The sequence below is a fragment of the Solanum stenotomum genome, chromosome 5, assembly GCF_019186545.1.
Source record: "Solanum stenotomum isolate F172 chromosome 5, ASM1918654v1, whole genome shotgun sequence".
Lineage (NCBI taxonomy): Eukaryota > Viridiplantae > Streptophyta > Magnoliopsida > Solanales > Solanaceae > Solanum > Solanum stenotomum.
In genome coordinates this window covers 30,452,668-30,571,356 of record NC_064286.1, presented here as the reverse complement: position 1 = coordinate 30,571,356, position 118,689 = coordinate 30,452,668, and the positions used below count along the sequence as shown (strand labels likewise).

The window sequence follows — 118,689 nt, the reverse complement described above, 5'->3', positions numbered from 1 at the left end:
CACTTCTTGGTTTGGAACCTAGTTCCTCTCTTTAACTGTAGAACACTATGAGGTACTATCTTAAGCACATCTTTGTTCATTATTAGGTTGAACCCTATGAGATACTTCCTTTAGTATGTCTAAGTTCACTATTATCATGGATACTATGAGATACTTACTTAAGCATGTCTAAACCTCTTTCTACTTTGAACAGTATGAGATACTCTCTTAAGTATGTCTAAGTTCCTTCTTCATATGGACCCAATGAGATACTACCTTAAGCATGTCTAAGTCCACTTATACTCTTGAACACTATGAGGTACTTCATTAAGTAAGTCTTAGTTCAATTATGTTTTAGAACACTATGAGATGATTCTTTAAGCATGTCTTTGTTCATAGGATATGGAGATTGTTTCTAGGAACCTTAACTCAACTATATGAAGGCCCCCATCTCATGAGACCTAACTTTGGGAAAACCCGCACTCTACTACATAAGAGTTGCCCCTTTAACTTGGATAGTCATCATATCAACTAGGTGTGACACTCCTATCTTCTTGGAGTCCGGACCCTGTCTTGTGTGACACTCCATCTCATTGTCAATATCCACTTGGAGCCAAGCATACACCCCAAGGTCTACTTGTTAAGCCTTGCTTAACACTCATAACTCATGGAAGGATGTCCTTGACAACCAATCCATGTTCAAGTGATTCTATCACTTTCATCTATCAAGCATACATATGGTAAGTTAGGTGATTATAGGACTTTCACCATAATCCAACCTATTAGACTTCTATTATCTTTTAAACTTTACTCTCAAAACCTTAGCATTAATAGTTAACCACCTTAGCTTCACCCTAAATCCCTAGCTATCATGACCACAACCTTACTCTCAAGGTTTCTTTCTTAATCTCTTATTTATACCTAGATTTCAAGGTAATTTGATCACATCTTTCATTACTAGGTAATTCTAGTCTTAATTGATCATAAAGGTTCAATTCTAACTTTACAAGTCAAGATCAATCATATACAATAGAGTCTAGTTCAATTCATGATTATATGATCCTAACTTTGATCAATTACTACACATAACATTGAATTAGGAAGATCAACTATGAACCTTCAACTTTTCTTCTATTGGCATAAGCCCACAAAGATCACATTCATCAATTTAGATTAGGGTTTACCATATAAATCACATCAAATCGTCATAATATCATTAAGCAAAGCTAAATCAAACATAATTGGGTAATATCCACTAGATTGGAATCACACCCAAATCCTACCCACAATGCAAGCACAACCCTAGCTAGAATTGGATTTTTGATTTCACAAGTGGGGAAACTATGGGGGCTCTATGGGTGGAAGAACCCACATATGAATAAACTTAACATACCTTGATTCAAAGCCCAAAATAAAGTTTGCTTTAATGGAGAATTTCAACCTAGTTTTTGCCCTCTTGCCTTCTCTTCTCTTCTCCTTCTTCTTCTTCATTTCTAGAGAGAATATTTGGAGAGTTTTTGGGGTTCTTAGATGAATAACTTAAATCCATTAAATTAGGGGTGTATTAGACTTATATAGGTGGATAATTAACTAACTAACCTACCTACCTAACCCCTTATTAATAACTTAATTAATTCCCAAACCCCCTAACTAAAACTAAAACTCTAAAAACTGGCAGCACCTACGCCCACCCATCCACGGACCGTGGATAGGTCTTCTGCCTATGCTGCACCCTCGTGGTTTGCACCTGAGGCTTCCATTGGCAGGCCATAACAGGCCTTGACCTATGCCCATGACCTACAGGGCGTTGATTGATCTACTGGTCGTAGATGGCCATCCGTAGGTCACACATTTGACAGTTTTAGCGACTGTTTTTGGGGTCCCCCTCAAGGACCCCTTGGGTGGTCCTTGGGGGGTCGTACCCGGACGTTTAACCCCTAAAACTCTTATTCTAAGTACGGGAATCATTTATTTTGATTTTAATCCTCATACACCACTCCAAAACCCTTACGAAAGGCTATTGAACTCACTAGTTCAACTCACTAACTTACGGGGTGTTACAGAATCTATGAGCTATATCATGATGTTGTGTTGGATTGAGTTTTAAGTCACCCTTCCATAAACATGAACATAAGTAAATACTTAACATGAACATAAAGGGAATTATGCTTAGCACCGAGTGGATACGAAAATAAGATGAAAGCGTTTACGCCAGTTAGTCCTGGTTCCTAATGGGTTCCTTTTACGCCAGTCAGTGCGGGTTCCCAAAACAAATTATCTCATGTGATGGAAACCTTTTACATCAGTCATTCCAGGTTTCTAGTAGCAATATCCTTATCCCATAACAATGTGTCCTCATAGGTCTTTAGCTAGTGGATCCACCTAAAAGCTAAACATGTTAGTTCTACCTTAGGCAAGTAGGACATATATTTTTGGTGTGGGGCATGACACCGGATTCCATGTAGCTCACATGGTCTATGTTGGTTAAGGCTATTTCCCTACATGACAAGAATGTGAACCATGACATGAACAAGAAACATGAACAAGAACAAGAACAAGAACTTGGGTTATTTACTATGGTTCCTCAAAAGGTTCTACTTAGTATGAATGGGGGTATGGGAGTTCATTCATGTATTTCATATGTAGGCTTTTAGAGTGGGCATGGTAGTTTTCCCATATGACATGATGATTATGAGTTAACGCATGCTTTATATGAATTATGAACATGACCATGAACTATACTTATGACTTCCTAATGAGCTTTACTTAGTGTGAGTGGGGGTATGGAACTTCACTTATGCATTGCACAAGTAGACTTTTAAAGGGATTATGGTGTGGTTTCCTTATGCTATGAAGATGTATGAAATTATGCATGTATGGTATGGAGTGTTGCTAATAGTGACTTCCTTTGTTATAAGCTATGAACATGAATGTTTCCTTGTTTATGAATATTGATTATGGATAAGACCAAAGCATGATACGTATGAGAATGGTGGCCTAAAAGTGGTACTTAATGTAGATAGGATTATGGGCTCATATCTATGCATTGAACAAGTATGACCTAGGGTTACTTATGTGATGGTTCTATTATTACAATATGATCTTGGTATTTAACTATGTGTGTGAACTATGTCTTGTAAAGATTGGGGTATGCATTATGTTTATGTTGGAGACTATGCTTGTGATTATGATGATATTCTTTATGCTATTATTAATTGTACATGAGTTGTCTTATGAGCTACACTCTCCAACTATTTCAAAGATGATGTTCAAAAGTTGCATATAGCATGGTTTCAACTAAAATGTCCCTTTTTACATGTTTTAAGGATTTTTATGCATGGCTTCCATACTTTTTTTTTTTGTGTTAATCCATATCATTAAATTTTCTATAAGTGTAGGGTTTGGTGATATCGGCTTCCACCCTCGTGGCTAGGATCATAGTAGATCAAGAAGAAGAAGATTGGTGAGTTCTCATAGTATTTGAGGGCTTGACCATTATGTCCTTCAAGTCTTTTTTTATGTTTTAGACTTTTCGTAAGGGCTATGTCCCTAAGGTTGTATTCAAGAGTTTTAATTCAAGTATTATAGATGGTTTGAGACATGGTATTATAGACTTCCTCTTGTTTTATAAAATTCTTCTATTGTAAAAAAAGTTTTAAATTCCGCACTATTTTCCTATGTTCTTATGTTCATGATATGCTATGAGGCTTCTCAGAGCCTTCTACGCCATGTCACATTTAGCGAGTAGCCTTGGGTCATGACATCTCAAGACTTATGGTATATGCCTAACAAATTAAGGAATCGAAACTCAAGGAAAAGAATAGAAAGGTGAAAAGAGCTAGGACCGCTGATGGGAAGTTCTCCAATACTAGGACCGATGGACAAGGTCGACCAAGATTTAGACAAAGGTTCTCCGGTCAAGGTTCCTCTAATACTCCTTCTAATTTCAATCGAGAGAGGGCGTCTAACCCTAAACCTCAAGGAGGAGATGGAGGTGGTTCCGTTTTGTCTTGGTCAAATTGCTCTAAATGTGGAAGGCAACATGAGGGTAAGTGCCTAGCCAGAACTGATGGTTACTATGGTTGTGGTAAGAGTGGTCATCAAGTGAGGAATTTCCCAATGCATACGGAAAAGGGAAGAGAGGGCAAGAAAGCTCCTCCTTGCAGTTCAAACTCCAATACTCTAAAGAAAAACCGCGTCTATGCTCTCCAAACCCGAGGTGACCAAGAGAGCTACCCGGATGTAGTGACCAGTATGATAAAATTCTTTCATATTGATATGTATGCCTTGTTAGATCCCGATTATACTTTATCTTTTGTGATGCCTTATGTGGCGATGAGGTTTGATGTTCCTCCGGAAGTGTTATTAGAACCTTTTTTTGTCTCTACTCTTGTTGGTGATTCTGTGGTGGCTAAGAGGGTTTATAGAAAATGTCCCATTTCCTTGTCCCATAGAGTTATTCTTGTTGATTTGGTAGAGATTAACATGCTATACTTTGATGTGATTCTTGGTATGTATTGGTTGCATGCATGTTATGCCTCTATTGATTGTAAAACACGGGTGGTCAGATTCCAATTTCCAAATGAGCCTATCTTAGAGTGGAAAGGGGGAAATTCTATGCCTAGATGTCAATTTGTGTCCTACTTAAAGCTAGAAAGATGATATCGAAAGGTTGCTTTTACCACATTGTTAGGGTGAGGGATGTAGATTCTAAAACCCCTTCTCTTGAGCCAGTTCCCGTGTTTAATGAACCCCCAGAAGTTTTCTCCGATGATTTGTTTGATATTTCTCCTAGGCAGGAAATAGATTTTGGCATTGACCTTCTTTCGGATACGCAACCTATCTCTATTCCTCTTTATAGAATGGCTCCGATGAAGTTAAAAGAGTTGAAGGAGCTACTAAAGGATTTGTTAGATAAGGGTTTCATCCGACCGAGTATCTCTTTATGTGGTGCTTCGATGTTGTTTGTTAGAAAGAAAAATGGGTCTCTGAGAATGTGTATCGATTATCATTAATTAAATAGGGTGACCATTAAGAACAAGTATCCCCTGTCGAGAAATGGTGACTTTTTTTTCCAACTTCAACGGGCTAGTTATTTCTCTAAGATTGATCTCCATTTGGGTTATCACCAATTGAGGGTGAAAGGGGATGATATTCCAAGATGACTTTTCGAACCTGGTATGGTCATTATGAGTTTTTGGTTATGTCATTTGGGATGACTAATGCTCCAGTGGCATTTATGGACTTGATGAATCGGGTGTTTAGACAATACCTTGATATGTTCCTAATTGTGTTTATTGATGATATTTTGATCTATTGAAGGAGTGAGAATGAACATGTGGACCATTTGAGAATTGTGTTGCAAGTTCTTAAGGACCAACAACCTCTTGCAAAGTTTAACAAGTGTGAATTTTGGTTACGGTCCATCGCTTTCATTAGTCATATTATGTCAAGTGAGGGTATTGAGGTAGATTCAAAGAAGACAAATGTGGTCAAGAGTTGGCCTAGACCTCTAACTCCTTCCGACATTAGAAGCTTTTTGGGTTAGGCCGGTTACTATAGAAGGTTTGTTGATGGGTTTTCTTCCATTGCTTCTCCTTTGACGGTTTTGACTCAAAAGAAGGCTAAGTTTGTGTGGTTGGAAGCTTGTGAGAAAAGTTTCCAAGAGTTGAAAGATAGACTTACTTCCGCTCCAGTGTTGACTTTATCGGAGGGTACGAATGGCTTTGTGGTGTATTGTGATGCCTCTAAAGCTGGGTTGGGATGGGTGCTTATGCAAGATAGTAAGGTGATTGCCTATACTTCAAGGCAACTTAAGATCCATGAGAAGAATTATCCTACCCATGACCTTGAGTTAGCGACGGTTGTGTTTGCCTTAAAAATATGGAGGCATTATTTGTATGGGGTCCATGTGGATGTTTTCACCAATCATAAGAGTCTCCAATATGTGTTTAGTCAAAAGGACTTTAATCTTAGCCAAAGAAGGTGGCTAGAACTCTTGAAGGATTATGATATGAGTGTCCTTTATCACCCCGGTAAAGCTAACGTGGTAATGGATGCTCTTAGTAGATTGTCCATGGGTAGTGTGGCTCATCTAGAGGATGAAAACAAAGAATTGGTTTGTGATGCGCATAGGTTGTCCCGACTAGGTATTCAAATAGTGGATTCCACCAAGGGTAGTGCATGGTCCATAATGGTTCCGAATCTTCCTTTGTGAGGGATGTGAAGTCTAAGCAAGGTCTTGATCCTATATTAATTGAGTTGAAATATGTGGTACTTAAGAAGTCCATTGAGGCTTTCTCCCAAGGGGGAGATCGGGTGCTTAGGTATCAAGGTCGGTTATGTGTTTCGAATGTTGATGATTTAAGGGAATTTTTTTTAGAGAAAGTGCATAGTTCTCGGTATTCTATTCACCTGGGAACCACCAAGATATACCGTGGTCTACGGGAAGACTATTGGTGGAGTGGGATGAAGAAAGATATTGCGGGATTTGTGTCCAAGTGTCCAAATGTTCAACAAGTTAAGGTTGAGCATCAACAGTCGGGAGGTTTATCCCATGATATAGGTATTCCCACTTGGAAGTGGAAAGATGTAAACATGGACTTTATTGTCTATTTGCCTCACACCCGGAGACAACATTATTCTATTTTGGGTCATTATAGATCGGATGACCAAATCAGCTCACTTTATTCCCATCAAGGTTTATTTTTCAGCGGAATACTATGCTAAGCTATACATAAGAGAAATGGTTAAGTTGCATGGGATTCCTTTATCCATTATTTTCGATCAGGGTACCATATTTACTTCTCACTTTTGGAAGTCATTCCAAAAAGGTCTTGGTACTAATGTTAAGCTTAGCAAGGTTTTTCATCCCCAAACCTATGGGCAAGCGGAGCGTACCATCCAAACATTGGAAGATATGTTAAGGGCATGTGTAATAAACTTCAAGGGTAATTAGGATGACCACTTTCCATTAATAGAGTTTGCCTACAGTAATATCTATCACTCAAGTATTGGTATGGCTCCCTTTGAAGCCTTGTATGGTAGGAGATGTAGGTCTCCCGTTGGTTGGTTTGAGGTGGGTGAAGTTGCTTTGATAGGTCCCCAGCTAGTTTATGAAGCCATTGAGAAGGTTCGACATATTATATAAAGGTTGAGAATGGCTAAAAGTTGGCAGAAGTCCTATGCCGATGAGAGAAGAAGGGATCTAGAGTTTGAGGTTATCGATTGGTTCTATCTAAAAATCTCACCCATGAAGGGTGTGATGAGGTTTGGCAAGAAAGGGAAACTTAGTCCCCTGTATGTAGGTCCATACCAAATTTTGAGGTGTGTTGGTAAAGTTGCCTATGAGTTAGATTTTCCAAATGAGTTGGCTCCGGTTCAACAGGTATTTCATGTTTCTATGCTTAGAAAGTGTATTGGTGATCTGGCATCCATAATTCCCCTAGAAGGATTGGGATTTGACGAAAGTCTTTCATATGAAGAGGTTTTGGGAGAAATCCTAGACCGGTATGTCGAGAGATTGAGAAACAAGGAAATAGCTTCCATAAAGGTTTTGTGGAGGAATCATTTAGTTGAGGGTGCTACTTGGGAGGCCGAGGCCGATATGAAGTCCCGATATCCTCATCTTTTTGCTTCTACTACTATTCAAGCTTGAGGTAAGTAGTTCCTCTTGAGTTTTCCTTGTTTTGGGAGTCATGTGTGTATTTGCGTTTTCCATGATTTCCTATGTTACGCATGTTCATGAGAAATTTATGCTTAGTAAGAAAATGAGTTTTTATGATTGATTATCCTCATGTTATTGTGAATTGAATAAGAGCTCCCTATGTGCTTCATGAGATGAATTATTGAACATGCTTTTTGAGAGTAAATTGCATATTGGCTACATGATATTATGTTGAGCATACTTTTGAGCTTGGAAAAGGTAGTTACTCCTACACAATAAGAAATGTTTAGATGTTAAGATTTCATGCATAATGGGTTGTTAGATGTAGCTCCTACTTCCTTGTGATGCATTGAATATGTTTGAGTTGGAGTTCATGTTTCCTCCTTTAAATTGTGCATTATTTTGATGTTGCATGCATGATGGGCTGCTAGTCTCGAGTCTTTACTTTCGTAAGGTGCCTAGATCATCATTCGAGGACGAAAGTTCCCAAGGGGGAGATATTGTAACACCCAGAAATTAGTAGGCTAAACTAGAGCTAAACATGAGAGTTAGAGTCATGAAGGTGGCCTAGGGCCAAGGGCATGAGGGCAAGAGCCAAGGGAAAGGGACCAAGGCTGCCCAAAGTTCCAAAGGCAATGCCCACCATTCCACGAGAGCCTTCACGGCTCGTGGTGGTCACCACGCCTCGTGGTGCCACTCATGGTGGTGAGGCATTAGCCTCCTTAAGGCTGCCCCAAAATGGCTCCTCCACACGAGCCACTTCACGACTCGTGAAGCCTTAGACGGTTCGTGAGAGTGGCCTTAGTCATGCCTTGGTTGTGTGAGGGTGGTAAGGAAGTGGCAAGCCACTGCTCATGAGAGGGACCATGGCTCGTGAAGCATCTCATGAAGATTCCTTGGGCTTGTTAGCTAAAGGTACTTGTTGCCTAGCCACTGCCTCAAGTCCACGAAGGGGACCATAGCTCGTGGTCATGACCATGGCTCGTGGGGCCCACGTGAGACCTAGTAGCTCACTTAAAGTGAGGGGTGTTTTTGGGTAATTATGGTTTTAGTCCAACTTAAGTGAGGTTGTCTGCACTTAACTTAGGGTCACTATATAAGTCATTTTTACTCAAAAACTAACATATTCAACTTATTATTTCCAAAACCCAAATCAATTCCCAAAGTTCATCCTCTCCAAAAATTCTCTCTAGAAAACTCAAAGAAGAAGAAGAAGAAGAAGAAGAAGAAGGACAAAAGGTAGGGTTCAAGAAGCAAGGTTTCTCACCCCAAATTCGTAGGGCTTTGTGATCAAGGTATGGTAGTATTTCATCCATTGATAGCCTTCTTCCATGGAGTCCCTTCAAAACCCCAATTTTAAAGATAGAAATCCCCAAAAGTTAGGGTTTTATTTCAAAGTCATGGTTCCTTTCAAAAATGATTCTAATGATTGAATTATGTTATATTAAGTATTAATTGATGATTTCCTATGATTTTTATGATGAATCCCCAAGAACCCATGAAATCCCCATATTATTCAATTGTAACTTGTGAGTGGGTCTTTGTTGATGAAAGAAGAATGTTGTTAAATTATGCATATAGTGATTGGGTTACTTGAATTACAATGAGTTCTGAACCTCAACGAGGTAAAGTATGAGATTATGCATGTTTTCATGAAGTTTATGTAAATGCTATGAGTACACTTCGAAAGTGAAGTGTTAATGATTATATTGTTGTTGTGGGCTGATTGAAAGGTTATTCACATGAACTCGTAATGAACATGATGTGAAAGGTTTTGCTCACAGAATGATGTACCTTGAATCGGTAGGCCAAGTGCACCCTTTCATGAGTAACTAAAAAAGAGCTATTCTAATGATGTACCTTGAATCGGTAGGCCAAGGGCACCCTTTCATGAGTAATGATGTTAATAGAGAATTAACTACTCCGTGGGAATTTAATGCTAAGCACCGAGTGGATATTGTGTGAGGTGGAAGATCTCCCATAGTAAGGTCGGGTTTCTAGAAGCAACCTCTGTAGGTGGAAGCTATCTGGTAGAAAGTTGGGTTTCTAGTAGCAATCTCCTTATCCCATAAACTACGTGCCCCCGTAGGATATTAGCCAGTGGATCCACCTAAGCTAAGAGTTACCGGTTCTATCTTAGGCAAGTAGACCAATCCTTTTGGGTGTGGGAGTCACCAGATTCCATGTTAAAGCTCACATGGTCTCATGTTGGTTAAGGCTTATTTCCCACATGAACAAGAAGTTTAATAATGAACTAAGTCATGCTTTAAGAAGTATCCCGTAAGTGTTCAAAAGCTTTAAAAGATGTTGCTAGCTTGCACTAAAGATGATACTGACTATGTTCGCTATGTTTATGACTTATGCTCCTTCACTATCTTTATGATGTTGTTTAAACTTGGTAAATCGCATGCTTTCAAAAGAAATGTCCCTTTTTCACAATTTTAATGTTTTTATGCATGGCTATCATATTTTGTGCATTTTTGAACTAACGCCTATTTTTCCTACATTTTTCCCAAGTGTAGGATATGGTTTTCGAGCTGATCATTCTTGTTATGCCCGAAATCCCATTAAGGAGGACCGGCACCCGTTGCCGAGAAGGCTCGGGAGGACCAACATGTAATCATGCTCTATCTATGAACATTTAAAGGTGATGCCATAGTGGATAACATGTTTTCATGAAAGTAGACAATATTAACAAGCCAAAAGAAAGGGCACATGACTTGGCCGTTGGGACCATGATGTCTAAGACACGAGGCACAACCACACTTCACTATACATAGTCTACAAAGCCACTAAATGATAAAACATTATGGGGTTAAGGTCGGGACATGCCCCACCTTACACTCAGCTACTATACATACCAAAATACGTGCTATAGACTCGGAAAGCCCCAAATCAACCTAGAGCTCACCAATAGCCTTTGGATGTCTTGTTCTCATACTGGGGAGGTCTACTAGCTCCCGTACCTGCAGCATGAATTGCAAGTCCCCCGAGAGAGACATCAGTATAGGAGAATGTACTGAGTATGTAAGGCACAAAGTACTGTATGTGAAATAAGAACTCAAATGAAATCATATACCAATGTAAGAATACAAGACCACCTTTTCTCATATTATGGAATCGGGTACTTTACATTCTTTTCTTTACTTTATCATTCTTTACTTTACACTCTGCACAACATATAATACAAATTACCAGCTGATCAGTGGTAGAAATATAAATCAGGATGGACCCATGCTAGGTTTTCCTTCAACCCCTGGGATACCACCCATAATATTGGGATCGACCCATGCTAGGTGATTCTTCCACCCCTCGGATACCACCCATCAATAAGCAGATTCATTTAATATCTTTCCATTAACATTTGAGATGATTCTTTTGGTGGTCATAGCATTTTTGAGTTGTGGGATTATGTAGTCAACAAGTGACATGTAATAATCATATAATGTAAGAACAACAAACTAGAGAGTAGTTACACAATTAGTGAAATGTATAGGAGCTGAAATAACATATGGACCTTATTTAGTTAAAATAAGAACTCATGCAGGGTATTTAATGTATATGAAGAGATTTGACGATGAGCATGTATTGGAACGTGCAGACATGTTAAAGAGTGAAAACAAGGTCATAAGTCGTGTTGGAGTTGGTAGGCTGCCTTTATGTGTCGAGGACGAGTCTAGATTTCATGCCATTTAGTAGGAAATCGAAAAGCATTACATACCTTGATGTACCACCTTGTAGTTACCTTGAATTACCTACCTTTCTTTTCAAATACTTATCTACAATAAAGTAGGTGATAAATTAGTATTAGTAGTTACTAAACATGCTTAGGCAGTCCAACCTCACTCAACAATAATGCTTGGGCAGCAAACCCGTAATTACCAAACTAAGGTTGGTTGTTCAATCCCCGCCTTCTTTATTTCATTTCTACACTATCAACAATTTACACCCTTTCCAGATATTTCAATATCATCAATTTGCACGCTTTCCAGATATCAACCAAGCTGTCCCCAATATGTTCATACATCAACCTGTCCCAAAAATAGTCCTAACAATCCAACATACAATAGAGGACGTGAAACCATAGTTTCCCAACATTATCCCACGAGTTCTTATCAACAATACACTTAAAATATCATACTTAGACTCGTGTTTAAGGAATACAAAGATTGGGCAGTCACTGTACTTTAATTCCTATAACTCATTTTTCTTTTAATTTTAACTCTTCAATAACTTGAGCTTCCCTTCACATAGGCCAAAGAAAAAGAGAAAAGCCTCTCAATAACAAGGGAAAGTGAGCAATTAAACTTTTGACAAATTCAATCCTCTGCTTGTTCTTAACTAATTAACATGTTTATCTAGCATTCCATGAGAGAATTAGGCTAAATCCATTAGTAATTCAACTTATCTTACCTTGCAAGGGCTTGGGTTTATCCAAGAACCCTAGGAAACTTGTGGGTGCTGCTATGCTTTGAAAGAAAGAGAAGAATCTTAGAGAGAAATCTGATTTTTATCTATTCTTAAAAGTGAGGAAATGGCCAGCAACTTGGGGATTATAAAGGTCTTACTTTTCACCACCTCTTAAGTTGTAATATCAGCCACTAATTTGTCAAATTGGTCCAAGTAGGTGATGCATCTGCTTGGAATTATATATACACAAAATGGGCCCTTTATGTACTCATCTTTAGCTGCAATCTTTCCCCTTTCTAATATTATGCCATGGGCCAGAATTATACCCTTAATTTGGGCTTTAGTCTTTATTGGGCTCAAGTAGTTGGACTTGGACAGATTGGTGTGAGGCCTCATCTCCATTCCCTTTTCCTTTTTATTTAATTAGGGCCTCAAGTGAGCCCACTAATGTATGAACTAATCTTCCCCATCGGCCTAGCCCATTTGAGCTAAGCAAGTAAGTGACACTTGCTAGCTTTAAAAAGTCCAACAAGCACCTCAATTCTTTTATTCGTTTTCAGAGCGAATCTCCTTGGTTTAACTCAAAATTTATATCCACTTGATCACCTTAACTTTTAGACTTATATATAGCCCTTCGATCCAAAATTTAAATACTTTTAAAATTTGATATTTATTCGATCGTGCAATATTGCAATGTACGGGAGTTACCCTTATAGCTTCCTTATTGTCACCATTCATCTAGGAAATCAAGTTCATTACTTATGCCACCAAGCTAAATCAAGTTCCATATGTGTAGGACTTGTACACGTAAAATACAGGGTGTTACATCCTCCCCCCCTTAGGAACATTCGTCCTCGAATGCCAACATAATCAGATATCTTAAATAAGTTCAAACGTTAGTTTAATTCAACTATTAACCACATAAGAAATACCCCTTTCATGCGTACCTATTAATGCCCCCATTCTGCACCTTGGACTTCCCCTTTAGGTTCAAATAAATAAAGGTACTTGGATTTCATCGCTTCCTCAGCTTCCCACGTTACTTCTTCCACTTTTTGGTTCCTCCAAAGCACCTTTACTGAAGCCATTTCTTTATTCCTTAGCTTTTTAATTTGACGATCCATAATAGCAATAGGTACTTCTTCATAGGTGAGATCCCCTGTAACTTGTACATCTTCAATAGGAGTGATATAAGATGGGTCACCTACGCACTTTCGAAGCATTGAGAGATGAAACACTGGATGAACTACTGAAAGCTCCTGAGGTAGCTCTAACTCATATGCAACTTTGCCAGCTCTTCGAATAATCTTATAAGGCCCTACATAGCGTGGACTTAACTTTCTCTTTTTACCAAATCTCATTACCCCTTTCATTGGCAATACTTTCAAGAACGCCCAATCTCCTATAGAAAACTCTAATCCTCTTCTTCTAACATCTGCATATGATTTGTGTCGGCTTTGAGCTGTTGCTAGCCATTGTTGTATGCCTTAATTTTTTCCATAGCTTGAAGAACAAGGTCTGGTCCAAATAAAGCAGTTTCACCTACTTTAAACCAACCAATTGGTGATCTGCACTTCCTTCCATATAAAGCTTCATAAGGTGCCATTTTGATACTAGAATGATAACTATTATTGTTGGCAAACTTAATAAGTGGAAAATGATCATCCGAGCTACCTTTGAAGTCTAAGACACAAGCTCGAAGCATATCCTCAAGTGTTTGGATTGTGCATTCTGCTTGACCATCCGTTTGAGGGTGGAAGGTTGTACTTAAATTCACTTGTGTTCCCAAACTCTTTTGGAATGATTTCCAAAACTTTGCAGTGAATTGAGCTCCTCGATCAGATATAATAGAGATTGGAACCCCATGTAGTCGAACTATCTCCTTAATATATAACTTTGCATACTCTTCAGCTGTATAATCAGTCTTAACTGGCAAGGAATGTGCTGACTTGGTGAGTCTATCAACTATTACCCATATGGAGTCAAACTTACGAAACGAGCGAGGCAAACCAATGACAAAATCCATGTTGATCATGTCCCACTTCCAAGTTGGAAGCTCCATACACTGCATATAACCTCCCGGCTTTTGGTGCTCTACTTTGACTCGCTGGCAGTTTGGACATTGAGCTACAAATTCTACAATGTCCTTCTTCATGTCCCCCCACCAATACACTCCTTTCAAGTCATGGTACATTTTAGTTGATCCTGGATGGATGGAATATCTTGAATGATGTGCTTCTGTCATTATCCTCCTTCTTAGCCCATTAATATTAGGTACACACAATCTGTTTTGACAACAAAGTACTCCATCTTGTATAAGCTCAAACAAATTTATCGTACCTTGATTTACCTTCTACTTAAGTCGTTGTAGAGTAGGATCTTTGAACTGCTTTTCTTTCTTTCACCTCAACTACTAATGAAGATTCTGCTGTATTATGCACTACAATCCCTTCTTTTGGGGTTTCAAAAAGACGAACTCCCAAACTAGCTACTTGACGTAGATCCTTCACCATCCCTTCTTTTTCCATGGTTTGCTCATTAATACTTAATATTGTCTTGCGACTGAGAGCATCGGCTACTACGTTTGCTTTCCCTGGATGGTATAGTATATCAACGTCATAATCTTTTATTAGCTCTAACCATCTTCGCTGCCTCAAATTCAGATCCTTCTGCTTGAAGATGTATTGAAAACTTTTATGGTCGGTATATATGTCAACGTGAACCCCATATAAATAGTGGCGCCATATCTTTAAAGCAAATACAACTGCTGCTAGTTCAAGATCATGTGTTGGGTACTTTCTCTCATGTGGCCGCAGTTGTCTTAAGGCATAAGCTATTAATCTACCATGCTGCGTCAGTACACATCTTAAACCAACCCCTGAAGCATCACAATATACTGCATACCTCTCTGTGCCTTCCGGAAGTACTAATATAGGTGCGGAAGTTAGCCTACTTTTCAACTCTTGTAAGCTTCTTTCACATGCATCATTCCACTGAAACTTAGCTGCCTTGTGTGTTAGCTTAGTTAAAGGTGCAGAAATAGAAGAAAATCCTTCAATGAACCTTCATCCTTCAATGAACCTTCTATAATAACCTGCCAATCCTAGGAAGCTACGAACCTCTGTGGGTGTTGTTGGTCTTGGCCAATTTTTCACGGCCTCAATCTTTTGTGAATTAACCTTTATTCCTTCATCAGATACAATATGACCCAAGAATGACACTGAGTGTAACCAAAATTCACATTTGGAGAACTTGGCATACAACCGTCGATCATGATGAACTTGTAATACCTGTTGTAAGTGATTTGCATGGTCCTCTTCTGATCTTGAATACACCAAGATATCATCTATAAATACTATCACAAATACATCCAAGAATGGCTTGAACACCCTATTCATCAAATCTATAAAAATTGCCGGTGCATTTGTTAGCCCAAATGACATAATGAGAAATTAGAAATGACCATATCGTGTTCGAAAAGCTATCTTGGGTATATCCTTCTCCTTCACCCTCCCTTGGTGATAACCTAATCTCAAGTCAATTTTAGAAAAGCACTTGGCACCTTGTAACTGATCAAACAAATCATCAATTCTGGGGAGGGGATATTTATTCTTAATTGTGACTACATTCAATTGTCGGTAGTCGATACACATACTCAACGTTCCGTCCTTCTTACGTACAAATAACACTGGTGCACCCCATGGGGACACAATAGGCCTTATAAACCCCTTTTCTAACAAGTCCTTTAATTGTTCCTTTAATTCACGCAATTCTGCCTGGGCCATTCTATACGGAGGAATAGAGATAGGTTGAGTGCCTGGAATTAAATCGATACCAAACTCTACTTCTCGTTCTGGGGGTAAACTTAGAAGCTTTTCAGGAAACACATCAATAAATTCATTTACTACCGGAACAGATTGAAGAGTCAGTGGTTCTGCCTCCACATCTCTCACTCTAACTAGTTGACATATATACCCTTTTAACATCATCTTCCTCGCCTTCAAATAAGAAATAAACTTACCCCTTGGCGCTACAACATTGCCTTCCCATTCAAGGACTGCCTCGTTTTGAAAGTGAAAGTGCACTCTCTTAGTTCGGCAATCCATCGGGGCATAACAAGAAACCAACCAATCCATACCCATTATAATATCAAATTCAACCTTTTCTAGTTCAATTAGGTCAGCCAATGTATCACGGTCACAAACAATTACTATGCAGTTACGATAGACCCTTCTTGCTATAATAGACTCGCCGATTGGTGTAGACACTTCAAATGGTTTATTCAATAATTTTGGTGTTCTTTTAAGCTTCCCAGCAACCAGTGGAGTGATATACGATAGTGTGGAACCAGGATCAATTAACGCATACACATTATGTGAAAAGATGAACAATGTACATGTTACTACGTCAGGTGAAGCCTCCAAGTTCTGTCGACTCCCTAAAGCAGATGTGCGATTTTGGACTCTGCTAGAACTAGTTGCTCCTATAACACCTCTACCACGACCTGTAGGAACCTGTAGGCCTCTACCTAAAGGAGGCATCGATGATGACGATGCAACAGCTGATCCTGTAGGTTCTGATATATCACCCATGCGCCTTTTAGGGCAATCTCTCATTAGGTGCCCTGACATACCACACCAATAACAGGCATCTGTTCCAATACGACATATACCTACATGACTCCTCCCACATTGTTTACAAGGCTTCCTAGGAGGCATTGATTGTCTTGTACTGCCCTGCTCTGTATATCCTGTTCTCCGTGAACCTTGGCTCTCATTCTTTTGCCTAAACTGATTGCTTCTCGGCCCTTGAGATTGGGGTGGAGCGCTAGCTGTAGAGTAGGGAAATGACAGCCTAGCTGGTCTATTAGAAAACTGAGGCTTAAACTCACCTTGAGGTGGTGTAAACTGCCCGGTAGACCTAGCCCTCTTCGACTGCCCCCTTTCTGTCTCTTGTTCCCTTCTTCTCTGCTTTTGATCCTCCAATTTCTGTGCAAAAGCTTGCATCCTTTCTATATCCATGTCTTTATTTAAATAAGAAATAGTACAATCTCTAACTAGATACGAATCCAATCTATTCACATATCGATGAACTCTATCCTCCATAGTAGCAACTACATTTGGAGCATACCTGGACAAGGAATTAAATTGGAGACTGTACTCTCTCATGCTCATACCCCCTTGGTGAAGATTTAAGAACTGATCTGCGTGGGCCTCTCGAATCTCCAATGGCAAATAATGATCATGAAACGCCTTTTTAAATTCTTTCCAAGTAACTGGAGGTGCATCTGTACTCTTAGATTGCTTCCAAGCTTCATACCATAATATAGCCACACCCTTTAATCTATATGTTGCTAGCTCAACAACTTCTTCACCACTCACGTGCATAACATCCAAAGTTCATTGGATTTGATCAATAAAATCTTGCGGATCTTCATTAGGATCTGACCCGGTGAATGATGAAGGGTCCAAATTAAGGAAATCACGTATCCGTGTGCTAGCTTCCCTATCTGCACCACCAATACCCGTAACTGGGCCTTCTTGCCTTAGACATTGGACAGCAACTATATGAGTCAATAATTGAACCGCATTCCTCAAATCTTGCACGGTAGCATCTGTACGTGGTTCTGGGGGAACTCCATCCCTTCTCAACTCTTCAGGAAGTGGAGGAGTTGGGAATGTTTGTGATGGAGACTCATCTTGGGACTCACCTGGGTAGTCTAGCTGGCCTCTCCAGCCGCCACTTCTACTTGATTTCCTTTACTTTTACTTTTCCTTTTCTGTGGCATTTGTACTATAACAAAATAATTAAGAGGTTAAGCATGGTCCACCTACAACATTTGGCGCTATGGCACGATCTATAGAATGAAAAGAAAGGGACAACTCCTAAATGCCATGTAGCCTTCTGCTTATAAATGTGGTGCACAACACATCCATAAGAAAGACTCTACATAGACACGGCTTGTAGACTCCCTAGGATGACCTGCTCTGATACCACTTTTGTCACGCCCAAAATCCCATTAAGGCGGACCGGCACTCGTTGCCGAGAAGGCTCGGGAGGACCAACATGTAATCATCCTCTATCTATGAACATTTAAAGTTGTTGCCATATTGGATAACATGTTTTCATGAAAGTAGAAAATATTAACAAGCCAAAAGAAAGTGCACATAACTTGGCCGTTGGAACCATGATGTCTAAGAAACGAGGCACAACCACACTTCACTATACATAGTTTACAAAGCCTCTAAATGATAAAACATTATGGGTTACACTTAGCTACTATACAATACCAAAATACATGCTATAGGCTCGGAAAGCCCCGAATCAACCTGGAGCTCACCAATAGCCACTGGATGTCCTGTTCTCCCACTAGGGAGGTTTACTAGCTCCTGTACCTGCAACATAAATTGCAGGTCCCCCAAGAGAGATGTCAGTACGGGAGAATGTACTGAGTATGTAAGGCATAAAGTACTGTATGTGAAATAAGAACGCAAATGAAATCATATACCAATGTAAGAATACAAGACCACCTTTTCTCATATTATGGAATCAGGTACTTTACATTCTTTTCTTTACTTTATCATTCTTTACTTTACACTCTGCACAACATATAATACAAATAACCAGCTGATTAGTGGTAGACATATAAATCGGGATCGACCCATACTAGGCTTCCCTTTAAACCCTGGGATACCACCAGTAATATTGGGATCGACCCATGCTAGGTGATACTTCCACCCCTGGGATACCACCCATCAATAAGCAGATTCATTTAATATCTTTCCATTATCATTTGAGATGATTCTTTTGGTGATCATAGCATTTTTGAGTTGTGGGACTATGTAGTAAACAAGTGACATCTAATAATCATATAATGTAAGAACAACAAAGTAGAGAGTAGTTACACAATTAGTGAAATGCATAGGAGCTGAAATAACATATGGACCTTATTTAGTTAAAACGAGAACTCATGCAGGGTATTCAATGTATATGTACAGATTTGACAATGAATATGTATTGGAATGTACAGACATGTTAAAGAGTGAGAACAAGGTCATAAGTCGTGTTGGAGCTGGTAGGCTACCTCTATGTGTCGAGGACGAGTCTAGATTTCATGCCAATTAGTAGGAAATCGAAAAAAGTCTTGCATACCTTGTTGTACCACCTTGTAGTTACCTTGAAGTACCTTCTTTTCTTTTAAAATACTTATCTACAATAGAGTAGGTGATAAACTAGTATTAGTAGTTACTAAACATGCTTAGGCAGTCCAATCTCACTCAACAATAATGCTCGGGCAGCAAACCCGTAATTACCAAAATAAGGTTGTTCTTTCAATCCCTGCCTTCTTTTATTTCATTTGTACACTACACAACTATATTTCAATATCAGCAATTTACACCCTTTCCAGATATCAGCCAAGTTGTCCCCAATATGTTTATACATCAACCTGTCCCAAAAACAGTCCTAACAATCCAACATACAATAGAGGACGTGAAACCATAGTTTCCCATCATCATCCCACGAGTTCTTATCAACAATACACTTAAAATATCATACTTAGACTCGTGTTTAAGGAAGAGAAAGATAGGGCAGTCACTTTACCTTAATTTCTATAACTCGTTTTTCTTTTAATTTTAACCCTTCAATAACTTGAGCTTCCCTTCACATAGGCCAGAGAAAAAGAGAAAAGCCTCTCAATAACAAAGGAAAGTGAGCAATTAAACTTTTGACAGATTCAGTCCTCTGCTTGTTCTTAACTAATTAACATGTTTATCTAACATTCCATGAGAGAATTAGGCTAAATCCATTAGTAATTCCACTTATCTTACCTTGCAAGGGCTTGGGTTTATCCAAGAACCCTAGGAAACTTGTGGTTTCTGCTATGCTTTGAAAGAGAGAGGAGAAGCTTAGAGAGAAATCTGATTTTTGTCTATTCTTAAAAGTGAGGAAATGGCCAGCAACTTGGGGATTATAAAGGTCTTACTTTTCACCACCTCTTAAGTTGTAATATCAGCCACTAATTTGTCAAATTGGTCCAAGTAGGTGATGCATCTGCTTGGAATTATATATACACAAAATGGGCCCTTTATGTACTCATCTTGGGCTGCAATCTTTCCCCTTTCTAATAATATGCCATGGGCCAGAATTATACCCTTAATTTGGGCTTTAGTCTTTATTAGGCTCAAGTAGTTGGACTTGGACAGATTGGTGTGAGGCCTCATCTCCATTCCCTTTTCCTTTTTATTTAATTAGGGCCTCAAGTGAGCCCACTAATGTATGAACTAATCTTCCCCATCGGCCTAGCCCATTTGAGCTAAGCAAGTTAGTGACACTTGCTAGCTTTAAAAAGTCCAACAAGCACCTCAATTCTTTTATTCGTTTTCAGAGCGAATCTCCTTGGTTTAACTCAAAATTTATATCCACTTGATCACCTTAACTTTTAGACTTATATATAGCCCTTCGATCCAAAATTTAAATACTTCTAAAATTTGATGTTTATTCGATCGTGCAATATTGCAATGTACGGGAGTTACCCTTATAGCTTCTTTATTGTCACCATTCATCTAGGAAATCAAGTTCATTACTTATGCCACCAAGCTAAATCAAGTTCCATATGTGTAGGGCTTGTACACGTAAAATATGGGGTGTTACAGCGTGATTATCAATTATTGAAATTCGTTGAGTCTTAGTGGATAAGCTAGACTATTGATGCAATAGCCATCTCTCGATCAACTATTACGATTCAGACGAGTTCTCTCGAACCTTGACAAGCATAAGAATATACATAACCCAAAACTTCAATTAATCTACTCTCTCGAGCTAGATTGGTAGGATCGAATGCATAATCACTCTCTCAAGCTGAATCAACAATAACCCAATCTCTACAAACGTCAATCAATAGACTTAACTCTAAACCTCTTTTTTCAATCAAGCATCGAATACTATACTATAATTGTATTTGCAACTACAATTCATAAGTTAAACCTCAGCTATCAATCAAATCACTTCAAAAATGAAATTAAATCAATAATGACTAATACCCATAAGCTAATTAAGACAATTAATCACATAATCACACCCCCAAAAATGGGGGTTTTAGCCACACATCATAAAACTCTGTTGTCCATGAGTTGGGTAATGAATTCCAAGTCTTTACAATTCTTCAATTCAACTAAAATTCAAAACCACTTGAAATCTCTACTCCGAACACTAAAAAGGTGTTTGGGATCAAAAACTCAAGGTAAAAACTCTCAAACACTTAGAACAGTTCTTCAGAATTTCGGACTCTCTGAACTTTTGTTAAAATTTCCCTTTTATACTCTAACGAACTTCCAGCTTGTGGACCATTCTTCGAAGTAAGTCCTCCATCTCCAAACAGGTTGATGATACGCCAAGGCCTCACTTAATCACCTTATTGACTTGCCTTAGCACCATTGGACTTCAGTAACTTTAGGCGATCAGGATCGCTGCCACCGTTCAATTTGGCAGTTCACCGACTATCCATTTCCATTGCCATGTTGGCTTGTTCCCCAGAGTTGGCATGTTACAACACTAGGCGAGATGAAAAGCTACATGGCGGTTCGCCGAGTGGTCTTGGCGATCACTAGGATTGCCATTTTTCAAGTTCTTTAGCTTTTTCTCTCTTTTTTGCCCGATAATGTCATTGCCTTGCTCATTTTCCTTCATTGCTGCAAATCAACACTTTAACATCAGTTTAGAGAATAAAATAGGCATTGAGGAAAACAAAACTATGAAAACAAAGCCCTAAATGAGTGAGTGGAAATCTCAAACTCATCAACACCCTCAACTTAAACTTTTGTTTGTCCTCAAGCAAAATTCAACATCAATCAGTTCAACAAGGATGTCTACAAACAGTGCTATCAAGACTCAACATGAATGCACACAAGAGGTTCAAACTACACATGCAATGTTCAATTGTGCACTCTAACATTCAAAGTGTGACTAATCATTATCAAATGGAACTCTAGCTCACAATGCTTGCTTCAAATGCAAGTTCAAGCTCAACAAAAGTATTTGATTGCCCTCACATCAAGAATGATTTCATGCTCACAAGAAGCTCATCAAACTTTCAAAATTTCATAATCAAAAGCAACTCTCACTCTCTCAAAGATAAACACAAGCATTATATTTCTCCATAGACTTGCTCGTATTTTCCAATAAACATGACATTAAGCTCAATCAAGATTACAAAAGTCTTTCAAGGTTGTAAGGGGACAGAGGGTAAAGGTATAATAATTTTGTCTTAGTGACTTCTACATTTATAAAGCGGATTGCATTTCAGCTTTTCTCCTTCTCTTCCACACTTTTTGATTTTCGCAATCCACCCTATGTTCTTTTAAGCATGACTCATTGGGTACCCCATTTATTTTGCTCATTGCACACTTTATTTCAACAATTCATTTCTTTTTCAATTCTTTTCTCTTTTCTGTCGTTCTTTGTTTTCCTTTTACATGGAGGGGTTCCATCTTTTTCAACATGATTCTTCAAGGGGAAATTCCTCAACCTTTTTGACTTTCCTCCTTTTACACCACACCCTCAACTTTGGCTTGTGGCCTGAGTTGGCTTTTCAAACAATCCAATGCTTCATGAAGGTTGTAGGTGATGGGACAAAGAGGTCAAAGTTGTTCAAGTTTCATCCATAGAAAATGACAGGTTCAAATGCTGCCAAGCTAGGTTCACACTCTCACAAGGTGGTCACAAAGAGGTATAAAAGCAATTTTGGTTAACTCTCCACAAATGGTTCCTAAGATCACCTTTATCAATCGCCTACATTAATCGATTGGACAAACAGGGCTAGTTCTAGGTATTATCAAGCACATATTTCAGAGAAGATCGATCCACCACACATGGCATTCAACACAATCATCAAACAAGACTCTACAATTTTCAGCTAGCGTGCAATGATCATCACAAGAAGTCAACTCAACAACCGGCTTAGTTACAATGAGATGCTATGAGTTCACATATGACTTATGCAACTCAATTTGCCTCATCAGATTTGAACACACATATCGTTCAATCAAGAGAACTATTCAAGTCATGTGTATTCATCACAATCGACCCTCGAAATTGCAAGAGAACTATCACATTTACACACACAAGAGTTGGCAATTTTCTATACGGGTCAAAACCAACTTTCACATTAAAAACAATGGACGAACTGAAAGGATCAAAACCAATATATATATATAGATATATATATCCATCAATCACACAAACACAAAAGTAACAATAATATCCACTAAACAGCCCAAAAGAAGTAGGTATAGAAATACCTCACCCCGCCAAACTAAACTAACAATTGTCCTCAAATGCAAAGAAATAACAATACATAAAAGTGAAAAGAGTCAAAAGCCCCCTGTCAGGCTAAGCATGTGGTGAACTCTGCATATCAATAACTCCACTGTCTGGGCATCAATGTCGAGTGTAATATCATCCTTGGCTCCACTAGAGTCCATCATCGATGTGTCCCTCAACGATGCCTCAACAGTTGTACGAACCATGCCACTCAAGGTCCTCCATATAATTATACATAGCTACATCACAAACACCCAGCTCCTCCTCATTTGTCTCGACCTCGAACTCAACCTCCGCATCATCCCTAACAACATCTCCGGTCGTAGTAGCTGGAGGAACATCTGAACTGGCTACTCAAAACTTCTGAAAGGGTCACTATGCCAAATAGCATGGATAGATCGGTGGATTTTAGCTCATCCACATCCCGGCGCAACCCAACAACATCATCCTTCAAGGCCGTCATATCCTCAGAGGCCCCCTATCAGTGCTCACAAGCCTCTACCCTTATAGTAAGGGCATCCACTGCAAGTCCATGGGCATCAATCAGCTGCCTATGCTCTCTCAACTCAGCCCTGATCGGGGCTAGGGCAGCACCAATCACCATCTCAATAAGGTCAGGCACATCAGCCTCTACTGGGAGGCACGAACATTAGCAGAATGGGCTAGGTAGCCCATCTTGTATAGCATCACTCGGGTGATCGGGGGTCGAGAAGAAGCAGCAGTAGCGACAGTAGGAGGGGGAACAATAGTCAAACCAGAAGGTACAGAAGTAGAGGTGCCAGGGGTACGTGCAAGCTCAGTGGCCATGGGGGAAGGATTGCCTCTGTCGGCAACATCTCAATATTAACTAGTAGGATGTATTCACTGTTGCAGGTCTCCACCTGTCAACCTCATCTCTCATATACTCTGCATCTATCCTTTGGATGTCAGTAGAGGAAGTGGGAGTCACTTCCACATCCGTATTGGCAATCAAAAGAACACGGGCTCGCCTGCACAATTCTATTATCAATATTGGGAACGAAAGAGAGGTCTAGCTCTGCTTAGCCCTAATGGCCATCTCCTACTTTATGATCAGACCTAGATTAAGTTGATCTCAATCCATGATGCAGTTCAAACAAGAGCCTTTGGATGTTAGAGTATCGACTCACTTTGTGAAGGCATCAATGTGCTGCTGATGAACCCAAACCAAAACCTAGCATCCACGTTCAGGTCCTTCTTTTCAATAGGAATTCGAACCTCAATCCACTGTGGAGTAGTATCAAATATCAATGGTGCCAACTAACTCTTTAAATCATCGAAGGTCTTTTTCTAGATTTTATCTATATAGTAATGCATCACCTTCATCTTGTAACCCAATACCTCATTAATATCAGTGTTGCTGCACTTCACCTTCCAGCCCCTCACTACCACATAATCGACCGACTAGAAAGAGCTTTCCTTCTTATTTCCTTTAGGGACTAGCTTCCCATATTCGTTGTAGAACTCCTAGACCCAAGAAGGAATATATGAGCCTCGGGACATTATGAATAGCTCAAACTTGTGGAACTTGAGTGTGTTTCACACCTCTGGTTACCACTTTACAACACTATTTGTAGACAAATATTATTCCTCAAGAATGGTCCTTAAGACCTCGGCCTTTAATATATTCAGTGACTAAGGTTGAGGAGCCTGAACTGGTGGTACCTCCTCTACTACCTGAGCTGGAGGTAGAGGAGGCATATGAGGCACCGAGATCATGCATCGCCTTGGACCGTAGCTCCTCTCTCCTAGACTGGAAAAGCTAATCGTCTTCTGACTCAAATATGGAGATTGACGAACTGTCACCTGAGTGATACTTACTATCAGAGGTAGTGAGGTTAGTGGCATAGATGCCCTCGCTATCAGATCTCCCCTCCGCTAGTGTTGGCAACACAGGCCATTTGCCTTTTCCTTTTCCCATATTGGAGGAAGTTTAGCCCGTGCATTCCGAACCGGTGTAGCGCCTTCGTTTATCACAATTCCTCTAGCCTACTTTTGGGGCAGTTGATTTCTCCCAGGTGCTTTTGGTCTAGCCATTCCTGGAAAACAAAACCACATACGTTAGACGTAATTCAAAAAATTTCAAAGTTATAACATTGTGCAGGAAAACTCGCTAAATGTTCCATACTAAAATGCTACATAAATCAACACAGGTCGGCGATATCCGACACCATTCGGAGAACTAAAAAATACTCGCCGAATGTTATAGAATATTTTTGAAAAATTGGGGCCCAAAAGGGCGATCAGAAGGGGCTTTCGGCGAGTCGTCGAGTGAACTCGGCGAGCTCAATCATATCGCCAAAAGTTATAGAACACAATTCCCAACAGTGAAGAATAAAAAGGACAATCAAGGGTCTTTAGAAAAAACGTAGAACAACTCAGCGAGCTCGACACAACTCGCCGAATAAACCTATGTGCCAGATTTTGACCCTGACCTTCAATTTCTCACCTGCAGCCCATGAAAACAAAATTAAACACCTATTCTACACAATTAAGCCCAGACCCATACTACCCATGACCTCGGGGTACTCAAACTTCCCCCAATTCGGCCAAAATTGGCCAATCGACATATCTTTCCCTTAAGAATGACGTAACTTGCTCTATCATTGGGCAAAATCAGACGATTGGCACAAACGGGGTTACTCACAGTTCACCCTCACTAGACCATCAATAAAATCAACACAACCTAGCATTTTAATCATTCAACACATGGGATTTCACAATTAAATGCAAACATAGGCAATTTGGGATCTTATAGGCACACATTAACAACAAGCATTCAAACAATTACTACTACGCACATAAATCAACAGGGTACTGATCATGCGTTTGCAATTACCAAAACTTGAAGTGCGGGGTTCAGATAACCAACCTCGAAGTTGGTAAATGAAAAGTAGATTGAAGCAACAGACGGCAAAATCCACCCTCGAGAACTTGATACCACAGGAAAATGCGATAAAAACAAGTGCACAAATATAGAGCGCATTTGTGAAAGTGCAAGAGTCAAAAAATATGAAATGAGAAAGGTTTTTGAATTTAAAATGGTTCAGCCCCTTTTTGACCCTTCAATTCGCGCGCTGATCAGAGAGGTCATTTACGTCGCCGACCCATTTGGCGATGCACCGAATGGTACTTTGGCCTCCTGAGTTTTACAGAACCTCGAGCTAACTAGATGGTTCAAGCGGTGATCCAGATCGGGCTCACCGACCTGTTCGGTGACTCACCGACTTGTTCGGTGACTCACCGACTAGTACCTGGGCTCGCCTAATTGCTTTTCTTCCCAAAATTTCAAATTTTTGACCTGCACATTCAACACCCGTTATTCAAACACAATATTAAAAGGCTCAAAAACATGGGTTGCCTCCCAAGAAGCACCTTATTTAACGTTGTGGTACGACGAGGATACATATTCAAGATTCATTTTTGGGATTGGCCATGGTGTTACTGGTAATCCCCCTTTTTGCCTTGGATTTAAATGAGTCGAGATTTGACCCATTTGTGTTTCCAACTGCTTAATGGACACCGAGTGAGAAGTAAATTTCTGATTTAGAGTGGAGACATCGTCTTTCATTTCGTTAGCACTTTGTCTGACCCTTCCACTTTGTTGAGAATGTGTGAAAGCATATCTTCAGTGCGGAAAATTTCTGGGTCTTTTGGCTTTTGACGCTCATGGGGAGGAACATATCTCTCTTTGTCCCCATCTCTCTCCTTCCAGTTAGTTCGACTATCCCGCCATTCCCTATCATAGTCTCTCCAGCCGTCATCATGCTCTCTATTCAAACCTTGATTCTCGCCCGGCCGTCAATAGTTCAGACGGAAACCTCCTCCTTGATTTGCAAGAAAACTCACTTCCTCATTATATAGAGCCTCAAAGTGTGCATTATCGAGGTTCACCCCACTAAAACAACTATCATTCACAGCTTTAGAACCACTACCCATGACATGTTTTGAGAAATCCATTCGGGTGATCATCTTGGCCAAGTTTTGATCTCGCTCTTGGTCCTTTTCAATCTGTTCCTTGGTCATCTTAAAGGTTAAAGGAGACAGTTGATCCTCTTTCGTATTCCAAGCATGATTGATTTTGGTCATCCCATCAAGCAGCGTGGCTGAAATTTCGAACGGCTGCTGCATGATCCCCCCTTGGACGAGTTGGTCAGCCACACCTTTGTAAATCAAATCTAGACTCCGATAGAAATGTTGTAACAAGACATTGTTCGAGAGTCCGTGAGTTAGACATTGGAGAAACAACTTTTGGAAACGTAGCCACGTCTCATGAATTGGCTCACCATCCAAGAGTTTGAAACCTTGAATATTATCTCTCAATGACATGTTCCTCGAAGAAGGAAAGAACCTTATCTAGAATGCCTCAGTAAGTTCATCCCAAGTGGTAATGGAGTCCCTTAGTAGGTCGGCTAACCACTTAGTTGCCTCCCCCATCAGTGAAAAGGGGAACAACGAAAGTCGGACAGACTCTTGGGAGGTGTTCTTGAAAGAAAAGGGACCACAAACGTCCACAAAATTTGGGATATGGTCATGGGGATCCTCATGAGCAAAGCCTCCAAATAACCCTTTCATTTGCAATAGTTGCAACATCGTTCTTGTCACGTGAAAAACCACATTTCCTACGACTGGAGGCTACCGGAAAGCACTTACACCACCCAAATATACTTCATTCACATCGTTCAAGTTGTCGATGTCGTCATTATGTCCCAGCTAGCTGGCGTTGCTTCCGTTGACACTCATTTTGTCACCTTCTCAAAGGCAACAAACAACAAGCAAAAGTAAAATGGTTCAACTACAACATACCAAGATCACAACGAAACTTCAATAAGAGAATTTTAAGCACCACTCACCGGCAGCGGCGCCATTCTTGATAATGCTCAACTACACTTCATCCAACACTAGGTGTAGGCGATCGTAATCTTGTATAAACTCAACAAAGAGTTGGGGTTGATCCCACAGGGAGTGGTAAGGAATGGAATTCACTTAAGAAGTAAAAAGTGTGTTCTAATCGGTTGTAGAAGCAAACATTATCGAAACAAAGTAAAGTAAATTGTAAGGTTTGACAACGAATGTCAGATGGGGAATTAGATTTGTCAAGTAACAACTACAACAACTACGAAATATGGGAGTAATTAAATAGAGAGGGATCCTTGGGGATATGATTGATTAATTGCCAATTTTGCTATACGGGTGATTACTAATTATTGAAATTTGTTGAGTCTTAGTGGATAGGCTAGACTATAGATGCAATAGCGATCTCTCGATCAACTATTATGATTCAGGCGAGTTCTCTCGAACATCAACAAGCATAACATTATAAACAACGCAAAACCTCAATTAATCTAATTCTCAAGCTAGATTGGTCAGATCGAATTTAGATTCACTCTCTCGAGCTGAATCAACAACTACCCAATCACTATTAACGTTAATCGATAGCCATAACTCTAAACCTCTTTCTCAAGCAAGCATCGAATATTATACTAGAATTGCATTTGCAACTTCAATTCATAAGTTAATCCTCAGTTATCAACTAAACCCTCAAAACAACAGTTAAATCAATAATTACTAACACACATAAGCTAATTAAGACAATTAATCGCATAATCACACTCCCAAGAATGGGGGTTTTAGCCACACATCATAAAAAGGAAGAAACAATTACGAACAATGTTTTCCATGAGATGGGTAGTGAATTCTAAGTCTTTACAATGCTTCAATTCAACTAAAATTCAAAACCCATTTGAAATGTCTACTCAAAACTCTAAGGGCCCGTTTGGCCATAGATTTCCCAAGTAAAACTTGGGAAAAAATTTGGCAAATACTGTTTGTTCATACACTTTCTCATTATTTGGCAAATTTTTTTGGCAAATAACCCAAATTCCCAAATACTAGTTTTTTCTAGTATTTGGGCCAAATCTCATTATTTGGAAAGTTTTAAAAATTTAAATTTAACACCAAACTTTTATCTTTTACAAAAACACCCTTTATAGTAATTGTTTGCGTTATATTACATAATTTTTTACGTGAACACCAAAGTAGTGATGAAATATTCAGTGAATAAGAAAGTGATGATATGGTTGTTGATGGAAATGATGAACAATCGGCTCAGGGTAACGAAGTCATGTGTTTTGTCTACTTCACGATGTATGGAATGATGCTTGTTGTACTCACTCAAAACTACCACATTGCTCTAGTGGCATGAACACTACTTGTTATTTGTTGCAACGAAGATCCAATTGACTTGTAATACAAACTTATGGTTAAATTTGATAGTTTTTAAAACTTATGGGTATAAACCATATTTTTCTACTATGGCCAAACACATGGTGAAATTTCACCCAAATTTTCACCCAAATAATATTTGCCAAGAATATTTGAAAATCTATGGCCAAACGCTAGCTAAGAAAAGTGTTTGGGATAAAAAAACTCAAGGTATAAACTCTCAAACACTCAGAATAGTTCTTCAAAAATTTCAGACTCTCTGAACTCTTTTTAAAATTTCCCTTTTATACCCTCCCAAACTTCCAGCTTGCGGACTATTCAGCGGACTAAGTCGTCCGTCGCCAACCAGGTAAGAGATGTTCTAAGTGCTTCACTTCATTGCCTTCTTGAGTTACCTCAGCACCATTGGACTTCTGTAACTTTAGGCAATCTGGATCGGTGTCGCCTATCCATTCGGCGGTTCGCCGACTATGTATTTCCATTGTCATGTTGGCTTGTTTCCTAGGGTTGGCATGTTGTAACATTAGGCGAACTAAGGATCCACTCGATGGTTCGCCGAGTGTTCTTGGCGATCACTAGGATTGCCTTTTTTTAACTTCTTCAGCTTTTTTCCTTTTTTTCCCCGGTAATGTCCTTGTCTTGCTCCTTTGCCTTCTATGCTGTAAATCAACACTTTAACATCAGTTTAGAGCATAAATTAGGCATTGAGAACAATAAAACTATGAAAACAAAGACCTAAATGAGTCAAAATCTCAGACTCATTAGTAACCTGACCGAAATCACCCAATAACACTCGGTCTCGAAGAGCCACCAAGGCCTCATCCTCAAACTATCGGCTAAGGAGCTGATCAAGAAGAGAAGACTGAACTCTCACATAAGCTAAAACACACCTAGAGATGTTACCTCGAATTAAAGTCCCTGTCTAATGATGTTAGAGAATAGAGAGGTCATAGTGCTTTAAAATCTCAATCTAGAGACGCTACCTTGAATTAAAATCCTTATGTCTCATGATATATTGAAGGCTCTTATGATAAGTGTAGATCTCACAACGAACTCCATATAGGTAGTGCCTCTAGATTTTAGAACAAAAACTACCGCCGCCAACTCCAAGTCATAAGTGGATAGTTCCACTCATGAAGCCTAAGATGCCTCGATGCATAAGCAATAACCCAGCCCCGGTGCATCAATACACAACCAAAACCAACACCGGATGCATCACTATACACCGTGATGCCCTCACTCTTAACTAGAAGAGTCAATATACGTACAGTAGTCACCAACTCCTGGAGCTTCTAAAAGCTCAACTCAAATTCCTAAACCACTCAAAAGGAACATCAAGGCATGTCAACTGGCTCAAAGGTGATGCAATAGTGGAGAAAACCTTTACAAACCGTATGTAGTAGCCTGCCAACCCAACGAAGCTCTTAATCTCAATAACCGAAGTGGGCCTAGACCAAATACGAACAACCTCAATCTTCACCGGATCTACCATGATACCATCCTACTCCAAGAACACTACAGACTCAAAACAGAACTCACACTTCGAGAACTTGGCATAAAGTTGTTGATCTTTCAAAGTCTAGATCAAAATCCTTAGATGTTGCTCATGATCACTCCTGATCTGTGAGTATATCAGAATGTCATCTATGAAAACAATGACGAACAAATCAAGATATAGCCTCAACACTCGTGTCATCAAGTCCATGAAGGCAGTAGGTGCATAAGCCAACTCAAAAGACATCACTAGGAACTCATAGTTCCCACATGGAGTTCTAAATGCGGTCTTAGGGATATCTACTGCCTATTTGTCAGCTGATGGTAACCAGACCTCACATTAAGCTTCTAAAATAGTGCGGCTCCCCAAAGCTGGTCAAATAGATCATCAATCCTAAGCATTGGGTAACGGATCTACACCGTCACCTTATGCAATTACATATAGTCAATACACATATGCATCATACCGTCTTTCTTCTTCAAATATAGAATGGGAGCACCCCAAGGAGACACACTAGAATCACTTACCCAAGAGATCCTGAAGCTGGACACTGAGCTCCTTGGAATCACAAATAGGCCGAGTACCCTACTCAAGCTCAATAGGAAAGTAAATATCACACTCTGGGGGTATGCCAGGTAGGTCAATAAGAAGCAGATCAGTAAAATCATGGACAACTGGAATGGACTCAACTGAAGGGACCTCCCTACTCACATCACACACATATGCCAAATAAGACAAACACCCGCTAGCCATTACCATCCGCTCCTGAATAAAATATATAACACCAATCAGTGTGTTGCTTGATAACGCTCAACTGTACCTATTTCGATTCAAAGTGCAGGCGGTCTCTAACAAGTATAAACCCAACGATAAGTTGGGGTCGATCCCACAGGGAGTGATACGGTAAAGAATTCGATTATGAAGTATAAACGTGTTCTAATCTTTTGTAGGTATAAGTAATCACGTGACATAAACTAAATCATTAAATTTCAATGACTAATATCAAATAAGGGAGAAATTGGTAACCTATTGTGAACAAGAAATCAGTAAAACAAGAATTATACAATTAGAGATTGGACCTTAGGAATGTGATCAGTCGACTGTTAATTTCACGTAATGGGTAATAATTGATTGCTAAAAAGAGTTGAATCTCAACGGATAGGCTAGGCTTAAGATAAAATAGCCATCTCTCGGTCAACTACTATGTTTCAAGTGAGTTCTCTCAAACCTCTGCAAGCTTAGCATTATCAAACAACCCAAATCCTTAATTTACCCAGTTTCTCAAATTGGGTTTATAAAGACGCAATAACATCCACTTTCTCAAGCTAGATTTTAAAGACACAATCAATACAATTATCATTCAATTGTTCTACTCTAACACCTCTTTTTCAAGCAAGTATAAAGAACTAAGCTAGAATTGAATTTGCAACTTCAATTCCTTAATTAAAATGTGAACAAATGACTGAACCCACTTCAAATCAACAAGTAATAGCACCCATTAGCTAATTAAGACATTTGATTCCATCATCACACCTCAAAGATATGGGGTTTTAGCCAAACATAGTGGAAAATAAGAAATTGTTACCAAATAGATTATCCATTTGAAGTTGCCAACAATTTGGAAATGGCCAAATGCTGAAATTAAGCTAAAATCTTAAAATCTCCAATTCTCAATCACAAATTTCTCTCAAAAGTGTTGAAACAATGTGCAAAGGTGAAAAACTCTCCAAAAATTTGAATGTACAGTGTGAGAACTTTGGAACCTTTTTTCTTCCTTTAAAAATTGTATTTATACATTCCCAAAAATTCAGTATGGAAGCAACTCGGTAAAGTAAGTTGAGATCGCCGACCCAGGCGGCGAACCGCTGAGGTGCTCCTCTTCTCGCCTTTTGCCTAGGTTTTTCCATAAGATTGTTCTAGAACTTTTTGCGAGCTGGATCGTGGTCGCCTATACATTCAAAGCATTGCCGAATCATCTTTTTTCTCACCAAGTTGAATCGGTCCATGGGCTGCTTCCCTGGAACTTTAGGAGAGCTAGACGCCCAATCGGCGAGTCGCCGAGTGATTTTGGTGAGGTTTAGCTTTTCTTTTCTTCAACTTTTTCAACTTTTTTGCTCCTTTTTATATCATAATGTCCTTACCTCACTCTTAAGCCTTGATTGGTGCATATCAACATACTAACATCAGTTATGAGCATAAAATAGGCATTGAGGACACTAAATCAATGAATAATAAGCCCTAAATGAGTCAAAATTCCCGATTCATCAACACCCCTAAACTTTTGCTTGTCCTCAAGTACAACACAAGATTAATCAGGCCAACAGGGATGTCTAAAAATAGTGCTACTTGAGACTCAACATGAATGCACACAATGTTCATTTCACACATGCATTTTTCAATGGTGCACTAAAAGTTTCAAACTATGACTAGTCATCATCAAATAGAGTTAAGCTCACAATGCTCACTTCAAATGCAAATTCATGCTCAACAAGAGTATTTGAATGTCCTCACATCAAGAATGATTCTATATTGCTCTCACAAAGCCAATCAAAGATTAAAGCTTAAGGAATCAAAATCAACTCCCCCACTCTCAATGATAAATACATGCATGATTTTACCCATAGGCTTGCCCGTATTTTGCGATCAACACATCATTCAACTTATGTAACATCACAAAGGTCTTTCAAGGCTTGTACCTGGGCTGAGTGTAAAGGGATGATCATTTTGGCTTAGGGACTTCCAGCTTCATAAAGCATGGCACAAATTTCAATTCTTTCCCTTTTCTTTCATTCTTTTCCTTTTCACAACCCATCCTTGGCATATTCAAACACACAAAAATTTTGGTATAGCTCACGGATACCCCTTTTGGTTCCACAATGCACAATTGATACAAATGTTTCATTACTTTTCTCTTGTAGCTTTTCTTTCTCTCTTTATTTTATATGGATGGGTTCCATCTCTTTCTTCAAACAAGTTTTCAAAGATGGATTTCATGAACTTCTTGCTCAATTTCTTTCATCTTTCTTACCACACCCCAAACTTAGGCTTTTGGCCTAAGTTGGCTATTCAAACATACCAATGTTTCATGAAGGTTTTTAAGTGGGAAGGACATGGCAATTTGTGTTCATCTTTCACCCAAATAAAAATTTAGGCTCAAATGGTACCAAGCTAGGTTCACACACTAACAAGGTAGTTAAACGAAAGGTGTAGCAATTATGTTCACTCTCAAAAATTTGTGCCTAGCATCATTTTTTTCATTCACCAATGCTAGTCAATTGGATCAATGGGGCAAGTTCTAGGTCTCACCAAGCACATATTTCAAGTAAACCTCACCACACAAGGCATTCAACACTATCATCCATCATGACTCTACAAGTTAAGCTCGCGTGCAACGATCATTACAAGACTCACTTTGAAAATCAACTAGTCACAAAGCGATGCTAAGAGTTCACACATGACTTATGCAACTCAAATTTGCCTCATTGGACTTGCACAAACATATCCTTCAATTAAGAGCATTATTCAAGTCATCGGTATTGATCACAACCGACACTCAAATGTACGAGAAAACAAAACAACACTAAGAACTAAGACAAATCAAGCGAAAATCAAGAGAGGGGTATTCCCATTTAAGCAACACAAGAAGATGATAAAATCATTCAACTAACTAAACATCCAACAATCAACGAAATAAAAGAAAAACAAAATGAATACAACCACGAGGATAGGTATCAAGATACCGTCTCCCCACCAAAAATACAAAATACTGGCCTCAATATGAAAGGGAAATTAAATGTCGCAAAAGTAAATAAAATAGGAATAGTGTAAAGATCCCCCTATCAGGCTAAACCTGAGGCAAACTCTGTGTATATATGGTTCTCTAAATCTGGGCATCAGTGCCTGGCTCTCCTCCAGTATTGGATGGCTACGCAGTGACCTCCACCATTGGCTATGATCCACTTGGACCAATAATCATAATCGATGAGTCACGAAGTGAGGCCTCCATAGCCACCCAGACCAAATCACCCTTTAGGTCCTCTAGGTCCTCAAACACAACCTCCTCATGATCTTTGAACTGCTCCTCATCAGTCTCAGGGGCATCGGTCTCATCACCATTATTTGTTGCAGCAGCATCTCCGATCACAGTAGTCGGAGGGATCTCAGAAGTAGCTGGCATAACTGAACTAGGTCCCTCAGGAATATCAACTCCACCCCATAGCACAGAGATATTTGTGGATTTCAGCTCATCCACATCACGTCGAAGTCCAACAATATCAGCCCTTAAGGTTATCAAATTAGTGTCATTTCGATCGTTACGCTCACATACCTCTATCTTAATAGTCAGGGCATCTAATGCTTGGCCATGTGCATGATCAATTCACACTATCCTTATACTTCCTCTCGAATGGGAGCAAGTGTTGCCTCAATAGCTTATTCGATCATAGAAGGAACAGTTGCCTCAACTCTAGAAGCACGCACATCGCCTGAATATGAGAGGTGACCCTTTTTATATAACATGGCATGTGTCAATGGGGGATGGGAGACAACAGCATTACCAGAAGTAGAAGGGGTGGAGGAACTAGGCGTACATGTTGGCTCACCGATCGGAGTAGAAAGAGCATTATCAGCCTCCATAGCCTCTAAATCGACAGCATGAGATGTATCCACCAGTGTTGTCCTCCTCCGCTCAGACTCATCCTTTATATAATCGGCCTCAATCCTTCTAATTTTAGTAGATGAGGTAAGAGTCAGCTTAATATCAGTCTTCCCCACCATGGCACTACTCCAGCCCGATGAATAAATCACTTCACTAGCAGAAAAGGCAACAAGGTCTGACTCTGTTTGGCCTTCATGGCCATCTCCTGAACAATAATCATCCCCAGATTCAACCACTTTTGATCGATAATGCACCCCAGAAAAGCGGCTTTTAGATGCTAGATAGTGGATTCATTTCAAGACAGCATCAGGGTGTTGCTGATGAAACCAAACTAGTACCGAGCAACGACATTAAGATTCTTCTTCTCAATTGGGACCCCCACCTCTATCCATGGAGGAGTAGCATCACTCAGCAATGGGGCCAACCAACCCTTCAGATTATCCAACGTTCAAATCTTGATCTTGTCAGCCAAAGAAGGTCGAATATTGTTAGTGCAGCCCAACATGTCATTTATATCTGTCACACTGCATTTCACCTGTTTGTTTTGCACCTCAATATAATCTACCACTGCTATTGAACCTACTTTCTTCTTCCCTATCAGGATCAACTCTGCATATCTGGCATAGAATTCCCAAACCCAAGTAGGCACATATGGTCCCCCAATGTAACGACTCAGAAAATGATAGGTTAAACTAGAGCCTAACGTGTGTGTGTTTGAGTTTGGTGTGAGGTTTAATGTTGTGTATTGTTGTCCCAAGTTTTTGGTTCTGGAGTGAACGTCAAGGCATAGGTTAGACTCTGTAGTTGAAAGACCCCTTTTGATGATTGGTTAAGGGTTGCAAGGGCTTGTGCCAAGCCAGGGGGCAAGGCATAAGCCAAAGACCAAGGCTACCCAACCTTTGCCAAGCGCTACCTCATGACCATGGACCACTTCACGGTCAGTTGTCTTGACCACGGTCAGTTGTCTTGACCACGGTCAGTGGTCTTGACCATGGTCCGTTGAAGTGGTCATGAAGGTCACTTGGTGGCATGGCAAGCAAAGCAACTTGGCCAAGCTACTGCCCAAGTTCCACGGACCACTTCACTGCTAGTGGTCTTTACCACGGCCCATAGAAATCGTTGTGAAGATTACTTGTCCATGTGGAGGTTTAGCAAGCTCGAGGGAGCTACTGCCTAGGGACCACGGGCACCACCATAGGCCGTGGTCCACCTTCACGGTCCGTAGAAGTGACAATGGTCACTGACGGAGCTGCCTTAATTAGGGTGTTTTTTGTAAATTCTTATTTAAGTTTTATTAATGTGGGGTCGTTTAAAATAGATGTATATCTTACATATGTATAGTTTTAAGTCTTTAAACACCTATTTCCCCTGATTAATCAAAAAACCCCAAGTTCTTCCTCTCTCAATATTTCTCTCTCAACTCAAGGAAGAAGAAGAAGTGGGAGCTAGGGTTTGGATTCAAAGCTTATTCATCAAATTTCATGGGGAAATCTTAGTAAAAAGTATGGTGATCCTTCATCTAGGGTCAATTTTCACCCTAGAGTCAATTTCAAAGAAGTTTCAAAGTTTTCAAGTTTCATGAAAAACCCTAAGTTTCACTCAATCTCATGGGTTCTTGCGTCAAACGTTTTCAAATGATAAACTATTATTATATTAATGTTTAATTGATGATTTAAGATAAAAAAAATACTCTATGAACCCATGATTTCTCTCAATTCCTAAATTGTGCCTTATGAAGTGGGTTTGTTGATTAAGAATGAATGTTGAGCGAGTTATGCCTAGATTGATTTATTGTTGACTTGTGTCATCATCTATGCCTAATTATGGTGAATTGTGATAGTAGACTTGTATTAGAGATGTTGATCCACTTGAAAGATGGAGGTGTTTAGTTATGATGTAGTTACATTATGTTAGTATAATTCTACATGTATTCGTGATTAACCTAAGATTCAAGGGTTATGTCATGAAAGAGGCAAATTGAGGGTTTAAATGTGATCCTCCAAGAATTGTGAACTTCTCAATGTAATGCCTTAGACTAGATCACCTGGTCTTGAATTGGTTTAGGGTAATGCTTCTAAACATGAAATGACTTGATCATGATATTATGTGCATGTTGATGAATACTTGAATTATAAAGTGCCAATCATGATGTGATTAATGCATTGATGAGTTGTCGGATCATGGTATTCCCTTATCTATTGTGCTATTGCTATATGACGGGACGAGTTGATCCATAACTGTTGAAGGGCATATTGTGGAGGTTTATGCATGTTGGCAAGATTGGGTGTGAACTCATTATTTACTTAGAAGTTGAAAGTTCTATGACTATTGAGTATATTGTGATATTGTTGAAAAGGCTATTCTTCCATTACCCCTACACTTGATAATGTATGCAGGGTCTAGGATGATTATAATGATGTTGATTGTGTCATTGCAATGACAATTACACACACACTCCATGCATAAACATGATTACGATGTATCAATGGTGTTTATTGAAAGTATAGTTCTCATATGCACCTTTACACATTATTATGCATGAAATGTACATAACCATGTTGATCCTATCGTGTTGATTAAAAGTCCATTCTCATGAGAATGCATGATCTTAGAATGAAAGTTATTCTCACATACTAATGTTGATTCAAAGGTGAAAGGTAGTTCTCACCTCTAATGAATCTATGAGCTATTTAGTGGGGTTGTATTGAACGAAGGGTAAAGTCTGCCTTCACATATGTAGATACAATTCCATACTAAATATGTATAATTAGGAAATAATGCCTAGTACCGAGTGGATATGGACAATGAGGATAAGGCCCCTTATCTAATGCAATAGGTTGGGTCTTCTATAGTAAACTCATGAGATGGAATCTCCTCTGCTAATGCAATAGGTTGGGTTTCTAGTAACAATGTCCCTATCCCATAACTATGTGCCAAACATAGGACTTAGCTACTGGATCCACTTCGAAGCTAAATATAATTAGGTCTACCTTCGGCAAGTAAGAACACATTCTTTCGGTGTGGGGTTATATGACACAAGATTCCATGTAGCTCACATGGTCTATGTCGGGTATGGCTAATATTCCCTAATAACAACACGATAATGATTATGATAGAAACTATACTATGACTTCTTAATGGGTTTACTTGGTAAAAGTGGGGGTATGGGACTTCACATTTACATTGCACAAGGAGACTTATCAGGATGTTGTGGAATGGTTTCCTTATGGTATGATAAGATAATGAATATGATAGGAACTATACAATGACTTCTTAATGGGTTTACTTGGTAGAAGTGTGCGTATGGGACTTCACTTTTACATTGCACAAGGAGACTTATCATGATATTGTGGAATGGTTTCCTTATGGTATGATAAGATATAAATAGATCACTTTCCTTATGTTTAGTTCATATACTTGTATTATTCCTTATTTATGACTATGGATTATGGTAAGGTTGAAGATTATGGAAATGAATATGTGGCTGCAAAGAAGGCTTAGTAAGGTTGGTATTATGGGATGCCAACCATACATTGCACAAGTGTTCTTAGAGGTTGCTAAGGTATTGATATTACTATGTTATGAGTGTGTTGTGACTATAGCTTTTCTTCTATGGTTGAGAATGCATATTGGCTTCCCGAACTTAATGTATAAAAGTCCTTTAAATGTACGAAATTTTCCTAAATGAATCTAATCAAGAAGGTTGGCTTTAATGCTTAAATGTAAAGATGCATGCTATACTTGGATTGTATTATGAGTTACATCCTTGTCATGTCTATTCTATATGAAAGTGCCTTGTCTATGGTGACTTCAAAGGAGTACTTAATGTGAGTAGTATTATGGGATGCTACTTGCACATTGCACAAGTAAGACTTAGAGTTGTCTTAGGTGTTCGTCTTAATGTGATGATGTGATTCATATAATGTTTATGTCTCTTAAATGCTTTATTGTGTAAAGGTGGAAAGGATGAATGGTAAGTTCACATTTGGGTGACCTTAAGGTAGTGCCTTAGTGTGGATGGTGGTATGGGACGCTACCCATACATTGCACAATGCATAGCTTGAGGGTTACTTGAGGTGGAGGCTCAAGATGAAGGTAAAGGGTTATATGTGATTTTGTTCAAATGAGAATTATGTGACTTGTATGTTTGTTGTGACTTATATTATACTTCTTGTATCAATGTTCATGAAGTTTTACAAAAATGGCATAAAGCATGACTTTCAACAAAATGTCCCTTTTAAAGCATGTTTTTGCATGGTCATCATACTTGGTAAATTTTTGTGTGCTAACCCATATTTTCTTATTTTTACTACAAGTGTAGGTTCCGGCAAGTGATTGCTTTCTCTAGGGAAGCTGGGGATTAGAGTTCTCTCAAGACCTCTTTTGGTATGTCCTCATATGTCGAGGACAAGGATTTTATGTTTCTGGTTTTTATGTTTAAAACTTTGTTAAGACTTCGATTGTAAAGGGTCGTGACCCTATCTTGTTAAAGTTTGTCCAAGATGGACATGTGAGACTTAGTATTCCGCTGCTTGATAAATGTCTTTTGATATTGGATTTATTAAAGAAAAGTTTTATATTCCTCACTATTTCTATGTATCTAATATTATGAATGCTAAGAGACTTGTGTTAGACCCCTTCTGGGTCGAGTACGCCGAGTTATGACTAGGGGGTGCTCTCGGGTCGTGACAAACTTAGTATCAGAACAAAAGATTTTGGAAATGGTTTTTAGGATCGATGTCTCACAAGCCACGTTTAGTTGAGTCTTGTTCATCGGTGTGAGTCATGACACATCTATGAGCGAGAGGCTATAGGACGTTAGGAGTTACACTTCTTTCTTCATTATTCAAGTTGTACCATAGAACTTAACTACGTAAGATCTCTCTCTTATTTCTTATCCGGTGGTCTTGAAGATGTGACTACTGGAAGGGTTAATGCTACAATGATCGAGGGAGAAAAAGGAGAGTTTCGATGTATATTGGGGCTATGTGACTTGTTGGATTGGAGATGTTACATTGTGGTATTGTCTTTAACATGACTGAGTTGCTTATGGTTAAGTGTGATGTTGGAGTTTTGAGGTTTGTTGAAGGATTTGATGAATTATGGTGTTTAAGTGATGCCTAGAGATGTGGAGTGAGTAGAGTTATTTAAGAGGAATAGAAGTATAATTCACCTCGGTTTAGAATCACATTGGGTGATGAGTGTGAAGGTTTAGTGATGCTTTTCTCCGACCTTAGAATTCGAAGAAGTGATGGGGTAAAGAGGTTGTATGGGCTTACTCCTATGGGGGAGACAATGTGCTTAGATAGTAAGGTGGTTGAGGGTCCTTGATGTTTATGAGTTAGGCTTGCTTGATTCTCGCCTTATGAGGTGTAATGAGTTCGAGGAGTTTAGACCCGGTGTGGTAGACTCATATGAGACCTTGAGCGGTGTTGGTAAAGTTGTTGTGAGCAAGAGTTGCTTAATGAGGACCTTCCTAGTTTAAAAGATCTGGTATGTTGATGGTTCCTTATAGTGTGAATGTTGTGATGAGGTTCCTATGTTGTTGAATGTTAGCCTTAGTTGAGTTTACCCTTAAGTGGGGGATGGTATGATGACTAGTAAGGTTGTTGAGAGTGTTGATATCCTTATCTATTTTTCTTCTATTCTTATTCGAGTTTGACACCAACAGTTCCTTGTAGCTTGTTACATGTTTTGGAGTCTTATATGAAATGAGTTTCCATGGTCTTCTTATGTTAGGAATGTTTTAATGAAGTTTATGTTCATAAGAGAAAAATGGGTTATCATGATTGTGTTCCTCATGTTGATATGCATCTATGATGGGTTGCCTAAATGCTTCATGAGTTGACTTGTTGTACATGATTGAATGTGTTCTTGAAAGAGTTGCATAGATTGCCTTATCATGTTGTAATGACCATGACGTAAGTTCGAGAAGGAAGTTCATTTAACGAAATGAGAAATATTAATGTTTTGTGCATAATGAGCTTGTAGAAGTAGTTCTTACTTTCTTGTTTATGCATTGATCTTATTGATGTGGAGTTGATGTTTCCTCCTATGATTATGCCTTGTATTGATGCATCATGATTGTTGGGCTACTAGTTTTGAATTGTTATCTCCTTAAAGTGTTTAAAGTGGCATTCGAGGATGAATGTTCCTAAGTGGGGGATAATGTAATGACTCAGAAAATGATAGGTTAAACTAGAGCCTAATGTGTGTATGTTTGAGTTTTGTGTGAGGTTTAATGTTGTGCAATGTTTTCCCGAGTTTTTGGTTTAGGAGTCAACGTCAAGGCATGTGTTAGACTCTGTAGTTGAAAGACCCTTTTTGATGATTGGTTAAGGGTTACAAGGGCTTGTGCCAAGCCAAGGGGGCAAGGCCTAAGCCAAAGGCAAAGGTTGCCTAACCTTGGCCAAGCACTGCCGCATGACCACGGACCACTTCACGGTCAGTGGTCTTGACCACGGTCTGTTGAATTGGCTATGAAGGTCACTTGGTGGCCTGGCAAGCAAGGCAACTTGGCCAAGGTACTGCCCAAGTTCCACGCACTACTTCACGGCCAGTGGTCTTGACCACGTCTCATAGAAGTGGCCGTGAAGATTACTTGGCTATGTGGAAATTTAGCAAGGTCGAAGGAGCTACTACCTAGGCACCACGGGCACCCTCACAGGCTGTGGTCCACCTTCACGGTCCATACAGGTGACCTTGGTCACTGACGGGAATGCCTAAATAAGAGTGTTTTTGGTAAATTATTATTAAAGTTTTATTGATGTGGGGCCATTTTAAATAGATGTATATCATACATATATATAGTTTTAAGTCTTTAAACACCTATTTCCCCTGATTAATCAAAAGACCCAAATCAAAAACCCCTAAGTTCTTCCTCTCTTAATATTTCTTTCTCAACTTAAGGAAGAAGAAGAAGTGGGAGCTAGGGTTTCGATTCAAAGCTTCTTCATCAAATTTCGTGGGGAGATCTTAGTAAAAGGTATGGTGATCCTTCATCTAGGGTTAATTTTCACCCTAGACTCATTTTTAAATGTGATCCTCCAAGAATTATGAATTTCTCAATGTAATGCCATAGACTAGATCACCTGGACTTGAATTGGTTTAGGGTAATGCTTCTAAACATGAATTGACTTAATCATGATATTATGTGCATGTTGATGAATACTTGAAGTATAAAGTGCCAATCATGATGTGATTAATGTATTGATGAGTTGTCGGATTATGGTATTCCCTTATCTATTGTGCTATTGCTATAAGATAGGACGAGTTGATCCATAACCCTTGAAGGTCATATTGTGAAGGTTTATGCATGTTGGCAAGATTGGGTGTGAACTCAGGATTTACTTAGAAGTTCAAAGTTCTATGACTATTGAGTATATTATGGTATTGTTGAAAAGGCTATTCTTCCATTACCCCTACACTTGATATTGTATGCATGGTCTAAGATGATTATAATGTTGTTGATTGTGTCATTGCAGGACAATTACAAACACACATTCCATGCATAAAGATGATTATGATGTATCAGTGGCAATAATTGAAAGTATAGTTCTCAAATGCACCTTAACACATTATTATGCATGAAATGTACATAACCATGTTGATCCTATTGTGTTGACTGAAAGTCCATTCTCATTAGAACACATGATCTTGGTGTGATAGTTATTCTCACATACAAATGTTGATTCTAAGGTGAAAGGTAGTTCTCACCTCTAATGAATCTATGAGCTATTTAGTGGGAGGTATTGAACGAAGGGTAAAGTATGCCTTCACACATGTAGATACAATTCCATACTAATTATGTATAATTGGGAAATAATGCCTAGTACCGAGTGGATATGGAAAATGAGGATAAGGCCCCTCATCTAATGCAATAAGTTGGGTCATCTACAGTAAACTCAGGAGATGGAAGCTCCTCCGCTAATGCAATAGGTTGGGTTACTAGTAGCAATCTCCCTATCCCATAACTATGTGCTAAACATAGGACTTAGCTAGTGGATACCCTTAGAAGCTAAATATAATTAGTTCTATCTTCGGCAAGAAAGAACGCCTTCTTTTGGTGTGGGTTATATGACACCGGATTCCATATAGCTAACATGGTCTATGTCGGTTATGGCTAATATTCCCTAATAACAATAAGATAATGAACATGATAGGAACTATACTATGACTTCTTAATGGGTTTACTTGGTAGAAGTGGGGGTGATGGACTTCACTTTTCCATTGCACAAGGAGACTAATCAGGATGTTGTGGAATTGTTTCCTTATGGTATTATAAGATAATGAATATGATAGGAACTATACTATGACTTCTTAATGGGTTTACTTGGTAGAAGTGGGGGTATGGGACTTCACCTTTACATTGCACAAGGAGACTTATCAGGATGTTGTGGAATGGTTTCCTTATGTATGATAAGATATGAATGGATGACTTTCCTTATGTTTAGTTCATGTACTTGTATAATTCCTAATTTATGACTATGAATTATGTTAAGCTTGAAGATTATGGAAATGAATATGTGGCTTCAAAGAATGCTTAGTAAGGTTGGTATTATGAGATGCCAACCATAGATTCCAAAAGTGTTCTTAGAGGTTGATAAGGTATTGATATTATTATATTATGAGTGTATTGTGACTATAGCTTGTCTTCTATGGTTGAGATTGCATATTGGCTTCCCGAACTTAAGGTATGAAAGTCCTCTAAATGCATGAATTTGTCCTAAATGAATCTAATGAAGAAGGTTGGCTTAAATGCTTAAATGTACAGATGCATGCTATACATAGATTGTATTATGATTTACTTCCTTGTCATGTCTATTCTATATGAATGTGCCTTGTCTATAGTGACTTCAAAGGAGTACTTAGTGTGAGTAGTAGTATGAGATGCTACTTGCACATTGCACAAGTATGACTTAGAGTTGTCTTAGATGTTGGTCTTAATGTGATGATGTGATTCATATAATGTTTATGTCTCTTAAATGCTTTATTGTGTAAAGGTGGGAAGGATGAATGGTAAGTTCACTTTTGGGTGACCTTAAGGTGGTGCCTTAGTTTTGGATGGCGGTATGGGACGCTACACATACATTGCACAAGGCATTGCTTGAGGATTACTTGAGGTGGAGGCTCAAGGTGAATGTAAAGGGTTATATGTGATTTTGCTCAAATGAGAATTATGCAACTTTGTATGTTGGTTGTGACTTATATTATGTCTCTTGTATCAATGTTCATGAATTTTTACAAAAATGGCATAAAGCATGACTTTCAACAAAATGTCCCTTTTAAAGAATGTTTTTGCATGGTCAGCATACTTAGTACATTTTTGTGTGTTAACCCATATTTTCTTATATTTACTACAAGTTTAGGTTCCGGCAAGTGATTGCTTTCTCTAGGAAGCTTGGGATTAGAGTTCTCTCAAGACCACTTTTGGTATGTCCTCATATGTCGAGGACAAGGATTTTATGTGTCTAGTTTTTATGTTTAAGACTTTGTTAAGACTTCGATTGTAAAGGGCCGTGACCTAATCTTGTTAAAGTTTGTCCAAGATGGCCATGTGAGACTTAGTATTCCGCTGCTTTAGAAATGTCTTTTGATGTTGGATTTATTAAAGAAAAGTTTTAAATTCCGCACTATTTCTATGTATTTAATGTTATGAATGTTAAGAGTCTTGTATTAAACTCCTTTGGGGTCGAGTACGCTGTGTTATGACTAGGGGTGCTCTCGGGTCGTGACACCCAGGCTGAGTGAACTACTGAAATCTACGGAAGAGGAGTGTCTCCCACACTGTTGGATACCTATCTACCACCCCATCTGTAGATAACCGTTTCTTCTCCAGAATTATCTGCATACCTACCCCTTCAGCTGGTTTATAGAGCGTGGAGGAGGTGCTGGAGCAAGAGGCACTTGAGGTGCCTATTCTCTTGCCTGTACTGGAGGTGGTGGAGGTGTCTAGAGTGGCAGAAGTCGAGCTGGATCTTGAAGTTCTTGGGACCGCAGCTCACCACGCCTTCGTTTCAGTGTTTGATCATCGACTGGCACTGAATCATGAATGTGAATCGTGGAATCCTGCATCATCCTCACTCTCTGAACTAGATGTGGTGAGGTGGGTTGAATATACTCCCATGTTGTCAGAGCTAGAATTGCTCGAAATAGGGTTCGATGGTTTATTTCCCTTTCCCCGACCACTTGCTTGAGCGGATCAAAGTCTAGTAGATCAAGGAGGTGCCACCTCCGTAGAAATAACAACCCCCTTACCCTTCTTCCAGGTTAGTTGACCTTTCCCTGGGACTTTTATTCCATCCATATCTATCAAAACAAACAACCAAACAAGAACAATTCTGGTTCAAAGGGTTAGTGAACAACAATTTCAAAAAGGGTGCAGAAAAACTCGCTAACCAACTCGGCGTGAGGCCGAACTCATTCGATGAGATTTAGAGAGCTCACTGAAATAAACTAAACAAAATATTAACAATTCATCGGGAATCGGTGAGACAAAAGACGATTCGGCGAGTCGCTGAACCTCATAATCGGCGATAAAAGGAGTCTCACTGAAAGTTACATAAAAATTAGCAAAAAATAAGCTTCAAGACGGCGAGGCAAAGGCTATTCGGTGAGCACATGCATCTCGCTAAAAATTACAAAACCAAACAGCAATAATTCATGTCAAGAAGGCGATAAGGGGAGTCAGTCAGTGAACCGCCGAGTCATTCAATGAGCTTGACTAAGCTCGCCAAATGGCCCAACGTGCCAGATTTTCACCCCATCATATGATTCTCAATGCACAATCTACGACAAATAATTGCAAGCCCAATTCTATGCAATTCAAGCCTAACCCATACGATTATTTACCCCGGGGTACTCACACTTCCCCCAATTTACCTAGATTCGACCAAACAACAATTTTTCCCTTAAGAATGACTCACCCGATCCATCATTGGGAAAATTCGAGTTGTTTGGTGGAATTTGGGTTACTCAGACTTCAGCCACACAAAACCCAACATGCAAACCCACAATTCAAGAAATTTACACCCAAAATTTAAAATAATTTAGGCTAAACACAATATTTAAGATGCTCACAAAAAATACTCAATAATCGATTAGACATATAGTCGAAGCATAAAATAGATCCATTAACTACTCAAAAGCATGCTCAGAGAAAATCATGAAATTAAGGGTAATTCGAAGAACCAACCTCAATTGAAGGCAGAAGACACTAAGGCAAAGATACTACGATGAGCAATGTGTCAGATTTCGACCACACGAGGACACCCATGAAAAGTTCAAGTAAAAACTACGATCTAAAGTTTAATTGTGACAGTACAATAATCGAAAATTTCAAAATAAGGAGCGGTTTTGAATTTAAAATGGTTGAAAGACTTTGACCCTTCAGTTCACACCTCAGTCAGTAAGACTTGATAATGTCGTCGATCCACTAGGCGACGCGCCGAGTGGCCTTTAGCCCACCGAATTTAACAAAACTCCAACCCTTAATTTGGTCCAAAGTACGATCATCCTCGGGCTCACCGAACCACTCGGTGATTTACCAAGTGAGTTCTGAACTCACCCATTTACCTTTTTCTCCCTAACTTCAAATTTTAACCTGCACATCCAACAAATGTTATTCAAATGACAAAAAGTAAACCTTGGGTTGCCTCCCAAGAAGAGTCTTATTTAGTGTCATGGCACGACGTGGCCATGTGATCACGTCTCATTTTTCAGGTTTACCAAAGTATCACTTGAGAGACCCTCTTTTGGTCGTGGATTTAAATGAGCCGAGATCTGACCCGTCTGCGTTCCAAGATGCTTAATGGAAAGAGAGTGTGAAACAATTGTTTGGTTTAGAGAAGAGACATCATTTTTCATCTCCTTGAGCACCTTATCCGACCCTTCCACTTTTTTCAAGATACGAGCAAGCATATCCTCCCTCTAGAAGCTCTCAGTATCAGCCCTTGGTTCCTTCGGCTTTTGATGTTCATGAGGAGGCATATAGCGATATTTGTCCCCATCTCTATCTCTCCAATTTGCACCTCGGTCACGCCATTCACGATTTCAATCTCTCCAACCATCATCGTGATCCCTATTCCATCCTTGATTTTCGCTCGGCCTTGGATAACTCGGACGAGAACCCCCTGCTTGTTTTGACAAGAACTAAACCTCTTCATTGTACATGGCTTCGAAATGTGCATCATCCGGACTCAATCTATTACTTGCGCCAACCGCATTCACAGCCTGGTACCCTCCTCCCATGACATGTTTCGTCAATAGGTCCATTTGGGTTATTATCTTGGCCATGTTTTCATCACGCTCTTGATTCTTTTCCCATTGCTCCTTAGTCAGCACAAGATTCAAAAAAGACACCTGGTCTTCCCTTGTGTACCATGCACGGTTAATTTTGTTCATCTCATCAAGCAACTTCGACGCTATGTCAAATGCTTATCTCATAATACCACCCCGAACAAGTGGATCAGCAATACCTTTGTTAACAGTGTCAATACTCCGATAGAAATATTGCAATAGCACATTATCTGGCAAACTGTGATTAGGGTATTTAAGAAACAACTTCTGAAACCTTAGCCATGTTTCGTGAATGGGTTCACTCTCAACCCGCTTGAAGTTCTTAATGCTATCCCTCAACTTGACCATCTTTGAGGGAGGGAAAAGTCTTTCATAAAACACTTATGTGAGCTCTTCCCAAGAGGAGATTGATTCCCTTGGTAACTCGTTTATCACTTTGATGCCTCCCCCATTGGAGAGAAGGGAAACAAATGAAGTCAGACTGACTCTTTACTGAAGTTGTTGAATGAAAACGGTCCACACATATCCACGAAATTGCAAATGTTGTCAAGCGGGTCCTCATGAGCAAGCCCTCCAAAAAGGACTTTCATTTGCAACAGTTGCAACATAGTATTGGTCACATGAAACAACGCATTGCCCATAGTTGGGGGCAAACTAATAGAACCAACATTTCCCACTAGATCCACGTTGATATCATGTCAATCCCCGATGTCATCATTAATCCCAAGTTGACTTGCATTTCTCACATTTACACTCATTTCTTCGCATGTTTGAGAGCAACAAATGAGAACAGAAAAGTAAGAAACTTCTACCATAACAAAATTAGACCACAAGAACACTTCGACAAAAGAATTCTAAACACCACTCCACAGCAGCAGCGCCATTTTTTATAATGCTCAACTACACCTCATCCTATTTGAAGTGTAGGTGCTCACTAACAAGTATAAACCCAACGATGTGTTGGGGTCGATCTCACAGGGACTGATACAGTAAAGAATTCGATTATGAAGTAAAAACATGTTCTAATCTTTTGTAGGTATAAGGAATCATGCGACATAAACTAAATCATTAAATTCCAGTGACTAATATCAAAGGGGAGAGAAATTGGTAGCCAATTCTAACCATGAAATCACTAACATGGGAATTAAACAATTAGAGATCGAACCTTAAGAATGTGATCAGTCGAATGTTAATTTCACGTAATGGGTAATCATTGATTTCCCAAAAGAGTTGAATATCAGCGGGTAGGCTAGGTTTTAGAAACAATAGTCATCTCTCGATCAACTACTATGTTTCAAGTGAGTTCTCTCAAACCTCAGAACCTTAGCATTATCAAGCAACCCAAATCTTCAATCTACCCACTTTCTCAACTTAAGTTTGTAAAGACGCATTCAAATCCACTATCTCAAGTAAGATTTTAAAGACACAATCAATACAACTATCAATCATTTTTTCTACTCTAACACCTCTTTCTCAAACAAGTGTAGAGAACTAAGGTAGAATTGAATTAGTAACTTAAGTTCCTTAATTAAAACATGAAGCGGAACCTATATGAAGACACATACTAAAACATAGATAACAAAAGGGCCCGTTTGGCTACTTTACAACGGAAATAAAACTAAGTCTAAGAAGCCTCTAAAGAGTATGCATCTAAGAATTTGATAACTAGTCGGGACAGGGCCCTGACATACCCATTTTGATATATGTACATACGTAGCAAAATATAGGCTCTAAATATCTGATAGCTCCAGGTAGAGGTAGAGCTTACCAACTACTTAACTGGAAGTCTCTAGTCTACTGAAAATGTTTGTTGTCCTGAGTACCTGAGCTTGTAGTGATACAAATGAAGCGCCACAATAATAGGGACGTCAGTACATATAAAACATGTACTGGTAAGTAGAGCAGACTGAATAACAAGTAGACATGTAAGAATGATAAAATGTATCAAATATCAAGATAGGCAAATCTGAGCATGAGTATGCAGGAGACATAATCCGTAACTGGAATTGTGACCAACCTCAAGGGTCCTCATCTAACATTTCGTGGCTTAGTCATTTATATATAGAATCCCTATAATTTGCCTAAGTGATATCTTTACTTCATTATATCGCTTTTTTGCTCTTTGTAAAACTAACTGTCAGGGAATCACATGATGACCTACTGTCGGAGATTAGTGAACCCTATATGAAATCTGTAGCCCACCGTCATGACCACACGTGAAATTTCATGATCTGGTAACGAGGTCTATCAAGGTACTCCCCCAGGGCTCCATTATGGCCTGCCTGCAGGCCTGTATCAGTCAGGTGAATCTACGATGGGAAATTCCAGCTGACTATATCTAAATTTTATGCACAGAGTAGTGTCGCACGTAGTAGCCCTAAAAATACCCACCCCACACTGCAGAGTAGTCTATAATCTCAACTGCATGTATTTATTTATAATAATTAATTCATTAATAACATAGCTCGTGATACAATTTGTGATTTCTTTCTTTAGCTTGAGAATCATATATCTTTTGACCTATACACTTACAAACAGTCTGTGGCCGACTGCTTTCTTTAAGTGTATGCAACTTGTACACCGCTAACTTCTAAGAGTTTCAACTGTAGACAAATATAGTTGTGTGAAACATATTGCTTCCTTGACGAGTATTGTAACTCTATAGGTTTAGGACTCAACATGAGAGTGTTTATAAATAGGATAACTTTCTTTCAAGTATCATAGAATCTCTAGTGACATTTATCGGAAGACCATGCAAGTTTAGGTCGTGCCTTAAGGGCAAAAGAGGTTTTAGCTTTACATACCTTACATCGGGACTTACTATCTTATGTCGTCAAACTCCTTTGCTGAAAACCTTATCTATTACATAAAACCATAAAAGGATAGTATAAAAAACTAATCAAGAGTCATAACAAGGCCAAAAACATAATAATAGTTCGCAAGGAACAATCTCAACAATTACCATAGATGAATGGTGTATCACCACACCCTTCTCTTCATCTACTTTCCAAGTAAGCTTATCACTTATTTACATTTTCAGTATTACTTCTCAAATCTTTAAACATAAAGAACCAGCCCCCTTAAACATCCATACTTAACATAAAAAGTAAAACTCATGGCCTCCGATCACTATCCCACGGGTTCTTTGTTAACGATGTCAAATTCGTTTATAAGCTTACAGTTTAAGTTGGTAGATAACTAATGCCATAAATTAAAATAATAGGAGCTCATATAACCAACTACAAGATATTCTTAGCGATTTAGGTATTTCATCAAACACTTGGTGAGCGACAAACTTTCAAGAACTATAAGAGTCGTGTTCTCTATACCTATTCTTCTGTTTTATTGTAACCAGCTTACTTCCGCAATACAATACCATTGACCCCTCATTTGGTCAAAACAACAGCCAAAACAGCCTTCTACAAACTCCCTCCTCACCAAAACATCAACTACAATGGGTAAAACATGGACTCACGACTTCCTATCACCGTCCCGTGAGTCCTACCTGCAAATTATACTTAAAGCATTCTTAGAATACTATTTATGAATATAGAAGAGGAATCATACCTATATATCCAAGAAAAGCAGCCCCTACCCTTTTCTATTCTCCAAGAACAATACTTTTTCCTTTAAGAAAACATTTAGCTAAGTATATCTATAGGTCTATGGAGAGGAAGACACTTGATTCTTGAAGAAACAAACTTACCTTAAGCTTTGGAGGATTGAAGATGAGAAAAACTTGAAGAAATAACTTGAAACCAGTCCTTGCACGTTCTTGAGTATATGATAAAGTATATCCCGAACTTCTAATATAAAATCAACAAGTTTGGCCGACATTCTCTAAAGTGGCACATGTCCCACAGTCATTGGGCAGTGCGTGCGTCTGTCGTCAAATGAACACAACTTTTTACTTGATATTGTTTTAACGAGCGGTTTGTTTTGCTGGAAACAAGACTCAAATACCTTTAATTTGATAGATTGAAAGCCCTTTTACTCATTATATATTTGGAGATATACTCGTTCAAAGTCAGCTGAGAAATGAGATCATTTGTAGTATTCCTCCACAATGAACCTTTAAACTTGAATCTTTTCTTTAATGATCTCTTTGGCCTAAAACTTTTTTTAACCCTTCAAATGACTAAATATAAGGGTTACATGGTATGCTTAACCATTTTCAATGATATACTTGCCCCGATATCACATCTATGCATTGGTGTTTATGAGTCACAAATGTATTTTAAGTTACGGGGTATTACACCACCTCACTCCGGCTATACCGGTCACTTTCTGAACTATGTAATGAGGCTTGAATAGGCTGACTAGGCTTACCCTGCTAAAACCATTGTCAAGCTCTATGATGTGAATCTTTGGGCTTAGAATGGAAACCATTATAGCTTCCCTAATATCAAGCTCTCTTGTTGCTACCCCTTTGGGCCTCACGACGGATCTGTTAAATAGTGTGGGCATGATCAACAAAATCCATGAAGGAGCGACCCACTAAAACCATAGACTGAGCCTCAATCCGCAATTGCAGTCTTAACCCACAAACAAAACATTGAACCCTCTCCAACCTCGACAACTAATTGATGAGATGATCTCTGACGCTGTGAGGAATGAATCTGGCCAAGAAGGCATCAGAAAACTCGGTCCAGGTTACCGAAGGAGACTCTGCTAGACTAGTCTCAATAAATGTATGACACCATTGATTAGTTATCCCATCAAGCTGATACGCAATAAAGTTGGCTTCTCTCGACTCTACAAGACCCAACGTATGCAAACGCTTAATACAACTAGTCAGAAACTCGTGGATATCCTCACTCACATCCCCAAAAAAACCTCGAAAGTGAAAGCCTCAAGAACACTTTGATTATCTTCCGCTCCTCTAGTGGCATAGATTTGACTGCAATCACAAGCTGGGCACACTCAGGTGATTCCTGGGACCCGAGGTGCCTCTGTTTTAGGCTTATCCTGCTGACCTAGTGCCAGTGCAGGTGCTAGGGCCTGCTGCAAACCCCTCCAGCATTGTCAAAAGCTGAGTAATGTTTGTCTGGAGCACTGGAGCTATAGTTGGTTTGTGTGGTGGCTGAGCTAATCTCGGCCCCACCGGCTGCTTTGAAACCTGGGCTGCTAGAAGATCCGACGTTGGCTCCAGACCTTAATCTCTAACTAGGGGTTGTTGCACCCCCTACCTGGAAAGGAAGGTCGACCCCTACCACGATCCACCTCATGGAACATATGAGCCATCCTGTGAAAAGAATGAAACAAATGAGATTTTAAGAAACCAATAAAACAGTGACTACACGAAAGCAACACAAAAGAAAGGAATTCCTAAAGACACCCTGTAGCCTCCCAAAGATAGGACACGAGCATCTCTGCATGGATCCACAGCACGTTACTAGGTATTAGCTTTGTACAAGCGAGATCTGTGACACTGGGCTTTGATATCAACTTTTCACGACACGACTTCTCGAGTCATGATTGCACCTACTACAACCCACCAATAGGTAAGCCAACCCATACCCAGAATAAAAAGTAGTCAGAAGCAGGGTAGAACTAAATAGAAAGCAATACTAATAATAAGAAAAGACATAAATGGAAAGCAACCCAAAAACTATATACAATAGATACCCTCCCAAAACTTGGAGGTCACAAGTACAGAGCTATCTAACAAGAATAAATACAAGTCCCAAAAGTGGACCACGACAAGCCGTCACAAAGGAAAAAAGACAAGTTAAAATATGTACAGAAGGAGATAGGTTGGTCCAGGACACCAGGTGCTCACCCTCGTCTCTGATATCCATAAGTTGTGGCACGATCAATCATCATTGTTAACTAGTACTAGGACATGCATCACAAGAAGATGTAGAGTATAGCATAAGTACCAAAACAAAGGTACTCAGTAGGCATCATAGGCCGACCGAGCAAGAAAGGTAAAGACAATTAGAAAATACAGGATATAGACACAAACAGAGGACAAAGCGGATATAAAAGAAGAAAGCACATGAGCATACCGAAAGTAAATCTAAGTACAACTAAATTTAACCTAATTGGACCCCCATAATGCCATAAAGAACACTCGTGCACAAGTTTAAATAAATCCCCAACGGATCCCCATAAGCCCGACAGGTACACAGAATAGCTAAGTCTACCAGACCTAAAAATAAGCCAAAATCCAAGAACCAGTCAACTTCTAGTCCAGCTAGCAAGAGTGACAACAACTCAACCAGTAACCTCTCAGACCAGGTAACAAGAGTGACAACCAATCCAAGCCACCCAGCAAGCCAGCCACTCCCAGAGGTGTCAGCTGCCCAGCTAGCAAAAGGGCCGAAGGACATGTCAACTCCATAGAGGATCTCAAATATCCAAGTCGCCCAGCCAACCATTCCCAATGGCGTCAACCACCCAGCTAACAAGAGGGCCTGAGGGGTATCCACTCCGAAGAGGATCTCAAGTAGGTATCCATAAAGACCGACCTCAGCTCTTCATCGCGAGAAGAAGGGCACGATCGCGACTCATTATGATTTTGAACATTCCGATCACGGAGACCCTACCTCACGATCGCAAAGACTGGGGAAGGCCAAGCCTTTATCACGATCACAACAATAGGTCACACAACCGTGAAGAACTAATGTCCAAACCTTCACTATTGCGACCAAGGAAATGTGATCCCGAAGAGACACCTGGCATGCACCGGCTCATGCATATCAGCTGATTTGGCCAAGTTCCAAAACTCCAACGGGGTGCTCCAAATTCATTCAAAACTGCATGCACATAAATGAAATATGCCACCCTATCGAAAATGGCATTATGGACTCAACGGAATCATAGAAATTCCCATCTGAGGTCATTTCGATAAAAAGTGGGTCCCACACTTGATTTCTATTTTAATCCCAATTCCATAAAGGGCCTCAAAATTAACTCGGAGCCTCGGTACCTAAACTAAGGGTCGTTCTAGACTAAACTCAACATTTTGAAGCTAATCGTGCTAAAAGAATTCTCATCCGAGCTCATTAACTCAGAATGTTGACTAAAGTAAAACTTAGGCTTCAACTTGAAAGTTAAAATTCCTAATCGCACAGACTCACACTGAAAACTTTGGGAGTCATAAAGGTCATGCTATAAGCCTAAAATGACCCTTTTGGAGCCGATGGAATTGTCAGAATTGGATTTTGAGGTCATTTTGCTGAACTTCTGATAAAAAATAACTGTTCAAGGTTCAAAAGCTCTCAAACACTAATACTTGTACGAAAACCAAATGACCAACTAGGTGACTGAACTGTAAGTCCCACCAAGTCATAAATTACTTGGGGTCTCTACAGGAAAACTCTAAATGACAAACAGGAGGCATAAACCAAAAAATGACTTGAAGGTCATCTCACATTATGCGATGAAACTTGCATGTATTTCTCTTTTGGGAGACTGAAAGTTGCATTGATTTCTTATTTTTTTGTTAATTTTCTTTGTGAGAGCATGGAATCATTCTTGATATGAGGGCACTTGAATGCATTTGTTGAAACATGGTCTTGCATTAGAAAAGAAACTATAGTGAGCCTAAGCTTGTGTTGAAACTGGCTTGTTATCATAGGAAGTGTTTTTATCATGATGGAGTGTCGCATGTTGTTGAGAGTAGTCTTTTAATGTCACTTCCATGTTAGCTCTCATTAAATATTGTTGTAGACACCCTTATTGAGCTAATTGTGATCTTGATTTACTTGAGGACAAGTATAGTTTTATGTTGGGGTGTTGATGAGTAGTAGATTTGCACTCATTTAAGGCCTATTTAACTCAACAATTAGTGTCCTCAATGCCTAATTATGTCCTATTCTAATGATATTTTGATAATTTCCAGCTATGAAGGCTAAAGGACAAGGCAAGGATGAATGTTTGAAAGAATAGCCAAATGTAAGAAAGAAGCGTAAACTATAAACTAATGATCGCCAAAAAAGAAAGGAGAATCACCTAGTGAGCATGACCTCGCCCAAATTTACAGTGCACAACACCTGTATTTATTGAGGCATGTTGGCGAGCTCCCAAACGAAAATGTGACTCCCCGAATGACAAAGGGCGAACATGTTGACCTTCACCGAAAGCGATAATACAAGGAGAAATATTAAAGGCTCGGAAGGTGAACTAAGGTGGTACTCCGTGATACACACAATGTGAAGGAAGACTTGAATGAGCTCGCCAACTGAGGTTCAAACAGCTAAATCCTAGAGAAATATAAAGGTGAGCTAAATAGCATAAGGCTATTCGCCCAACGTGATCGGTGTGCCCGACTAACATCATCCAATGGGTCATGTAGTGAATGTTGGGCCACATTTTGGGGAACTTATAAATAGACCTATGGAGAGAGAAATTAGGGAGTTCACGTGAGTAGCAATAGAGTTTTGTGTATGAACAATTGAAGAGAAAAAAAATATTTTACCTTGTGAAGAACATTTTCTAGTTTTTGGGGTTTTTCTAGTTTGTTATTGAAATTGACAAATTTAAGTTGAATTTAAAGGGGGTTTCCTTGTAAATACTTAATTTCATGTTACCCATGGCTTCTTTCATGAAAGGTATAATTTCCTTGCTTTTTGTGATGGGTGGCTAAAACTCTAAGATCTAGAGGTGCAGTTATGGGGTTAGGTGTTGATCTAATGTAGTGGGTATTGTGTTATGCTTTATTTTGCTGTTGTTTATACATGAATTTGGGCTAATTAGCATGAGGATAACTTATGGGATAAGGTTGCAAACTTAATTCCAACTTTTGATATTTTTTCAATGCTCGAAAGAGATTGATTAGATGAGTAGTGCTATACCCCATTTTAACCAGGTCAAAATAGTGTACAACATTTGATGATTCCTAAATTGATTAACTATTTGAGAAATCACCACCTAATTATTTACAGCGAATTAGGGAACCTAAAATTGATTAAGGTATTGTCTAATGTTAACTCAATTTTAAGGTCTTACTAAATATGAGATTCTAGGTAAGGGTTCAACTAATCTAAAGGGAAAGGGTAAGGCATCCTTTAAGATCCATTAAAAAAATGGTTAACCGACTAAAGTTAAATTAATTAATTAGGCTATGAGTTAGCCAAAACTAGGTGATTAGAGTTCACGAAATAATTAAAAATATGATCGTAGATAAATTTTAAGTTGAAGATTTTAGAAATAGACAAAGCCCACTAACTAAATTACATTAGCAAACGAAAAAATAACTAATAAACCGACCTTCAAATGGGTATATAACCAAAAAGGGAAACCTTTATTTTAAACACAAAAAAGAAGATCTATAAAGACTTAAGAAGTGGTGTAAGTTTGAAGCTAATTAGATGTTTATACTTTAGTAATCACGTGAAGTATGTATTGAAATACTACCAAAAACAAATCAAGTAGCAACGAAAATATATGGGAATGACTAGAGCAGAATAAACAATTCAAACATTCCAAACAAGTGAGCTTAAAGAAAATCAAATTCCTCCAATATCAAGGCATTTATATTCACTAAAAAGAACATTGAAATGGGAAAGTATGCATCGGGTGACCCAATTTGTTATGGGCCGAGACGGGAGTCTCCCTCAAAACTCCATATGCTCCAATGTTTATGTGAAAAAATAGACAAAGACATAGGATAGCTAAGCAAGAGAAGTGAACTTATGACTATCAATTCAAACTAAAATAAGAGTAGTAGTAGTAGTGATATTTTTTGTTCATGCTATTTTTGTAAAGCAAACCCAAAGAAAGACTCTAAGTAGAAGTTAAGAACTAATGTATTCGTTAGAAATTTTATTATGCTAGGACTAAAGTTGATCATGATGACATGTTTGTCCAAACTTTCTCATAAATGTAAAAGAAAAAGAAAATTCCAATTGCAAACATGATTTGTACACAATTTATGTCACGCCCCAAAGCTACCCCCTGGAGGTAAACACGGGACCTAGGATCACGAGTGACCCCAAGCTAACCCTGAGCTGGCATATCATAAGCATACTTAAAGATTACTGAATAAAATATACTATGCGGAAGCTTAAAACCATAATTAACTTAAAAGTGTGGAATACCCAATACTAATTTGAACATATAAAAGGCTATGAGTTTAATAACAACTAAAAGTTCAAACTCAAAACTAAAAATTGAATCTAATACTATGTCTGAAAAAGCCTCTAATTGACTAGTGTTGTTGGGACGTGCACCCAGCTAAATCTAGTAAAATTGAAACTAAAATGAAAAGACTGAATCTAGAAAACATGTTTATTGTCCTTCAAGTATGAGGATTCACCACTGAAGTTGCTGAACTAGAGATCAGGAACCGATCTATGTGTAATCTGAATGTTAATTTCCTAAACCTACATCATTAAAGGATGTAGTGTAGAGTATGCATCAGTACTTGGAATGTACTGAGCATGCAGGATATGGAATATAACTGAACAAATACATAATTCAACAAAGCATACTGAGCAACAAAATAATTTGAACTGAATGTAAATGCTGAGAATATATTGAAGACTAGGCTAAATGCAATGACCAAGTACTAATTGTGAACATGACATACTGAGACTGAATGCTGAAATATAACTAAAAACCTGGTCAAATGCACTAGAATCTGACTGTGGGAGCTACTAATAACCGACATAAAACCACATGATCTAAATGTGGAGTCCGATATATACGCCCCATCGAGAGGACCCAATATATCTTGCCAAGGGTATAGAGGAATGCTGGCGCGATCACTAAAACTGATTCCCAAAGAGGGGACTGATAAACCTATGGGGCACGTAGTTCTAGGACTATGAGGGTACGTTGAACCCTAGTCCAACTCGGCCTAAGCCTACTCCCAACTAGAATGTGTATGACACAACAAAACTAAAATACTAGATATCTCAATGTTCTGACATGCAAATCTAAGAATGCAATATTTAAGTACTGATAATGAAACATTCGAAATTTGAGGCATGTATATCTGTTTATCTGACCTAGCTAGTGTAATTCATGAACTAAACGAATCTACACAACTAGGGTTCTGAGTTTCATGCAAGGAACTACCCACCAATTTCATGAAAATATGATAATCTGATTATGAATATTATAACACCTAATTCATAACACTTATCCAAGGTTTGAGAAACCCTAGGTCTAAACATGATATAGAGAATCAAGAATCTAAATGAATTCTAGGGACCTAGTGGATGAAAGGAACCCACTAGTGAAATCTCACATACCTGGTGACAAAATCAACGGAGAAATCCTTTGATTTCGAGGCTGAAACTTTGAAGAACACTATTGCTTGTTCTTGAAAGAAACTGGCACCTCTTTATCCTCTTTTCGTTCTAATTTGGATGATATTTGGAGAATAAGGGTTCTGGGTAAGTCTGACTAAGTTATTAGGCTTATTCTGAGTAAAACGACGTAGTTAAGTATCAAACGACGTAGTTTAAGTTCCCAACGCATAGGGGAAAGGACCAAAATAACCCTAACTTAATTCTGACGACCATTCACAGAGGGAACGACGGTCTGTCATTTGACCTACCGGCCGTCGTTTGGGTTCGTCGACCAAGTCTGCCCGACAAGGCTTCACTAAAACAAGCATAACTTTTTACTTGAAGATGGGATTTTAGCAAACTCAGTGGAGTTGAAAAGAGGATTCAGTTATCTATCATTTGGTAGGTCATGGGCCACCTAATTCATTTTATGCTAAGAGGGATAACCATTTGAAGTTGATCCAACAATAATTTCCCTCTAACTGGCTACTAACCCTCAGATACGGTCAGACCTACAATCCGTAGGTCCAACCACGGACCGTACCGGTCGATCCTGGTTGAAATCAAATAATATAAAGATTTGGGTCTTAATAACTGAACTCCACCTACGGTGTGTGGTCCCACCTACGGTCCGTGGGTGGTTCCATCGGTACTGGCACCAGTTTTCTCAAAACTACGATTTTTCTTAATTTTGAGATCTGAGGTGTTACAATATCCCCCCTCGGGAAAATTCATCTTCCAATAAAGTCTAAACTAGCTGGGTGTGGAGGGAAGGATCTGCAATCCCTACCACTAAGTACTAGAAACTGATTTCTAACTGAACTGAATTCTAACAACATGCAAATATGCTAAAAAATGCAAGAACAACTGAGGAACATGATACTAAGACTGAATTTATGCAAGAGTGAACTGAGAGACTAGAGAGGGACTATTACCTCACGTTGAAATGGAATCGAAAGGAAAGAGATGAGGATACTTGCCTTCATGGCTGCTTCTGCTTCCCAAGTGGCTCCCTCTACGGACTGACTCCTTTAGATTGTCAAATATCATCACCCCCTTCATAGGTGATACTTTCAGGAAAGCCCAATCATCTATCTCAAACTCTAAGTTCCTTCTCCCTACATTTGCATATGACTTTTGTATTCGGTCTAGTTCTGATGAGTTGAACTTTTTTGCATAGTTTCATAACCCGAAGTTGTCCCAATCAAGGCTGCTTCACCTACTCATCCACCTTAGGAAAACATAAGCGACCATCTTCCCCTTAGGAGAAAACCTATACTTCCTGCTAATGAACTGCACCTTCGAACTTGAATAATATAGGATCACTGTCCTATTTTTCCTTAACCTCCGCTACCAATGAAGGTTCTGATCTATTCTAGACTATCACACCACCATCTGATGTGTCCACAAGACTAACTCCTAAGCGAGGCCGATGAATATATTTTACTAATTCTTTCCCTTTTTTCCTCAACATGTGCTACACCACCCTCTAGAGATCATTTTTCTGGCCTTAGGGTAAAAGATAAATCGACCTATAGGCAATGAGCTACTACCCTTCTTTTCTAAGCCTGGCTCGTTGGAAACTAAAACCAAATTATCGTACTTCTAAAATCGACTTAGGCATAATAGGAATGTAACCAATCCATGCCTACAATGATATCAAAGTCCATCAATTCTAACTCTACAAGATCTGCTGAGGTGACTTTCTAAGAGATTGTGACAGGGCAATTTCTGTATACCCGTCTAGCTATAGCTGGGTCACCAATTGGAGTAAAGACTGAGAAGGGTTCTAAGTTAGTTTCTGGACATGCATTAATACCACAATATTCCTTCCACTGCTGGTACCAAATGTAAGCCACTCCCTTCAACTAATAGGTGGTCAAATTTGCACTCTCGACTTGAGTAACGCCTATAATATTTTTTACCTTTCAAATGTCGTCGAGAGACTTTGTGGATATTATTCTGACTTAGACCCATGAAACTTGTAGGGTTTATCCGAGTAAAGTCTTGGATTCTTTCTGTAGTAGTGTTAGTCTGTGGCAGAGCTGGGACCAGAGCCTACTGATTTACATAGTCATTGCTAAGCAAGTACTTAGTAACCTGCCCTAAACTCAGCATATATGACTTGCTCCTTCAATGGGTTTGTTGTAGCTAATGGCTAATTCCTTGTGTTAGCTCTTTTGGGAGGCATTTCTGAAATGCGAAGAGTAGGAGTTAGAAGGAGATTGAATAGAGTTCATACTGACGCACGATAAGAATAGCAGGGAAAGTGAAGTTTTTCTTAAAACACTTTGTAGCCTCCCTTTCATTAAATGTGGTGCACTTCACACCCATGAAAGAGACTCTACTTAGTGCGACTTTCGGACATCCTAACACTCTTGAACAAATGCTCTGATACCAAGTTTTTCACACCCCGAGGCTAACCCTAGACGTAAATGATGAGTCCACAATTTGGACTCATTTAGGGCTTCATTTTAATAGAGTTAGTGTCCTCAAATGAATATTTTATGCCGATAACTGAGGTAAATCCTTGAATTTCAGGTATTTAGATTGAGTAACAAAGCATGGACATTATTAATCAAAAAGGAACAATGCAGCTGAAAGAACGAAGGAAAGAAGGCATGAGGATCGCCTAACCCATTAGGCGAGTCACCAAACGGCCAGGGTCTCGCCTAATTTTCCAGAGTGCCAAGCCCTGAAGGAGAAAATGGAGCAGTCGTCGAGTCGCTGAACGGTTCCACGATGTAGTGCCATATCACCCAAAGTTCCAAAACCTGAAGATGCTAAAGGCAAAAGCGAACAGCGATGAAAATGACCAAAGGGCGGATCGTTGATTGGGTCGGCGATCCCGACTAACTGCGCCGAGTGAACCTCCGCAGCACACTTTTTGACAACTATAAATACTTGTTTAAATTTTTAGCTTGCACGCTGATTTTGTGTGGAATCATATTATTATTCAGTTTTTGAAATTTAGAACTAAGAACTGAATAGAGAGACAATATTTTCTTAGCTTTGAATATTTCCATTTTCTAAGAAATTGGAAGTGGGTGTTGAAGATTCTTCATCTTAGATCTTTGTAAAGACTATATCAATCCTACCCAGTTGATGGAAACACAACTTGGTAACGATTTTTACCTTTTTACTATGTCTAGCTAAAACCCCAATTCTTGGGGTGTGATTATGGGTTGATTTAACTGTTGGGTATTGTTAATTGATAGTTTATTTGCTATTTAAAAGTGATTTCATTCAGTAATCATGGTTGAATTTAATGGGTTGTAGTTGCAAACACATATTTAACTTCGTGTTTTTGGCTTGATCGAGAGAGAGGTTTTAAAACCAAAATTACTGAATCGATAGTCTGTGGGTATTGGGTTGTCATGTGTTTAGCTCGAGAGTGTGAACCCTAAACCCTTTTCCACACATTCAGCTCGAGAGAGTGAATGGACTAAAAAGGTTGTGCTTCATTGCTGCTTATTGGTGTTCGAGAGAAACCAATTTGATTCGGAGTAAATTGTTCGAGAGAAAGTTTACCCCCACTAAAGTCTAGCTTATTCACAGATTAGCAGTTGTTAACTATTAATTACAATTACCCAGTTGTTTACCTTAGCCCATAATCCTATCACATCCCAAGAATCCCGTCTCTATATTTGTATTTTCATGTTATTTACTGTTTTAGTTGATAGTACAAACAAACCTCCTTGATATTTGACACTTGTGTCATCTATAATTTAAATTAAGTTTTTCTTCATAAATATTTTTAGCTATGATTGACTTGAGAAAATTTATGCTTTTCTATTGATTCTAAAGTACGAACCACTCCCTTGGGACTCGATCCCAACTCACTAGTTGGGTTATATTACTATTGAACGATCGATGATGCTTAGTATTGGATGAAGTATCTTTGATAGTGTTACACTTCTCAAAATAGCGCCGCTGCCGGGGAGTGGTGTTGCTTGAGAGTTTTTAGTTAAGTTGAATTTTTGTTCTTGTTAGTTGTAGTGATACTTAATTTTTAGTTTTGTTTTGTGTGCTTGTGCTTTGAAATAGAGGAGGTGAGCATGTCGGGCAGTAATTTGCGAACAAATGGATTTTCCTCCGTTAGAAGTGATGATATTCAGGGATCGCATCCTAAATTTCAAAAAATTGGATGGTGAGTCCATGTATGAGTTGTGGCAAAGGTTTAAAATCCTATTGCAGCAATGCCCAACTCATGAGATTCCAGATAAACTACTTCTGGAATTCTTAGCCCTGAAAATTAATATGGCTGACCAACTCTCTTTGGGATGTTTAATGCGACATTTTTACGAGACCGCAGCCAAACTCCTTGATTGTGTGACCAACACTAACACGAAACTGAGAAGGACCAGCACTTGGCCATATTGTTAGGTCAACTGGATGCCTTGGCCCAAAAGGTCAAGGACTTAGAGGTACTGTCCAAAAACATAGACAGGTACACCCCCCCCCCTCACGAGCATCAGAAGATGAAGAAGCAAGAGGGAGGGAAAATTGAAGAAGTCCTCTTACCCATTCTACACAAAGTCGAAGGACTCGACAAAGTGATGGAGGAGATAAGAGAAAATATCTTGATGCTAAACCAAATGACGGCCTCGCATTCCATGATCATTCAGCTACTAGGGTCCCAAATGGACTAAGTGTTGAATGACCTCCACCCAGAACTAAAAGGGGGGTTTCCTTGTGAAAATGAGGAAAACCTCACCAATGGAACTTAAGTGTGGACTTGCGTCACATTACGACATTAACTAAGGTGCTTCTTGGGAGGTAACCCAAGTGTTTATCGCTTTATTTTTATTTTATAAATAATGGTGTGTTGATTGTGCAGATTGAAGTGTAGGAAGGAGTTTGAACAGTACAGGTTGGTGACTAAATAGTCCAGTCGGTGCATCGCAGAAGAGGTTGGCGAGCCTGACTTGGACCACCGTTGGACTCAAGACAATTTTAAATTAGAGTCTGTAAAACTCGGTGAGCCTAAGAGTAACTTTGGCAAGTCGCCGACCAGGTCGGCAATCCCGATCAAATCCATCGTTTGGACCCCAACATCAACTGAGGGTCCTGTAAAAATTGGTGAGGTAAGTGACCACTCGGTGTGTCGTCGAGTAGATCGACGAGCACGACTAATGTCGCCGAATGGGCGAGAACTGGACGGTTTTTATAAGGCCAAAGGTTTAAATTTTCAAACTCTTCACTTTCCCTCACTTTCAATCTTCACAAACTCACACCTGCACTTTGGTTTCTATATTTTTGCATTTCTAGTAGTATTTTAGTTGTTGATTTGTGCTCGTATTGGGATTACTTTGCCACCTAGCAATTCAATCTTGATTAATCAGCATTAAAGGTTGGTTTTCCGAACCCCAAGTTTATTTTTAACAATTTTATACTCTTATGCAAATGATCTTATCTTGTTGTCGCGTGCTGGGCCTCTCTCATAGGATTAGAATGTTTGAATGCCTATTTTAATTTGATAATTTTTCCCGTATTGTTTTGATTGTTGAAATCATGTATTCTTGTGCGTTGAAATGATTTAAACTTTGTGGGGTTGTGCTTGCATATTGTTTAGTTTTGTTGGGTGAAGTATGAGTAGCCTATATTTGTGCCAAACGACGTAATTTGCCTAATGATAGAGCGGGTGACGTCCTTCTTAAGGGAAAAAGTTGTCAATTGGCAAAATTTGGCAAAATCGAGAGAAGTATGAGTATCCTAAGGTAATGGGTGTTATGGGTCTTGCTTTAATTTGACTAGTGCATGCTTTGATTTTGTTTTCGAGGGTTGTGGGGTCGAATTTGAGATGATGGGTTGAAAGTAGGAACATTGGATCGTTTGGTGAGCTGAGTCGAGCTCGCCAAACCACTCGGCGGCTCACCGAAGTTCCCCATCTCGCCTTTAATTTCATGCTTAATGTGTTGTTAGGCTCTGTAACTTTCGGCGAGAAACTTGAGTTTGCCAAGAGTACTCGGCGACTCGCTGAAAGTCTTCTTAATCGCCTTTTTTCTGCACCCCTGTAGGTTTCATTGCACTATTACTTTCCGTGGGCTAGACTTAGTTCGCCAAAAGCTGTCGTTGATTCGCCGAAAGGTCCTTCCTATCGCCGACATGCTAGTATTTTAGAGCCAATCCTTTAGGTGAGCCCGATCGATATCGCCAAAGTGATTCGGCGAGTCTGTCTGCAATTATCTTTCTCTACCTTTGATTTAAATGCTTTTAACTTTTTCCCGAAGTTTTGCAGACATGGCTAGACAAAAGGTTACAGGTAGAAACATGCCACCCCGAATAAAGGCTAAAGGGATAAAACTAAATGAGGATGAAGCTGCATCCAGGGGCAAAGCTACCAAACTTCCCACAACTGGTGGAAAAGGCAAGGGTAAAGGCAAAGCACCTCAGTCACCAGAGGCCAGCTCCGACAGTGACGGCATCTATGACACTTACCTCACCACTTCAGAGAGTGAGGTTGAGCATCAAGAGCCTCATACTATAGCTTCTGATAATGATGAGCTGGTAGTGGCACAGAGGGCAAAGCTACAGTAAAAAAGAATGTATGATCTGTCTAGAATTAGAACTCCTAAGCCCACCATATTCTCTCCTCTCGTTCCAGAGCAGGCTTTAGTCATAAAACCTCATGTGCAGAGTCCTCCCCCAAATTCTATGAACAGATTAAAGACTAAGGTGTTAAGGACAATCATTGAGGAGAAGTGTCTATCCACTGATGGTGTGATTGATAGGTACCCCTAGATTATGAGATGTCTGAAGTCTCATAAGTTCTATATATTCACAAAGCCCCGTGGCCCATATATTCCAAATTGGGTCCGGGAGTTCTATGCTTCTTATGGGACCTTGTACCACAGAGGAAGAAGCAAGCAACTGCATTTAAACTGGTTGATTATGTAGTAGATCGGGGAAAGAAGGTCTAGTGTGATAGTGAGGCTATCAATGTTGTCCTGGACTGTCCTGATGATATTGATTATGACTACTAACGCATGATCCAGACTACCACATTAGAAAATATGAAGAAGTGGTTAGCTCCTCTCATATCAGACGGTGCCCCCAAATGGCTGGAAGTTGGATCACCTATCGAGAAGAAGGATCTAAACATAGCTGCAAGATTCTAGTTTGGCTTCATCAGCAGTACTATTATGCCATCCCAGAACGAGTCAATTCTCCGGCATGCCAAGGCAGCCTGTCTGGGTTGCATCATTGATGAGACGAGGCTTAATCTAAGGATGATTACAGCACAGAAGATGGTCATGAGGGCCAAGCAGCGCCAGACCTCACTGTCCTTTTCGGTATTGATCACCGAGCTATGCAGACGGGCTCGAGTTTCGAGAGATACAGAGATGGATGTGGAAGTGATTCCCACATCCTCTACTAATATCCAGAAAATTGAGGCTGAATATATAAAAGACCAGACTGAGAAGAAGAAGAAGGTAACCCCAGTGGATTCATCCCCAGTTGTAAACACAGACCCAGTACCTGCAGAGGCAGCATTGGCTACTTCAGCCCATGGGCCTTCAGGTACCTCTTGTGATGTCCCTTATGATGTTCCTAGTTCTTCTGCTGCAGCACTGCCTCCTAGACCTGTTGCTGCCCCTATCTCCCGAGGCCCGATCACTCAGGCTTCATTACTCCGGATGGGGCACCTTGCCCATTTTGTGGATCGTCGGGCTGCCAGACTCGAGGCATCCATTTCGGGCATGATTCAGACTGCCCTGGCTGATGTTGTGACACCCTTGAGCACTACCATTGATGCCCTTGTGGCTAGGATAGCGGTGTGTGAGCGTGGCTAAGGGGCCACCGAGGATGTGACCGCCTTAAAGGCAGATATTATTGTGTTGAGGAGTGACGTGGATCAGCTGAAGTCCACCAACATGTCCATGATCTTCGGGATGGTGGAGATTCCAGATGTATAAGATATGCATCCGGCTACCACCGAAGAAGAGATTAGAGTTGAGGAAGCAGCAGATCCTGAGTCTGAGGCGGAGACTGATGAGGAGATGCTCGAGGTAGGTGAGGAAGCTTCATATGAGGGCACTGAAAAGGCCATGGTAGATGCTGATGTGCAGACTTCCTTAGCAGATACTCCATTGGCTGCTCCTAGTGCAGCTGTTGTTCCTTCTGAGGTAACCCCGGGCACTGATGCCCAAGTTCAGATGGACACTGGGCACTAATGCCCAAACAGATGGAGCGACTAATTAGACAGGACCCCTCTTTACCTCTCTCTCTGTCTTTCTTTATTTTGACTTGTGGATAATTTCTTTTGTTTGCATTTGAAGACAAATGACTTTATTTGTGGTGGGGTGAGGCCCACCTTTTTTGTGATCTTTTGTGAATATTGATATTTTGTTTATATATTGGGTTTTTGAGCCATAATTGTGTTTTTACACTACTTTTTGTGGAAGGTTTGAGCTTGTGACTCCGTATTTTAATTGAAAATGATTTTTGACCCTTCCAAAAAATATTTCCACCTCTTATTTGTGTTGAATATGGATGTTCTTTTGCAAATTTGAGTATCGATTTTATTCAATACCGATGACTTGAATAGTTCTCATAATAAAAAAAATGAATGTGCGGCTACGATGAGGCCAAACGAAGTTGCATAGTCAATATGTGAACTCTTTGCATCTCATTGTGACTAGCAAAGTATTGAATTAAGTCTCTCGTGATGAACTTTGCACACTAGCAAAAGTGTGGATTCTTGTTTGGCTTTGGTATCAATGCCTTGTGTGATGAGCTTACCGTGAACCATGTGTGATGACACCTAGAATTTGCCCCGTGGGTCTGGTTGACTAAGTGATGCAATCTCTTGATATGATCTTAGGCAACTTTAAAGAGTGTGAAACAATTTGACATTATACATCTTTTGTGGCCTACTTTGTGAGTGTGTGAACTCATTTTGAGCACCCGTTGACCCTTGACCTTTTCTTGGAAGAAACTTGATAAAAACATAACCTTCCTTGATCCAATACCCATAATCCTCGTGATTTGTGGTTTGTTTGAATAGCCAACTTAGGCCAAAAGTCTAAGTTGGGGGTATGGTGAAAAGAGAATGTAAATCAAGGAGTGCAAGAAAGTCCCCTTTTACCCATGTTTTGAGAAAAATGGAACCCCTCCATACAAAAAAAATGAAAAAGAAAAAGAAAGAAAAAGTTGCGGAATAAAGTTGTGAAAATGCAAAAAGAAATGGGGTTTCCAACAATCCATGGAAAGTGAATAATGGGATGACTTGTGAGCACGAATGAAGAATGATGAAGAAAAGGAAAGGAAGTGTTGTTCACACCACATCTTATGAGGACTATAGCCATTGATCCTAAATGACCATACATTTGCACTCAGCCCCGTTACAAGCCTTGAAAAGACCTTTTTTATCTTGAGTGAAATGAAACAAATGTTGGTTGGAAAATACGGGCAAACCTATGGATGAAATCATACATTATGTTCATCTTTGTGAGTGTGAGCGTTGCATTTGATTCTGGAACTTTAAATTGTTGAACCAATGTCTGTGAATATGGAATCATTCTTTGTGTGAGGGCATTTGAGTACCTTTGTTGAGCTTCAAATTGAATTTGAAGCAAGTATTGTGAGCTTGAGATTCTTGGATATTGGTGAGTCACAACTTCACTCTTTGAGTGCACAATTGATAGGTGTATGAGTAAGTTGAGCCTTTTTCTGTGAATGCATGATTGAGTCTTGTGTAGCACTGTTTGAGACATCCTTTTTGAACTGCTGAACTTGAGTTTTACTTGAGAACAAGCAAAAGTTTAAGTTGGGGGAAGGGGTGTTGATGAGTCCACGATTTGGACTCATTTAGGGCTACATTTTATTAGATTTAGTGTCCTCAAATGTATATTTTGTGCCAATAACTGATGTAAATCCTTGAATTTTAGGTATTTGGATTGAGGAACAAAGCATGGAAACTATTGAGCAAAAAGGAACAAGGCAGCTGAAAGAACAAAAGAAAGAAGGTCTGAGGATCGCCTAACCGATTAGGCAAGTCGCCGAACAGCCAGGGTCTCGCCTAATTTTCCAGAGTGCCAAACCCTGAAGGGGAAAATCTAGTCGGGCAGAAAATGAAGTAGTCGGCGAGTCACCAAACGGTTCCGCGATGCAATGCCATATCGCCCAAAGTTACAGAACCTGAAGATGCTGAAGGCAAAAGCAAAATGGCGATGAAAATGACCAAAGGGGGGATCGCCGATTGGGTCGGCGATCACGACTAACTGCACCGACTGAACCTCCATAACGCACTCTTTGACAACTATAAATACTTGTTTAAATTTTTATCTTACAAGCCGATTTTGTGTCGAATCATATTATTATTCATATTTCGAAATTTAGAAATTAGAACTGAATGGAGAAACAATATTATCTTAGCTTTTAAGATTTTAAGATTTCCATTTTCTAAGAAATTGGATATGGGTGTTGAAGATTCTTCATCTTAGACCTTTGTAAAGACTATATCAATCCAACCCAGTTGATGGAAACACAACTTGGTAATGATTTTTACCTTTTTACTATGTCTAACTAAAACCCCAATTCTTAGGGTGTGATTTTGTGATTATGGGTTGATTTAACTTTTGGGTATTGTTAATTGATAGTTTATTTGTTGTTTAAAAGTGATTTTGTTCAGTAATCGTGGTTGAATTTAATGGGTTGTAGTTGCATATACAATCTTAACTTCGTGTTTTTGGCTTGCTTGAGAGAGGTTTTAAAACCAAAATTACTGAATCGATACTCTGTGGGTATTGGGTTGTCATGGGTTTAGCTCGAGAGTGTGAACCCTAAACCCTTTTCCACAGATTTAACTCGAGAGAGCGAATGGACTAAAGCGAAGGTTGTGCTTCATTGCTACTTATTGGTGTTCGAGAGAAACCAATTTGATTTAGGGTTAATTGTTTGAGAGAAAGTTTACCCCCACTTAAGTCTAGCTTATTCACCGATTTGTAGTTGTTTACTATTAATTACAATTACTCGGTTATTTACCTTAGCCCATAATCCTATCATATCCCAAGAATCCCATCTCCATATTCGTATTTTCGTGTTATTTACTGTTTTAGTTGATAGAACAAACAAACCCCCTTGATATTTGACAGTTGTGTCACCTATAATTTAAATTATGTTTTTCTTCGTAAATGTTTTTAGATATGTTAACTTGAGCATATTTATGCTTTTCTATTGATTCTTTAGTACGAACCACTCCCATGAGACTCGACCCCAACTCACTAGTTGGGTTATATTATTATTGAACGATCGTTGATGCTTAGTATTGGATGAAGTATCTTTGATAGCGTTACACTTATCAATAAACACGAGACCTAGAATCACGAGTTACCCCAAGCTAACCCTGAGCTGGCATATCATAAGCATACTAAAACATTACTGAATAAAATATACTATGTGGAAGCTTAAAACCATAATTAACTGAAAGTGGGGAATACCCAATACTAATCTGAATATGTAATACTCTATGAGTATAATAACAACTGGAAGGTTAAACTTAAAACTATAAACTGAATCTAGTATTATGTCTGAAAATGCCTCTAACTGACTAGTGTTGTTAGGACATGCCCCCAAGTAACTCTAGTAAAATTGAAGCTGAAATGTAAAGATTGAATCTAGAAAACATGCCTAATGTCATCGAAATATGAGGACTCACCACTAAAGTTGTTGAACTGGAGATCGGGAACCGATCTATGCCTCACCTGGATGTTGAGTACCTAAACCTACAGCATGAAATGATGTCGCACAGAGTATGTGTCAGTACTTGGAATGTACTGAGCATGCAAGATATGGAATATAGCTGAACAAATACATAACTGAACAAGGCATACTGAGCAATAACATAATCTGAACTGAATGTATATGCTGAGAATATACTAAAGAATGAGCTAAATGCAATGACCAAGTACTAATTCTGAACATGACAAACTGAGACTGAATGCTGAAATAAAATTGAAAACCTGGTCAAATGCACTAGAATCTGACTGTGGGAGCTACTAATAACCAACATAAAACCACATGAGCTAAATGTGGAGTTTGATGTACATGCCCCATCGAGAGGACCCAATATACCTTAACATTTTACTCGGAGATGAGATTTTAGCAAACTTGGTGGCGTTGAAAACAAGATTCAGTTATCTATCATTTGGTAGGTCATGGGCCACCTAATTCCTTTTGTGCTAAGAGGGATGACCATTTGAAGTTGACCCAACAATAATTTCCCTCTAACTGGCTACTGACCCTCACCTATGATCCGTATATCCAATGATGAGTCCACAAATTGGACTCATTTAGGGCTATATTTTGATAGAATTAGTGTCCTCAAATGCATATTTTTTCTCAATATCTTATAGAAACCCTTAAGTTTCAGGTATTTGGAGTTTGAGGCAAAGCATCGACACTACTTGGTAAGAAGGAACAACACGGCTGAAAAGAACGAAAAAATAAAGGCATGAAGATCGCTGAGCCCAGTTGGCAAGTCGCCGATCGGCCTGGAGATCGTCTTTTGTTCCAGTGTGCTGAGCCCTGAAGGGAAAGATCAAGTTGGCGATGAAATAGAGTAGTCGGCGTGTTGCCGAGTAGTTCCGCGAAGCAGTACTATATCGCCCACCGACTCAAACCACAAAGATATTGAAGGCTAAAGCAAATAGTCGATGAAATAGACCAAAAGGCAGATCGCTGAGTGCATCGGCGATCCCGACTAACTGCGCTGAGTGATCCACTGCAGCACAAATTTTCAAACACTATAAATACTTATTTAAATTGCTAACTTAGTATCAAGTCATAGACAATTATTATTCAGACTTAGAATATTTTCAGTTTCAAGTGTTAGAGGGTTTTGGAGACTTTGTTCTTAGACCTTGAAGATTCAAAGGGTTTCATCGGTCTCAAAGATTCTTCACTCTTGACGTGTTTTAAGACTTAATTCTTCATACCCAATTGATGGAAACTGATATTGGTATAATTTTTTATCTCTTTTACATATCTAACTAAAACCCCAATTCTTGGGTGTGATTTTTTGAATATGGGTTAGATTATCTATTGGGTCTTTTTTGTTGATGGTTTTGTTTAAATGTGATTTCATTTAGTATTTGTGTATGAACTTAATGGGATTGTAGTTGCAAATATGATTTCATCTTTAGTGTTTTTGGCTTGCTCGAGAGAAAGTTCGTAAAACTAAGACTACTAAATTGATAGCCGGTGGTATTAGGTCGACATGGATTCAGCTCAAGAGAGTGAATCCTAGTCTTTTTCCCACACATTCAGCTTGAGAGAGTGAATGGGCTAAGGCTGAGGCTGTGCTTAATGCGGAAACTCGGTGTTCGAGAGAAATCGAGTTGATTTGGCGTAAGTTGCTCGAGAGAAAATTTACCCCCACTATAGTCTAGCCTAGTCATACATGTTCAACAATCTACCATCAAAAACATGTACCCGATAGTCTAGTTTATCCCGTATTCCTTTCACATCCCAAGAATCCCGTCTCTATATCTCGTTTCCTTATATTTTTGTTGCATTTAGTTGTTAATTAATACAAACCCCCATTGATAATTGATGATTGCTGACACTCATTAGATTTAATATGTTTATATTCGATAATGTTTATAGCTATGACGAATAAGAACTAGATTTCATTTTTCTATTAATTCTCAAAACCAATCCCTGTGGGAACGATCCCAACCCTTGGTTGGGTTATATCACTACACGCGATCGTATGGCACTTGAACTGAAATAGTGGCAGTTGATTACGTCCTTAAACATCATCCAACCAGGGACCATACTGGTCGGTCGTGGGAGGGATCAGAGGCTAAAAAGATTTGGGCCTTACCGACGGAACCCCACCAACAGTCCGTTGTCCCACCTATGGTCCATGGGAGGTTCCATCGGTACTAGAAACATTTTTTTGAAAACTAGGTTTTTTCTTCATTTTGAGATCTGAGGTGTTACAAGTTAATAAGCCAACTTAATTACGGCTAAAAGTAGAAAAATATTGTTTTCTTTATACTCAACTGGAAATGTTCTATATGAACTTAAAACACAATTTCTTGGTCAATGACAATTAGCTCTTAAAAATAAACTATGATGAATACATATTCCATAGCCAACAAATGTTTTAGACAAAACAAGGATTTCATACTAAGAAAAACATGGTAGAAAACAAATAAAGAGATACAGAAGCAGTAGCTATTTCATAGCATTTAAACACCAGATTAAAAGGAAAGCTAAACGAAATATAAAGGTCACTTTGAACAGATAAAAATCAAAAGAGAATAGTAATCACCTATTTTAGGGCAGTGAACTGAGTCGTCTTCCATCAAGGATCTAAGCTCGTTCCTCCAATAAAATCATGCAAAATAGAAAGTAAAGTAGAATAAATTGAAATTAAAAAGAGTGGTGCTCTTCCGAGTGTTCAAATCTTTTTCGTGATTTATATTGCAAGCCAAAACTCGTCCCCCGTTCTCGGTTAACATGGCTTGTTTTTATATAAAAATTTAAGTTCCAGCTCCTCTTTTTGGGCGAGATTTTGAGTTGATAAAGATGAGTTTGAAATTTAAACGTTTTGTTCTTGGATGGACATGGCCTTCACGTGATACTTTTAGATTTATGCTCGAAAAGGTGAGCCCTTTTCTGAAGTCATAGCTGTTATGTATTGGACTTATGCATATCTTGATGATATGCTAAAGTAGGTGTAGAAAACTTGCACGAAAATGGTGAAGAAATTTTGTCATGGTTGAAGCGATTTGGAATTTGCTTGAAAGAGGAAGAGATGAGAGAGACCTCTAGTGGCGCTTATTAATTTCAGATTAGGGATGCAAATTTGGATTATGTTTTGGGAACTTGGCTGAAACGTATGGGCTTATTGGGCTGCCTTTTGGATTTCAAATGGGCTGAATTAATTGAGAGGAATTGCACTTTCTTTGGGCTATTATTAGGTTGAATTTTGTAGTCTTTTCTTCTTTAAATTAGTTTCCTTTGAGCTTCTTATATAATAACTAGCGCAATATATAAAATACAAAAAAATTAATACATAAGAAACTTGAAATAAAGTAACGACAATCATTTTAAAGAAAGACGACAATAAGTAATAGTAATAAATGTTAATAAGAAAAATATGTAATTTTTTAAAACAATAATAACAATAATAATAAAAGAATAGTAAAAGCAATAAAGTTAAAGTAATAGTCTTAATAATGTCTAAAAGAAAATTATGATAACATTAGTAATAAATCAAACAGTTGTGAAGTATAAAGTATTCGACTTATTCTTAATTTTAGAAGCTCACGAAAATAAATTTGAAGAAAGGAGGAACAAAATTGGGTGGGAACAGCTTTCCCCTTTTTGACCGGAGACGATGAAATAGTTTTCGGATAAAGAAGTTGACTTAGTAGCCAATTTTGTCTCGGCCAATAAATATGGCCATGGAAAGAGTAGAGAATATTTATACTAGAGGATTTTTAGTCTAGAGGGTCATGAAATGAGTTAATTGAGTCAAGGTTTATCAGTGGGAATGGGAGCAAAGTTTGGATAACCTACATATCACGTATTCGTGGGTTGTGGGACGAAATGAGTTCGAGAGTAGATCATTGACCTCGGCTAACGAGTTTGATATTCCTCTTTAGAAAATTTGCTCCAGTTCAATGTTAAGAGAGAGTTCCACTTTGTGATGCATCTTTAGTTGCTTTAAACTATGTTTCCTGAAACTCATGTTAAAACTGTCATAATAGTGAGATATAGTAACTTAAGTATAAGAATGTTTAAATAAATATAATTCTAATATATATGTGTGAGAATGATGACAAAGGCATGTGGTCAAATGTTGTCTCTAGTTGTCTTTAGAGACTTGATGAATAGAGATATCTCAGATTGTCTATGGGGACTTCATATTGAGAGTTAGAGCCGTCTGGCTTATGCTGATAGGGTCGCATGACCAATTGGTGTCTCCAGTTGTCCTCAAAGACATATTGACAAATGACGTCTCTGGCTGTTTTCAGAGACTTGATGATATTGATGTCCGTAAAGTTTAAGGAAAAGTCGTTAAAGTAGGTAAAGTAGATAAAAGTAATTGGTAAAGTAATGAATAAAGTAAGAGTGTAGCCGTCTAGCTTATGCAGTTGATGTGATAATGTCTCCAATTGTCTTTAGAGACTTGAATGATAAATGAGTTCACCGGTTGTCTTCAGGGACTTGAATGATAAATGAAGTCACCGGTTGTCTTCGGGGACTTGAATGATGAATGAGGTCTCCGTCTGTCTTCGGGGTCTTAATGATAAATGATGTTGGTAAAAAAAAGTTGTTAATGACGTCATAACGTATGAGTTTAATATGTGTATCCTATTTTAGGATGGATGAACCCAAATGTGTGTATATCCTATTTTAGGGTGGATGGACCTTTCTTGTCCTATTTTAGGGTGGACAAACCCATGTATCCTATTTTAGGGTGGATGGACACGTGTCCTAGTCTTGGGTGGACGAACCCATGTCCTATATTAGGGTGGACGAACTCGATATGTCCTATTTTAGGGTGGATGAACTCATGTCCTCCGATTGTCTTCGGTGACTAATTGTAATGACACCTCCAGTTGTTTTGGGGTTAGATGTCCATTTTGTGAAATTGTAAAATTGTAGAGTAAAATTATAATAAAGTCATGATAAAGTAAAATAAAATAAAGATAAGTGAGAAAATAAAGTTGTGTGGCTATGTCACGACCCAGGGGTACCCCCTAGACGTAACACGGCGTATTTGACCCCGAAGGGGTCGCATACAAGTCCTTAGCATGATCATACACATAAAGCCATAAGAATGATGCGGAAAATTTAAAACTTTTACAATCAAAGTCTAACTTCTTTGTCCTAAACGAAAATACGAATCTAGGCTTGTCTCAATCACCATCTAGTACAATAGGGAGTACAAATAGGGTCAAAAGCTCTTTACATCAATATAGTCTCAAAAGTAGAAAATACAATAGAAACTAGGAAATGATAACATCTTGTTCTCGAACTTGAGGACTAACCAAGCCTAGGAAATAGTCAACTCAAGCATCTCTTGAAGGAAGTAGAAGTACGTCTCAACGATTGGAACCTACACTCATAGTAGATGTAGAAGAAATGAGTTAGCACATAAAGTACTAAGTAAGGAAGAATGCATAAAAATCCTTGAAATATGATAAAAAGGACATTTTAGTTTAAAAGTATGCATTTGTCAGTTTGGAAACCAACATGCACTTTCAATGTAGAAGACAAGCCATAATCACATTTATACTCATAACATAGTGAAACCATTACCATAGCAACCCCTAAGGAACACTTGTGCAATGTATGGTTAGCATCCCATAATACCAACCATACTAAGTACTCATTTGAAGCTACCTTAGTCATACACATCATCTTTAGACCTCATTATGAGCAATAGTCATAAATAAGGAAATAGTCATGTACATTACTTGAACATAAGGAAAGTCATTCATGGCAACTATCCATTCAACATACATGCATACATTCATGTCTTATCATAACATAAAGAAACCATCCCATAACATCCTGCTAAGTCCACTTGTGCAATGTAAAAGTGAAGTCTCATACCCCCACTCCTACTAATTAAAACTCACCAAGAAGTCATAGTATAGTTCATGTCTTATTCATTATCTTATCATATAGGGAAGAATAGTCATAACCGACATAGAACATGTGAGCGACATGGAATCCGGTGTCATGTAACCCCACACCGAAAGAAGGTGTCCTACTTGCCTAAGGTAGAACTAACATGTTTAGCTTTTAGGTGGATCCACTAGCTAAAGACCTATGTGGGCACATAGTTATGGGATAGGGAGATTGCTTCTAGAAACCCGACCTATTGTATTGGCGGAGGAGCTTCCATCTCATGAGAATAATCTAGATGACCCTGCCTATTGTACTGATGGGAGGGCTTCTACCTCATTAACCATATCCACTCAGTGCTAAGCATTATTTCCCAAATTATACATAATTAATCTTAAATTTCATTTACATGTGTGAAGGAATACTTTGCCCTTCATTCAATATAACCCATAAAATAACTCATAGATTCTATAAAGTGAAAACTAATTTTCAACCTTAAAATCATCATTAACATGTGAGTAAACCTTTCACATTATTGTTCATAATGTTTAATGAGAATAGTCTTTCAATCAACACAACAATATTATCATTATCCTAGACAATTCATACATAAGGGAAGAATGGTCTTTCAACAATACCTCAATTTACACAATAGTCATCGGATCTTCACTTTTAAGTGAATCATGAGTCCATACATAACACTCATCAACATGTATAAACCCTAGCAATTTACCCCCCTTAAGGGTCATGAATCATTTCTCACGATTAAATTTAGAATTACTAGACTAGGAATGAATAAAACAAGATTCAATAACTAAAACATCATAGATACCATTGATAGTATTCATTTTGCATCAATACACCCAGCACAATTCATGAAACTTGGGGTATGGGGTAATTTATGGGTTCATGGGGGATTTCACAATAAAAATCACCATTAAACATCAAATTATCCATAATATAAGACAATTAACATAATGAAATTGTTTTTAGGAAGAACCCATGGCTATATTGGAAACCCTAGTTTTATGAATTTGAAATTAAAGAGTTGAAAGGGCTTCATGGAGAAAACTGTTCCATGAATCAAGTCTCCTATACCTTGATTGATGTTTTCCTCACAAAATTGGAGTGAAAAGGATGGATCTTGAGCCCCTAGCTTGACCTTGTTGATGTTCTTCAATGGAGTCTAGAGAGAGAATATTATGAGAGAGGAGAGGTGGTTATGTTTTGAGTCTTGTGGGTTATGAGTTAAAAGAGTTGGTTAATAGTTAAAAGTACTTAAATATGTCTAAAATAACTAATAAAAACTGTCCTTACCCTTAATTAATTAATTAGGATTTTACCTTTTTGCCCCTAAGTTGGTCGAGACTAAGTATCTCTAGGTGTGACCTACGACTGCCCCACCTATGGTCCGTAGGTTGGGTAACGCCACGTTCTGCACAATCGTGGTTTGCTTCAGAGAGGGGGAAGATCAAGGCAATGGTGGAGAGACTAAGTCTCGACCCACGACCCTGACCTACGAGGCGTGGGTGCCCATTCGTAGGTGGTGCTGTCATTTGACAGCTTTTCGAGCCTTCACTTGGGTCCTCCTCAAGGACCCTTGGGGGGTCCTTAGGGGTTGTGCCTTGACGTGTAGGTCCTAAAACATTAGTACTAAGTTAGGGAGGTCATTTTAGGACTTTAATCTTTACATTTAACTCATTTAGGACACTAGACTACATGTTAGGCTCTAGCTTAGGTCATTAGATTTCCGGGGTGTTACAGGCTAATGGCAGTAAGGTCTTGGATGATGCCTTCAGTTGTCTTTGAAAGCTTAATGCTGGTTCCTGTAAAATTCAAATAAAGTCGTTAAAGTGGATAAAGTGAATCATAAAGGTATTTAATAAATCAAAAAATAAAATTAGTGAAGCTAATCGATTCTTGTTGATACCGATAGTTGTAATTGATTGAATGTCGCCTCTAACGAACTTGATTTTTATTCAATAAATTTCAAAGTAACGTCACTTGTAAAAAGATGTTAATAAGGATATAAACTCATGATGGAATAAAAGAAATAACGTTAGAGATAAAGTGAAAAGTGGAGTTGTTTGTCTTATGAAGGTGAGGCCCTGGAGGCAAATGATGCCTTTGTTGTAATTCAATATTGACATCTTGTATCTTTGTCATTCCTGCACTCAAGGAAAAATTCTTAGTTGGGAGGGGGGGTGTTGATTAGCGCTGCCTCAAAACTTGACTTTGTTGGCCTTCCATCCATCATGTTTGTTCAGACCTTGTGATATCCTTTTGAGACTTGGTAGATGAACACTAAAAGTATATTATTTTATTATAAAATAATAAAAATTATCGTTTGAAAGAGACATTTTTTAGTGTGTAGAAAAATATGCAAGTATATGTTTATAAGTTCTAAGAAAAATAATTCTACCAAATCTCAGATTGTGACAATTTGAAACAAAATGAACGTCCTTTGTCTGTTACTTCTTGTCAGGTAGCAGTCTATAGCTTGACAATGTTCAGTCATTCCTTCACCATGTCTTCCAAAATCTACCAAGTGTCGATTTCAGAGAAGTATACTAAATTTATGTTATGTTGAGACCGAACCTTATATAGGATGCCTAGGTATCTCGCCAAGAGAATCAGGTCAAAACGTAGTTCAAAGTACATAGAAATGATTGGATTTTTTGTAATAAAGAGACCGAATCTGATTTGGATTGACTGCATGCTCCACCAAGAAAATTGGGTCATGTGTAGTTCAAATTACATAAATAGTAAAAAAATGTGCCCTAATGTGACTGAATCATAAGTGGGTGTCCTATGTATCCTACCAAAGGAATCAGGTCAGGCATAGTTTTCCTATTACAAAAATAAATTCTTTTTAGAAATTCTCTATAGTAAAACCAAACCCTATGTGGGCTGCCGACGTAACCTACCAAAAGAATCAGGTCAGAACGTAGTTCGTAATACATGAAAAGTGGAAGTTACATTCAGAAAAAATCTATCTAAAGTCACCCTTTGGTCTAGTTTTTTTACTTCACTTGAATGAGAAAAACATCATGCTCGAATATTATCATGTTGTCATGTTTCTTGGTTGATTGTTCAACTGTAGGTTATCTTCACCTCCTTCGAAAATCTTGCTTGGCTTCAAACCTTGCTAATTTATTTCATTATGTCATAATCATAAAATTGGCAAATTTAAAAATTAATATTAAAACAATATTTGAAAGTAATAAGTAAGAGACAATTAAGAAAGTAGGAAATGCATTCAGAGATTTTTCAATCAAGCTTTCAAAAAAAAATGAGGCAAAACAACATAAAGTTTTAAGGCATGATTTAAGCCTCAGTTTTTAAAATCGTGCTATTTCAAAAGTGTTACTACTTGTTCAATCTACCAAGAATTCTGGCAAACCAGAAATGGAGTACAAGTCCTATTCTTCAAAGTCTCCTCTAGTTCAGCACCTTAAATGGTCGGCGTCTCGGTGTTGTAGAGAGGCATGAAAGTAGTTGTAGCAATGACCTCTATTGTTTCTTGTCCTTGGGTTGTCACGGCAGGAGCATCAAATGATGATAAAGTGCTCGTTTTAACCTTTCCAATTGGAATAAGTCTTCCTTTCACAACCAGAGTTTCCTCTATAGTTATCATGTTCACATTAACATTCTCATGTTTAGGCAAAGGGTTGTTCACATTGGATGAGGTCCAGTAAGTTGGATTGCTCCTTCTTTGATCAAAGCTTCAATCCTGTTTTTGAGACCATAGTAATCTTCGGTGTCGTGCCCAAAAACTCCAAAATGATAGGCACAATGCTTGAAACCATCAAACCATTTTGGAATAGGATCAGGAATTTCCCCTTCAATTGGTTGTATCATACATGCAGCTTTCAACCTCTCAAACAACTGAGCAAATGGTTCATTTATTTTGGTATAGTTGCGAGTGGTTTTGATTTTATTTGGACGAATTCTAGGTGCAGCATGTGGTCAATTTTGAAAAGTTGAAGCCTAGACGGGTTGGTACGGATGTGGTTTATGGTAAGTAGGCATTCAAGATTGATAGTAGTTTGCATTGGTATTGTAGACATGGTAAGGAGTTGATGGAAGATGGTAGATAGTCTGTGAGGCTTCACCATATTGGTAAGGGTAAATGGATTGATGTGGTTGATTTAGGTAGGGAGGAACTTGATCTGACATGCGTCCTTATCGATCATGACAGCAGATACATCTTCTTTCTTTTTTTTGTTCACATTGATAAAACCATATTGAATCACTTTGCTTTCATCTTGCAAGGCTGTAAAGTCTTAGATTCTTCCTGATTTGATTCCTTCTTCCAAGATCTCACCTATTCTAATGATTTTTGTGAACTTTTGTCCCATCATGATTATCATTTTCTCATAGTAAAGACTACTATCTTGACATTCAATGAAGGTAGTAGTCATTTCACTTTCACTCATCGCTGGTTGGACTCTAGCTACTTCTGACCTTCAACGTAGAGTATACTCACGAAATGTCTCAGCTGACTTCTTCTTTAACTTAGTCAGGTAGAACTTATCTAGTGTGATATCGGTATTGAACTTGAATCGATCCATAAAGTCTTGTGCCATATCACTCCAACCACGCCATTTATGGAGATCTTGTTGTGTATACCAAAGAAGAGCTTCACCAGATAAACTTCTTATGAATAACTTCATTCTAACCCTCTCATCTCTCCCCACTCCTACTAGTTTGTCACAATATGCCCTTAAATGTGTGTGTGGGTCACCGATTCCATTGAATATATCAAACTTCGGTGGTTCGTATCCTACAGGCAAGTCAATGTCGGGTTGCACACACAAATCCTCATATTCTAACCTTTTGTTTCCCCTGGTAGTTTGGAAATTTCTCAGTGCTTCCTTATGATCACGAATCTCTCTAACTAACACATCATCATCCTTTGCATTGATATCCTTCTCCATTTCCTCATATTCATCTACCTCGGCTTGAAACTTGACTGATATTGGATTGGTATAGGTTTGAGTTTCCATTGCATATACCAGAGGAACATGTTGCGCAAAAGGCGTGGCCACATGTGCCCCTTGTATATGCTGGGTTGGATTGGAGTTGGTTGATTCGATAGGTTTACAAGAGTAGTTGTAGGCAGTGGATAGGTGTTAGTGGATAGAGAACTATAAAGAGTATGAGTTGGAGATTGCTTTTGTGGGTTGACATGTGGTGGATTAGGAGGAGTAACATAGGTAGTGTATCTAGGTGGTTGACTTTATGGATAAGTGTATATGGGTGGCAAATTTGGTGGATTTGCGAGAGTTGTTGGAGAAAGGTTATTGTTGGTGGGTCGAGGTTGTTGTGGAGGAAAGTGTTCGGGAACTGGTAAATCAAGTGATGGAAACAGAGGTGGGTTTGGTGCAGTACTTCTAAGTTCAGGAAGTGGACTTTGGAGTGTGATGGATAAATTGGATAAATTGGTCAAGTCCCTAACCCGAGTTAGTTCACTACGTAGATCTTCAATCTCTTGAGTCAAGCGGGCGATGTGTTCATAATGTTGAATAGTAGTTCTATCTTCGGAAGTATCGGGAGAGTCATTAGAATCCACGATATGTCTTGGACCTATTGGATCAGACATAGTTGGCTTAGTCATAGTGATTTTTCTTCCTTGAATATCCCAATTACGTCGAGGTAATGCCGATGATTTGGACCTTGTGAAATAAGGATGGTCAACCAGCTCAATTGTCAATACAAAACAACTTTTGGTTGGGAATAAAAATAAAAGATAGAAAATAAAATGCAAATAATGTTAGTTTTAAATGAAAAAGTAAAGATATGCCCAAGAAATTCAAATAAATCACATAGCATGCAAGCCATCAAGTAGAGTCAAATAAGTTGTAAGAATAACATGTAAACAAGTCATCTAAAGTCAAATATATTGTAAAGATAGCATGTAAGCATGTCTTAATATGCTTGTGACCTCTTTGTGCCGGAGGTAGGCCTAACGTAAATCTAAGGAATATATTTTCCATAACATGTCATCTCATTACTCTTGATTAATTAAACAATTTTTTTTCAAAATAAGGTACAAAAGTAGTGAAAAATGTATTACATGAACATAAAGTACTTTTAAAATAAAGTAAAAGAAATTGTGTTATGTCCGTCCTTCTTGGTTCCTTTTGGTGATATCGCCACTTCTTGTACTCCAACATCAAGTCTTCGTACCTGTCATGGAAGTTTAGTCATACCACCCCCTAAAGTTTAATTAATTAGAGCAAATGGTCCATATTTAGGCATAAATATTCCTCAAATATGCACATAAATAATGATAGGTCGTCACTTGGGGTCGGAAACCCACTTGAATATTTAAGGTAAAGTCAACTAATGGACTTAATACACTGAGGGTATAAAGCCTCTTAGGTCATGAAATGATGTATGTTCCTTATAAAGTTTGTTGGTTTAGCTCTATTCTAGGTAAACTAGGAGCGGATTTACTAGACACAAGGATCCCGAGTGAACTACTCGATTGAGAAGGCTACGCAGTCACATAGAAAAATATCTGAACACCGCGCGCATATGCAAACTCTCCTAAATTTTAAATTTTGAAAAACAATTATGGGTGCGCAAAACACACCTCGCATGTACGTGTGATAGTGTGAATTTCCAAAAAGTGGAGAAATATGAACGGAATGACAATTAAGAAAAATAGTAGCACATAAACCATTTATAGCAAACAAACAATGTATAACAAGGAAAAATAAGTTTTAGTAAACAAATAATTGCCAAGATATTAAAATAATTTATGTCAAACTAACAATTGATTAGCATGTAAAACCAAGTTTATAACATGTAAAGTAATTAAAGTAAGCACATAAAGCCTAATTAAACTAAGTCTGCTATGGTTAGAACCTAAAAAGTCCCCAGTGAAGTCACCAAGTTGTTACACCCCATTTTAACCGGGTCAAATAGTACACAACATTTGGTGATTCCTAAATTAATTAACTATTTAAGAAGTCGCCACCTAGTTATTTACGGTGAATTAGGGCACCTAAAATTGATTAAATTCATGTCTAAGTTAACTCCATTTTAAGGTCTGACTAAACATGAGATTCTAGGTAAGGGTTCAACTAATCTAGAGGGAAGGGGTAAGGCATCCTTTACGATCCATTAAAAATGGTTAACCGATCGAACTTAAATTAATTAATTAGGCTATGAGTTAGTCAAAACTAGGTGATTAGAGTCCACGAAATAATTAAAAAGATGAGCGTAGATAAATTTTAAGTTTAAAATTTTAGAAATAGGCAAAGTCCCACTAACTAGATTACATTAGCAAACTAAAAAATAACTAATAAACCAACCTTCAAAAGGGTATATAAGCAAAAAGGGAAACCTTTACTTTAGACACAAAAAAAAAAGATCTTTAAAGACTTAAGAAGTGGTGTAAGTTTGAAGCCAATTAGATGCTTATACCTTAGTGATCACGTGAAGCATGTATTGAAATACTACCAAAAACAAATCAAGTAACAAATAAAATATATGGGAAGGACTAGAGCAGAATAAACAATTCCAACATTCCAAACAAGTGAGCTTAAAGAAAATCAAATGACTCCAATATTAAGGCATTTCTAGTCACTAAAAAGAACGTTGAAATGGGGAAGTATGCATCGGGTGACCCAATTTGTTATGAGCAGAGATGGGGAGTCTCCCTCGAAACTCCATATCCTCCAATGTTCATGTGAAAAAATAGACAAAGACATAGGTTAGGTAAGCAATTTAAGTGAACTTATGACTGTCAATTCAAACTAAAATAAAAATAGTAGTAGTAGTAGTAATATTTTTAGTTCATTCTATTTTTGTAAAGCAAACCCAAAGAAAGACTCTAAGTAGAAACTAAGAAACTAATGTATTCTTTAGAAATTTTATTATGCTAGCACTAAAGATGATCAGGACGACATGTTTGTCCAAATTTTCCGTAAATGTAAAGGAAAAAGAAAATTACAGTTGCCAACATGATTTGTTCACAAGTTAATAAGCCAACATTTTATTTTATTTTTATAATCGAGAAATCTGTCTGTGACCCGCTCTTTGGACCAATCACAGTCTTCTAAACTCGATGGATAATGCTCCCCCCCCCCCTCTACCCTTCTCCACTTAAATACCGGGCTTCGCTTTGCATGGTGTGGGGCATGAACCTGCTACCTAAGCCACAAATCCTCCACCTTTTGCCACTTGAGCTAGGCCTTGGGGGCTTAATAACCCAACTTAAATATGGCTAAAAGTAGAAAACTACTATATACTTTATACTCAACTGGAAATGTTCTATATGAACTTAAAACACGATTTCTCAGACTATGACAATTAGCTATTAAAAATAAACTATGATGAATACATAGTCCATAACCAACAAATATTTTAGACAAAAGAAGGATTTCATACGAAAAAAATATGGTAGGAAACAAATAAAGAGATACAGAAGCAGTAGCTATTTCATAGCATTTAAACACAAGATTAAAAAGAAAGCTAAACAAAATAGCAAGGTTACTTCGAACAGATAAAAAACAAAAGAGAATGGTAATCACCTGTTTTGGGGCAGTACACTGAGTCGTCTTCAATCAAGGATCTACGCCCTTTCCTCCAACAAAATCATGCAAAACAGAAAGTAAAGTAGAATATATTGAAATGTAAAAGAGTGGTGTTCCTCGAGTGTTCAAGTCTTTTTCATGATTTATTTTGCAAGCCGAAACTCGTCCCCTATTCATGGTTAACAGGCCTTGTTTTTATATAAAAATTTTAAGCTCCAACTCCTTTTTTTGGTCAGGATTTTGAGTTGAAAAAGATGAATTTTAAATTTGAACGTTGTGTTCTTGGATGGACATGGCCTTCACGTGATACTTTTAGATTTATGCTCGAAATGGTGATCACTTTTCTGAAGTCGTATCTGTTGTGTATTGGACTTATGCACATCTTGATGATATGTTAAAGTAGGTGTAGAAAACTTGCACGAAAATGTTGAAGAAATTTTGTCATGGTTGAAACGATTTGGAATTTTGCTTGAAAGAGGAAGAGATGTCTAGCGGCACTTATCAATTTCAGATTAGGGCTGGAAATTTGGATTATGTTTAGGGAACTTGGCTGAAACGTATGGGCCTATTGGACTGCCTTTTGGATTTCAAATGGGTTGAATTAATTGAGAGGAATTGCACTTTGTTTGGGCTATTATTAGGCCGAATTTTGTAGTCTTTCCTTCTTCAAATTAGTTTCCTTTGAGCTTCTTATATAATAACTAGCGCAATATATATAATACAAAAAATTTAATACATAAGAAACTTGAAATAAAGTAACGACAATCATTTTAAAGAAAGACGACAATAAGTAATAGTAATAAATGTTAATAAGAAAAATATGTAATTTTTTAAAACAATAATAACAATAATAATAAAAGGATTATAAAAATAATAAAGGCTAAAGTAATAGTCTTAATAATGTCTCATAGAAAATTAGGATAACATTAGTAATAAATCACAAATAGTTGTGAAGTATAAAATATTCGACATATTAGTAATTTTAGAAACTCACGAAAATAAATTTGAAAAAAAGAGGGACAAAATTGGGTGTCAACAAGTACTTAGTCTGATACTAGCAATTTAGGGTTGATGTTTGTAACTTGATTTAAAATAGAGGTTATGGGTCAGATCTATTTGCCCTATTTCTACATCAAAAGAGAGAATAGAGTGAGGTATTGGGTTGTTTAGTATAGCATATAGATGAGACCGAAAGGAGATTATATACAAGGATGCTATGAGATCGAAAGAATATTGGTGTTATTGAAGATGACCCAGCATATTCATGAATGTTCATCACCATAGAGCAATACAATTATCCCTATGTGACATTGATTTCCAATTCCCGCACCCCTAGATTGCGTGTTACTTCTTAAATTTCCTGAATTTATAGTGTATTTGTGACCATTGATAACCAAACCCTTTTATTAAATTGGTGAATCATCCACCCACTTATTTTACTACTACAAAAGAATGATTTTACAATCTAAATTTCTTGATAGAATTTTTTACGATATACCTTTTTCCTTGGGATTCGACCCCGACTCTTAGTTGGGTATTTTTTATTGACGAGGACCGTTGTCTCTTTTAATTGGCTTTGAAGAGTACATTTGAGCGTTATCACACTCGCCTTAAAGTGGAGGTTTTCAAGAGGACTCATGTGAAGAAGAAATTAAATGAGTTGTTCCGAATGTGTGGATGGAGGAAAGGGTCGAACAAAAATTTGTAAGATAATATATATATATATATATATATATATACTCTCCGTCTAAGTTGTTAGTTCGACCAGTCAATTCTCAATGCGATGCATCCGTAAAATGGGATGGAGATCTGCCTGAACTTAGTCCAGTCCTATTAAAGATGGGAGGCGAATCAAGCAACTCTTATAGACAGATGGGATAGGAAGGAAGAACCACTAATAGCATTTGCAGTTGCTTCTTTCCGATTGATATTTAAGCAGTTGGGCGTGAATATTTCTTCGAGAAAAAGCTTATCCTTTTCAATATAGGACCGTCTTTTATTTTGCTTTTAATTATTTTTTGAAAATCCATCATTTTCCAAAAAATTTCATTGTCTTTAGTATGATCTGGCTTCACACCTCTCGCCTATCGGAACACCAACCCAATCAGAATATATATATATATTTTTTTTTTTCTGATGCTAATTTTTATTTTTAATATGTAGGGACAGTATCAGCAGTAGGTGCATGAGAATATAGACAATTCTCTCTAGATCACGTCTGAAGTGTCCACGCAAATTTGGACAAAAAAAAAGTGGTAGGAGGGCACGCAAGGGAAGAGTCTATGGTCTAGGCTCTCGGAATGATGTACAACGACTTCAGACAGGTTACGAAGGTATTGAATTGTCACATCAAGCTGAGAGACTTGATGATGTTCAGATAGTTGATATGTCGTATCAAATAGAAAAGCTTACGGAAGCATTTTCAGAGTCTGCTCTAAAAAAGATTGTTAAACAACAAAGCATGAATGAGACCGTTCAATAAATCAAAGAACTAGTATTCAACTTCGCTCGTCGGCCTACTACATCATCTTATACTGAGGACACCGATGACAGTATTGATGTGGATGAATACATATATTCCACCCCTTAGCTTGCATCCCTAATTTATGAACATTTTAGATTTTTTAAATAAATTTTGAAAGACTTTATGATTCTTTAAATTGTGATTCAATTATTTTTTATGGTTTAATTAAGTTTGTTATTATATATTTTGTGTAGTATGTTTGTTGTATGATATATATGAATAGGCTGAATTGAATTTACAGGTGGGTAGCAGAAGCTGACAGTTTATGTTGTCAAAAAAATTGCAGAAAAGGCGATGGACAGGAAGGTTTTGTTCGTTGCTTTTCAATAGTTTTTTTTCTTTAAAAAAAAAAGAATTCTAGAAAAGGGAAGTACTGTGTCACTTTTCTACATTTTAAAAAAAGTAAAATTCTAGAAAAGTGATGGACGGTCTCTCTTTGCCTGTCACTTTTCTGCATTTAAAAAAAATCAAAAAAAAGCGACGGACAAAGTCGTTTTGTTCGTTGCTTTTTAGAATTTAAAAATAATTAAAAATCAATAAAAGTGACGAACAATGTCTTATTATTCAAGAAAGTAAATTTAATAAAACAAAAAGGATATTGTCCGTCGCTTTTTTGCGACACTGTCCGTCACTTTTTGAAAAGCATCAAGAAAAAAAGCGATGAACTGGACTACCTTGCTTTTCCATCGATTTCGACCAAAAATTGATGCAGTCCGTCGCTTTTTTCCGTCTTTTCTCATAGTTTCTTAGTAGTGAAGCTCACAACTTTAAAAACGCTAGCAGGCACATAGTTGACTTTCTTGTTCAGAAGCACGTATTTGCAAAGCCAACGAGTAAAAAAGCCTATGAAATTAGTCTCATCTCTAAGTGATTCTTCTACATCTAGCTCAACAAAGGGGGCATTCTCCTCGTCAGTTTGTGGTAAGAAGTCCAAATCAACATGTCCATAAGGATAATGGTTCAATCTTGGCTTTGTGGCTCATACCGTTGACACCTTTTACGGAGGCTCGTTGTAGACACGTAATTTTTGACTGAACTTAAGTTTTACACCCTTTTTACAGCTTAAATATTTTATAAAAATATAAATTAAATATTTTGACTTCTACCTTATTTTATTAACTTTATTTTAAAAGATTTGAAAACAACAAAAATAGAATCACGTTTTAGATAAAAATTTATTTTCAGTTTTTTAAAAAGAAATGAAAATTTACAAAAATATATGTGTTCTTTTAATTTAGATTAATAAATAAGCTAGTATTTCTTAATTATCTTTTTCAAATTGGTTACTTAACTTTCTAGTTCAAAATAATTAATTTGATTTTTTTATATATGTAATTTATAAAATAAAATAAAAAACAACCTAAACTACCCATTACCCACCCCTTAAACCTCTCTTCCACTCCCCACTCCCCCATATCCCATACCTCTCGTACACTCCCCACTTACACCCACAGCACATCAACTCACCCCTACACTATATACACCACTACAACACACACACGTACCACACACTACTACTAATTAGCAACACACCCTATATAGCAACAAAAAAAAAAAAATCCAAAAACTATCCTAAACACACACATACACTACACCTAAACACAAATATACACACCAACAACACTCCAAAATACGACCAGCTATACCAAGAAAAGTAACACACAGAAAAAAAAAACATTCTTTTCTCCCCAAATACACACACCTACGGTAAAAAAACAATCGGTAACATACCCACAAATATATTCATCTCTTTATTTCCTTTTTTCATTACTTTTATATAAACACAACACACATCCACATCGAAAATTGTGAACATTCTAATTGTGGTTCGGTCAAGATTTTACGGTACTTATTCTTTTCGTTTAAGGTTCAACTTTACCTTATTTCTTTAATTTATTTATGGAATTTGATGTAATTCTATGATAATTTTTCTTATATTTTTATTTTATTCATAATTTGATTGAAATGAAGAATGGGTTAAGTGTTATATTTTTGTATAATGAATGAAGGTAGCTTTAATTGGTGGTTATTTTATTTACTCAATTTTATTTGTTAGTGGTGATCTCTTAAAACTGAGCAGGTCATCGTGTTATTCTTGTTTGAGTGAGATGCAATAATGAAAAAGTAAAGATTGTTAGGCTCAAAAGTAAATAAATTATTTTTATATTATTTTATCAAACAAAAAATGAGATTTATTTTAACCATTCATTATTATTTTATGAGATTAGAAAAGTTGATGTCTAATTTCGACATTAACTTGTAAAGTAATAAAAAAAAAATATCAAAATTTCATATTATATTCTAGAAGTGTAGATTTATTTTACTTTATTTGATTTTGTCTTTGTAAGGAATAAATCTTTTTTTTAACGTTAGACAAAATTTTAGACACATTAAAAAGGAAATTATTTCGATTAAGAATGTGGTTACACATCTTTTTTGAAACATTTAAAAGAAATTCAAGGATGTGGTGACACACCTTGGTAAAATTATTCTAACAAATATTTTATTTAATTTAAAATAAGATGTGAGACATAGAATATTACGTAACGCATTCGAGAGAATAAAGTAGTTATGCTTCGAAGCTATTGAATATCAAAACCAAGAATGCGGTTACGCATCTAGATTGAGACCAAATAAAAGTTCAACAATAAAATGCGAATAAGTCATGGCCTGAAAATAATATATCCAAAAAATATTTTAAAGTAAGTATATAAGTCAATAAAAGCGACTGTGCTAGAATCACGGGACTCGAGGGATGCCTAATACCTTTCCCTCGGTCAACAGAATGTCTTACCTAAATTTTTTAGTTCGCAAACCAAAATAAAGAGTTTTTCCTTTTGATTCGGGATTTTAAAAAAAAAGGTGACTTGGAACACCATAACTCAATCCCAAGTGGCAACTCTGAAAAAATAAAATAATCCCTATTCAATAATGTCACTTAAATTGAAAAAATCCTATCCGTCGTCCGAAAAAGGGGTGTGACACTCGTCATATCTATTAGGTCCTCTAAACCAGAACCTCACCCAATCATGGATGGACACCTCATGGAGATCACCTTTCGCTAATCTATAGAAGGATGAAAATAAATATAGATAATTTTTGGGAAGAAACTATTCTCCTTGAGTATCAATCTGCATCAATTCTTTCGTTGAGAAATGACTTTTTCATAAAAGTGTCGTTGTATAGAGGACCTCCAACTGCTTGTAAGTCCCAAATTGATATGGATATTTCTCTGATGAATGTAGAAAGGGTGTTGGTAGATGGGCGCTATGTCACGACCCGAGAGCACCTTCTAGTCGTAACCGGCGTATTCGACCTCGAAGAGGTCAAATACAAGCCTCATGGATCATTCATTAAAATACGATACAAAAAAATATAGAGGAGAAATTTAAAGCTTCCTTTACAATCGAAAGAACACCTTTTAAATAAAAAGGAAGCAGAAGACTTTCGAGACTTTATCCAAGATGTCTCAATAACGTCTAATACTTGAATACAACAATGGGACTAAGCCCACTCAAAACTATAACAAAACTACTAGACATAAAGGAACATGTTGGTTATTGTCCTCGAATATATGAGGACTCACCAAGTCTTCATCTTCAAACACCTTAGAAACATATCCATCAACCATGGAATATCAACATCTCCAAAAATCCCTACACTTTAGTCAAAAGGAAAAGAAAGGGGTTAGCACAATTAAGTACTAAGTATGGAAACCATGCAAAAACATGCTAAAAAGGACATTTGGTTGAAAGTCATGCCCTATGCCATTTTATTAAAACTTCATGAATATTGACATATTAGACATATTATAGAACATAACCAACATATAAGACATTAACCACATTATAGACATACTCAACATTTTCACCATGTAACTCATTTTATCATCCAAGAACCCTTATCTAAAGTTACCCTAAGACACACTTGAGTGAGACATGAAGTGGCCGCCCATACAACCTCTTCATACCCACCTAAGTGTTCCTCAAGGCTACTATAGACAAGAACCATCGTGCTTCAAGGTAGCATACCAAGTAACTCACTTCATTAACATAAGCTATTCATTCAACAAATCATTTAGACAATAAGTCAACATTCTTTTTTAAAGTCATTTAGGACACATTCATGCATTTAAGGGACTTCACACTATAGTCATATAGACTTAGGGAACTTATTTTGGCACCTTCAAAGCCTACTCGTGCCATGTGTAGATAGCATCCCATACTACTATCTACACGTTGTAGAACCTATCAAGTAACTAGAGTTCACACTAAGGATATCAAGTTCTACATTTAAAGATCCAAGTGTCAAGAATGCTCATAGCACAAATTTCCAAGAGATTCAATAACAAGGCTCACCCAATATATACATCATGTCGTCACATCAAGCACAAGCAAGTATCAAGAAAGCCCGACGCCCGGTATCAAGAAGGGTCAAAGCCCAATAATCAAGAGAACCAAGAACCATATTAAAAATGGCTTTCTAATTCGTACTTAAAATGGACAACTTCCATTCATAAGACGAACTAAAAATCCAGAGTCAAGATGGCAAGTGATCCGAATCAAGAGGCATGCCAAGAGTGACAAAGTCACAGCCACAAGAAGGACAAGGTCCCAACAAGAGTGTCAGGTGATCAAATAGTCCGTACAAGTGGGCGAGTTACATGAGCGTCTTTAACATCTTAAAGGATACCAACATGACAATGCAAAGTGACAAGAGGTAGCCAAGGTACCAAGATCAACTTTCAAATATTTTCGCAGTTAAAAGAGTGCAAGTACACGTGTATGCACAAACTCAATGCTTTAGCAAAGAACCAGTCTAACACAATTTTGCGAGTTCAGACCGTAGACCAACTAACGTTTCAAGGTCCTCAACTTGTTGAGGAGTATATACAACCTTGAAAATACAATTAAATAACTTATTTAACTTCTATTAGCTCAGTAATGTTGACGTAAAATAGGATCATCATCACAAGTAAGCCTAGCATGTACAAATACAACTATGCTCCCAAAACAGTGAATTTGTCCAGTCTGATACCTCAAGTCGCAAGTTAGATTTGAAAAGGAAAACGGTAAAACTAAACTTTATAACCTTCATGAAAGATGTAGGTACATCTCTAAAGGTTGCAAATAAATAAGAATCACCGCAAAATATATTTTGTACAAAAAGATATATTCAAAACACTACAGCTGATCATGCAGGATTTCAATTTCCGAAATCGGGGCAGAACTTTCCCTATGTTGCGTCCCATATTTCGTGTCCATAACAGTTAAATTAGAGTTTTACATAAACATAAGAGTTGTAGGTATATGAGTTAGCTTTCCAAATCATATTTATTCATTGTAAACGAAGTTCTAGAGAACAAGATATGCATAACTTACCAAGCACTACCCAGCTTAGAAACAGAGTTCATCACTTACATATAAAAGGAATGTCATAGCCTATCAATTTATTTTCAACATAGCTTTTCATTTATCAAGAAGAGCACCTAAGTCTACCAAGTCAAGACATGACATTCAACAATATAAGGCACTTCACATTCCATCATCTTCATTCATAAGTGTTAAGAGAGAACATATTTTTAATCACAAAATAATAATACTTTATTCAAGCTCATCTTGGGATCCCATGAACACATTTATATTCACAGCATGATTACCTTTACTTCATTAGATTCTCATTCAAATCCTTTACATCACATTCACATATATGATATCATGTCAACACTTCAATTCCTGATATAATTCCTTCAAGGCCATAATCATAATACATTCAATAAGTAAACACCTCCACCATAAGTGGATCACATATCAATCTATCACAATTCTATATCAATTCTACATTAACAATGAAGTTAGGTCAACTTACCCTTTTCCAAAGCCACAATCACCATTCCTCAATTCTTCAACAATTCTCAATAGATAAACATAGATAATAATAGAAATCAACTACTCAACTCAACCTAAGCATTTATCCATCATCATTCAATCATAAACATTCAACCCACTTCATAAGCCAAATTTAGGAAACTTGGAAAGACATGGGTTCATGGACTTTTCTTTCTTAAAACCATCAATAAACATCAATAATAACATAAATCATCATTAAAAATCATTTAATGCAAGAACCCATGCTAGAACCGAAATTAGGACTTTATTGAGTTTTTGAAGAGCTTTCAAAACACTTTGATTTGGCTCCTTGAATGGAAAAGGAATCAAGGATAAAGGATTCTCATACCTTAACCTTCATGAATCTCACGAAAATTGAAGAAGAAACACCATGAAATCCTCAACCCTAGCTCCCACTACATCTTCTTCTTTGAGTTAGAGAGAAATATAGAGAGAGGGAAGACTTTGGGATTTTGATTTTGGGAAAAGAGAGTAAATGACTTGTTAAAAGACTTAAAACTTTATATAAGTCATTTAATTAACTCTTAACCGACCCCCTAAGCCCTTAATCTAATAACTAATTAATTCTCAAAGCCCCAACTAAAAATTAAAATGTCAAAAACTAGCAGCATCTACGGACCCCAAATCTCTTTGAACTAAACTCAAAAGGCCGATTTACATTATTTAATCAAGTTACCAACTTCAATACACATGTGAGGCTCTAGTTCTTCCTATTTCATTTTTAGGGTCGTTACACACTAAAGCTCACAAAAAGTATGGAGCATGTTGTTCTCATAGTCATATGTGAACAAAGAAGTATATACAACATCATAAACCTTGATAAGATCCAAAGTCTCCTTGTAGCGGTGCATCACATCCTCTACTCATTCCAGTAACTAGGAGTGTGTAGCATACATTGCCAAAATTAGAAGAGAAAACACTTCAATTGCTAAACATCCATCAGGATGAGAAAATTTGGAAGATGATATGTCATGATGAATAACATATTTCAATAAAGGAACTTTCATACGTGTAGCCTTGCTCTAGAAGTTTCTCATGGTGTCTTTGATATTGATTTTTTACCATTCTTTAAGGAGAAGATATTCATCATACGTCCCACTAACAAGGGAGAAGGCGCCGATAGCCAAAGGTTGAACCTCCAAAAGTAGGACTTTGACATTTAGATTTTGTTGGTTGCCCACTACTTCAAAAAGAGGATGCGCCCAATCTTGGTCACAGAAGTGCATCGTGTTGCAGGATCGAAGTTGTATTGCTCTATCCAAAATCTACTAAATTAATTAAAAGGAAAAGGTCATATTCGTAAGAACATGTCCGAAGTAAATACGTTAACCCCAAATGTTTGTGGTTGTCGGAAGGCTGATTTGGAATAGAAAACTCAATGAGTACAGATTCAATCTAATCACGGTGTTCGTATATGATGTATCCCGACCAGTTTTCTTTCAACACCACAAACTACTTGTGAGTTCGTTATTCCTACGTTGAGATATGATTTTTTTGAAGCAGCACAAAGCTGGTGCGGTCAGTTCATTAGAACTGTAAGCTGATTTCAAAAAATCACCTGAGAGAACCGGGGAGTTTTTTTATCATGATTTTCAGATATGTTGTAGCTCTATTAGTCTAGTTTCTGAAAAATTAAACAGATCACGATTTAGATATTCCTAAGACGATATATGAATTTTCTACCACAGTCGTGCTAAGCTGAAGAAAGAGTGACGAAAATCAGAGTTGGGAAAAGGACGTACTTGAGAGGGGGGGCTCAATTGAACTTGAAGATGCGACAAATCGATATACAATCACCAAGGGAATGTGGGTATATATATATTTCAAAATATGGAGACATCAATTTGATTCCTATTAATTATGAAAAATTATAATGATGAAAAGTTTAGTTTCAACAAATTATGAAAATTATGGCATGTTTTCATAGGATTCAAATTATGGAAATTTTCATAGGAGTCACGTCGAGTTATAGAAATTTCATTGAAATCAAATATGAAAAATCTAGGAAACCAAAGAATTAATAATCTGTGAAGTTTTCTTTTCTTGATACCAACATGGGAAGTCTAAGAAAAAAAAGAAGGAAAAGCGGGGCTTCAACATGTTTTTTTACTTCAAGTTGCATATGTCAACTATAAAAGTTTTTTCTTTTCACTTCAAGTTGCACGAAAAAATATGGCAACTATGAAGATGTTTGATAAATAAAACACCTCCAACAGATATACGTGTGTTTGCATACCGAAATGAGGATTTTAAGTCCTTACATTTTGTTCAAGTGATCACGCAAAACCAAAGGAGGACCTACCGTGAGGGCGTTCAACATCAAGAAAAGCGACACCTAAAATTTGTGTTGAAATTATAAGTGGGATATCACCAGATCAAGCTTGCAGACGCAACTCTCATTCACCGAATTAACAACAATTATTTTAGTTGATGAACAAAATCATTAAGCTACAAAGAAATACCATGCGATAAGTCTTCATGAGCTGAAAACACTTCAAATTAAAAATGAGTTATAAGTCAAGTAATCTCTTACAAATTAGAGAATGTTGTCAGAAAGACTCTTGTATATATTGATTTGGATAACCTCAATGTATCAGCATAGTCACTTATTATGAAGTTTCAAATATTTCATGAAAGATCAACTACGTGAAAAAAAATATTTACTTCATAATTACTCCAAGTCTTGTCTTTACAAGTTAGGCATATCGAGCACCCCTACAAGCTTTGAAGCAGGGAACATTTGTAGATATTGTAGTCTTATTGATAAATTCATATTAAGTTGACAAGGCGAGCCCAACTCACAGTCTTCAAGCCCAAGGTCCTCTAAATTACTTGGACCAAAATACCCATAAAACCCTAGCCCACGCCTATATAAAGGGGTCTTCATAAAATCAGAAGGACACATAGAAATACATAGAGAATCCTTGCTCTTCACTGGTGATCTACAAGTCTTCCACATACAATGAAGTCTTCGCTCCAAGTGTTGAGCCGCAAGTATTTCATCAAATAAAAAAAACAATTGTGAAGAGAAGAATCAGGGAATTACATCTCTTTTTTCAAAGATTTACAAAGATTGCAACCTTCACACAAATTTAGATATAAATATCATTGTTTGCTTGGTATTTTTTCTTCTTGATAGCTGTATTTTAGGAACGAAACTTTAGTCGCATACATTGTTAAGTGGATATTTAAACGGCCGTGTAGTTAAAATGCTAAAGTAAGTTTTGTTGCCAAGTTCAGGGGGATTTGATGTATCTAATTTTATTTTCTTATATATATATATATATATATATATATATATATATATATTGCTTAGTTAATTTCCTTCATTCACTACTATATATTCTCTTCAAATTACACTAACATGCTTTGCTCATTTATGGCAAACAATAAACCAAATTTTTTTAAGGCCAACATTCAACAAATGCTTTTCAACACGAAATCACCATCCAATTTGATCTATAAAAAAGGAGTAGTCAAAGTAAATTTGATAGTGTAATAATATAATTGGCCAAAGACATATGCAATACACAAGGCCTTAGGTCTTAGTTTTGGGTGATTTCTAATTAATTAAGGGCATTATATATTTGTAATCTCATTCAGCAAAAGCTAAAGGTTTGAATCCATGGTTGATGCTGGCTTCCCAAATCTGGCGAACATCAATCATCTTATCTCCACACTCATGTACATTCCATCCTTCTAAGGCATGCACAATTCCTGCCACTCTTGGCGCACTCATTGCTCTTCTTGGAAGCCAATTCTGTCCACATATAATCATAGTAGTAATAGATTAGTCACAAAATGTTTAAAGTATCTAAAGTTCACCCACTATAAGAGTAACATTACAATTTTTTTTATTTTTTACACTAAATTAAAGTAACTAAATTATGTGTATAGTTCAGAAACTATAAAGGTAAATGTAAAATTTTCGGTGTCTAATTTTCTTTTACCTCATATTTTTCAGTCAGAAAGTTGACCTTCTGTTTTCTAACAAATGCATATATATAGTTTGGTTATCTATCTTTACTTGATATACAATATATTGTGATGCCAGGAAGTCAACTAATTTAAGTATTTAATTATATTTTTGAGTAGATTTATTTATTTATTTTTATTTATAATTTAAGTAGCTTTATATATTATTCTAGAATAGGGTTTTATGTTTCATAATTTAATACCGATTAGGTTAAGTTATAGTTTTTAGTTTGGAATAGGATTTAGGTCTCCTACTTTTATAAGAATTAGACTTCCTATTGTTGTAATAAGACTCCTATTTAAAGGGGTTTTGATGAATAAAAGTACGTCATTTTTTAGCAAAAAACAAGAGATTAGAGTTTTCTCTTCAATTGAACTCTACGGTTTCAGTTTCCCTTTGAAGAGCTGAAGAGATTAGAGTTCTCTCTTTTGATGAAATCTAAGGTTTCAGCCTCTCTTTAACGAGCTGATTTAGATATCATCTTGTAAATTGATCCTTCCCTAAAGATTCATAAGACAATAGTTATCTCATTTTATTGTTATAGTTAGTAACTATACCTGAAATTATTACTTAAAAGAAGAAAATCAAACCTATTAAAATGTTATGAGTGATATAGAAGAATTAATACATTAAAAAGAAAAAATAAATATTTTATTTCCTACAAACCCAGCCTAAAAGGATAAAATAATAAGAAAAAAAAAACTTATAATGTGGAACTACTTATTCTTTACAAAATAAGAAGCAAGGGATAATATGAATATGAATATTTCTATTTTCACATTTTTAACGAACCCATATCCTACTCGACCCACCAGTTTGCCTTCTCTGAGAGTAATATAGAAGAATAATTACATAAATGTTGACAAACCTCACAAGCATGCATGTTTTGAAGAGAAGGTGGAGCTAGCATTGCAGGAGGGTGATGGTAGAAGCAGTCGTGGCGAGCTTTCTTTGGAGGCAACTGTGAGAATGGGAAGAAATGTGTCCCTTTTCCTGCCTTCATTTGTTCTTCTTCTGTTAATCCATCTCCAACTACCCATATCTATTACCAACAATTCTTAATATATAAAATAAGAAAAGACTAAACTAAATTATTTTTACTTTTTTCTTGCTTAAATTATGATTTCAAACTCATGATGAAGAAATGGAAAGAAGAATGAAAAGGGAAATTTTACCTTTTGATCGAATGTGTTTGACAACACGAAATTACTCGTAGTAGCAAGTTTTAGTTTCTCGTAGTCACTTTTGTACAAAGTAGCTACCTGAAATTTTAAGAATAAGAAGATCAACTAAAAATGAGGAATTGATACAAGGACAGAATATTTTAATTGGGAAAGCAACTCATGTATAATTTAATCTCCCAAATAAGTAATAATTAGTGTATAAATTATCGAGCAAGATTAATTAATTAACATTTTATAGATCATAGAATACAAAATTGGTTAGCCAACTCAATATAAAAACTCTTCAACCAAGAATTGGTTAGCCAACTCATGAGCTTTTAAGTGAACCTGGCCACATCCAATCTGAAGATTAACTTGGTCTCAGTTAACATTATGTTCTCCAAACAAAAGTGACATAATACATGTAGGACGTCACATAGGAAACATTTGTTTACTTATTCAATTTAATGCAAGTTTAATTGTTTACTTGTACACACTCAAAATTGAAAAAACATAAATAATAGTTAAAGGGTATATTTCTATAGTATGGCAAGAGAAAATGGTTAAAAGCGTAAGTAAACCTGGATGCCCCTTTGGGAGAGAGCAGAGGCAAGAGAAAAGGCAACTTTAGTAAGATTTCCTCTGAGAAGAACTTGTGTCGTTCCTTTTGGAATGCTGTTTAGCACAACAGCAACTGCCAAGCTGCTTCCATCCACCACCTTCATCTTTAGTTTAGGGTGCCTTTCTATGTAAACTTCTCCATTTCTGTTAAGTTCCTCATCCTGTAGATTAAGCACAAAAAAACCATAACATGTCTTTTTTTCCGTGTTACTAATATCTCTTACCCGTGATTATTTTTTCGTGTGATCACACTTTATTAATTTTACGCTATCAATTCCTGTATAGAAATTAACAAATTACCCGACATCAATTCCTGTACAGAAATTAACAAATTACCCGACTCGCCAATTAAGTACTTGCCTGGTTTAAAAGGCCAAGACTCAAGACCTTGGAACCTTTTTCTTCTGCTCGTAGTACAGCATCCTCTATGAAGCTATTAATAGCTTGTGATTGCCATTTCAACAAGTACTGCAGATTAAAATAATTTTCAGCACTATTTTAATTTTAATGAATTATTATTAAAAGGAAAAAAAAGAATCTGAAGTTGAAAATCTTCGTATCATAACCTGTAAATTGTATCTTGGTATGGCCCAAGATTGGAAATTAAATTTTTCGAAGCTATTTCTCTCCAAAATGAAAATGCGTCCGTAGATACAATTGATGATCATAGTCCACAAAGTCAGTGGCCACATGAACCAGATGTACCATTTATGGTTTTCAGGCATTGAAGCCAATGACGAAAATCCTAGCCTGATATGGTAGATGGATTCTGGGGTAGTCAAATGTGTCAAATGTACCACATCAGGTGCATCCTCTTGTCTCTTTAGTGACTTTTCATATAACGAATCAGTAGACTTGTCCATCGTCCCATAGATATAGTCATAAATTGGCATAAATAGAGAATAATTTGTACGAAATTGAGTATGATGCAAGGAGTGAAACCTGATAATTCAATGTCAAAATGCATGCAGTCGTCAATTATAAGATGCTAACATGCTTAGAGATGAATAAACTAAGTAAATAATATGTTGCTTCTTTTATTAGGGGACTTTCTCTTGTATGGGCGTTGTCTCCTTTTTATTTTTGTATAGATTGTTCTAACAATATCTAATTTTATGTCTTGCTAGCGCAAATCCTCCAATAAAATAAGCAGTTAATATCAGACTTCTATAAAAATACACATGTACGATGTTTTATTTGAGGATCCAAGTAACATATATAATTAGCAAATAATATATATTTTCTATGCATGGTGTTGGAAACCATTGAATATAATTTTGTTGAAGCAATATATAAGATCCATCTGCGCGCTCTGGTTGTATTAGTGGGGTGAAGGAGAAGTGACTTACGAGGGTGTATACATAGTGTATTTGAGAGGTGGAAATATGGAGAAAATCCAGTTGGGAATGAACTCAAAGTTGCAGTGTCCCATGTTATTCATGAGATCAATATAAGTAATGTATCCAAAGAGAGAAACCAGAGAAGCAGTCCCAGTAAACACTGTTGTTAAGGTTGGAATAGCAAATAGGAGGAAATATGCTATATGCTCAGCAAATGGATGAATCACAGCTGCAAAAGAAGAAAGTTTTATGCATTATCAACACGTTATATGTGAAACGGTAAAGAGAGAGATTTTATATTATTAGAATACAATACGTACATGTGATGGGCTGGGTAACAATGGAAGAGTGATGATGAGAATGATAACGAGAATAGAGATAATGATGGTGCAATGCTCTGTGAAGCCAATAATAGAGAAATTCAACAGGACCCGCATGAAGGAATATTGATATCAACACACCATCTGATCTCCATAATGCCAAATTTGAAGCTCCACAAGTCAATGTATTGAAAACATATAACAAAATCCCGCTCAATATAATCTGATCGTCCCAGTTGTTTTCTCGGTCAACTTGATCAAATTCAATGCCTTTGTCAACAATGCGGTTATTGCCTTTCGCAGTTCGATAACGGGAGAAGCTAATCCACACCTGATTGTGAACCATTCTTGATACTAAAAAAGGCAATATGAGAAAGTTTGTCCAATCTCTCTCATATTCCTCTTTCCTTACAAAACAATACACACTCTCACAAATCCATGGACCCAAAATCACGTACTTTTATTATCACAAAAACAACCAATATTCATGTTAGTATATATTCTCATCACTCCCAATTAGTTTAATTCATATGTTTCATAATTGAAAATAATGATAACGAAAAAAAAAAATTATGATTGATACCTTGAAGTTACCAAGGTGCTTCCAAGGCCAATCAGTGAGAAATCCAGGAGTAGTAGCCATTATTGTTTCTCTAATTAGCTTAATGCAAGATGATGAGCAATTTATAGACAGACGCTTCAATTGAGAAAACTCTATGTTTGGTATATTAGGTGACAAACTTTTATTTCATTAATTAAAAAAAAAACGTAACTATCTCTTGTCGTCATTCTTCTCTATTTACCAATCTTCTCAAACTTTCTATTATTTTACTTAAAAATATAAGTTATACTACCTCCATTTTAAAATAAATGATGTTTTTATCTTTTTATTTCATTTAAAAAATAGTGGTATTTCACAAAATTAACCAGACATTGATTTTTTCTTCTTATTTTAGATAAGTGAAGTTACTATTTTTGTTGGTCAGATCTTATAATCAACTAACTAGAAATATTTATACTTCCGGCGCATTGTACTCTAACATGGGGAACTATATTCAGAGTGTCTAATTAATACTCCTCTCCATTTACATTTTTGGCCAACTATCAGTAACATTCCAACTATATCTCTAACTCTATCCTCCTTTATTGTTTATTTTCTTTTGTTGAAATCTTCTTGCATTTCTCTTATTCCATGCATGGTAGATATATAGAAGCTGCAAAAGCAATATCAAGGAAAATATAAATGGATTGTTTGTTTGTAGTTTTCTAAGCTAGTCATGCTATCTCAACATCCAGGAATAGGGGTGACAGAATTAATAATCTATATGGATGGATACCTATTAAAATTAGTCCATCTTAAATGAATTGTTGGGTTAGAAACTGATTAGGCCGTCATGCGGAAGATTACAATTGTAAATCATATAATAATAAATTAGATGACAAAAAACTTTTACTAAAAACATAATATTATTATATGAAAACTAATATAAAAGAAAAATATTAAAATTGATGAGAGAATAAATTTCCCCATAAACTAAATTATTAAACGTCTACATTGTGGATGTTATTGTCTTTTCTTTGAGGAAAAAAATAAACTTCAAATAAGGTAAGAAAATCAGGCCGAAATCCTAACAAATCTCCCCTTTTTGCTGGATTTTCTTGACAAACCTTGATCCGCCTTCTTCATATGCTTGATAATCTTGTTCTTCACAAATTTTTCATGTATCACTGTTGCTTATCATGATTTAAAAATTGATATAGGTTAAAAATTGGAGTCATGTGTTAAAAGTTATTAGCAGGGTTAAAAGTGGAGCTCATGCGTTAAAAGTAATATGCATGAGTTGAAAGAGGAGTTCATGCGTTAATTTAAAGTAAGATGTATGAGTTAAAAGTGAAGCGCATGTGTTAAAATTAAAGATGCATGAGTTAAAAGTGGAGACCGAACATTAAAGTTTGAAGGGGTTGAAAGTTGGAGCTCATGCTCTAAAGAATGACTATGAGTTGAAAATTGATTTTATTTTCAAGGATGAAGTAACTGGATATTGTTGAAAATATATTTGAAATTTTTTTTCACATGTAGTATCACAAAAATCTGCATTATCATCAAGTTGATTCCAAATTGATTTGAAACCACTTGAACATGTCTTCAATCTTGTTCAACCATTGGATCATTGAATTATGTGCTTTGATAGCACTTGTTGGGTTCGAAAGTTATTAGGGCATCATACGGAAGCTTACAATTGCAAATCATATGATAATAAATTAGATGACAAAAACTTATACTAAAAACATAATGTTAATAATGAAAACTAATATAAAAAAATATTAAAACTGATGAGAGAATAAATTTCCCCATAAACTAAACTCTTAAACGACTAAACTGTGGATGTTATTGTCTTTTCTTTTAGAAAAAAATAAATTTAAAATAAGGTAAGAAAATTAAGGCAAAATCTTAACATGAATGAATTAGGTTTTAACCTATTTAAGATGGACTAAAAATGAATAAAATCTATATTATTAATTTAAAAATGGATAGTTTAATGGGTAACAGAAGTTTATTCATAAAAGAAAGAAAAACTACATTAATAGTCTTTTTGGACCGTAGCTAGGTGGTATGGGAAAGGGGGTATTATAAAAAAAAATTGGGGCTATCGCGCGGGGGGAGTGATAGGGGCTGATAAAAAAAATTAAAAATTTTGAATTTTTTTTAAAAAAAATACATATTATTTAATTGATTTTTCCAATAAAATTTATTAACATGAATTTTATTTAAAACTAAAATTTTAAAAAAATAAAAAAGATATTATTTAAATTATTAAATAATTAAATAAGATAACAAATTAGCTCTTTAAATGTTATTTTTTTTATTTAAATTATTTAAAGATACCATTTAAATTAGTAGCCCATACGTCTCTCATTAATTTCAAATTGTTTAGGTTGTAATAAAAAATAGAAAGAAACTGGAACAGTGTACATTTGAGTTACTTATTGAAACAGGATACGTACTAATTTAAACGATGTCATTAAATAATTTAAACGGTATCTTTAAATAAAATGATATCTTTTTATTTTTTAAAATTTTAGTTTTAAATAAAAAGTTCATGTCAACAAATTTTATTTAAAAATTAATTAAATAGATTGAGTAACTTTGTAAGTAAAACACTTATAGTTGAGTGAATTTCTATGAAAAAAGCTCAGAGTTGAGCGTCTTTTGAGTTAAAAAAATCAAAGTTGAGACTTTATGTGAAAAAAACACATAATTGAGTGACTTTTGAGTTAAAAATCAAAGTTGAGTGACTTTCTGTGAAAAAATCCATAGTCGAGTGATCATCTGAAATATTATCTCTTTTTTTTGTTGGGGTGGGGCCGTGAGGGGGAGGGTGCGGCTCGGGGTTGGGTAATAAAAACAAAATTAATTTATTTTTAAAAATAAAATAAAATTAAGGGTTGGGGGTGTGGGGAGAAGGTGGGCTGGCAGGGTACAGGGGCTGCCGGGCTGGGTTGGGACTGATAAAAAAATAAATTTTCTTAAAAATAAATAAATTTGTGGGGTTAAGGGTTCAGCTGTGTATCGATCGGTTCAGTTTCTGTATTTGAAATTTATCAATCTGACATATTAGTTATCAATTTGTAGATTGTGTTAAATCGTTATAGAACCATTAAGATATTGACTTAACGGTTATTGATTTATCGGTTATTGATCGTTATCAGTCCAGTTATCAGTTAAACTGTTAAGATTAAACACAAAAAAATATCATCAAAAAAACACTTAAAAACATGGTGACAAAACAAATGAATCATGCACATAGTTAACAGATTGCATCTTAGGCAAAAACAAACATTGACACATTGTAGAATAACTAAGATTTTGAGACAACAAAAAATAAAAGTATGAAACTAAGCTCTAAGTCAATGACTTTATACATCGAATAGTATAAATATAATTATTAATTTGCTATCGGATTATTGATTAACCCGTTAAGAAAAAACTTCAAACTGTTAAAAACCGATAACCCGATAATAAAAAAAATTAAAATCATTAACGAAACTACTAAATCAATAATCCATTATTGATAAACCAATAATTTTTTTTAAGTTCGAATTATCGGTTTCGTTTTGATTTTGAACAGTCCTAGAGTGGAGTGGGATAATTTATTTTTTGTTTTTTAAGCATTTAACAGGATCCCTAGTCCCTATGATAATATAAGTATCCATTGAGTAACTTGTTTTTATCTGCTTAAATATGAGCCAAATTAAATATTTCCTTTAATTTTTATCTAGTTTTTTTTCGATCAACTCGTATTTGATTTGACCCTTTTTTTTGTCGCTTCTAATCTAAGGTGACAATTATACTATTGAGTCTGGTCCACATACTTTGAGTGCTCCAGATGAACTGGGAGTAAAGGCATTAGAAGAATTAGAAGATAGAACACACACTTTTGCAATTAGTACTTCCCACTTTTCTAACCTGTCAATTTTACTTTTACCAAAAATAGTTGAAGGTAAATTAGTGAAAATGCTCTTTTTGCTTATAATTTCTTAAGGGATATTTGAAGAGAAAAATGGATAAATAATATGGCTAAGGGGAGTAACAATTAATGGACAAATTTGATGAAAAAAATATCACTTTTATTTAATCGATGTTAATAAACACCAAAGAAAAAAATATTAGAGCTTTACTGTGTTGCGCACTGATGTACTAATCTCTTTGTTTTAATTTGCTTGATTTTTTTTCTCTATTTAAAAAGAATGGCTATTTCTCTATTTAACAATTTCTCTAATTCTAACTTTTACATGACATATTTAAGACCACAAGATTAAAATGCATTTTGATATGATTGACATATCTTTAATTTTAAACCATAAAATTAAAAAGTTTCTTTACTTTCTTAAATTCAGTATCAAGTCAAAATATGTCAAACAAATTGAAACGGAGGAAGTACTTCCGCTAGGAAACACATCCCTTAAGAAAAAGATTTTAGGACATAACTAAAAGTTAATTTTTTATCATTATCCTTTTGATTATTCTTAAACTATTCTCCTAAAAAAATTTAAAATAGTTAAAACCTCAATTAAAAAAAAAAAGTAGGAAAAAAAAAGAGTCTCGTCAATTTTCTTTAAATTTTAGAAAAAATCACTTATTTTAAACTATAAAAAAAGGTCTATAATTCCTAAATTTTGTATGGTGACAGATAGCTAGTAGCTGGGAGAAGAGTTACTTTAATATTCCTAAATTTGAATGCTGACTAGTGACTACAATTAATTGCACATCACACGCGATGACTCTTTGTGATTGTTACATAATTAGACACAGTAAATATCTCGATTGGTTATAGATGCCATTATAGTTTTGTGTAAAAAATTGGGAAGCTGATCACCAAATACAAGAATAGAAGAGCTCCTTCTTTGGTTGATCAACCACACATTTTCTTATTACAAATAATAATAAAGTGAATTTTATATATGCACACAAACTTTGAAGATAGCACCCTCTTTGGATGATAAATCATAAAATAATCACTTGTTACTAATTATAGGTTACCAACGTTAATGATATTTATCTCTTAACTATTTGTTTTTGAGAGAGACATTACTAGTGAGAATTGGTACACTAACCATGGCTAATTATTAGAGATAATTGTATTTTATGAATCCCAATAGACTCTTGTTAGATTTTAGGCAGTAAGAAAAATAATTGGGAGACCTCCCTTTAGGTTTCGTTCTATAACACTCACCTCCTCTGTAGTTTATGATATTATGTCTACCTCCCTTATTTTAATTTTCTTGTAACCGTTCTTTAAACCTATTAATAGAAATAAATTATGGCTTGACAAATTTGCCCTTCTTTATTTTAATTTCTTGATATTGATTCAAATTATTAAAAACATGACTTATTTAATAAATACTTTAAAAATAAAATAATAACACAAATAAATTAATATTATAATATATATATATATATATATTCTTTGATTTGAGTTTTAAACTCAATTTTGTCTTCTTCATTGTAGAGCATTGGTCTTACTTTGATGATGACGCTGGGGTCTTTAAGAGTTAAATTGGCTCTTTCTTGATTATTTTCCCATTTTTCTAAGGGATTTTCACCAGATGATTTTTGTAAATCTTCTTTTATCCATTCTAGATTGAGACATTTCGAATTCTTCATGAGCTATTTGTTGTACAATAATTTGTATGACTTTTGCTTTTAAGTCTCTATTTAATTTACTAATTACCTTTATTATTGTTATTGAGGTTTTTTCTTCTAAATACCATAAAGGTAAATTCATTTTATAATTATATATATATATATATATATATATATATATATATATATATATATACGCGCGCGTCCTTTTTACCAAACAAAGATACACATTTCTTCATATTGATATATTTTTAAAATATTTATTAAATAAATCATTTTTATTAATATGAAGAAATTAGTTTAAAGAGGGACAAATTTGTCAAATCTAATTTATATTAATTTTAAATAAATTTAAAGAATGGTAACAAAAATATTAAAATAAGAGAGGTAGGCGTAATCTCGTAACCACAGGGAAAGTGAGTGTTATAGAGTGAAATTCGAGGGAGGTCTCTGAAATTATCCCAGTAATTTTGTTTTTCCAAAACCAAGAGTAACTTATAAGTAGACGTTCATAGACGGAATCTTAAATGCATCACTTCACATGAAATGCATGTTATCTATCTTAGTGGATTTTTTATCTAAATTTTCACTTTATTGATGAGGATTTGATTTTCCACTTTATAATTCATTCCCTTTCCCTACCCCTATTTTTAGTAAAAAAAAAAAGGTTCAAGTGTCTCTTCACAAAAGGTGGTGACTAAGTGGACTATCGAATGTTTAGTACGGAGTATAAGAATAATATCGAATAAAGTGTATTAGTAATGCATGTACTAGTATTGCTTGCATTAGTTATACTAAAATAATTGCATAACTTCTATAAAAAATGTTTGATAACTAAAACACTCCTTACACTCTTTATCTTTGTGAAATGGAAAGTATCTTGTGAGGGATTTGATGATAGTTATGTCAATAATCAATCTAATGCAGGTAATGAAATCATTTGTATTACTAACACATGAAAATTCATGGTATTAATAATACACATTTCAATACATAATAGAATGTATAACTATATAATGCACAAAGATTAGTTTTACATAGGTTAAAGAAAGTGTATCAAATAATGTATTAATAATAACAAAGCTCCTCTAACATACATTATTATTTTTAATACGCTCTAACAAACGATCCTCCGAAAACATGTGACCTAAAAATGAGCATTAGTGTAATGACCCTACATGTCATTTCTTTGTTAATGCCTTCCGTTCTTTGTTTAGAGCATTCCTATAGTGAACCCAATTCATTTATGACTTGCTGAGACTGATAGTTCGGTCTCCTGGTCGTACATTTGATTTTATGCGAATATCTGTGTTTTGGAGCTTTTGAACCTTGAACGATTGGTTTCGATTAAAAGTTCAAGTTCACGAACTCAAAATCTAATTTTGACAATTTCATCAGCTCCGAAAAGGTCATTTTGGCTAGCAACATGATCGACATGGCTCCTGCGAATTTCGATTTGAGTTTGTGCGATTCGGTGTTTTAACTTTAAATTTTGGCCTAAATTTGACCTTGATCAACATTCTTGGTAAACGTGACCAGATAAAATTTTCTTTATTGTTTTGCTGCGAAATATCGAATTTGGTCTAGAATGACCCTTCGTGTGGATTTTGGGGCTCCTCGGCTAATTTTGAGCTGCCTTGTGAATTCTTGCTTACAATAAAGTTTGGGCGTGAAACTCACTTTTTATCAGATTACCTCGGTTGGAAGTTAAGACTTCTCCATTGAGTCCAGAATATTGAATTTGGTAGGGTAGCATATCTCACTTGCGTGTACGGGGTTCCGAACGTATTTCGAATACTAATGACGGAGCCAAAAATTTTATCAAGGCTGTCCAAGAATAATAGTGTGTGGTTGTCAAAATAAAAAAAATATTGTGCTATTTGGGGTTTGTACCTAGAACTCCTTCATTCAAATGGACACCCATTACTAGTATGCTAAAGGTATAACTTTTGTAAAAGGTTTCCAACTTTAAATATAAATCCTTAAAATGTAGAATTTGACATATATATACAACGTAATTTTCCAACGAAAGATGTCCAGTTGGACACCTTGGGGTGGCTGTAGATACGCCTCTATCATATCAGAGATTTAATAGTTGCCAAAACCAGCTGATGTGCATCAGTTAGTGCAACCTAGAAATGCCCTTCGTGTACGCAAGAGTTGGAGTCGCGTTTGCAAAGCCCACCTGTCCAGGCATTCACTTTCGCGAGGAGCCCGCCACATTTGCGAGGGTCAGACTTGTTGACCCTCCGTGTTCGTGGGAGATTGCTCCACATTCGCGATGCCTAATATTTGGGTCGGTCACAATCATGGGCCTTAGCCTTCGCGATCGTGATGCGTTATTTTATCTGGTCTTTTATTTAAAGACCATACGCGACCAACTCGAGTTGGAATATTATAATTGCAATTTCTGCTCTATTAGAGCTCCGATTTGAGTGATTCAAAGACCTGTGGGCTTATGGAAGTTGTGGCTACGTGTATGAGTGATCCAAAGTTGTTGAGAGACATCCTTTTGAGGCAATTCTTGTGTTTTTGGGAATGCATTGCTTCTTTATTGTCCTGTAGAAGTGAATTATTTTCATGTATTTTTACCCACTATTTGCAGCTCCGAATTGTGATCCATTTTGGAACACAAGTTTGAGGGTACTGTATTGGACCTTTTTATGGAGTTGTTTTCAGAAATTTCGACGAAGGTCCCACAATTTTCATTTTGACTCCAAAATTGATCCGTCTTCATTTTATGTGTTTTGGTCTCTAAACGACCATATTAATTTTATGATCCTATTTTGATAGTGTAGCAGCGTTCTAAGGCCGTTCAAAAATAAAAATCTCTAGAGACATGATTTTGGAGCGCGTGTGGTCGGCTTAAAGATATGCTACAACTTTCCTTCTCCTAGATTTAGCCTGAATGTGTAAATTCATGATTGAATTGAGTAAATTGGGGGCGGGTACCTAGTATTCATACTACATTGCTTAAAATCCATGGTTTAGGCTTGATTCGGTATTCTTGGGATTAGAACCATGCTAGTTGGTTTTATATGATCATCCTTATCTTGTGGTGTGGCTTGTATGTTGTTATTGTTGTATAATTGAGTAGGATTGGCCTTAGTCTAGGCTTAGAATAGTGCTTTCCATAGACTTTCAATATTTTTAGGCTTAAGGCCTTGTTTCTTCTCTGACATTGATTCAAATGGCTTAGTTCCTTGTAGAGTGTGTAACAGACTTGAGTATGATAGAATTAGCCTTAGTTAAGGTGTTTTCCTTGCTTTGGAGACCTTCGATCCACTCTCCCTCTTCTACAACCCTATTGTGATAGTTGAGGTTACACGCTTGGCTATGCGACTTAGGATTGGAGTTGGTTTGAGCTTGAAACGTTATACCGTTTACTTGGGAGTAGACGTCGTTCCATAGTGGTATTGTTGATCGTTGATATAAGGTTCTTTGATGGTCTTGTTGATGCCCCCGAGTTCACTCTTGCTAGTCAGACGGGTGCCTATGTGGGCTTACCTTCTAGTTATGCGAATGGTCTTGTTGATGCCTCGGGGTTCACTTTTGCTAGCTAGGCAGGTGACGCTGAGAGTTTACTGTCTGGTTGGGCGGCCCCCAAATTTAATCTTGCGAGCTAGGCGGGTTCTCCTGGGAGTTTACGAGTGGGCGGCCCCTTATTTGGGTGCCTGCGCTTAGAGTCCGTTATGTGTGGTTGGAAGCCCGACTTACCCTTCTTGGATATGGACTCGCTGTACTTTGAGTTTTACTTAAACTTGCACCCAAATGTGCCTTCTGGGCTTATAGGAGATCAAGTTAGGTTTAGTTTAGCTGTACTTCGTTCTTTATTTTTTAGTATGCTCATGTGCTTTTCTTTAAAATCCGTTTTGACCTCCGTGTGTGTCTAGATTCTATCTTTCATATCGTCTGTACCTTTCTTACTCAGTCGGCCTTTGATGCCTACTGAGTACATGTTGTTTTGATACTCATGTTACACTCTACATCTATTTCGTGATGCAGGTCCTGGTACCAGATACCAGGGTGATCGTTTGAGCTTGTTGCAGCGGGTTATTGGAGGCGAGGGTAAGCACATGGCATCCTGGACTTACCTGTCTCCTTCTGTATTTTGTATGGGTAGTCGTTTGCTTCTTATATTTTGTATAGCTAGTCGTTTGCTTTTTGAGACAAGTTTGTATTTTGGTCCGCTTTTGGGACTTGTACTCTTTTTTATTTAGAACAATTTTATACTACTGACTTTCAGGTTCTGGGAGAGATCTTTATATATATATATATTAAATTGTTGATTCCGCAAACGTTCCACCCTTGTATCCATTATTTGTTGTTTTGGGTCAAAGATTGACTTACTTACTGGTGGATTATAATAGGTGTCATCATGACTCATGAAATCAGGTCGTGACAATTAATGAAAAAGACTTCGGCGTGCAACGTAAGGAAGAAAATAAGTTATTACTTTCATAAACAATAAATTAGGACAATCTACTACCATTTTACAAAGTACAATGAAGATCTCACACTAATCGAAAAAAGCAGTAACCGTGATCAACGAACAAGAGTTGTTTTGTCGATCAATCATGAGTCAAGTAAAAGAAAGAAATGTCAATTAAGGAAAGACATAAAGGCAGGAAAACCAGCAAATGCTCAAACCTTGTTCATGGAAAGTATATTCGTATCTTTACGAGGATCAAATCCCTTGGATTGATTTCTCCACACAAGATCCTATCAAAGTACAATTAAGGATTGAACAAGTAGTATAATAATACGCTATACAAAGTTCTCTCGAAGAACTCTAGAAGAATATATTTTTGTCTCAACCATCATCATATTCTTTGTATTACTTTCAATAAGCATTGGAATATGAGGAATTTATGTGTTCTAAAAAAGAGAAGAGACAGAAATATTGTGGTTGTGATCGGACATCTAATTTTTAATCGAATTCGAAGACTTTACACCATTTTAAATTATTTCTTGTAGGTTTAGAATTTAATTATTTTAAAATTTACTTCTAGGGAATTATTTTAAAAGATTTGAAAGCTACAAAAATAAAATCACATTTAAGGATAAGTTTTGTTTAAAAAAAAAATTCAAAAGAAAGAGAACCCCAAAAAGATATGTTGCTTAATTATATCTTAATAAATAAGCTAGTAATTTTAATTTAGTTTAAATTTTATTATTCAATATTTTTATAGTCTAATTATTTTATATTTTAAAGAATAAGAAGAAAATAGAAAAAAAAATAACAATAAAGAAGAAAAACAAGAAGAAATGTAAACAAAGAAGATAAAAACAAAGAAAAAATAATTAAAAAAAAAAGAGAAAGAAAATCACACGGTACTAGGAGAGAATAAAGTGGATTTTTTAAATAAAAATTAGTCTTAATCCATTTAGATCTTTCACCCAAAAAAATCAATTCCAAACCCCATAAAACTTTATCCCCTATTATAAATCCAACTCAAAAAATGCAATTCAAAAATTTCTCAAACTCTAAAATTCTCATTCCTACACAATTCCTAATTCCTAGAAACTATATGCCTATATATATCTACCCACAAAAAAAGAACAACAAACATCCTGAAGAAAAAAAATACACACGCACGCAAAAAAAATAAATAGAGACGGTAGAAAAAAAACGGAAGAGTTAGAAAATAAAAAAATCAATCCTAAAGAGAAAACAAAAAAGAAAAATAAAAGAAGAACAACAACAAAAGAGAAAGAAAAAATTGAAAAAAAGGTAAAAAGGCAAAGATGAAGTTCAAGGTTTCTGATTGCGCTAATTTATTTTTGTGAATTAATCTTCAGAAAAGGTAACACTTGATCTTTATTATATGATTTGATTTCGAAATTACATAAGGCATGATTTTAATGTTATAAAGTTTTTGAAATATTATGTGTGTTTAATCTTGATATTATTATATTAAAATATGTATGAACTTTTTATATCATTATATTTTGAGTAAAATTGGTACATTCAGCGTATCGCCGAGTACCACCTTAGTTTGCCTTTCGAGCCATCAATTTTCTTCCTTGTACTTTCACTTTGGCGATGGTCAGCAAGGTCACCTTTCTCATTTAGCGAGTCACATTTTCTTTTGGAGTTCACCAACCTGTCTTGATAGACATAAGTGTTGTGCACTGTCACTTTGAGCGAGGTCATGCTCACTAGGCAATTCACCTTTCTTGTTTGGCGATCATCAATGTATAGTTTGCACTTCTTTCTGCATTTTTGACCATTCTTTCAAACATTCCTCCTTGCCTTGTCCATTAGCCTTCATAACTGCAAATCATCAAAATATTTTCAAAATAGGATATAATTAGATATTGAGGACACTTATTATTGAGCTAAATAGGCCTCAAATGAGTGCAAATTTACCACTCATCAACACCCAACTTAAACTTTTACTTGTCCTCAAGTAAATTAAGAACACATTTAGTCCAATAAGAGTGTCTACAATATTCAATGAGAGCTAACATGCAAGTTCAATTACAAGACTATTCTCAACAATATGCTACACTCAATCTTGATAAAAAAAATTCAAATGATGACTAGCTGATTTCAACACAAGGTCAAACTCACTTTAACATATTTTCTAATGCAAGACCATGTTTTAATAAATGCATTCAATTGCTCTCACATCAAGAACAATTTTATGCTCTCATAAAGCAAATCAACCATGAAATAAGAAATCAATACAACTCTTACTCTCTCAAAATAGAAATACATGCAAGCTTCTTCCCATAGGTTTGGCCATATTTTTCAATCATCACACAACCTAGTTCATGCAATGTAATGGGGGTGAGGGTCAAAGCATGACCAATTTTGCTCGGTGACTTCACTTTTCAAAGAATTGTTGCAATCATCTTCATCCCTTCTCAAGTTCTTTTCATTCTTTTTCATTTGAGAACTCAAATTTTGACTTTTCACTCATTTTATTTGGAATCTTTTATTTCATCACTCATATTTTTCATTTCCATATTCAAGGAATTTTCATCACAATGATCTTTTTTCTCTTTTTTAGGAGATGTTTCTTCTTTTGGTAACTGTCACGACCCAAGCCTAGGGCCTAGACGTGACATGGCGAATGAGAAACCCGAAGGAACCCCATACAAGCCTCTCAAACTTGTCATCACACTTCATCGGTCACGGAAGCACATTCAACATTAATTAACGGGAAATAGGGACTAAGGGCAAACCATTTCAAAATGACATCATAGAACAAGAGTCAAGCTCATTTACAAAATTCTTGTCCAACGCACACCTCTACATACATAGATAGGACGGGGGCCATGACATACTACCGGCTCCCCTCATAGTCAAAATACAATTGCAAGCTAAAGTCTCAAAACATAGGAATAGGAAACATAACATAGCCCTCGAATCATTGAGGACTCACCAACAAACTCGGATAAGCACCGTACTAGCCACGTGAATGGAGAGAAGGATCAAGAGTAGCTCCGGTCCCTACATGGTGACATCATGTAGGCAAAATATGCGTTAGTACTTGGAATGTACTAAGTATGCGGGGTGCAACACAACAATAGACAAGGACACAATCGAAATACAAGAAATAGTTTCATAGGCATTATGAATAACAATATGAGGATGCATGATCAAAGTGAAGTCAAAACATGTTTAAGTAAATCTATACTAATAGTAGATATCATATGTGTATGCATGATCCAACCAATCTATAACCCCAACTTAGGATGGGGGATGCCGTTCACACCCGGACACCCTGGTGGCAAGGTATAAACCCCTCACATGGTTGATGTTGGTCACACCCCAAGCATCCTAGGTGGTGAGATATAAACCTCTCACATGGTTGATGTTGGTCACACCCCAAGCATCCTAGGTGGTGAGATATAAACCTCTCACATGGTTGATGTTGGTCACACCCCAAGCATCCTAGGTGGTGAGATATAAACCTCTCACATGGTTGTCCGGTTCTTTTCCCCCGGACCGGGCATGGTCATGCAACACTTTATATAGGAAATTCCCATTAGGCTCTAATGCAATCTCACGTATGGAATGAACATATACACAAGCTTAGTTTGTCATCAACACATCTCTGGATTGCCATACATCTCATAACTCAAGCTTTAAAGCATCGATTCATCAATTCTCCATAGTTGGACATTTTGTCAAACACCTTGAAGGCATGTAATGGAATCAAAGAGCATGGAAAATAGGGTAGTAATTATGCAGCCAAACCAGTGAACAACCTACAACAACACCTTTTAACACCCACAATACCACATGAAAATCTCCACATCCATTCCAAATTTAGATTCAAGTTCTAGAGTCACAACATGCTCAAAACAATCACTTTTCATGTTTAAAATTCAATGTGCAGGAAATTATTACAAAGAACAAGACTAATTTATGAATCTTAACTTAAACCATGAATTAGTGAGTAGAATAGAGTCTAGGCACTATGGGTGGAAGGACCCATGAGTTCAACACCACATACCTTGAGTTCTTATGAAGGTCTTGAGAGTGTCTTCAATGGAAGCTTGGAACTTGGAGCAAGAGTCTCTTCAATCTTGAGGAAGGTTTTGGATTAGGGTTCTTGAGAGAACTTGAGAGAAAATGTGTCTAAGTATGGGAGAGGTGTTTTGGGAAATGTTTTAGAGATGGGAATTGAACTAATGGTATATAGGAAATAACATATGCCCTTTGGAAAAATGGTCCAACACTTAGAAAAAAAAATGAGGCGGGTGAACAGTAAAAACGCTCACTGGAAATTGCATTTCCTGCCGGACAGATTTTACGAAAATGGGCATAACTTCTTCGTCCGAACTCCGAATGAGGTGAAACGAAGTGCGTTAGGTAGCTAACTCAAAGGGCTTTCCATGGATATGTTATGGGCCACCCAATTATTTGTGTGCTAGGAGATATGACCCTCCAAAGTAGACCCTCGAAAAAGGCTTCACTTGGAAATTTCGGATTTTGATACGGTTGCTCTAAAATTTGGGTTAGACCCATTTCCCACTCAATTTGACCCCCTAAACAAGAATATGAAGTCGGATTTTCGAAAAACGAAACGGATTTTTTTTTGATATAGCTAAACAAGTTTCCGGTAACTTCCGAAGCACATTTTTAAGAACTTTTTGGGTCATTTCAATATCTCCCCCTTGGGAACATTCGTCCCCGAATGTGGAAGAGACGTACAAGGCAAGACTTAGTAAGAACATATCAGCCCCAACATGAATGCAAAAATTTTATTTAAACATCACTTCAAGATTTCAAAACTTAGTGTAAAGCATCCATAACTCATCAATTTAAACATATATGCACATTAATGATTCAGGGGCTGAAATGTAAGACTCAATGGAGTACAAAGGACTTGATTTAATACCTTAGGCTTGAGTGGAGTTGAATAGATAAGGATAACGTCTTTGCATGTCCGCTTCGGCCTCCCAAGTAGCACTCTCCACTTGTTGATTTCTCCAAAGCACCTTAACGAACGCCACTTCTTTGTTCCTCAACCTTTTAACTTGTCTATCTAAGATCTGAACCGAGACTTCTTCATATGTCAAATTATCTTCTACAACACCCACAACCTCAAGAGGTACAATAGCGTTAGGATCACCAACACATTTCTTCAACATTGATACATGGAATACCGGATGAACTAATTCCATCTCCTTGGGCAACCCCAACTCATAGGCTACTTTACCAACCCTTCTTATTATCTCATAAGGACCGACATACCCAGGACTTAATTTCCCCTTCTTACCAAAACGAACCACACCTTTCATTGGAGAAACTTTCAAATAAACCCAATCACCCACTTTGAATTCAAGATCCCGTCTCCTCACATCGACATAAGACTTTTGACGACTTTGGGCTGTTTTCAACCTCTCCCTAATTATCCTTACCTTCTCAAGAGAATCCATGACCAGATCCGGACCCAACACTTAGAAAAAAAATGAGGCGGGTGAACAGTAAAAACGCTCACTGGAAATTGCATTTCCTGCCGGACAGATTTTACGAAAATTGGCATAACTTCTTCGTCCGAACTTCGAAAGAGGTGAAACGAAGTGCGTTAGGTAGCTAATTCCAAGGGCTTTCCATGGATATGTTATGGGCCACCCAATTATTTGTGTGCTAGGAGATATGACCATCCAAAGTAGACCCTCCAAAAAGGCTTCACTTGGAAATTTCGGATTTTGATACGGTTGCTCTAAAATTTGGGTTAGATCCATTTCCCACTCAATTTGACCCCCTAAACAAGAATATGAAGTCGGATTTTCGAAAAACGAAACAGATTTTTTTTTTATATAGCTAAACAAGTTTCCGGTAACTTCCGAAGCACATTTTAAAGAACTTTTTGGGTCATTTCAGTAACAAACTTCAAAGTTGAGTATCATTTCATTTTTCTTTGCCCTTCATTTGACTTTTATTCCTTCTTCCTTTCCACACCTCAACTTAGGATTTTGGCCTATGTTGGCTATTCAAACATAACAATGCTTCAAAAAAGCTTTTTGGTGAGAAGGTAGGGACAATTTTGCTCAAGAGGTTTTCATTTGATTTATTCAACAAATGGTTTAGGCTCAAGCGGTGCCAAAATGGATGCACACCCTCACAACGTAGTCTCAAAGAATTAAGGAAATTTGGGTTCCCTCTTTGAATTGTTACCCTAGATCACGCCTTATATTTACCAAGGTTTAGTCAGTTAGACTATCAAGGAATATTCTAGTATTCCACACAAGCGTATGTGCGATGTTCATTGTAAGGCTCACATCAAAACATAACTAGTCAACAAAGATTCAAAGAGATCGCTTAAAAGCGCAACCACTTCGATTTCATTCTCACAACACCAACACTATACACCATGCTAATCATGAGTACTATTCTAGACATTGATATTGAACATAATTGATCCTTGAATCATTATCAATGAAAATTCAAGTATTTCACAATTTTCAAAACTCATGGGGGGTTGTAAAATTGAGAGAAAACGAAAAATGTAAAAGAGATACACTAAACCAAATGAAACACTCTAATATAATCAAAAGTAAACTAATAAAATATATAGTGTCTTCAATGCAAAGATAATAAAGTATGTGAGGCAAAGTAAAAAGGCCCCTAAAAATATAAGCTTGTGAAGAACTCTCATTTGGAGTCTCAACAAGGAAGTATTACCCGAGGCATCAGTTCTCTGCAATAAAATCACTGGAGGCAGCAGTGCAGTATCAACTGGGGCATCAGTGCCTGTCAAAACACTATGA

General features: G+C 37.1%; 1 protein-coding gene and 1 pseudogene across 1 annotated transcript; both read right to left on the bottom strand.

Moving 5' to 3' along the window:
* Positions 1–13,005: 13,005 nt before the first annotated feature.
* On the bottom strand, positions 13,006–81,916 carry LOC125863855 (uncharacterized; annotated as a pseudogene).
* A 15,405-nt stretch (positions 81,917–97,321) lies between these two features.
* On the bottom strand, positions 97,322–101,955 carry LOC125865565 (very-long-chain aldehyde decarbonylase CER1-like). Its single transcript, XM_049545768.1, has 9 exons — positions 101,893–101,955; positions 101,310–101,766; positions 100,999–101,218; positions 100,216–100,591; positions 100,010–100,117; positions 99,610–99,810; positions 99,041–99,127; positions 98,734–98,907; positions 97,322–97,649 (listed from the first exon to the last, which is right to left on the bottom strand). The coding sequence occupies exons 1-9, from the start codon at positions 101,950–101,952 to the stop codon at positions 97,485–97,487; spliced, it is 1,848 nt and encodes a 615-aa protein (XP_049401725.1). The 5' UTR covers positions 101,953–101,955; the 3' UTR covers positions 97,322–97,484.
* Positions 101,956–118,689: the final 16,734 nt, after the last annotated feature.

Coding starts and splice junctions, on each gene's coding strand:
- LOC125865565 (XM_049545768.1), bottom strand. CDS start 101,952: ATGGCTACTACTCCTGGATTTCTCACTGATTGGCCTTGGAAGCACCTT. Junction 100,592..100,998: donor TACACTATGTATACACCCTC/GTAAGTCACTTC, acceptor TTGAATTATCAG/GTTTCACTCCTTGCATCATA. Junction 97,650..98,733: donor AAAACATGCATGCTTGTGAG/GTTTGTCAACAT, acceptor ATATGTGGACAG/AATTGGCTTCCAAGAAGAGC.